Source organism: Bidens hawaiensis, unplaced genomic scaffold (assembly GCF_021521415.1).
Source record: "Bidens hawaiensis isolate Kalapana, Puna unplaced genomic scaffold, B.hawaiensis_p1.1 tig00013988_1, whole genome shotgun sequence".
NCBI lineage: Eukaryota > Viridiplantae > Streptophyta > Magnoliopsida > Asterales > Asteraceae > Bidens > Bidens hawaiensis.
In genome coordinates, this window is record NW_027492200.1 from 181,653 (window position 1) to 325,831 (window position 144,179).

Genomic DNA, 144,179 nt, shown 5'->3' on the forward strand with positions numbered 1-144,179 from the left:
GGCTTTAAGACTTCTGATATCTTTCTCACTAGCTTTTATTTTTACCTTGTAACTATTTTCTCTAGCTTTAGTGTAATGATGATCTTCTTTTAATGTTTTAAATTGAGCATCTAAACTAACAAACTGATCAGTTATTGTTTTCAATTGTTCAGACAGATTTTCACATTTTGTACAAGGGAGTTTAGTACTTACCTCGGAGAGCTGATCTGTCACTTCTGCCATGTAAGCTTGATTTTCTCCAGTCACTTTCTCACTTCCTGCAGTTTCGATATTTGCCAAATTGGCCTGTTCGAACACTTCCTCAACATGCAGATTCCAATTGTATTCCCCGTTCTGTCTGGATATCATCGCCCTATTCTCACTACTTCCACCACTCTGTTGTGTAGACCTGTTCTGACTACGTTCAACTCTGTCATTTGTGCATTCTTTGTCAAAGTGGCCATTCTGTTGACAGTTGTAACACCGAACCTTTGACTTATCAAAACCTGGTCTTTCACCAACAAACTTTCTACCAGTTTTCTTCATAAACCTTTTAACCCTTCTCACAATCATCGCCATCTGCCACTGCAGATCCATCTCTTCCAGATCATCAGCATCGATCTGATCATAGTCTTCGTCTAACATTGCAGGATCAACAATCTTACCTTTAATGTAATTTTCGTACGAAGCAATGAAAGATGCATAGAGAGCAAACTGCTGTTCAGCAGATTTAACACTCATGGGCATCTGAGAGTAGTTGTTGTTCGGAACACTTGAGGAAAAACTACCCTTGGTTGCTTGAGGTTTAGAAGCATTTGTTCCACCAGCTACAAAACACACATCACCATTAATGTTGAGAGATACATGACCTTCATGTGTTGAGTTAGCGCCCGAGTCTCCCTTTGAGTAGTAAGCAGATGATTCAGACTTCGAACTTGAACTTGAGTTAACCTTTGCACCATACATTCCCGGATCCTGAACCTGATCAGTTGGTGTCTCTTTTCGAACCATGTTAAGTTCAAAAGTTCGTAGTTTGTTGACTGCTGTTTCCAAGTCATAGTCGGCAAACTCTTTATCTTCTCTCATCAAGACAGTGTACATCTCCCATTTCGGTGGGAGAGCATCAAGAAGTTTTTTCACGATCTCCTCTTCTTTGTAAGCGATGGAATAATTGCTGAGTTCAGTCATCAGGTGATAATATCTTGTGATGATATCATCAAGTGATTCATTCTTCAAATACTTGAACACCGAGAATTGGGTTTTGAGTAGTTTAATCTTGGATGCACGAATCCCCACATTACCTTCAAATCGGTTTTCAAGTGCTTCCCAAAGCTCTCTGGCGGTTTTATACTTCCTGAAGGTGTGAAGAATCTCTTGTGGAAGAGCCATTGTTATCGCTGCATGAGCTTTGCTTTCAGCCTCATACATTTTCTTTTCTTCCTCTTCCATCTTGTTGTATTTCTTAATCTGTTCACGACCCTCATACAGAGCAGTTGGTGGAATGTATCCATCTTGAATGCACACCCACATCTTAGCATCTTGGTATTTAACATACTGCTCAAACCGATCCTTCCAAGCCACGAAATCGGTACCCTTTAGCATCTTCGGTGCCTTAGTAGCTGAACCCGCTTCCACTTCCATCTTCACCAGTTCCGTAATATTTATTGAAGTCATCTTTTACGAAACGAAAACACAAAGAAACCCGAAAAATAAAATTTTTATCCTTAACAGTACTGTAGGCGAAGTTGTGGATAACTTCGCTTAAGTCTTAACTTTGCTTGAATTCTTAACTTCGCTCTTCTTTTTAAATTCGCCTGATTTGGCGAAGTTGTGGATAACTTCGCTTAAGTTAAGCGAACTTGTGAGGTAGGCGAAGTTGTGGATAACTTCGCTTAACCTTATATCTTCGCCTAAACCCTACAAACAGTAGCCACAACTTCGCCTGATGAACACGATGATTTTGCAGGTTTGATTTCTGGATTTTGCGAGGTATGCGAAGGTGTAATGGGTTGTTTTTGATGGTGGGAGGTGAGTAGGACACAAAAACTCGGTAAACTCGTCCTGCGAATAGTCGAACGGAACGATTTCTACACCCGCGTGATAATCCCGAACCACACAATCACGAGCAAATGCTCTGATACCAATTGTAGGTTCCCAGCCGGATCTACACGGAATATCTCGTTCTACGTAGGTGCGGAATCCCTACGTAAGGCGTTACGAGCGTAGAAGACGATACACGTTAACACAATCAAACACACGTTACAATAAACAAAGACACGTTGTATTGCAACTGGAAACAGGTGATTCACTGATCACCAATTACACAAACTGAATAACTCGTAAACTAAAACTCTAACTCATCTTCTGATCTAGCCGTAACCTAGCAGTTTATATAACACGACAACTTCGCCTAGCATGTTTAGGCGAAGTTGTCCCTAACTTCGCTTGTTCCACAAGTTCGCCTATATCAGCGAACTTGTGAGAACTTCGCTTACATCCAAATACAAATCCAACTAACTCGATTACAGACACTAGACACTGAACTACTGACATCATGTACCAACAAACATCTTACATAATCAATAATATTATTGGTTTTGTCTAATGGGAACTTATCACTTTGTTTTAACTAATTGGGTGAGACTTCTCGGATTCATCCCCATGCTACTCCCACTTATGAACTACGCACTTAACTCCGAAGCTTAATCGATAACCATAGCATCTGACCTATTACACAACCAATATTATTGGTTTTGTCTAACAACAGTTTTAACCAAGTGAGTGAGACTTCTCGGATTCATCCCTATACTACTACTACTACTTATGTATAATGCACTTAACTACAAAGCTTTTCTTGTCCATATCAAAAACACTCAAAATGTATGGTATACTACTCCTACTTATATACTACGCACTTAACTCTACAAAGCTTTTCTTATCCATATCAAAATCACTCAAAACGTGTCGTTGGTATTTAAGATCAAACATTGCGTATAAAGTATGAACACATATTTCATATCCATGATCATGACCGATGCAAAATTCGTCTAATATGTTATAATAATTCGCAGATTAGTTTAACCAATTTTTACCTTTAAACTATGGTCATTATCTTAAGACAAAAGTTGCCACTAAAGGTTAACATATTGTCTTAACCAACCTTTTCTTACGGGCCAACAATTTCCTAAGAGGGCAAGTCCAAACTGGCTTTCGTACTTTGAGGTTATAAAAATATTTAAAGATCACAAAACATTCGTGTTATCCTTTTTATTTGAAAATATTATAATGATGATTTATTAAAAAATCACATGTCCTTTGCCCTTTCGGGTTTTTGATGGGTTATATGATTGAGAAAGTTGTTTACACCAAAGACGCCTACATGGTTTGCTACTTGCTAGTATACACATGCATATCTTAAAACATAAATGCTAATTATTTATACTTATATAATCTGAGAGCATACATTACATGAGGAACAAATCCAAAATTTGTTCAAAGCTTGACTCTCACACTAAACACGAAAAAATGTGTCATAATAGTGAAAACATGTTTATATCTTTTGCGTTTGATACTTTCGGTTAGGGTTGTCATAATATGTTAGACACGACATGATAAGACACGATGATTTGTGGTACTAAACACGAATAAGACACGATAACTAATCGTGTCATTTCTTCCAGACATGAACACAGACCTTTTTAGTAACAGATTAACCTATTAAGATCTGTTAAGTGGTCTGTTTAAAGACACAATGAATAATACATGTGTAATGAAACAAAATTTTTGAAATGAGCATAAGAGTCTTAATTAATACATAATCCATAACAAATTTGAAACAAAAAACCACAAATCGATAACATACGTGAAACAAAAAACCATAAAAACAAATCATAACATTAAAAATATAATATTGGGTTCTGATGTTCATGAGTAGAATGTCGTATGTAAGTATGACTTTAAGTTCATGACTTTAGAATTGTGTATATAGTTGTTTATTAAATTAAAAATCTACATAGGTTACTAGGTTAACACGTCTTTAACCTTTTATGACACGAATTTAAAAATCTCTTAAACACGTGGACATGAAACCTGTTAAAACTCGTGTCGCGTTGTGTCTTGTTAACAGGCACGTGTCATTAATTGACCGCCCCACTTTTGGTTTTTCTGTGCTTGAGACTACAGAGCTACTTGGTCGTGCACAGTGGATCAAGAATAGTAATATAACTTTAAAACGATTAGTTTGGCCAGAGAAAACTAACGACACAGTTTGTTACCAGTTTGCCTTCTATTTTGATGTATACACTACTCTTTATTGAACTAACAACCTAGATATTGAGTCATGCTTAAACTATAATAATAATTTATAGGCCACCTTATCTTGTCATTTCCTTTCAATGGAGCACTTGACGGGATTCTAGTTGCTCTGTCGGTCTACTTTCTACCACGAGATCGATGCTCTTTATAGACTTTTCTTTATATAGAAACCTTTGATTGCATTTCATAAATTATATATTGAGTTATAGGAGAAAACAAATTTTTTTTAGGAAATATCACATATATATATAACATTTTTTAAAAATTTAACCGTTTATTAAAAACTTAATAAACGTTTTAACCTAACAATACCTCTCTTTATGAATTCTTTTTACTAAACTGAGAGAAATTTACACGCTTCATTGGTTTCTAAGGTTGTCCTCTATAGAGGGGAAACATAGCCCCTCCACGTCATCGTCATGTAGAAAACTGGGCTTTGAAGCCCCTTTTTATAACGTCCCATTAGGTTTATCGCCACTTTGTTGCCCAATTATATACACACACATGTGTGTGTGAGAGAGAGAGAGAGAGAGAGTGATATGGATGCCCCACCACTCCCCCCCCCCAAATCGCCCCACACCGGTGTTCCATCCCCAAAACTGCCCCCAATCCCTCCCACAACGGCCACAACGGAGGGTCTAAGAGACAAATGAAAATGTTTTGTTTCTAGGCAATCTGTCATTTGAAATGAAGACGCTGATATTGTTGCTAGCTATTTCAGTGTTAGTGTTTGTCTTGTGAGTTATAACAATTCTTATGTGTTATGTTATTTCAAATGAAGGAACCACTATGAAGCACACATGATCCATAATATAAAATGGCGGGGGATCGTGAACGGTGCAATGTCAAGTAAGATGTTCAAGGGATATTACTTTAGTGGTTCCTATGTTTGAATGGCAGATATGTGTGTTTTACAATGGTTCCCCCTTTGTAATAGCAAAACATGTGTAAATTGTCCAACTCATTAAACAATCCCTGACATATAGTATGCAACGATGCTAGGATCTATTATTTTAAATGACGAATCATTGAGAAACCAAAACAGATTTATCTCTATGCTAGATTTATCTCAATGCTAGGATCTATTATTTCAAATGACGAATCATCAACACAAATTGTTTTTGACCAGTGCAAGACTACAAGGAGCCAAGGACTAGAGGTGCACAAATCGGTTAACCTATAACCGGTTATTTTGCAAACCGGTTTTTTTTGGCGGGCATTAACCGATTATACCGGTTTTTCGGTTAGGTTAGTAACCGGTTTTGACCGGCTAGAGAAGCGGTTTTGACCGGTTAGGCCGGACCGGTTAAACGGTTAATAACCGGTTTTTTATAAAATAATAATTAAAAAAATCAGTTAAACGGTTCGGTTAACCGGTTTTGAAATAAAAAATACAAACCGGTTACTAACCGACGATTAGGATCGGTTAGTAACCGGTTAGGATTGGACCGGTTACTAACCAGTTACAAAATCGATTAACTGGGTTCTGTGTGCCCCTCTACCAAGGGCTCAATCTCTCCGGGCCCATATGTGAAGCACTTTATAATGGCCCAAACCCAATAATAAATGGTTTGTAGTAATCATTAAATTATAGCAACAAATGGTTATTTTCAAAACTGGTTAGTTGAAAACCTGTTATTTTCAAAAACGGTTATTGGTCAACGGTCAAATAACCGGTTAGACCAATCGGGTCAGGTACTAACCGGATTTGAGACAAGAAACCCCTACCCGGTATAACCAGTTTCGGGTATAACCGATCCGCTTAACCGGTAATAACCGAAAAAACGATTTTAAACAATAAATAAAAAAAACAAACAACCAGTTGGTAACTGGTTTCGGAGATCAATAGTATAAACTGGTTTCTAACCGGTGGTTAAAACTTAGTATAAATCGGTTAGTGGTTGACCGTAACTAACCGGTTAGGAATCGGTTAATCGGTTAGCTTGTGCACCTCAACACATGTGACAAACATGTAGTATAGTAGTAAACTATATACTTGTTATCTTACATAGACTAAAAACTTATTACCCAGACTCTGCTTATTCAAAATTTACATGGATCACAATATTAACAATAGCTTCTTGTTTGTTTCACAAGACAATATATAGATGACTCCATGATTGTTACTCAACCAACCAAGCGATAACTCGGCCTAAGTGACATTATTTTGTAGTAACATATCCTTATAATTTTCACATATCATGTTCATAAAACTTAAAAGTGTTACCAACTAACAAGATTCGTGCCACATGCTATCCCATTATCGCATACAAGAAAAAGTAGCCGCTCAAGCTCCAATGGATTGGTAACCATCTTCGCTTCGTTTCCTTCTTTGATAAGCGACTAAAACAGCCGCACATATTGCCAATCCGAAAACAGCTAAACCCCATGAGAAGACTGGCACTTTCAAATCTTCATACACCTAAAAACCAAATAATAAAAAATTTAACTTAGTGTAACATTCGAATAATATATAAAGAGTGAACTGCAATTTTCGTCACCGTGGTTGTCTAAATATGCAGTTTTAGTCCAATAATTTCAAATTTGCGATTTTCTTCTCTGTGGTTTCATTTCACTTGCAATTAAACCCGAATTCACTAATCCCGTTAAGTCTGGTCGTTAAATCCATCAGCGTGCCCTTCACGTGAGGGCAATTTTGTCCTTTTTTTTTTCCCAAATACACCCCAGCCCCTCACGTGAGTGGGCTTGCGGATTAGGACTGAGATTTATTTGGGGAGAAAAAGGACAAAACTGCCCCTCACACTGCTGAGTTTAACGACTAGACTTAACGGGGTTAGTGAATTCGGGTTTAACTGCAAGTGAAATGAAACCACAGGGGACGAAAACCGCAGGTTACTCATATATAAATGGTATAGATCGAAATCTTACTTGAACCGAATGATTTAATTCTAAAGAAGACTCGGCAACAAGAATATAGAACAGTCCCATAACTCCTGTATGACTCTTTTCCGTGCTGTAATTAGACTCCAAAGTTAAAACTTCGCCTTTAGCTATCTTGACGGACCCCGGTTTAGGATAACAAGTGGACATTCCTACAATGTAACCAGCTTCGTCTCCTGCATCGTTTCCTTTTCCATATATTGGTTTAGACGAGCAAACTACTCGTCCATCCTCACTATATAGAGTGGAACCTATGCCGCCACTATGCTGGTGTGCAACACCGTAAACAACATCACCGGCAGTTGGGAACTTCGCTCTTGACCTTCTGCTGCTGGTGTAGTCATTAGTAGCAATTCCAGTGGTAGATTTTTCAATATCGTACTCGATCTGTACGTTAACAGTTTGATTATTTACCAAGATAACAAAAAGGCTTCAACTTTTACTACAAAAATGATAATTATTTACTAAGAAAACAAAATGATTCGCCTTTTTACTAAAAAGATGGTAATTATTTACCAAGATAATAAAAGGCTTCAATTTTTTATTTACAAAATGGTAATTATTTACCAAGACAACAAAAAGCTTCAATATTTTACTAAAAGATAATATTAATTTACCAAGATAACAAAATGCTTCAAGTTCTTTACTAAAAAGATGATTTTTATTTACCAAGATAACAAAAAGCTTCAACTTTTTGTACTAAAAATATGATATTTATTTACAAAGATAACAAAAAGCTACAAGTTTTTTTCTTTACAGGATAATTAGTTACCAAGATAACAAAAAGCTTCAATTTTTCACTAGCAGGATGATAATTATCTACCAAGATAACAATTGGCTTCAATTTTTAACTTACAAGATGATAATTATCTACAAAGATAACAAAAAGCTTCAATTGTTTTACTTACAAGATGCTAATTATCTACCATGATAACAAAAAAAACTTCAAATTTTTACTAAATAGATGATAATTATCTACCAACTACCAAGATAACAAAAATCTCCATTTTTTTTACTTACAAGATGATAATTATCTACCAAGATAACAAAAAGCTTCAATTTTTCTTTTTTTACTTACAAGATGATAATTATCTACAAAGATAACAAAAAGCTTCAATTTTTTTACTCACAAGATGCTAATTATCTAACTTGGCAACAAAAAACTTCAAATTTTTACTAAAAAGATGATAATTGTTTACCAGATGAATCAGATGACAAAAAGCTTCAATTTTTTTACTAAAAAGACTATTAAGTATTTTACCAAGATAACAAAAACCACAAGATTTTACTAAAAGAGTTGACTTTTGTAAGTCAAATGTCAAAAGATGAGTTCCAAGTTAACTTACAAGACAATCATGGATTCCTGTTTTTTCCCAAGTATCAGTCACATCAAAGATGAAGATTTTAACGGGTACAATGGCGTCGCTCCAATCGACCCCCTTAACCGTGTACCTCAAGTAAAGGCTTCTTTGGACACTTTCAACTCCATTTTTCACTTTGCATTGTAATCATCATAGCAACAAAACAACCCTCCCGCGTAACTTGGATCCATATGTCGTCCGTATTCATCAATTGTCACATTATATAAGTTGCATTTGCACGAAAGTCATATAAAACACTTTATGCAGCAGGGCTGTCCAAACCGCTTGTCGCTCGCTTGGAAAATGCTCGCTCGTTTTTTCGCTCGATTGTAAACGAGCCGCTCTGCTCGGTTTGGTTTGCAAACGAGCAAAGGTCTGCTCGGTTCGATTCGGCTTGAATATTTTTAATTTATTTTATATATAATTATATATGAACAAATATATAAATATATAGACAAAACACATAAATATAAGCTTACAATTTTTTAACCCCTTTAAAATTTTCTTAATCCGTCAATTTTATAGTTTTATTTGTGCGCTTCAAGTTTTTAGAATACCAGAAGTTTGTTTACATGATCATTTTATCTCACTTCAAACTTACTTTTAATAATAATTTACAATCTATTACACGTTTGTCTAAAAACTTAAATTTATTTATAAAAATATATATAATTTACAACCTTCAAACTTGTTTCTTATTGAAACTTTTAAAGTAAAAAAGATATAAATAATGCTCGGAATCGCTCGATGTTCGATCGAAAAACGCTCGATTCGATTTTGGCTCGTTTCGGTTTTCGCTCGGTTCGAATTTCAACCGTTCGGTTCAGTTGTAAACGACAAGCAACGAGCAAGCCTTCGCTCGGTTCGGCTCGGCTCGTGAACAGACCTAGATTATCATAACAATAACTAAAAGGTGGATGACCCGAGGAGGGGCAAGGTGGACGACCGGCCAGGGCTGAAATGTTTTAGTTTACTATTATTATTTTTTTAATTTTTTATTTTTATAAATATATATATATATATATATATATATATTTATATATATATATATTTATATATATATATATATATATATATATATATATATATATATATAATTAAAGGGGCCTATTTCGACTCGCCCCGGGTAGGGCTGTTCAAAAAGCTCGCAGCTCGCTTGAAACTCGCTCGAAAAAAGCTCGGCTCGAAAAAGCTCGATTATAAATGAGCTCGACTCGACTCGGCTCGATTTCTAAACGAGCCGAGCTCGAGCCAGAGTAAGCTCGGCTCGTGGCTCGATCTTGGCTCGACTCGTTAGCTCGGCTCGTTGGCTCGTTTAGATTAAACCCTAAATTTTAATGTCTATATATATATAATAATATCATACCAAGAAATAAATAAATAAAAATTATACATTATATTATGTCACTCGATACCTAAAACCTTATAAAAGAATAACAAAAATAAAACATATAAATTTATAAATTCTCTAGTTTATAAATTTTATATAATATGTATGTTAAAATTATATTTTGTGTATTCTATATATCAAAATTTGTAAAATAAAAAATAAAAAATAAATTTTTTTTTAAAAATTAAAGGAGCCCGGCTCGACGAGCTCGAGCTCGATTTTTCAGCTCGATAAAGAAAACGAGCCGAGCTCGAGCACGCTCTGGCTCGACTCGACTCGGCTTGTTTACAGCCCTAGCCTCGGGCTCTTAATTTTTCAGGATTCTAGGAGACGGCCCCACATGCTGTAAACCAAAAAAATGAGTTTAATTACATGATACCTGCATTCGGTACACCCCATTGGATCTACCGCACCACGAGTGTCGATAGCATGGATATTAAACAACCATTTCTCTTCATAACCCGCAGGAACTTCAACCGGATTACCAACTTCAATCCCATACGGATCAGGCACACGTGTGGACGTTTTTCATGTTTCGGATCCCAATCCAAAAAACTGAGTAAGACCATTATTACACACCCCATCATTCCCAGCAATAATAATATCCGAACTATGAAACCCGAGATTACTACAATATTTTTTATCGTCAACGCCTATTCGTTCATAGTATCGTACTGCAACCCAGTGATGGAGATAAGTCTCTTGAAGCGGAACGGGGTTTCCTGATTCATCAACAACTTCGGCATTGAAGCTTTTTTAACGCGATATGACCTTTTGGAAACTCGATGTCGTAGTAGAACTTGTTTGAAACCGAACCCGGGTGTTGGGTTATTTTGGGTGATAGATACACCATGGATTTTAACCCGTTTTCGTCGATTGTTACACGAGCTTTTGAATTTTGAGTGCACGTTGATAATATCGCGATAGCTAATATGAACATTACACTTTGACTAATATGTGACATCTTTGATACTTGATGTCAATTAATCTGAAGAAACATAAAATAAAACTTATGATTTTGGTTATGGACTTATGGTTATACCTAAACAACACATGATTTGGTATTGCATATTAGGCAGATTAAATAAACAAACAACTGAAATTAATGGTTCAAGATTATCATAACAATACCTAAATTACTAAAAAAAAAATTTAGTGGTTCATCAAAACACGTGATAAATTTTAATTAAATAACTCTCAGTCTTATGAACCAGAAATACACAACTTTAAAACCGATTACAAACTCTTAGCGATAATCATAACATTAATCAATATATTAATAAACCATGACTCCGTACAATTACAGATGAACTCAAACTCCTTATAATGTTTATCTACTAATCTAATTAAATACCACAATTCATAAATCAAATACAACTCATTTAACTTATCCATAACTGATTCAATTAATTAACCCAATTCCGTAACTCAAAACCTCCCGAAACCATCTTGCGTTCGAGTGGGAATTACGTCCAACAATTCACTAGTTACTCACAACATGAATCAAAGCATCTTGCAAGAACAAGTCATATTACAATATACTGAAAACCTATTTCATTTTAATATTTTTTTTAACAAAACTCTTTTTTAAACCGAGCCACACCAGCTTAGTTTAAAACCAAGCCGAACCCGAGTTCATCATTCTCGTTCTCTTTCAAACCCGAGCCACTATTTTCTATTTTAAACCGAACCAAGCCTAGCCAAGAACTCAAATCTCATATATAAGTAGTACCGATAATAATAATAATAATAATAACAACAACAACAACACCACCTATGAAACAACAATGAATAAAAAATACAACCAAAACTGTACCAAAATTAACCTCGTACCTGAGAATAATCTTTCCGATGTTACGATCGATTCGATGAAACTCAAAACTGTTTAAAAAAAGTCTTAAGTCTTAATATAAAAACAATTAGGTGACGGCATCGCTTACGTAACCAATGAGAACGCTTTGAAAATAATAATAATAATAATAATAATAATAATAATAATAATAATTTGTTGGTAATTAAACTGACAACAAGAAGAGGATAATTTGTTCGTGTAATCTAGACTCTAGAGTCATACGTGGCTTGGTGGGAATCAAACGATTAAATCTAAGTGGTTGTGTTTGTGTGTTGTTTGTAAATATATGACCGATTGGTGTATTAACTGACAATGGGAAGATGACAGATGAGGGTCGTTGTCGAATTTATATTATCTATTATTTTAATTTAAGGCTTCTATTGATGATAGCGTACCGTAGTGTGAACGATAGCATGAATAAATCAATCAAGGGTTTGTTTTTTTTAAATCTATAATTAACCACAAGACACGTCCGCACAAGGTAGTGTGGAATACCAAAACTGGTAAGCACTAGTATACTTAAATTAAGGAAAATAAAATACTTGTTCTTTAAGGTGAGTTTTTTTTTTAAATAGATAACTAGTATATGAAAAAGTTATATTATAATCGTTTAGAAATCGTGAAGGGGGGTGGGGGGGGGGGGGGGTTGGCTTAACATTGAAATTAAAATAAATATATGGGCAAATATGTAAGTACTCTTTAAAGAACCAAAACTTAGGTAAAGATGTTGCGATAAAATTGTAAATGTTTTTAAATAATCACAATAATTAGTGGACGACTGTGCGCAAAAGACAAATTTGCCCTCTTAAACTATTAATTACATGCATTGAGTGTTGCACAATTAGCATTTACCAACTAATTGAAATAGCCAGTTAGTTTTTTTTATCAAGAACGTCTAATTGTGTTGTGCCCTTGTATTCGCCATGACAATCACACTTGAGAACTTTGATCACATACCTGTGTTGTTTTTCTTCGGTCGTTAGATGAGTTTGATGATACCAATCTGACGACTTCTGGTTTGTATCTAATACATCAGGATCTTGAGAGACACGAACACCTGAAAAAAATTATTTTTGTTAACAATGGCAGTGTTAGATAAAACAAGCTTAATGATGAAATGTTATACATATCAGTCGAAAACGTGTTACGCTAATACGTTGCTAGAAGATTTACAATCTAATTCTAGATTGTTATTATCAAAAATCGATATCGCTAACTAGCTTTTTTGTTTAATTAAAAATGATAATATGTGCAATATAATGAATCAAATATAGTGAATCAAAGGAAACGAGAAATGAAGATACTTACAGTGCTATGTATGCTAGTTTCAGTGAATGTAATGTCGTATAGCTACCTAGTCAATGTCGGGTATTGGAGAAACTACTTAAATGGACATGTTTGACTATTTTTTTTCTTTCAAAATAGACATGGTCTTTTAGCCTACAAAAGCATAAACATTTATCAAATTTAGCCAATCAAAAGTCGCCACAAATGCTAAGTATGCTAATCCTTAGTCGAACCATATTTGCACTGAAAATCATTATGATCATCCAAGAGTTTACATGTGTTACATGTAAGCTAAGCTTAGCATGCAAATGTATTTCCTTAGCCGCTTGTCTTGTATGCTAAAAGGTGAGAAACTGGTTTTGCTGGCATGCTACAAGACACACAACAAAGGAAATGAACTTGCAGGCTAAGCATAGCCTACATGTGACACGTGGCAACTCATGATACGCTAGAAGGTGGGTCCCATCTTGCTTTTTATGATTTTCAGTGTAAAAAAGGACCGATTAAGGTTTAGTTTGACGTAGCGATTTCTGATTGGCTCAGTTTGAAAATGTTTATGGTCTTGTAAGTTAAAAGACCATGTTCGTTTTGAGAAAAGAAAATAGTCAAATATGTTTGTTTTGAAACATAAATAAATGTAGTCAAACATGTATACTTTGATAATTTTCCCTTGAAGTTTGTCTCATTGTAGTACTATACTACGCTTTCGTTAAACGATAACTAGTGGCGAAGTATACTTAGGGCCGGGGTGGCACAGCCCCACCCCCCTGTTTTTTCGCAATGGTGTAAATATACCCGTTTTCGTTCGAAAATTTTTATACGTAGTGTAAATTTATCCGTTTTAGATCAAAATTTTGAGCCCGCCCCCCCTCGTTTGTGATTTTTTTAAAATACATTTTGAGTCCACCCCCTTCCCCCGGTATCTTAGTCCAACCTTTGTCACTGGCGATAACATATATTTTTTTACCCATGATATTAATCACAATTTTTACTCTTCAAGTAGTATAAAAGTCAAGTTAAGTATATAAAGTTCAATTTAGTTAAACAAATAACTTTATTAATATAACAATTGCATCAAAATATTAGGGGTGCTATAACAAGTGTTACCAAGAACTTTATTATTATTATCATGAACCGCCACTTGCTAGTTGCTACCATCATGAACCACCATATGTTATTGCTGTGATCCACCACCAATATACCCTTGTGAGTACCCAAGTCAACCCAAGAAAGTGAGGAACCTTAGACGAAAGAATAAAGAGAGTAATATTGGTTATGTTTTTTCTCTTTTTCTTTATCGATCTTTGTTATTGTGTGTTTGATGCAGCGGTGTAAACAAAACGAAGATCGAATCACGTTGATTCAGTGAATACCCGTGATGAACTTCAAAACTCCCAAATCTCACCCAAAGGTCTAGGGAAAATGAAGAGAAAAACGAAATTTATTAATATTCAAGTCTGATTGTTCATCTTACATCACCAACATATAAATAAGAGTTCTAATACGAAATGGGCCTAAAACGGGCCATGGGCCAAACACAAACCCAAAAATAAAAACATAAAAAGTGCTGAAAAAATAATAAAAGGCCCATAACTTTATTTAGGAGTCGTTTTTGGGCTTCAGACAGGGGCCAAACCGCCATAGGCGTTTGCCACAATGTGCTCCTCATCTCAAGCTTCGATTTGACTGGTAATGGGCCTAAAACGGAGCTTCGTGGGCAAAGTTATGGCCGTTTTCGTGGGCCACCCTTTGTTGCGCGATCTTGGGCCTCTAGAAACATAATAGCCCGGTCTTCAATACTTGGGCCCACATCATTCCCCCCTAGATAGAAAAAATTCGACCTCGAATCCGCAACATCTTCATCCTCAGAAGTGTCCCCGTAATAAGGTAGTAAATGCTTCACATTAAACACATCAGAACAACGAACGTGACTCGGTAGTTTTAAACGATAAGCATTTGAGTTTATTTTCTCCACAATTTCCACGGGTCCAATCTTTAGCCGATAACTTGTTGTAGTCCCCAACAGAAAAAACAATCTTTTGTCAAAACAGCCCAGACAAAATCACCTTCTTCAAATTCAACATGTCTTCGCTTTTGATCAGCAGCTTGCTTGTACTTTGAATTGGCTCGAACCAGGTTTTCATGCACATCTTTATGAATATCATGTAGCCTTCAACAAAATCCTTCACCTTTTTGGGTACAGAACCAGGAACAGGGGGTGACATCAGGTCAAGGGGACCCCGTGGCTGAGCAGAATAGACCACCTGAAAAGGACTAAACCCGGTACTTCTATTGACAACATGATTATGAGCAAACTCAGCTTGACATAGCTTTTGATCCCAAGACTTCACATGATCACCCACAAGATAACGCAAAAGATTACCAAGTGACCGATTAACAACCTCCGTTTGCCCATCCGTTTGAGGGTGATAGGCACTACTGAAGTTAAGCTGAGTGTTCACCATTTTCCATAGGCTGCGCCAAAAATGACTCAAGAAACGAGTGTCCCGGTCAGAAACAATAGAAGTTGGCAAACCATGCAAACGATAAACATCTCGAAAGAATAACTGAGCCACATTAACTGCATCTGTCGTCTTCTTGCAAGGAATAAAGTGCACCATCTTGGAGAACCGATCAACAACAACAAAGATCGAATTGTTACCCCTCTGAGTCCGAGGTAACCCCAACACAAAATCCATACTAATGTCAGTCCAAGGCTTTAAAGGGACTGGTAAAGGCATATAGAGACCCGCATTAGTGGCAGTGCCCTTTGAGACTTGGCAAATTCGACACCTTTTAACATAACGATCTACCTCTTTCCTCATAGTAGGCCAAAAGTAGGAAGACTGCACCAAATGTAAAGTACGGTCACGACCAACATGACCCTCCCCATGTAACTCCTGAATAATTTTCAACCGAAGACTGGATTCAGGAATACATAGCTGATTCCCTTTGAACAAAACCCATCATGTAACACCCCGACCAAAGGCGGATTATACATCGGGGCGCCACATATTGTTTCATTACTCGTGACACTATTGGTGTCAATATTTATTAATACACATTTTATCGCGCACGCGCAGCGGGGAAAATAAAGAACATAAATCAAACATAAATCAATATATTATAAATTATAACATTCAAACATCATTAACTTGTCCTGATACATTTTAATTCTAGGTCCAAAAGTAAAAACGTCCTACGTGTCTACAAGCTCCAAAACAGCTACTGCAAACCTGAACATGTGTTAAAATAAACGTCAAACACTTGCGTGTTGGTGAGAAATCAAGTTTAATACAATACATAGATAACAATAAATCTGCGCGCAACATGTGTATGTCTGGTTTTCAACAAGGGTGTAATCTGATCGGGACCAACTCTAAGAGACAAGACTGCCAGTGCTCACAATTGAGCTCACAAACAAGACTAACTGTGCATGTGTAAACAAAAGAGAAAATCATAAACGAATGTTCTCCCGTGTTCATCTAATGGTACCATGAAAACTGCGGAATAGACCGTCCATACGGTTAATGATCCACACATACAAATAAACAGCCAAGTCTACGTCCTCAACACATGGGATACTGCGCGACTAAAGTTCATAAACAGTTTAAGACTCAAGTTTTGTATGAACACATGAACATCCCAAAGCATTTAAAATAAAAAGGGATTAGATACGAGATAACTCACTTGATAAACGATGCGGTGTAAGATAAAGCAAGAACCAACTTTAAACAAGCACAAGTTAACCTATAAATAAGATTATTGTTTTAATGATCTGTTTTAAGTCTTGATTATAAGTTAGCATAATTAATAAGTAAATTATTATATAATATATATATATTACCGGAAAAGCAGGGAAGAACAGGGAGGAAGACGGAGGCAGGAGAGGAAGACGGCAGAGAGAGCAAGGAGCAAGAGAACAGGAGAGATTAAGTGTTTGTGTGTGATGTGTTATGAAAATATTATTATTATTTATAGGAAAACCCTAGGAGACACAAATCCAGGAAAAGGGGAAAAGATCTTTAACAGGATCAAGCAAAAGATATCAAAAAGCATAAGAATCCAAAAAGCAAAAGATATGGAAGATATGGCAGCTGCAGAGGCAAGATAAAGCTGTCAGGGAACAGTAAAAAGCATGGGCGGGTCAGATAAAGGTACTGGTCAAGCATGGCAAAAGCAGATCTCAAAAGATTATGTCAGTCACTTTATCTGTCAACCAATGGGGTTGGTACGCATGCTGCGCCGAAAGTAACTTTTCAGACATAAAGCAGATTAGGTCAACAGCTCAAAAGATAAGACAACTCAAAAGCAACGGCTAGCGCGAAGGCAGACACAGAAGAAAACTCAAAGGGTTTAACGCGAGAAGGCTAAGGCGCGAAGGCAGACACAGAAGGTCAAGAGAGCGCGAGCGCGAAGGCAGACAAAAACAACCTTAACGCGTCGCGGAAAGAACTATATTTCCATGCGCACTGCGGGAAGAACCACATTTCTTAGCGCGCCGCGGGAGGAACTAAGATTCCTAGCGCGCTGCGGGAAGAACTATAATTCTTCGCGCGTCGAGGGAACTACAAATCCTTAGCGCGTCGCGGGAAGCGTTCGTCTCGCGTATCGCAGGAACAGATGGTCTTCACGCAGGCTTCCTTGTAAGGAGTCTGGCGCGTGAAGCTGCCCAGACAACCTTAGGCGGGAAGGAACAAAGGACAAGCAAAGAGTTAGAAGAAAGAGGGAAACAAGGCGTAAGGGCGGGACGGCGACAAGAGGGAAAAGAAGGCGGAAAGAGAGGAGAGGGACGGGACAGCGGGAAGGAAACGAAAGGCGGGAAGGAAAATACATTAAAAATAAAGTATAAATACTAAATCATAAAAGAAAGAGATCGGGTCAGAGAAACGGGTACCTGGGTCGGGTCGGATCAGGGCAGATGTCACAGTCTCCCCTACTTTAAGAAATTTCGTCCCGAAATTTATCTCGAAGTAGGTTGCGCAGAGAACAGGTGCGGGTACTTGATCTTCATTTGATCTTCCCTTTCCCATGTAAACTCGGCTCCGCGCTTGGACTCCCAGCGAACTTTCACGATAGGGATACGACTGCGCTTGGTTTGCTTAACCTCGCGATCCATAACCTCAACAGGCTTCTCAATAAAATGCATAGTTTCATCAACTTGAACTTCATCAAGTGGAATGTGAAGGTTCTCGTCAGCTAAACACTTCTTGAGATTGGATACATGGAATGTTGGATGCACATTACTGAGCGCGGGCGGCAGGTCAAGTCTGTAGGCTACTTTTCCCACACGCGCGAGAATCTTGAATGGACCAACATATCGAGGAGCAAGCTTACCCTTCTTCCCAAAGCGGACAACACCTTTCCAAGGCGACACTTTGAGGAGAACAAGATCACCAACTTGAAATTCGAGAGGCTTTCGCCTACGATCTGCGTAACTCTTCTGTCGGCTTCTGGCAGTCAGCAGATGATCACGGATCTTGGCGATTTTATCGGTTGTCTCTTGAACAAGTTCGGGTCCTGTGATTTGAGCTTCACCCACTTCGCTCCAACAAATCGGGGAGCGGCACTTACGACCGTAAAGTGCTTCAAATGGGGCCATACCGATACTGGAATGATAGCTGTTATTATAAGAGAACTCGATCAAAGGCAGGTGCGAATCCCAATTACCTCCAAAATCAAGAACACAAGATCGGAGCATATCCTCAAGAGTTTGAATAGTTCGCTCAGACTGACCGTCAGTCTGAGGATGATACGCCGTACTCATGTCCAAGCGAGTTCCTAGCGCAGATTGGAGGGATTTCCAAAAGCGAGATATAAAACGGCCATCGCGATCGGATATGATGCTCAAAGGAGTACCATGGCGGCAGACAATTTCCTTGACATAAAGCTGCGCGAGTTGCTCAACACGGTAGTTTTCACGAATGGGCAGAAAGTGAGCAGACTTAGTCAATCGATCCACTATTACCCAAATGCTATCATGTTTGCTTGCTGTCAAAGGTAACTTGGTAATAAAGTCCATCGCTACACATTCCCATTTCCACGTAGGAATTTCTGGTTGTTCGAGCAAACCAGATGGGCGTTGGTGTTCAGCTTTTACTTTAGAACAAGTCAGACATTTAGCTACGAACACAGCAATATCCTTTTTCATACCGGGCCACCAATAAGTAATGCGCAAATCCTTGTACATCTTATCAGCGCCAGGATGAATAGAATATCGAGATTTATGCGCTTCACTCAGGATATCAGCGCGAAGATTCTCATCAAAGGGAATCCAGATGCGATTGAGATAGCAGAGAATTCCACTCAGATTAGGGACAAAATGCGCTTCCGCGCCACACGCTAACTCGGCGCGAAGGTTACCATTACTGATGGATGCGCGCTGCGCGTCACGAATACGCGATTCAAGGTTGCTTTGAATCGGCGCGAAGTGAAGCTGGGTGCGCGGCAAGATACAGTTAAGTTGGCAGGGTTTTCGGCTGAGCGCATCGGCTACCACATTAGCCTTACCAGGATGATACCGGATCTCACAATCGTAATCGCTGATGAGTTCGTTCCATCGGCGTTGTCTCATGTTAAGTTCCTTCGGATCAAAGATATGCTGAAGGCTTTTATGGTCAGTGTAAAGGATACACTTAGTACCATAAAGGTAGTGTCTCCAGATCTTCAAGGCAAAAACAACTGCACCAAGTTCGAGGTCGTGAGTTGTATAATTCTTTTCGTGAACCTTAAGTTGCCTTGATGCGTAAGCGATAACCTTGCCTCGTTGCATAAGAACACAACCGAGACCTTGGTTGGATGCATCGCAATACACGACAAAATCATCATTACCCTCAGGTAGCGCAAGAACAGGAGCTTCACACAACAGACGCTTGAGCGTCAGAAAGGCTTCTTCTTGCTTCGAGCCCCAAATATACGGTTTACCTTTGTGCGTCAGAGCTGTTAAAGGCAAAGCGATCTTCGAGAAGTTCGAAATGAAGCGCCGGTAATAACCAGCTAAGCCCAGAAAGGAACGGATCTCAGAAGGAGAGGATGGCGTAATCCAGTTCTTGATTGCTTCAATCTTGGATGGGTCGACATGAATACCCACCTTGTTAACAACATGACCAAGAAACTGTACTTCATCAGACCAGAATTCACACTTGGAAAGCTTAGCATAGAGTTGCTCAGCTTTAAGCTTTTGCAACACCAACCGAAGATGTTGCTCATGCTCGGCCTTGGTCTTAGAATACACCAGAACATCATCGATAAACACGATCACGAATTTATCCAAGAAAGGCCTACACACCCGATTCATTAGATCCATGAAAACGGCGGGTGCGTTGGTTAAACCGAAGGACATGACCAAGAATTCAAAATGGCCATAACGAGTTCGAAAAGCAGTTTTCGGAACATCTTCATCGCGGATGCGCAACTGATGATAGCCAGAGCGGAGATCAATCTTCGAGAAACAAGAGGCACCTTGGAGTTGATCAAAGAGGTCGTCAATACGCGGTAAGGGATACCGGTTTTTAATGGTGAGTTTGTTCAACTCGCGGTAATCAATACACATGCGAAACGATCCATCTTTCTTTTTAACGAACAACACCGGAGCACCCCAGGGCGAAGAGCTAGGGCGAATGAATCCTTTAGCAGTCAACTCTTGAAGTTGGCTGGCCAATTCTTGCATCTCAGCGGGTGCAAGACGATAAGGAGATTTAGCTACGGGGGAAGCACCAGGGACAAGATCAATACGGAACTCGACTTCACGAGCGGGAGGGATACCAGGAAGATCATCAGGAAAAACTTCAGGGAAATCACGCACAACAGGGATATCGCGAAGCTTCTTCTCTTCAGCAGGCTTAACCACATGGCCTAGGAATGCAATATACTTCTTCCGCATGAGCCTTTGGGCTTCGGCGCAAGACATAAGTTTAAGACCACTGGAGGGTTTTTCGCCGTAAATATGAAGATCACCATTTTCTCGAGGTATTCGAATCAATTTCTTGGCGCAAATAACTTCGGCGCGATTCTTCGAGAGCCAGTCCATACCAATGATAACATCAAAGCTTCCAAGAGGCATAGGGATGAGGTCGATCAGAAAATCGTTTTCGTTAAGATTAAGCGTACAATCTTTAATCACTGAGTTAATTAAAATAATTTCACCATTAGCCAATTCAACTGAAAAATCTTCTTTTAAATCGTTGCGCGGTCGCGCAAGCTTCTGCTCGAAGGCGCGAGAAATAAAACTTCGATCGGCGCCAGTATCAAAAAGTACCGAAGCATAAAATCCGTTAAGCAAAAATGTACCATTAACTACGTCATTATTCGCTTGCGCTTGGTGCGCGGTTATATTAAAAGCTCGTCCACGCGTCACTTGGTTTGAAATCTGGTTCACCGGATTCGCCTGTGTGATTTGCACTTGTAGTCTCGGGCACGCGTTCCGGAAATGACTGGGATCACCGCAGTTAAAGCACGATCTGGGTCGTGGGTTTTGGTAGGTTGGTTGTGGGTTCTGTGGGTAGACTGGTGGTGTTGGCGCAATTGGATTGGCGGGAAGGACTCTACAGTTCTCAGCAGTGTGACCAGTACGGCCACATCGGGTACAAAGTCGACACGGGGTTTGGGTTGGGTGGTGAAATCTACAGGTTGGGCAAAAGGGTTGATTTCCTGTGTAAGGTTTCTTAGGAGGCGGGGCAGGGAGTGCTGGATTAGTTAAGGCATAGTTATGGACTGCAGGAGGTGCTGGGTAGGTTGACAGTGGGTTAGGCGCGTAAACTGGGGGTTGGTATGCGGGTTGCTGGACAATGGGCGGGTTGGTAAGCGCATAGGCCTTGCGCCTGCGCTTGAGGTTGTTACGGTTTGAGGGTTCTGGTTTGGTTTCTGTTGGTTCAGGGGCAGTCTTGGTGAGTTTGGTCTTCTCAGTTCCCCGCAGGAACAGGGTTCCTGCTCTGACATGGTTGTCGCTGAGCACAGCGGCCAACTCGATGGCGTCAGAGAGGGTAACTGGGTTTCTGGCCCATACAGAATCTTGAATTTCCATGGGGAGACCCCCAAGGAATTTCTCGATTGCTCGGCGTGAAGGGGTAACAAGGTGAGGGACCAGTAAGCTTAGCTCGTGGAAGCGCGTCGCGTACTCGCGCGCTTCGCCACTGTATTGCTTCAAGTTCCAGAATTCTTCCTCCAGGCGCTTAACTTCGTTGGGAGGGCAGAATTCTCGCGTAAGAATTTCCTTGAATTCCTCCCATGTCATGCTAGAAGCAGCCTCTGCGCCACGCGCATGAGCTACTCCATTCCACCATGTAAGCGCTCTGGATTCCAGGACACTGGAAGCATATAGGGTTCGTCTGTCTGAGGGGCATTGGGTATGGAGGAAAGTGTTTTCAATCTTTTCGAGCCATTGGAGCATCACGGTGGCTCCTTCAAGACCTGTGAACTTTGGAGGGTTACCCGCGTTAAAGGACTTAATGTTATAACTCGAGGTATTGGTATTGTTTTGGCTCAAAGCTTGGGCTATTGCGGCGGCCATTTCCTGGGAACGTTGCTGTCTACGCATGCGCGAGGCTTCTCTTCTCTGAAATCGGCGAGATAGCGGAGGCATTCTATAAAAGTTTTAATTTTAGTTAATATCTTGGTTTTATCGCAAAGTATAACTTTATAAAGCTTGGTTTCACGGAGTTAGATGCTATCAAAAGTTAAAGTAAAATAAATGACCCAAAATGCAGACTTAATAAAGGTAACAAATTCGAATCAGAAATCGACAATTCATGCATCACCATGACTTTCCGAATTCCCAATTTAAAATATACGAGTAAACGAGTATTGGAGATTGACGATTCATGTATCACCATGACTTTCCAATCTTCAATATAAAATATACAAGAAAATGAGTATTGGAGGTTGACAATTCATGTATCACCATGACTTTTCAAGTCTCCAACCTCAGAACATAATCGTAAATGGAAATTGAAAATCAACTATTCATGTATCACCATGACTTTTCGGATTTTCAAATCCCACAAACGAATATGTAAGTAAAATCAATAAAAATCGAAATTCAGCCAAAATCGAAATATCGCGAAATAAAACATAAAATCATATACTGCGCAAGTGCGAGCATATTCATAAATAACGAGTAATTAACAATAAGCGCGCAAACATGAGATTTCTCTCATGCGCGAGAAGGGACTCTTAGGTATTCTAGGCCGTTACGTCTAACCACCTATCCTAAAGTCAACGAGCTCTGATACCAACCTGTAACACCCCGACCAAAGGCGGATTATACATCGGGGCGCCACATATTGTTTCATTACTCGTGACACTATTGGTGTCAATATTTATTAATACACATTTTATCGCGCACGCGCAGCGGGGAAAATAAAGAACATAAATCAAACATAAATCAATATATTATAAATTATAACATTCAAACATCATTAACTTGTCCTGATACATTTTAATTCTAGGTCCAAAAGTAAAAACGTCCTACGTGTCCACAAGCTCCAAAACAGCTACTGCAAACCTGAACATGTGTTAAAATAAACGTCAAACACTTGCGTGTTGGTGAGAAATCAAGTTTAATACAATACATAGATAACAATAAATCTGCGCGCAACATGTGTATGTCTGGTTTTCAACAAGGGTGTAATCTGATCGGGACCAACTCTAAGAGACAAGACTGCCAGTGCTCACAATTGAGCTCACAAACAAGACTAACTGTGCATGTGTAAACAAAAGAGAAAATCATAAACGAATGTTCTCCCGTGTTCATCTAATGGTACCATGAAAACTGCGGAATAGACCGTCCATACGGTTAATGATCCACACATACAAATAAACAGCCAAGTCTACGTCCTCAACACATGGGATACTGCGCGACTAAAGTTCATAAACAGTTTAAGACTCAAGTTTTGTATGAACACATGAACATCCCAAAGCATTTAAAATAAAAAGGGATTAGATACGAGATAACTCACTTGATAAACGATGCGGTGTAAGATAAAGCAAGAACCAACTTTAAACAAGCACAAGTTAACCTATAAATAAGATTATTGTTTTAATGATCTGTTTTAAGTCTTGATTATAAGTTAGCATAATTAATAAGTAAATTATTATATAATATATATATATATATTACCGGAAAAGCAGGGAAGAACAGGGAGGAAGACGGAGGCAGGAGAGGAAGACGGCAGAGAGAGCAAGGAGCAAGAGAACAGGAGAGATTAAGTGTTTGTGTGTGATGTGTTATGAAAATATTATTATTATTTATAGGAAAACCCTAGGAGACACAAATCCAGGAAAAGGGGAAAAGATCTTTAACAGGATCAAGCAAAAGATATCAAAAAGCATAAGAATCCAAAAAGCAAAAGATATGGAAGATATGGCAGCTGCAGAGGCAAGATAAAGCTGTCAGGGAACAGTAAAAAGCATGGGCGGGTCAGATAAAGGTACTGGTCAAGCATGGCAAAAGCAGATCTCAAAAGATTATGTCAGTCACTTTATCTGTCAACCAATGGGGTTGGTACGCATGCTGCGCCGAAAGTAACTTTTCAGACATAAAGCAGATTAGGTCAACAGCTCAAAAGATAAGACAACTCAAAAGCAACGGCTAGCGCGAAGGCAGACACAGAAGAAAACTCAAAGGGTTTAACGCGAGAAGGCTAAGGCGCGAAGGCAGACACAGAAGGTCAAGAGAGCGCGAGCGCGAAGGCAGACAAAAACAACCTTAACGCGTCGCGGAAAGAACTATATTTCCATGCGCACTGCGGGAAGAACCACATTTCTTAGCGCGCCGCGGGAGGAACTAAGATTCCTAGCGCGCTGCGGGAAGAACTATAATTCTTCGCGCGTCGAGGGAACTACAAATCCTTAGCGCGTCGCGGGAAGCGTTCGTCTCGCGTATCGCAGGAACAGATGGTCTTCACGCAGGCTTCCTTGTAAGGAGTCTGGCGCGTGAAGCTGCCCAGACAACCTTAGGCGGGAAGGAACAAAGGACAAGCAAAGAGTTAGAAGAAAGAGGGAAACAAGGCGTAAGGGCGGGACGGCGACAAGAGGGAAAAGAAGGCGGAAAGAGAGGAGAGGGACGGGACAGCGGGAAGGAAACGAAAGGCGGGAAGGAAAATACATTAAAAATAAAGTATAAATACTAAATCATAAAAGAAAGAGATCGGGTCAGAGAAACGGGTACCTGGGTCGGGTCGGATCAGGGCAGATGTCACACATCATGCAAAAGAAAGTCTGACTTCTGACCCGCTTGCACATCCTGCAATACAACTGAAAAATACAGGTCAATGGTTAACTGCTCACGAATAACATCCAACCCCAACACATTGATCCTCACATCAACAAGCAGATTTCCCCTCCTGCTCAAGGCATCAGCAACACGGTTTGAAACACCAGTTTTGTGTTTGACCACAAAAGCAAACTTTTCAAGAAAAGCTAACCAACGCCCGTGCTAATGAGATATCTTGTCTTGCGTGCGAATATGCCTTAGAGAATCATGATCAGCGAATAAAACAAACTCTTTATGAAACAAATAGTGACGCCAATGCTTTACAGCTTGGACCACTGCATAAAACTCCAGGTCATAAGTACTATATCTCAACTTTGCTCCTGTTAACATCTCACTAAAATAAGCAATTGGTCGAACCCCTTGACTGAGGACCCCGTGAATCCCAACCTTCGAGTTATCAGTATGAAGTTCAAAAATTAGTGAAAAGTTAGGCAATACCAGAATTGGTGCGGTAGTGAGTTTTTCCTTGATAACCTGAAAAGCTAACTCTGCTCCCTCTGTCCATACAAACGTCTTTCCCTTCATGCAATTTGTCATTGGGGCCATAATGGAACTGAAGTGTGGAATGAACCGCCTGTAAAAAGAAGCAAGTCCATGAAAACTTCGGACTTCAGTAATGGTGGTAGGAGTTGGCCAGTTTTGAACAGCTGCAACTTTAGATTCATCCACCTGCATCCCATCACCTGAAATAACATACCCTAAGAACAAAACTTTAGGGGTCATGAACACACATTTCTTTGTTGCTACATAGAAATTGTCTCTGCGAAGCAAGGCCAAAACCTCCTGGACATGCACGACATGCTCACTGAAAGAAACACTATAAATAAGAATGTCATCAAAATATACCACCACAAACTTCCCAATAAAAGGCCTGAGCAACTGATTCATCACACGCATAAAAGTACTAGGCGCGTTTGATAAACCAAAAGGCATCACCAACCACTCATACAACCCTTCACGAGTCTTGAAGGCTGTTTTCCACTCATCTCCAGGTCTAAGACGAATCTGGTAATAACCACTCTTCAAATCCAACTTTGTGAAAACAGTGGCACCACTAATCTGGTCAAGTAAATCATCAAGTCGAGGAATAGGAAACCTGTACCTCACAGTAATCTTGTTAATGGCTCGACTATCAACACACATCCGCCAGGTACCATCCTTCTTTGGAGTTAACAAAGCAGGAACAGCACAAGGGCTCATACTTTCACGAACATGACCCTTAGAGATCAACTCCTCAACCTGTCTACGCAACTCTTCATGCTCTCTCGGGCTCATCCTGTAATGTGGCCTATTGGGCAATTGTGAACCAGGCTCCAAATCAATATGATGTTGGATGTCACGCAAAGGTGGCAGCTCATCAGGTAACTCATTAGGGAAAACATCGGAAAATTCCTCAAGTAAAGGAATCATAGCTTCAGGAATCTCAACTTCCTCGGCCACTGGCTTCCCTATCAAAACAAACACATTGTCTGCCTCCACCAACTCATCTTTAAACTGACTAATGGTCAATAGGTTACCCGACTGCTTTGTGGCTAGCTGCTTGGAACAAGCGTTATCTTTACCCCACCAAACATGAAGCTATAAGAATTTGACCGTCCGTCATGTTCTATACTTCGATCATACTCCCAAGGGCTACCCAGCAACAAGTGACACGCATCCATAGGAACCACATCACACACAACATCATCTTTATATGTGGTCCCAATAGAAAAAAAACAAGGGCCTTTTTAGAGACCGTTACCTCTCCCCCCTTTTTAAGCCACTGAAGCTTGTAAGGCTTGTGGTGACTCTCTGTCTTCAAGGCCAACTTTTGGACCGCCTCTTCAGAAATCAGATTGTCACAACTCCCAGAATCGATAACAAACGTGCAAACCTTCTCCAAAATGGTACATGTGGAGTGGAAGATATTATGTTTAAGCCATCCGTCTCCATCAGCCTTTGGTGTATAGCAAGAACGCCTAACCACCAAATTCACCGGTCACAAACTCCTCCTCGTACTCAGGTTCTTCATCATACTCTGGGGTCTTTTCATATTCTTCATACTGTTCATCTTCGGATTCAACAAGCAGATGCCTCTTACCCGCCTGTTTACAGTCTACTTGCCGATGACCCGTCTCACCACATTTGAAACACTTCACCCCGCTACTACTAGCCCCCTTAGAAGTCGACCCAGTATTGTTGGGCCCTGACCTCTGTTGACTAGGCACGACACGAGGTCCTCCACTACCCGACCCCGAATTTCCTCCAGCAGGGGCTGGTGAATACGAACCGCCCACCCGACGGTTTTGTTTTTCAAAAGCCAAGGCCCTTTGGTATGCCTCGGCGATCGTTAACGGATCAAAAAGATTTACAGAGTCCATGATCTGAACCCTTAAACCTCCAATATACCGAGCAACGAGTTGTTCATCAGTTTCTTGAATATCATTACGAGAAATCAAATGATAAAACTCGGTCGTATATTCATCAACCGACCTGGATCCCTGTTTCAGATTCTGCAAACGTTGATACATCAACCGTTGAAAGTTGTGAGGTAAAAAAGTGTCCCGCAAAAACTTTCTCATCTTGGCCCATGTCACGATCCATGACTTCCCGAGTCTATTTCGTGTCATCTTCAACTGTTGCCACCATGCTGACGCCCTCTCACGTAGCCTGGTAGCGATCAAAGAGACCCGCTTATTTTCAGGGACCTCTCGGAACTCAACACCTCTTCTACAATAACCAACCAATCAATGAACCCTTCCGGATCCATACTAGTCCCATCAAATTCTGGGATATCAGTTCGGATCCCCGCATCCCAACGCCGGTTGCCATCACCAGGTTCTTGCCTTGGTCCCCTCTCGTACCCCTCTTTGGAAGACGAACCATCATAACCAAAAAATGGATTATCGAAGTCACGCCCTCCCTGTTTTCAGTGACCTGTCTTCTACAATTCATCAAGTCAGCCATTCGATCAGTGAGTTGATCGACCACTTGATCCAATCGTTGCTCCATCCGCGCCATAAATTGTTGTTCCAACTCTCGTTCGTAAACTTCATCGAGTGGCCTCTGTTGTCTCCTTGGAGCCATTTTCGAGCCAGGAATTCGGCTCTGATACCAACTGATGCAGCGGTGTAAACAAAACGAAGATCGAATCACGTTGATTCAGTGAATACCCGTGATGAACTTCTAAACTCCCAAATCCCACCCAAAGGTCTAGGGAAAATGAAGAGAAAAACGAAATTTATTAATATTCAAGTCTGATTGTTCATCTTACATCACCAACATATAAATAAGAGTTCTAATACGAAATGGGCCTAAAACGGGCCATGGGCCAAACACAAACCCAAAAATAAAAACATAAAAAGTGCTGAAAAAACAATAAAAGGCCCATAACTTTATTTAGGAGTCGTTTTTGGGCTTCAGACAGGGGCTAAACCGCCGTAGGCGTTTGCCACAATGTGCTCCTCGTCTCAAGCTTCGATTCGACTGGTAACGAGCCTGAAACGGAGCTTTGTGGGCCAAGTTATGGCCGTTTTCGTGGGCCACCCTTTGTTGCGTGATCTTGGGCTTCCAGAAACATAATAGCCCGGTCTTCAATACTTGGGCCCACATCAGTGTTTTATCAAATTTTGGCCAACTGGGTGAAGGGTTATGGCGCATGAACAAGGGGAGACAACGGAAAGAAGGGAGACGAGGGAAGGATGAACGAGAGGGCAAAATTGTGACAGTTTGCCGACAATGACCTTGTTGGATAGGGGTACATTTAATGACGGACCTATGATTTTCTTTTATGGTGACGACTGGCGAGAGTATTTAGTGGTTGGTTACTTGGTTGTCTATCACTAATTAAATATAAAATAAAATTAATATAAAATAAAATTGGTCAGGTATGGTCGTATCATAAAAGGATAAAACCATATTATAAATTATAAATGCATAACAAAAATATGTCAATCATCATTAGAAGTCCATATTAGCAACACAAATTCTTATTTATTACTTTTATTATTACTTTATTTGGTATTTTATGGATCAAATAAACGTAGACGTTTGGTTTGAATTTTTTACAAACTATATGCGATTTCTCCGAAACAACATGTCAAATGTCAAAGAGGGTCGAAACATCGAAAGAATATTCATCAGTGGAGTGTGAACTCACTCAAAATAATACTTCACAAGGTCGGTACGCACTGAGTGGACACATGTCATCCGTATGTGGTTTCCCCTTGTATGCGTTTTTGCTTTAGACGTTAAGAGGTGGAATGCATTTCCAGCCCCCGGTAAAAATTGATTCTCAAAATGTTCATTTTGGGTATTTTCTATTATAAAACGGTATATTTTTTACTTTTCGTTTTAAAATTTTTAGAATGTTCTTTTTATATGAACTTAATTCTTAATTTTTTGCTTCACACATCCAACATAAAATATATATGTACTAAATTTCCTCATGAATATACCATCATATATGATAAACGGTTTTGTCCTATATGTCAACCTAGTTTACATATATTGATAATTGATAAATCATGGTAACTTTATTTTATGGTAAAACTATAGCTTTACCAACTTATATGATAGATTATTTTCAACCGGTTTTCTCAGATCAAATGAACAGGATGTTCAAGTTGCAATAGGCACATACCCATCTTCATTCTGCATTCTTTTTTTATAAGCAACCAAAACACCAGCACATATTGCCAACCCAAACACACCTACACCCCAAAAGGCGATCGGCATGTTTAATGATTCTTCATTAATCTGCATAGAAAAATTGCACAAAAAATTAAAATTATGATCATTGAAATTCATGTTATAAAGATACCTTATACCGGGAACGTTATTGGTGTTATGATCTTTGAAAATGATGTTAAGAAAACCCAAAAACCGAATTTCCGGTTTTTTGTTTGTTTTGAGTCAAAATGACCAATGCAAACGTACCTATACAACATGCGACAGTCAGTAGGCGTCTCGGCAGAATTAATAAAAAAATGATACTTAATTCTTCATTTTTTATTAGGTTAATTTTTTATTTGTTAAAATTGTTTGGGTTAAATGGTGTTTGTGTTTAATTCATTGGGATTTAGTGTTTTATCACTTTATGAGTTTAATTAGTTCAAATTGAGCTTATTTGTTTAATTGTATAAAATGAGTTTAGTTGTTTTATATATACTTGTTAATTAATTTATAATAGGTTTATGTAATTATATGTGTCTACTTTTAAAATTTTATATAAATATTTTTTTGATAGCCGGTGACATTATTTCATAAGTCAAGTCAAGTGTAATTTTAAAACTTTGTATTTTTAAAGAATTCTTGTGATATGCAATCTTGAAATCCCTTTGATAGTCTTTGAATCAATGCTACTCTATCGATGAAAGATTGATCTTATAAGTGACGTTGTTGAAGGAATAACTCCGTGACAGTATGGAAATAACAAGCTAAGATATAAACATAAGTAAAAAAAAGAAGTATGTTCTTGTGCTATTAATAAGGAAGATGACTTTATATGTTATTTTGAGAAGTTTTTACTTGCTAACTGTTTGTATTGAAAATATATAGGCCATAAAGTGATAAAACAAAATCAATTTATTCGAAGTCACGTAAAGAATATCGAATAAAAAACTTACTTCAACCGGTTCATTTAAATTATCAGAAGAGTCCGCAACAAGAATATAGAAGTGCCCCATAACTCCAGTATGGCCCTTTTCATTGTTGTAATTAGATTCCAAAGTTACATATTCACCTTTAGCTATCTTCACTGATCCCGGTTTAGGATAACATGTGGACATTCCTACAATGTAACCAGCTTCATCTCCTACACGCTTTCCTTGCCCGTATATAGGTTTAGACGCGCAAATGATCCGTCCATCCTGAATAAAATTAACATTTTTTTTGCTTTAAAATATATATTTTAGGTACTTAAAGATACAAATGTAGATTATAAACTAAAATATTTACCTCCCCATAAAGGGTAGAACCTATACCACCACTATGCTGGTGAGCAACAGCATAAATTACATCACCATCAATAGGGAGGATCACACTTGACCTCTTGGTGCTGGTAAAATTATTGTAAGTAGCAACTCCCATGGTAGATTTTTTAATATCACACTCCATCTGTACGTCAGCGGTTTAATTTTTAAAGAAGATTGCAAAACGCTTCAAAATTTCATTTCAATGGTATTGACTATTGGTAAGTTCTATGCCAAGAAGAGATGATTATTTATTTACTTACTAAGATAATAAAAAGTTACTATTTTTTTCAAGAAGAAATGTTGGATTTTCATGTGTTTTAAAATATATGTAAATGATATACAACAAATGCTTAAAAATGTACTCACAAGGTGTTAAATTTCACAAGTTGATATAAAAAGATGTAAGCACCGTTTCAAAATAAGTTTTACATCAATCGATTCGTTTTTTTCTTCCAATCAAAAACCATAAAACAATAGTCTTAAATTCTGATAAAACTTATCAAAGAAATTAAGGTTTTTTTTTTTATTTTTATTTTTTTTACGGAGGTCCAATGAGGAATGATAGTTTAAGGATTGGTGGCAAGAATATTCTAAGTTGGATTATTAACTGTAAAAATATGAGATTATTAAAATCCAAATTTTCAATTAATGTATACCTCGCCATAAGGAGCATAGCCTATTTCACCATACATCATACCACCGATGGTATTTGTAAAGTCCTTAGTAGCAACTCCAGAGGTAGATTTTTCAATATCATACTCGATCTGTACGTTAACACAATAATTATTCATCATCCAAGAATCTTAGATGATAAAAAGCTTCAAAATTTACTAATAGGTGTTGTAAATCCGTAAGTTTTTGACAAGTGAAGGAAAATAATGGAGCATGAGGTATACGGGTTGGCGTAAGAGATGAAAAGTTGACACAAAAATAGAAAGGCAAAGCTATTTTTATAATTAAAAAAAAGTTTGAAGAATTTTCATATTTCTTTTTGGTTTAGGCTATTTTGATGATTTTCACATTTTTTTTAAAATGATAACTTACAAGGCAATCATGAATTCCTGTGTACTGCCAATTATCCGTGACATCTAATATAATGATTTGAACAGGAACTATAAAGTCACTCCAATCAACCCACTTAACAGTGTACTTCAAGTAAATGTTTCTTTCAACACTTTCAACCCCATCTTTCACTTTGCATTGTGTTCCATTGTAGCAACAATTTACTCCTCCCACATAATTCGGTTTCAAAGGCGCGCCATATTCGTCTTCCGTCACGTTAAACAAGTCACATCTGCACCCCCCAAAAAAAATAACATAATAACTATACACTAAAGCATTCGTATATTACATTTTAAACGGCAAAAATATTATTAAAATGAAACATACCAGTAAGAAACTAGACAGGACAAGACAGAATTATAATTATAAATTGTACCTACACTCGGTACATCCCTTTGCATCTACTGTGCCCCGAGTGTCAATTGCATGGATATCAAACATCCATTTCTCTTCGTATCCTGTAGGAACTAGAAGCGGATTACCAACTTCTATTCCGTAAGGATCAGGAACATGCGTGAACGTTTTTCGTGTTTCGGATCCTAATCCGAAAAACTGGGGAAGATGATCGCATATTCCCGCATTCCCAGCAAATATAAAATCGGATTGTTTTCCGTAGTATCTTAGTGCAATCCAATGGTGGAGATAAGTCTCTTGAAGAGAAACCGGGCTCCCGGCCTCATCAACAACTTCAGCATTGAAACTTTTTAGCGCGATATGACCTTTCGGGAACTCCATATCGTAGTAGAATTTCTTTGAAACCGAACCCGGGAGTTGGGTGATTTTAGGTGATAGATACACCATGGATTTTAACCCATCTTCAAGTGTGACACAATTTGGAATACATATTACAAATAAAACAATAGTTAACGAGAAAGGTAGACTTTGAGTACCAAGTGATATCATCATGCAAGATTAAAGTGAGTATCAATTGGTGAGGAGGTTTGATTTTATTCTGTTTATTGAAGAGCAACCTAGTTTCAATTTTTGAAAATGACCAAAATGCCCTTTTGGTATTTTAGTCAGAATAAACAATTTGTCCATTTGAACGGGGTTTTCCCAACTTGTCCACCTCAAATCCAGTCGACCCACCTACTTAATAATCATCATCCGGTATATTTTTAAACCAACCATGTCATGCCACATGTCAATATCCCGTTGAGACACCCATATTTTTGTGAGAAAACTGCCAAACTGACGGGATTCTTTAGTTGTCCCGACGGGATTTTTTTAGGCGTTCTGACCCGATTCTCTTTGTCTCACTACTAGATTTTTGTGGCTTCCAACGAGATTTATTTTTGGCGTCCGCCAAATTTTCTTTTACTTCTGCCGAGATTTTTTTGACGCGTGTTAGAATTTTGTTGGTTACAAATCTCATCAGGTGATGATTATTACGTAGACGGGCTAACTAGGTTTGAGGTTGACATTACGAGAAAACGTTGGCCAAATAAACAATTTGTTTAGTTTTACTATTAAAACACTGGATTCAGCTTCCAACGATATTCTTTCGTCCTTCGATAGAATTTATCTCATCGTCTGACAAGATTTATTTTTGGCTTCCACCAAAAAAAAATATTTCCACCAAGATTTTTTTGACGCATGCTAGAGTCTTGCTGGTTACAAATCTCATTAGGTGATGAATATTACATATGGATTTTGAGGTTGATATTATGGGAAAAAGCCGGTGAAATAAACATTTTGTTTAGTTTTACTTAGGGATGTCAATTTATGATAAAGACCTGTTAACACGACACGACACAAGTTTTAACAGGTTTAGGTTTGAGCTTAACAAGTTCGTGTCTTAAACAAATTGACCTATTTAAGACATGTTTAAATTTGTGTTATAACAGGTTAAATACATGTTAACATGTTAGTAACCTGTGTAAATTTTTATTTTAAAAAACTAAATATATATACACTCCTAAAGTCTTAAACTTAAAGTAATACTTACAAAAAACATTTCACTAATGTCTGTCAGAACCCGATATTATATTCTTTTTATGTATGTTGTGATTTGCTTCTATGATTTTTTGTTTCATGTATTCTATTTATTTGTCGTCTTTTGTGTCTAGAATGTTATGGAGTTATGGTTTTTGTTTCAAATATGTTATGGATTATCTACTAATTAAACTTTTATGCTCGTTTTGAAAATTTTGGTTTCGTTACACATGTATTATTCATTGTCTCTATAAACATCAGGTCAACTGTTACTAAACATGTTCGTGTTTAGAAAAAATGACACGATTAGTTATCGTGATGTGTTCGTATTTAGCACAACAGGTCATCGTGCCTTGTCGGGTCGTATCTTATTATCCGTGTCCGACATGTTATGACAGTACTACTTTCGTATACAATTAATACGACCGTCAAATAAAAAAATCATTACACAATTTGTGGTTTTCATTTACCGAAGCAGTCAAGTATCAACGACACTCAGATATCATAAATGGCATTGAGGGTGGCTTTTGTGTACAACTAGCCATGAATTAAAAGCTATACCAAAATAATAATTAGTTGAAGATCTGGTGTACTGTGACATCGTTGTGATTTAGAGAGTGACATGAGATAATATTAGTTGTCGAAATGCCTACTTTATTAAGATTTCGATAGCTTGCATTGAAGGTGGAAGCTGATAGGGGGGGGGGGGGGCTATAGACGTAGTACGTGTATTTAAAATGAAGTTTCTTTAATAGTACAAAGTAGTTTTTTTTTATTTTTCAAATATCACAATTTAGCTAATTAAAATACTTTATTATTGTATTTTTAATGACTAAAGAATAATGTCCGGCTGCTTGGGGTAATCAATGGCAAAATGTTACTGCATACATCCACGATCGTAGATAGCTCTGGATAGTCCTGAACCCATCATCACTGAGGTAAAACCCAGTTATGATCGAATTCGAACTTAAAATCTTTTGACCTCTATCTCAAACTTTCACTTTTTTTTCTAATGTCTGTTTAGCTAATGCTTATTTTGATTAGGAAAAATAAGCGGAAAAAAATGGTTATTAGAATAAATTGAAACATTTAACTGAATGTGAGATAAAGATGTATTATATTTTCAACTATATATATTTTTTAAATATATTTTAAAGCTTAAAATAACATACATATAGCCGATGTAAACAATGTATGCATACTATTCTCAATTAAAAAAACTAAAAAACACCTTAACATAATTTATGCATGTAGAAGTTCCTGTACGTTACTACGTAATTCATGAAAACATGAAAAAGTTAATATTACTTCAACAAATTCTCACAAAATTTAAAAGTTAACGTGCCAATATTTTAAATGTTTTGTTACAAGTAGATGAATTCTAGACAGATATAGACATTAATATAGCAACATGGGGATTGGTGACTTTTTCGTATATTTTTAACATGCGTAATAACATTTATATTTATACGCCAAATTAAGTAACTATGTCAAGAAAATAGATAAACTATGTTGATTTTTAATAATATTAACCGAACATATATCCATAAAGTTGAATGGCTTATAAAATTTGAATTTTGTACTTAACTTTTGCTTTAATACTAATAACTAGTAAACTTTTTCGCACGTTGCGGCAAGGATGTTAAAGATGTTGAGTGACGACTTGTACATTAGTATTTTAATTATGCAAGGCTTTTTTTGACGACTTGTACATTAGTATTCACCACACAGAAAAACAATCACGTCAAAGCACTGATAAAAGAAAGCAAGTCAAAACACATCCAAATTACTTTTTTAAAAAAATTAAAAAAAATTGTTTTTTAAAGATCGAAGGAAAAAAAAACCTTTGAAGAAACTTCAACGACTTGTATTTTGCCTTTCGATGACTTGAACGTTATCACCCACAACTCGATTTCAAACAAATTTAGATCGAAACATAGATAAAATAAACGTTTTTAAAGACTGAAGGAAAAAAAAAACCTTGAAGCAACTTCAACGACTTGTATGTTTGCCTTTCGATGACTTGAACGTTATCGCCCACAACTCGATTTCGAACCAATTTAGATCAAAACGTAACGTAGATAAAATAAACGCATTTTAACGGTACTTTCAGAATTTTATAAAACATCATACATCCTAAAAGTTAAAAGGATAAATAGAAAAACAAAAAAGAAAACCAGAACATATGAATGAGACACTTGACACAATTCAGTATATATATATCAAAGAAAAAATAGAAAAACAAATTAAAAGTGAGGATGGAGGGGATATATGTAACTTGTGAGAGGTATAATTGTAACTTAAAAAAGTTATAAGAGGAATGTTTATGTACATTTTAATCTTAACATACAAATGTAGGAATTAATACTAATTAATTTATAAAAAAATGAGAACGTAATAAACAATAAAAACCACAATACCAATCTACATAATGAAACACCCAAATTTTAGAGAACTTATATTTTAAATAAAATATAATTATCAGAGTTTGGTCCCATTCAAAAACAATTTAATTATGCTTGATCAACAATTCCAAAAATATATAAATAGAAGATCGTTAACCAAAGTTCACAAACAAGTTTCAAAACGATCAAGTATTCATGTTTTATGGCCTAAACAGCCCCAAACCAAATGATAACTTCCAAGAAGTTGAACCATAATTCCTTGACCTGATCCGACAACTTTAACACAAGCCATTCTACCACATAGCTTTACCTCTTAACACTTTCACAAGACGTGAACACACCTGAAGACATGATTTCCTTGCATCACTTTTTTTACTTGCTCGCCGACCACCGTCTCATCTGGAATCCTATCTTCATTGTCCGAATCATGATCTCCTACTCCCACTCCAATTCCAAACCAAGATATAAGCTTTCCCTAAAGCATTACCACATCACATTAGAGTCATTATTACTTAATTAACATATAAACATCTCTATTAAACTCAAAACAATTAAATTAATAAACATCTAACACCAAACCAATTTCAATGTTAATTCCGCCCTTCGGTGGTGTAGCCTACGCTGAGCTTAGCATAGGCTAGGCTGACTACATGTATGATTACAACCAATTGAGATTAAAACCAAATGAACATAAAAATCTTAATCTGGTTCAAAACTTGAACTCATTACAAACGTAACCCCAACAATCCATATGCATTCAAACAAGCCAATATTTAATACTTACCTTATCCCATGCCACTTGATACTTTAACATAACTTTGTTTCTCTAACTTTCTGGTAATTGCATGGCCAACTCATATCGTATCGACTTTGTGACGCTTTACCCAATCTAATACCACAAAACTCACAACACGCCATACTATTTATAATTATACAACTTGAATTATATTAGCAACTAATGAGTCAAAATCTCATTTAACCTTAATACTTTCAATAACAACAAACTATCAACTTAAGGTCTTGGATTATCAATAAGCCATTAATGCTGTATCAATAACTAAATTAATTGCATTTCATGTGTGTATAGGGTGTAAGAGCCACTCATACTTGTAACGCGTCGAAAACAAATATTCTCACTTTATAAATAAATAAATAATCGAAATACTTCTTAAATTGGTCGAGACGACCCGTATTCATACTTTGAAACTGTTCATAGCGAAATACTCATTTAATGGGCCCAATCGACCATTTCCACCATAAATGTTATACTAATCAAAATACTCTAAAAGCTCGGATTTTCAAATTAAAAACAAGCTTATTTCAAATAATGTGCCCCGCTACATAGAGGACTATGTGTAAGCTTAACTTACCTTTGCCCGTAGGTGCTTGATGACAATTTGTCCGTTTAACCCGCTGACTTCCAAGCTTCATCGTACCTAGCTTGTTAACAAGTCAACTTTCAAATGTTTAGAACACATAATGGATATCCAAATCACCCAACATTAGCATTCGTTGGATTTCCATAGTACTTTTATTTACACCAAATACTCACCAACTATATATTCATCAAGATTGCATGTTAACCAGTTTTTAAGTCACTTATTCAATTGACCTGTTTAGATGGTTACCTCATCACTTATAAAATTAAATTCTAAAAGAAAACCTCATACCACCATATCTCCTATATTAAATTGGTTCTATCATAATTTTAACCAAACTAGATTAGCATCCATAGTTTAGTTTCTTGAAAACTATATTTTCAGTGCTGCACTTTTTGTGCAGCAGCTGTTCACCTTGAATTTTGACCACCTTACAATCGGATTTAATCCAGCATGTCAAAATATAAAACATAGTAGACCCGGAGGGCTTTCCGTACATATAAAATATGTCTTTATAGGAGTTACGCTTAATTTTATACAATTTTTACAAAAACAGGACAGATTGCAAAAATCTACACAGCTCACTATATAAACAGCATTTATAGTCTGACAACAATTCTATTTTTGACCCACTTAACGAATACGTTTTCCTTTATTCTATAATTCTATAGACACCAAACACATAGATCTTTCCTGAAGAAACGTGGATCGACTCACTGATAGACGATCTACTTTCCTCGGGTGTGATTATGCTTCTTCACCGATGGTTTTCTTGGATCTGGGCTCTTCCACCTACAAAATGAACAGCACCGTCAACTTACCCCTCAGAAAGGGACAGAGGGGTCCTCTTTGGGGTAACCCTCCGGTGTGAGAATAAGTATTTGTAGGAGAAGATAATGTTATCAGAGTAAGGAAATCTGGAGAGTATTGCTTAATAGCTGAATACTCTGTAATTGGATGTGATTGTCTGTGTTACTGGCTGTAACTGTCTGGGATTGAATGTAATAGAATATGATTGAATGTCTCTCCTTGTGGAGTTGATGCTGTACTTATAGTGCTAGGGTTTCCACTGATTGGGCTAAGCCTTGTTGGCCTCCTCCAATTGCTCTGCGCCACGTGTCCTCTGGGACACCTGGTGCTTTCTCATTGGTTATAATCACGTGGTAGCACATGGGTTATGCTGAGTTGTCCACCTTTCATTTGGCAGCTGTCAACATCAGCATATTCTTATTCCTTAAAAAGATACCTTCTGGAAGGTTGTCTGACGTGCACAATCAAGGTTGCCCTAATCCTGATTTGGATAAGGATGAGGTTGATTATGTGCATGTGTGATACGCGCCTATCCTGAGGATGCGCGAGGTCTTCTCTTTATTCTCACGCGCAGATGTTTCATGCGCAGATGTGATATGCACGAGCATGTGATATGCGCCATGCGCGGATGCGCCACGCGCATATGTGATATGCGTGAGCATATGCGATGCGTGAGCATATGTGATGCGTGAGCGTATGTGATGCCTGAGCATCTGTGGTGCCTGGGCATATGATGCCTGAGCATATGATGCCTGAGCATGTGTGGTGCCTGGGCATATGATGCCTGAGCATATGATGCCTGAGCATGTGTGGTGCCTGGGCATATGATGCCTGAGCATATGTGATATGCGCCATGCGCATAGGTTTTGGCTTTGTGCCTTCGTAATGTCTTGATTTCAAGTCATTTGTCTGTATCTTGTGGGTTGACCCGCCTCGCTCGGTGTTGAGGCGGGTACATACCTCTTCATTTCCAATGATATGAAATATGCCTCGAACAGACACTCGGTTAATTTTATATGATTTTCTAAAGCTGGCTAAAATCTGATGAGAAGATACGAAAATCATGTTTCGGGTTCTTCCCATTTTGACTTAAACCTCCAAGTTCAACCCCTTCCTACAGTTAGAAACTCTTATGAAGAGTTAGGATCATCTAATACAATGACTATGTAGAAACTGAACCCTAGTTTCATTAAACATCAATGTGGAAACAAAACAATCAAATTGATGAATTTAGCACAAAACAAACTATAGAAACGAAGTTTTTCAAACTACTTAACCACCATACAACTTCCAACATTTTCATAACCCAACATGTAAGCTTTCAAGTGCAACAATGGAGTTTAGAGGAAAAAGATGACACTTGCAATGCGTTTTTATTCACCCAAGTTTCATTCTTGATGTCCTTTGGTGATGGAATCTCTTTATATGCCTTCAGTTTTGACATCAAAATCGATTTTTCCTTCTCTTGTTCCTCACCTCGTGTTTTAACCACCGGAGCGCGCACACACACACATGCAGCATATGTGGAAGTCTATGATGATTTCCACCTAATTGAGAACTTTCTCCCATTTGCAATTAAACCCTTTTAATTCTTCATTTTTTTCTTTAAAAAGAATTTGTTTAACTAGAGTTTAGCAACATAAAATTAACCCACATAAGTATGTCATCCTTTACTAACTCAATTCTTTCATATTTATAAAAACTTATGACATTACATATATATATATGTATATTAGATTTTGGGATGTTACACATAATTAATGATTTATAATAACAAAAAAAAACCTAAAAATTACAACAAAAGAGTCAAAATCAAAAACAAAATAATAATAACAAAAGAAAAAAATTAAATAACAACAAATATAAATCAACAAATACTTATAACGTCTCATAATCGAAAATTAGTAAATACGAACAAAAAATTACATGTAACATCCTAAAATGATTCTAGTATTAAATAAAGAAAGTTGCGTTTAGTTATCGAGTGTTAATAATTAATCTATGCTAAATAAAGAAAAGATCATGGATTGGGATTAAATAAGATGGATTAAAGGGTAATGGGCTTTAGGTCCATGGGCCTTAGGGAATATAAATATCCTCCTAAACCACCATAAAACCCTAAACCTCATTTCATTCCATCTAAATCTCTACACACCACACACCACCATATATGGCCGGCGGCCGAGAGAGAGAAGCGAGCAAGATCCGAGAGAGATTAAACGTTAGTTGGTATTAGATCTTTATTACACGAGATCTAGAGTGCATAAACAAGTTAAACGAGATCCAAACGAGCACTAAAGGTATGTTCTTGACCCTTTAAAGTTTACATTTTTATACACGTTTAATCTTGAAACTTGAACCTAGAATAGATCAAGTATAAACGAAAGATAAAGTTGTAAACTTGATAGTAAATATGAGTGAAATGAACCCGGAAATGGAAACGGCTCGATTAAATGAACCCTTAAACTAGTATTGAACGTTTCGAGCTTAAAGGTCCAAAATTTACGTGTTTTCGGGTCAAACCATATCCAAAAACGACCATAGGATTGATCGCGAGTTGGTTAAATATCGAATCCAAGAGTTTCACGTTAAAACAGATATGATTGTGGGGGATTAAGATTGAACAGAGACGGCAGCTGGGCAACTTCGCCTGCAAGCTTAACTTCGCCTGCAAGGTTAACTTCGCCTAAGGCCAAGTTCGCCAAACTGATAACTTCGCCTAAGGCCAAGTTCGCCCATGATAACTTCGCCTAAGGTTAAGTTCACTAATGCTCAACTTCGTCTGGCATATGTTCGCCTAGGGTTAACTTCGCCGATCACTAACTTCGCCTATGCTTAAGTTCGCTTAATGTTAAGTTCGCTTATTGTTAAGTTCGCTTAATGATAAGTTCGCTGGAGTTAGCAAATTAGAAAATAAATTAAAAACCTAATGAAAAATGCGTTAAGACAGTTAATGGAAATAAAATTTTTCCAAGCTGACCTGGCAGCTCGACCCCAGCCAGGGACTCTGCCCCTAGGACCCTGCTAGGGACTGCCGCCCCTAGACCCCGCTGCCAGGGGCGCTGCCCCCGGACCCCGTTCGTTGTGGGTTATATAAAGATAGAAATACAACATGAGTAGTAGTAGTTAATTGATACATGTAAATATTATACAGTTAGCCGTGCACAGCTCAAGAAGGGAATAACGATTAACGGAGAGCGTAACAGGATTCAGGTGAGTTTCTAGCCCCACTTCCTTGTTATGTTTTCGGGGCTGTGTGCATACTCGATGTGATAGTTAATACACTTATCTTAAGTGGTAAGTGTATGCCTTGTATGATTTATGTATGATGATTGTTTGACGGTGCGTGAACGATCTTCGGATATTGCATGTACCGTCAGGTGATAGTAAGATATGATGGATAAGTATGATGAAAGATATGATGTATGTATGAATATATGATGTATGCATAATGTATGTATGTTATGATGATGGTACGTGAACGCTCTTCGAAGATTGCACGTATTGTCAAGGAAAGTATGTATGAACAGGTACGGTACAGTTACACGAAACAAAGGGACCAGACCCTAATAATATCTGTGATGTTAGGGACCAGACCCTAATAATATCTGTGATGTTAGGGACCAGACCCTAATAATATCTGTGATGTTAGGGACCAGACCCTTATAATAATATCTGTGATGTCAGGGACCAGACCCATATAATATCTGTGAGGTTATAGGGCGAAATGCTCTTTAAAACGTATGATTATGTATGTAAAGAAAGTATGAAGGTAAGAATGAAAGTATATGCACTTGTGTGTGTATGAAAGAAAGTTAAGAGGTTAAGTATGAAATGTAAGAAGGTATTGTATGAGTATGTGATTAACTAGAACTCACTCAGCGTAGCTGACTTTTAGTATGCACGCAGGTGAGTAGAATGAGGCAGGTAGCTTGAGGAGGACACATGGCAGAGTTGGACAAAGCTGGCATCTGAAGATTTTGCTATGATGTTTTATTTTAAAAGACAATGTTTTGTTTTTAAATGACTATGAATGCTCGATAAGACAAGAATCATGGTTATGGAATGTAATGGTTTGAATGTTTTTAATGTTCCGCGAATGTTTTAATTAACTCTGATATTTAGAACTGCGTTTATGAGTAAATCCAACACGAAAGTAGGGCTACTAGTAACGGAGCCTTACAAATAACATCAAACATTTATAAAAATAAACCTAATGATAACATCAAATTGGTCACACTGTTTTCATGTTAAGAATAAAATGTATTTGATTATGTTTCAAAAATAATCCACCGATTTCTTGTAACATATGTCACACCTTGGAAACCTTATTTAAACAGCGGAAGACTTTTGACCAAGTCGTTCGGGTTGTGACAGTCGCCGATAGCCAATCATAATAAAGTATAGTATAATAATAATCCAAGTTTGACTTTTCAAAGAAACTTTATTATTATTAAAAACGAAAGTTTACACGTGTATAAAAACACGGTTATTACACATCCCAGTTTATTCCCATATTCAAACACCGTTCGCCTCTTTTCCTCCATTGTCACGAAGCCATTACTTACCTGAAAAGCATATAAAAATATCGATCAACACAATGTATTGGTGAGTTTCCCTTTATAACAAAATAGTCCATATATATATATATATATATATATATATATATATATATATATATATATATTGAAAGCAACATCCATATAATGATCTCTCGTCATTATATAATAACATCAATACCGTGTGTAATGATCTACCGTCTTTACTTCATACAAATCAAATAAAAACCCGTATATAATGATCTACCGCCATTATATCATAAAACAATAGTATTTTATTTTTTAAACAAATCGTGTTGTTGTAGACGAGCAAAGAATACAAGATGCGTATGACTATCATAGTTGATAACACGATACATACCATACTCAAAATATTCCCACTTTTAACCCAACGCGATTGGAAGTGGGGGGCGTCACCCCGATAGATCTACCAATATTTTTGTGCCCCTTTCTAGGGTTAACCGTTATTTAGCCAACTAGACGCATCCCGTATTTGACACGGTTTGTAAAATAAAATGCTTTAACAAGAAAAATCTTGATGGAATAAATATTATAAATAAAGTATATGCTTTCCCCCCCAAAAGCATTTATAAAAACAATAAAAAAACGATTTCATTTAAAAACGAGGGGGTTCGATAGAGAAACTCACTGTCTTGAAGCTTTTCCAAAAATCTCGTGTCCTATATTAGAACACGTTTTGTTAATAAAAACTTGATTTTAGTTTTTATACAAAAATCTTTTTAATTTATTAATCCTACTCTAGTCTACACATAAGCACATAAACACATAAGCTCATAAGCGAGTACACATAGTTCGGTTTTCCGTTAACTATTATTTAATTAATTAAATTAATTAATAAACAATTAAAATATAATAAAATATTTTAAGTTTCAGTTGCTGGAAATTTTTAAGAAAATATTAATCTTTTATTTTGCAAAAAACTTGTCGGTTTTATGCTTAAAACGACTCGTTTTAGTTTTTCGTGTAAAATGTAACTTTTACATTATAGAAAATACTTGTTACATAAATATTAGTCAAGTTTTACAAGTTAACTTGTGAAAATATATTGTTTTCATTTTTGTTAATATTTTCTTAAAATAGCAACTTTTTAACGTTTTCGTGTCGGTTTTCGCGACACGAACCGTTTAGGACTAAGTTTTATCATCTTGTCTTTTTCTCATGTATTAAGTTATGTTATACATGGGTATTTTAACACTTTAGGGGCTGTTCTAAAACAGTCCCTAATAGTTGTGTCGGTTTTGTTTAAAAAGCCGATTTTTCGACCGTTTAAGTTACCGACGAGTCAAATAAATTACACAAGTCTATACTAATCATCTTATGAACTAAACACACATATAATAACACATAATTTACCATAAATTGCAGTTTTGTCCAATTAAATCCATAAGACACGTTTAATAGAGTTTTAGGTTCCTAGTTCGTATTTTAGGTTTCATTAACAATGTTACTAGTTAAGCTTGTTATTTTTATATATACAATTACTATTAAATATTTTTAAAAGTCCAGATCTTTAACCTATTTTATAAGTTCACAATAATCCAAAATTTCACTTTTAAGTAAATGTTCTTATTCTCTTTTAGAAGAATATAAATTTCATGATTTTAAACAATGTCTTTTTCAACAAATTCAAGTTTTAACTTTTAGATGATTCTATTCTTTTATACTAATCACTTTTATATTATTCCCATCTTTATCAATCTTTTAATCAATATTTCAATCAAAGGATCTTGGATTTTTATAAATTTTCTAAGTGTTGTTCTAACAAAGTTTTCCCATTTTAGTAACCTTTAATATTTGACAATTCTATTTAATCTAATTCTTCCACTTTGATTAAATGTAATTCTAGGTTTAATTCATTCAACTAGTTTATATGGTTTCATGCATCCTATGTGTTCTATCTCAATTTTTGATTTTTTAATATATCATTCAACAAAGTTTCCATATTTAGCAACTTTAACAATCTTCAAGAACTAATAAAAGGTTTTAATGAGTTTACTAGCATATATCCTATTTCATTCTCAATTTTTATTATTCCATAACACTTATTGATTCATCAATCCATCCAAAATCCCTTAATTAAACCCATATACAAAAATCCCCAATTTTTCACTTATGAACAAGTTCTTGTTTTGTTCATCCCTAACAACAATTTTTCAATGATTCAAGTTTATAGTAACAAACTAATTATCAATAATTATCCTAAATCCATTATAACATCAAACCCTAACATCAAGTTTATTCAAGTTTTATCAAATAATTAAAAGATCATTAACACTTAAATCAAACTTTCAAGCTTCAATCAAGAACAACAAACCTATACTTTCAACCCTAATAATCAATCTTAAATCAAACTTACTTGTTCTTGGAGATTTGGAATATGTGATTGATGATGTTATGGTGTGATATTGGTGTTCTTCCTTCCTATACCTTTCTTAATATCTTAATCTTCTTATTCTTGATCTAACCTTCCATGATTTCTTGATTATGTGTGTGTTATTGTTTGATTTTGAATTGAAGGTGTGGGGTGAGAGTGTTCAGTCGATGGTTTTTAAAAGAGAGGGATGGAGAGTATAGGTTTGATGAGTGGGAGTTGTAGAGGGCAGATGGGTTATTTAATTTGATTACAGCACATCAAGGATAATAATTAGGAGGGTGAGTTGGTGAGGTGAGTTGTCATGGGGAGGGTGAGGGACGACTAGGAGAAGGGGGGGGGGGGTATATATGAAATGGTTGTGTTATAAACTGGTTGTTTTCAATTAGCTGTTTAACGTATTGTGTGATTTAGATATTCAAATGGATCCCGTTTTTAATAATTTTTGTCAGACTTTGAACGAAATCAAATTCCTGGCAGTATGGACTATAAAAACTATTTTCTTGAAAATAGTTGGGGTTGGGTCCTTTCCGGGTCCTGTACTGGCTCGTACATAATTATTTTCCAGTTTTCGCGATTCGAGCCTTCCTAAATTATGTTTATATATCATCTCGACTACTTTAATATGTATTTTAATGTTTCGAGATCATTTAACCCTTTTAATGAATTATTCACTTTCTGACTTGTTACCCAGGGTCGTTTCATGTCAGATTCGTTACGTGGTGATTTTTGCACTTTTTGTTGACTTTGAGACGTATAGATCACTAATAAAGAAAATTTTTCTCAAAATAACGAAATTTTATTGCTAAACATGATTTATTAACGAAACTTTTTGGCAATTGTTACAATATATGTGTTAGATCATGATCGACACTCGACATTGTTAGTTTGGTGTCACAATGATTTGTAAGTCCACAAAGGGGTAAAATGGTAGATTGGATCGTAACAAGTTTATAAATATTTTTCAAACAACATAATTTCCCATTTTTGATAAATTAAGATTGTACTATACTCTGGCCACCATAATCTAACCATAATTGATGGATGCACTTGAAAGCATGAAAAAGCAACCCCGTCCCCACTAAATATGCAGATAAAGGACAATTCCTATTTATTTATGTAGTTTAAGGACATATTTGAAAATGTACTATATAAGGCTGAGGGGTGTGGGGCTTCAATGGGGGCGCTAGAGCCCCTCCGCTCGCGCCCCCAGGCGCTAACACCACACCACCCGGGCGCTAACGGGGCGCTAACGCGAAAATCCATGCAGGCGTGAGCCTGTTAGCGGGAGAAGAGAGAGAGGATCTTGTTGAATTTTAGAAAAAGAGCCGTTTGGCTCTTATTAAATTTAAAAAAAAAAAAAAAATTTCCTATATAATACCCATTTCATCCATTTTTATACCACAACTTCAAACCTTCACCCAAAATCAATTCATCTTCTCAACTTTTTTTAAAAAAAATGGCTGGAAATTGGTACCCAAACCTTGATTCAGATTATATTGACGACGATTTATGGTCGTCACCGCACCAACCGATGTTTTATTCGGAGCTGCAAGAATCATCCGGCTTTCAACCATCCAACACACAACCGTCTCCTAACTTTGTTGTTCCGGAGACACAAGAATCACACGGTGAAGCTACGGGACCAAAAAGACGCGTCCACCAGAAAAAACAACTTGCAACGGACGGGTCGGGACCGGCTTCGACTCCGAGGACGAAACGGAAAGCCACTCCGTGGTCATCGGATGAGAAGGAAGCCTTGTGTCGGGCTTGGATAGTCATTTCTGAGGATCGACGTTGCGGTAATTGTTTTAACGTTTTTAAAAATGATTTTTAATAAAAAAGTTAAATATAAAAGTTAAATGGAAATCTAATTTATTTATTCATTTTGCAGCCGACTACCAAAAGAGCAAGATTTTTTGGACAAAGGTTAGGGAGACGTTCTACATGCTCGTTGGGAGTACAGAGCGGAACGCCGATATGATTTCGGGTCGGTGGTCCGAAATTAGAAAATTTGTCGGCTTGTTTACTAATCTTTTCAATAGGAACATCGGTCGTATGAGACCAAGTGGCAGTGATGATTTGGCGGTTTACAATTTCACGGTCGAAGAGTGGAAGCAGGAGTGTTTGCGGAGGTATGGGATGGTGAAGACGTGGGACGATTTATTGTTGTGGGAGAGGTTGAAAAGGTGTTCCAAATGGGTTGAGCTGGTGGCGCCGGACTTTGATGCGGAAGTAAGGGCGAAACGGACTAAAACTAGTTCGTCTGGAGCGTATAGCACTTCAACCGGGTCGGATTGCCGCGTTGGATTTGACCTAAACATTGCGGAGGAGGAATCGTCTTCACCGCCGAGGAGGCGGCCATTGGGAAGGGACGCCAAGGGGAAAAAACCGGCTGAGGGGGAAGCCGTAAACATCGCCAATCTTGTTGAATTCCTCAATAAATTCAACAAAACCATGGAGGTGGTCTCTAATGACAAAAAGGAAAAAAGTCGAATGAGAGATTTGGACTTTCTTACTAGAGACTTCAGTAACCTACATCCGGTCGATCAAATGCTAATGGAAAAGCAAAAGGAACGTATCCGAAAGAGGTTGATCGAAGAAGACCAAGCCGAAGAATAAGAATAATGTTTTTTTTTAGTACTTTAATTTTTATTTTATTTTTAGATATTAATGTGTTTTTTTTATTAATGTGTGTTTTTTTAATAATTTATGAGTTTTTTTAATAATACGTTGTTTGAATATATTTATAAAAAAATAAAAAAAAAATTCGCTGGAGCCCCTGCTGGAGCCCCTCCACACCAGGGCCAGGGGCTCCAACAGGGGCTCCAACACCCCCCTTATCCAGTTTCTCTTTCTGCCACACGTCATAATATTATTGGTTGGAGCCCCCATTAAAGCCCCCCACATCCCTCAACCTAACTAAACGATGAAAAGTGTAATTACTTTTAAAATGATGACTTGTACAGTTGTACGTTACCCCCATTAAATTCGTCAAAATAGATCATTTCCCATAAAACATAATATTACTTAATCAAATTATCACAAATTTAAAAGATAACGTGCCAATATTTTAAATGTTTTGTTACAAGTAGACACATTCTAAACAAATATAGACTTTACTATAGCAAAATCGGGTTTAGTGACCTTTTTTTTTGTGTTTTTTTACATGTGTAATAACTTTTATATGGCAAAATTATACTGAGTGACTATTTCAAAAGAAATTGATAAACTATGTTGGTTTTCAATGATAGTAACCCGAACATAAATAAACAAAGTTGAATGGCTTATAAAATATGATTTTTTTACTTAATTAGCTTTTGCTTTAATATTAATAATTAGCTTTTAAATCCGAAATATTAAAAAAAATATTTTTTTTATAGATTGAAGGGAAAAAAACAAAACCTTGAAGTAGCGCATCAACGACTTGTATGTTTGTCTTTCGATGACTTGCACATTATATCACCCACAACTCATTTTCGGACAAACTAATTACATCGAAACGTAAATAAAATAAACATATTTAAACGGTACTTTTAGAACTTTAAAGAACATCATATATCCTAAAAGTTTTAAGATAAATAGAAAAAGAAAATCAAATAATAATAATAATAACAATAATAATAATAAATTGAAATGTGTGAATGGTAAGGGTGGAGGGGCTATATATAAATTGTGAGAGGTATAATTGTAACTTAAAAAAATAATCCACCGATTTATTGTAACATGTGTGTTCTAGAGTATAGACCATGGTCGACACTCGACATTGTTAGTTTGGTGTCACAATCACTATGTCCACAAAGGGGTAAATTGGTAAATTAGATTGTGACAAGTTTATAAATATTTTCAAACAACACCATTTTGTTAAATTAAAAGATTAGGTTTTACAATTCAAAAATGGGTAGCAACACAGTTTGTTGCTCGCTTGCCTTGTTCTGATGTAATGAAGAAACAATAAGTTAACCTTGGGGAGACTTAACCTAATATCTCTATCGAAAATGGGTTAACTTCAAGCTAACCCTTGGCGGGCTTAACCTAACGTTTTCCAGTGATACGTTATTACAACGATGCAGAACTCCGATGACCTAGACCTTGCAAAACCGAACACCATGAGCTCGTTACGAGAAGGGGAGGGGGGGGGGATTCTCGTAACCATCCTCTGGCGTGATAATCTGTATGGTAAGTAATGTAAATTCCTAGAGAGAATCAGAGAGAAATGGGATCCTTTTACCGTTGGTTCTCATGTAGTATTTATAACCGAATGATTGGAGAGGGGTTGGGTCAGTTGTCCCACTCAATGGAACCTTCTATTCTCATGGTTGTGCATGATAGTGGCTCCTGATTGGTTGGACAACATGTCGTATTGGGATCCTTGTCGTGTGCATGTACCATGTTTGTCTTTTCCCATAGCGTCCTTGTTTATGTTTTATGCGCGACTTCTCGGCACATTATAATGTTGATATGAGTTAATGCGTTCCTTTGCGGCCTCATGTTGCGGAGCACTCCTTGAGCCAGATTTATTTGACCTTATGATTGTAACTTGGTATCTTGATGTAGATAAGATTTTACCACAAGTGGGCCTAATTCTTCTCAAGACGTCTGCTACAACAGGGTCTTTTCAATTGTCCGTGCGTGTCTGACACACCCACTTGTTTTGATTTTTGAAACTCCCTCGTGATGTGCCTGTTTCCTATTGGGCCTCCCTTTTTTCTGGTATTCCCTTTACTAAGCCTAACCTTCACCGTCGATTAGTATAAGTAGTTCGGTTATACCGTTTCTTTCCATCTAAACTTCTAATCGTCTTTCTTCATATTTATCTGTCAAGATATTTCGCTTTTTCTCTTCGTTTTCTGTACTTTGCCATCGTCAAATGGCATCGTCTTCTACCGGGAAAAAGTCCGACAAGAAAAGGGGTGACAAGAAGGGTGGTGGGTCGTATATAAATGACGTCACTATCAAATGGAGGCGTTTCAACTATGAGTCTATAATCTCAACTTATCATATTTCCCCGGAGTGGGAGCCAAAGTTGCCTGCTGAGGGTAGTAACACCATGGATGCTCCTCCTAGTAAGTTGGCTTTGTATTCCGCATTTTTTGACCAAGGGAATTTCCGTTTGCCTATTACCACTTTCGTCTGCTACGTTTGTATCATCCCAAATTTCTATGAATAATATTAAATATTATTTACGTAGGAAGAATTAATTTTAGTTAATAGGAAAATAATAATAATATAATATTATGATAAAATGATGGTATTCTAAAATAAATGGAAATAGATCATGAACTTAATATGAAGATGAGCCTAAGGTACATAGGCCTAAGGAGTATAAATACCCCTTAAACCCTAAACATTTTTCATCTCTATCATTCTACACATTAGCCTACATCATAAAAAACACACACTTAATCCAAACACTCTCTACACCATTATAATCAACGATCCAAGAGCAACTGAAGGTAAGAAATCATTTATCTCAGCTGACCCCAACATTTTAGAACCTGACACCGCAGTCCTGGGATGCCGAATGAGCCGCTTGGATCTAGATCTAGCTTTTATCGGGTGTTCAATCCATAAAAAAACGAGCTTAAGGGTCACCTTACCTTGGATTTGGACCACCCAAAGATACCTGGACCATAAACGATCAAAATCCGGCCAACCGTGGTGGTTAATGGCGGCTGACGGTGTCAAAATCGTTAAAAAACCCTGAAAGCTGACTTGCACATATCCACGGATATGTGCCCAACGGATAAAAGAGGGGCCTATATGTGTACACATACACATATACGTCGTATATGTATATACATATACGACAAATATGTAAATACATATACGATGGATATATAAATACATATACAGCGGACTTATTCGTGCGCATATGTATCTGGCGTGTATGTACTTATACGGTGGAGAAAATATACGCTAAAGAACATATATGTTGGGATTCATATACGCTGGAAACATATACGGGGTTTTGAACTTCAGTTTTTTGATGGGAAACATTTACGCTGGAAACATATACGGGCGCATATGTATCTGTCGTGTATGTACTTAACCCAAGCCAGGGAATCTTCCCTTCGGACCCTGCTAGGGGCTGCCGCCCCTAGAACCCCGTTGCCAGGGGCACTGTCCCCGGACCCCGTTAGCTAGGGGTTTCATTAACCTAGATATATGATATAACTAGGAGTAGTTAAGTGATAGTTGTTAATAGTTACACAGTTAGTCGTGCTCATCTGAGAAGAGGTGTGACCATAAACTCATAAAGGAACATGAAGCGGGTTCTGTTATGTTTTCGGGGCCGTGTGCATACTCTAATGTGGTTAGTTAATACACTTACCTTAAGTGGTAAGTGTATGCTATATGATTGTGTAATGAATGATATATAAGAGGTTAAAAATTATGTATATAATTATAGTATGAAGAAATATGTATATGAATGTATGATTGTAGGGAAAGAAGGGACCATAACCTAATAATCTCCGAGGCATAAGGGAACCGGACCCTAATAATATCTGGGGCATGAGGGAACCAGACCTAATAACATCCGAGGCATGAGGGAACTGAACCCTAATAATATCCGAGGCATGAAGGGAACCGGGCCCTAATAGTACTCGAGAAAGTATGACGAAATGCTCTTTAAAACGTAGAAATAAGTATGTATGTTAGTGATGTACATAGAAATATACATCTTTTCAGCATCAAATAATCTCTAAAAACTGCAATTTCTATCTAATAACATAGCATAAAAGGCTACTTATCATAATAAAACGTAATTTCAGGTGAAACCAAACCTCAAACGAAGAAACAAGCAAAAAGACGAAGAAAAACAGAAGAAAACACAAGAAAACAAAAAAACACGCCCCCATGTCTCAAGAAACACGCCCCATGCTTATGGAACAAGAAAAGACAAAATCTGAGAACAAAATCACGGGGCCATGCTCAGCATGCACGGGGCCGTGGACGGGAATGCAGAAAAGACAAAGAAGAATTGAGCACATGTCACTAAAAAGCACGGGACCGTGCCTGCTAACCACGGGGCCATTGCCATATCACACAAAAGACAAAACAAATCTGGCACATGTCATAAAAATACACGGGGCCGTGCTCATCAAGCACGGGGCCGTGCCTCACCATCCAGATTGCCTATAAATAGTGGCTCATGTTGCATTCATCAAGTGTGCCTTGAAAATATTTCTATCTGATTCTCTCTTATAAAAAACACACACTAACACTCACCTTGAAGATCTAGTGATGAGTTTGAAGGTTTGGAGGTCATCACCACTAATCATCATCATCAACCATCATCCCCATCATTAAGAAGAAGGATTCATCTACATTTGGTTAGATTGTTTCAAGTTTAATCATGTATTTGTTATTATCAATCATCTTAATGTTCATCATAATGCTCATTATGAGCTAAACTCCTTTTACCATCTAAAATCTATGAAGAAGCTTTGTTTTACTTGATAATTAATCAAGACATGTGATGTAGTCTAGTTAAGTCCATGGTTATATTACAATTATCTTTTAATGAGAAATGTTTCACCATCTTAAATCACTAATTCAAAGTTGGTGGTTGTCAATCTCTTTGGCTCGTTCATGATCGATTCATGTTCTTGAAAGATAGAAATACTTTGATACACCATCGAAACATGGATCCTTATATTGTACTTAGAAATTGATGAGATATAAGTTATGGTTTATTTTTCTAAACCTTGGTAATCCGAAAATGGCTTTGCTTAGGATATCAAATTAGCTAAAGAAACCATATGTTAATGGAATTTGTAATCATAACCTACTTAAATCAACCAATGGGAGGTTGTGTGATGAACTACAATCACCCGAAGTTGTTAGAATTGGTATTCGAGAAATTGAAGTCAATCCTAATCTTTCTACTTAACGAAACTACTTGCCAACTTAAATTGACATCATTGAGATGGTATGACATTAGGAAAGGGTGAACTTTAAAATGCGCATATCATCTCCTTAGTGCCAAAGATGCTCACTTTGGGTTAAGGAGTTATCTATCATATATTGCTACGGTAAGTTTATCACATGTCTACATATTAATTATCAATGCTAAAATGGAGTGGATTCTTGATCTTAGATGGTAACCTTCGTATAATTGAACAACTCGTTTAGAATTTCTTATTTTGGTCACCTGTATACTATATATATAATTATTTATATTTTATAAAAAGTTCAAAAATTAACCTCAAAATGATTAAAACCTATGATTGAAGTAAAACAACGATTTATTATTAGAAACCTTTGTGTCCACGGATCGATACTTCGTTCTTACCAATACTATTCTACATATACGATAGGTACACTTGCCTATTTTGTGTGTGTTTAGTCTTTGTAGAAATCACTTTTATAAATTTAAAACACGATCTTGTGCAAAAGCTAAATATCCAATCTAACATATTTTATACAAGCTACACAGCACACATCAAGTTTTTGGCGCCGCTGCCGGGGACACGATACGTTTCTAAGAACGATCCAAGTTTTTAATTTATCATTGTTTATAGTTGTACAAATTTTTAACTTCTATTTCACTTTATTTTTAATTTTTACTAAATACTAAAATATAATTTTACGGCTAGCCTACTTTTTACCTTTATTTAACTTAACTTTACTCTAGCTTAATAAGACCTTAATTTAGTTTAGTTAAAAATAGCGTAGCATAACTCGTAGTTTAATACTAGACTAACCTTTTAGACTAACTTTAGCTAACTTTTGCTTTAGTGTTTAATATTGATTTAGTCCAATGTATGTCCTCTACTTTTGAGCCTGAGCTTGTTTCTCCAATTTCTGAACCGGAACGACTCTTTCGTCGAAGAACTCGTAAACGGACTACAGAAACCGCAGAAGCAATCAAAGACGAATCAGTAGACGCCACCACATCAGGAGAAAATCAAACCGAAGAAATGATGGCGGCCCAGAACAATGAGCCGAACATGAGCCAGTTTGCCAAGCCAACTCTTGAAGGCTACGGTAATGGAGTGACTCCACCCGAAATCACCGAAAATTTCGAAATCAAATCAAGCACCATTCATATGGTGGAAAATTCAGTTCAATTTCATGGTCTCCTTGACGAAGACCCTCTTTCTCACATATCTCGATTCTTATGAATCTGCGGAACCTTTAAAATCCAAAACTGGTCAGAAGATCAAATCAAGCTTAAACTCTTTCCTTTCTCTCTAAGGGGCCAAGCCCTAGAATGGATAGAATCTCTTTCCTCTGGTTCCAATACCACTTGGGACCAGATGGTTGAACAGTTTCTCCTCAAATATTTTCCGCCCGACAAAACTGCCAAATACCGAGCCAGCATTACCGGATTCCAGACCGATGATGATAATCGTTACACGCAGCGTGGGAAAGATACAAAAGTCTTTTAAGAAGATTCCCACATCATGGACTGAGCGTATGGTTACAAGTACAAACTTTCTTTGACGCACAATCCAGTCAAAACAAACAGGCCATCGACCAGATCGCTGGTGGAGACCTGGGATCCAAATTACCTAACGAAGCATTTGAAGCCCTGGAGAAGGCCGTAAAGAAGAGTTTCGCTTACAACCCACCAAGATCTACACCTACCCATAAAGGAATACACCACGTTGATTCCAACACCCTTGTCACAGCACAGCTTGAAGCTCTTTCTAAAAAATTCGAACAACTTCAAGCTAAGCTATCAAAAAACAGACTCACCTGTGACACTTGTGGAGGAAATCATAAGACGAGTGACTGTAAACAAGTCATTATGGCCATGGAAGAAGTCGATTTCATCGCTCGACAGAACAACGCTTTCAGCAATAACTACAACCTAGGTTGGAGAAACCATCCAAACTTCAGCTGGAAAGACGGAGGTAACACTCAACCCCTACCAGGATTCGAAAAGAGACCGATGAATCAATCCTTCCAACCTAAAACTCAATACCAAGACCAAAGCTCGAGTAACCATCAAAACCCGAGCTACTCAAAGATCGAAGAAATGTTAATCCAATTAATGACCAAAACAAATGAAGCAGAAAAGAAAGCCGACTCAAGAGCTGTTGATAACAGCGGAGTATTATTAAAACATGAAGCCGATCTCAAAAGTCAACAAGCATCACTTCAGAACTTAGAAACCCAAATCGGACAAATTGCTTTACAATTCTCCGAAAGACCACCTGGCGCCTTTCCAAGCAACACAATCACCAACCCGAATGCAACAGCTAACGCCGTTACATTACGAAGCGGTACGACCACTGTTGTCTCACCAACCTCAGAACCAGTTATAGAGAAGAAGTCTCCTGATGAAACGCAGGAAAGGCTGACCCCAACAAGCATAATCTAACCTAAGGAGCCAGTCCGAACATATGTTCCACATATTCCATACCCTGGAAGACTGAAGCAGGAGCGATTGGAATCCCAGTATGGGAAGTTTCTATAACTCTTTAAACAACTCTATATCAACATCCCTTTTGTCGAAGCTATTGCTCAGATGCCAAAAGGAAGCTGGAGGAACTCTCGCATGTCACCCTAAGTGAAGAATGTTCAGCTGTCCTCCAAAGCAAGCTACCAACAAAGATGACCGATCCAGGGAGCTTTACTATCCCTTGTCTCATAGGAAATTTATCTGTTAGCAATGCCCTGGCTGACTTAGGAGCTAGTATTAATTTAATGCCTTATGCGGTTTTTGCAAAAATAGGGATAGGAGAACCAAAGCCCACCCGCATGAGCATTCAGTTAGCTGACCGATCCGTTAAATATCCTAGGGGTATTGTTGAAAACATGCTTGTCAAAATTGACAATTTGTTTTCCCAGTAGATTTTGTGATTCTAGACATGGAGGAAGACAAAAGTGTACCTCTAATTTTAGGTAGACCCTTTTTAGCCACCGCAAAGGCTATCATTGATGTTTGCACCGGTAAACTCACTCTCAGGGTCAATGACGAGGCAATCACCTTTGACACAGGAAAATCTATGTAATATCCGCAACAACACGATGACACTTTATATTGTGTTGACATCATATACTCCATCGCAAGTTGCTATATGTGAGATTCCTCCATTAATACTCCCATAGAAACACAAGTCTTAGACAAAACACTCAACAAACCCATTTTAGAAAACGAAATCTCAACAACAATTACCAAAAAGAATCAATAATAATATGCGAAATCAGTGAAAATAATGAAAAATCAAAACCATCAATTGAAGAACCACCAGCCTTAGAGTTAAAAGAACTACCAAACCATCTCGAATACGCCTTTATAGAAAAAGACTCTCAACTCCCAGTAATTATTTCATCTCACCTTTCCAAAGAAGAGAAAGACGAACTTCTTAAGGTTCTCAAAAACCATAAGAAGGCTATCGCATGGAAGATCATGGATATCAAAAGCATCAGTCTCTCCTTTTGTACTCACAAAATCCTCATGGAAGAAGAATACAAACCCGTGGTCCAACATCAAAGATGTCTCAATCCTAACATGCAAGATGTGGTGAAGAGGGAAGTAATCAAACTGCTTGATACCGGATTAATCTACCCAATCTCAGACTCACCTTGGGTAAGTCCCGTTCAGGTAGTACCCAAAAAGGGAGGAATGACGGTCGTAATGAACGAGAAGGACGAACTAATACCCATGAGAACCACCACAGGCTGGCGAGTTTGCATTGATTATCGGAAGCTTAATGATGCCACAAGAAAAGATCATTTTCCACTTCCTTTCAAAGACCAAATGCTCGAACGATTGTCTGGAAAAATGTTCTACTGTTTTCTTGATGGATTTTCCGGATACTTTCAGATTCCCATTGCTCTTGAAGATCAGGAGAAAACTACTTCTACATGTCCATACGGAACCTTCGCCTACCGAAGAATGCCATTTGGACTATGCAATGCTCCAGCCACCTTCCAGCGTTGCATGGTAGCCATCTTTCATGAAATGATCGAAAACTCTATGGAGGTTTTCATGGACGACTTCTCAGTCTTTGGAGACTCTTTCGATCATTGCCTGAAAAACCTAGACAAAATGTTAGCTAGGTGTGAAGAAGTAAATCTAGTGCTCAACTGGGAAAAATGCCACTTTATGGTAAAGGAATGCATTGTTTTAGGACACAAGATTTCTCAAAACGGACTAGAAGTTGATAGGGCCAAAATAGAAACCATATCCAAAATTCCGCCGCCAACTTCAGTCAAAGCCATTAGAAGTTTTTTAGGTCACGCAGGTTTCTACCACCGCTTTATAAAAGACTTCTAAAAAATCTCAAGACCTATGACCAAACTTCTAGAGAAAGACGCACCATTCGTCTTCTCTGAGGAGTGTGTTGAATCATTCAATACATTAAATAACAAACTTGTCAATGCACCAATCATGACCACACCCGATTGGACCCTTCCATTCGAAATCATGTGCGATGCAAGCGACTTTGCAGTTGGAGCCGTACTCGGACAACGCAAGGAAAAACACTTTCACCCAATTTACTATGCCAGTAAAACTCTTAACGATGCACAAGAAAATTATACCACAACAGAAAAATAGTTACTAGCAGTAGTGTTTGCATTTGAAAAATTTAGGTCATACCTAGTTCTTTCCAAAACCATAGTTTACACCGATCATGCCGCAATACGAAACCTATTCAACAAACAAGATGCCAAACCTAGATTCATACGGTGGATCCTACTACTCCAAGAATTCGATATCGAAGTTAAAGACAAGAAAGGAGCAGAAAATGTAGCCGCAGACCATCTTTCACGTTTAGAATATCCAACCCCCGAAGAACTTCACAAGGAAATTATCAATGATAATTTCCCACATGAAGTCCTCATGCACATTCAAGACGTAATAAAGGAAAAAGATGAAAGTCCTTGGTATGCCGACTTCGCAAATTACTTAGCTTGTAGGATTCTCAGAAAAGTACTTACCCATCAACAGCGAAAGAAATTCTTCTCCGATCTTAAGTTTTACTTCTGGGAAGATCCATACGTATTTAGGATAGGTGCGGATCAAGTCATTCGTAGGTGCGTAGCAGGCAAGGAGGCCTTAGACATTCTCAAACATTGTCATGAAGAACCAATAGGAGGACACCACGGTACCGCCACCACGGTCAGAAAAGTGGTTGATGCAGGATTTTTCTTGCCCACTATATACAAAGATACACAAACTTTGATCCAAGCATGCGATGCTTGTCAAAGAGCCGGGAACATCTCATCGAAAAATGAGATGGCTCAAAAGGGCATTTAAATTTGTGAAATCTTTGATGTATGGGAAATAGATTTCATAGGGCCGTTTCCTAACTCATTCGGAAACAAATACATTCTTATGGCAGTCGATTACGTATCTAACTGGGTAGAAGCAAAAGCTCTTCCCACTAACGATACTCGAGTAGTTGTACGATTTCTGAAAAAGTTGTTCTCAAGATTCGGAACACCAAAAGCCCTCATCAGCGACAGAGGTACTCACTTCTGTAACACCCTAATGGACAAGGTCTTAGCACGATATGGGGTTCACCACCGCCTGGCAACACCATATCACCCGCAGACCACTGGACAGGTGGAAGTCTCGAATCGAGGAATTAAGAGAATTCTGGAAAGAAGTATGGGGATGAATCGCAAAAATTGGGCAGAAAAATTAGATGACGCATTGTGGGCCCTTAGGACGGCCTACAAAACTCCCATAGGAACGACACCCTTCAAGCTCGTTTACGGGAAGGCATGTCATCTTACAGTAGAATTGAAACACAAAGCCTACTGAGCCCTTAGAGTAGTGAACTTTGATCTAAAGTCCGCCGGAACAAACCGGGAAGATCAAATTCGTGAGCTCGAGGAACTAAGAACAATGGCCTATGAAAATTCCTGGTCCTACAAAAAAAAGACTAAACGCATACACGACGCTCATTTAAAAGGAAATAAAGAATTTAAAATCGGCGATGTGTACTGCTTTACAACGCTCGTTTACGTCTTTTCACAGGAAAACTGAAATCCCGATGATCAGGTCCATACGTAGTGGAAACAATTTTTGACTATGGAACCATCGAAATTTCAAATTCAAACTGCCAAAAGTTCAAAGTAAATGGACATCGATTAAAACCATATATCGACGGTCCACTCGAAGAAGTGTTGGAGGTATTAACCCTCCAAACTTCTTGATTAAGAACGTGAGGAAATAAGGTTTGGCCAAAACCTTCTCAAAACTAGGCCTTGTAAATAAAAAAAAACAAAAAATATTTATTTTTAGAAAACATTGCAAAAATCTCAAAAGCACGGTCTCGTGCCGAAAAATACGGGCCGGCATCTACGTTGCAAAAATCTCAGTCAGACTGGTTTGTAACTGAATTGTCAGACTAAAAACACGGGGGCGTGCTTCCATAAGCACGGTGCCGTGCTTGTTTTCCTGTTTGTTTATAAAAGGCACCTTGTGTCATTGCATTTCTTGCACAAACCAATAACAAACCAAAAACCTCTGAAAATTCAGCATACCAACTGAGATGAATGAAGCAATTCCCGTTTCCCGACATCCGAGAAATGATGCCCGCCATGTTTCCAAAAGCGAGCTTCTTTTGAAACTTCAAGAACTCGTGAAAGAACTCACCGAAATGAATCTCCTTGCGGAGATGCGTCTCGTACAACTCACCGAATCTGTGAAAAACATGAAAATGGAACTCCGAGACATCAACGAGCAACTCCAGTTTCAAGTTCTCGGTTTCAGGTATTATCCACCACCAGGACCATTCGGAGGAGGAGAGCCTTTCGGGGAACTCTAGGAAACTTAATTTTATGCTTTTATGTGTAATCAAGTGCATTAAGCACAATGTGTTAGAACTTCGGGCTTAACCCAACTATTTTCTTAGGAAACCCGGGCTTATCCCGAAATTGTTCTAGGATCTTTATTTAATGAAAATTAATTTTTAGATGACCAAACTTCCAAATTATCACAATAAACGTCATTCTAAAAATTCCGGATAGTAAATCATGTTGAAAAATTAAAATGAAAAACACTGGGACAAAAAGCACGGGGCCGTGCTTTCCTAAACACGGCGCTGTGGTCACCCTAGAATCTTCAGCATGATACGCGCTGACTCCGTACAATTCTCTGACTCAGGAACATTTATTCTTCTAGCAGCACGGGGCCGTGTTTCCTAATGCACGGTGTCGTGTTCAACTTTCCAGTCTCTATATAATGTATGCATAATTTCACTATTCCATTCACACCAAACAAAAATTACCTAAATGGAAGGAAAACGGGTTGAATGGAAGCCAGTGAAAAAAGGGAAACAACATGAATCTTCCTTCCTCGAGGAACAAGTCATGCGACTCCAATGCATCGTAAGAGATCAAGTTGAAAGCAATATGAAAACCGAAGCTCGAGTAGTCGAGTTGATTAACAAATTCGACCTGCTTAGGTTCGAAAACTTCCATGTTGTGGATGGCCACCACAAGGATGTGACTTCCAAACTTAACTTTCTCAACCGAGAAATCGTCACGCTCAACAAAAAGCTTGACGAACTTTTGGAAGCCAAACGAGCACCACCACACATCCAGGACTTGTTCGGAAGTGGTGGCCGTTGAAGTTTCTGCCTTTGTTTCTCGTTTAAGTTGTTTCCGCTAGAACTATCTGTTAGGACCCGAGAATTGTTGTTGTACTTTTCATTTCATCTATCTTTAATTATGTCTTTACTTTTATGTTCTTTATGAAATTTAGGATGTTTTTACCAAGTTTAAAATAACCAGAAAATAAAAACCCAGTTAAAAACAAACCAGCTCGACAAATAAACAAAACAGTACTGTCTGCACTATGCAGCACGATACCGTGCTTCCTGAAGCACGGGGCCGTGTTTTTTGTGTCAGGGCAGTTAAGAGTTTTTAACTTAATAAAATAACTTTCTATCACTTCAAACCCTATTTTTCACTACGGGTTGGTAGTATTTCATGAACTTTTTATGTGTTTTAAACAAATTACTTTTCATTGTACTTGTTTGTTTATTTTTATGTTGATTTGGATATTTTATGGCCGTTGGTGCCAAAGACATTATGATAGGTTCTAATTTAGCCCAATAGGGCTAGGGATGGATGATTCCATACCCAATTTTCAGCAGTTTATGCTTGGTTGTTTGTGGTTGTTTGCAGTTTTATATTATACAGGTACAAAAACAGGAAAACGGACGAAAAACAGTGGACGCTCTGTTGAAATTTCGTTAACCCGTAGGGAAGTAACTCTCCATTTTAACCCATGATACTCAACTAGAATTTTTATATTTTCATGAATCTTATCACATTGAGAAAAATGTGAGATTCAAGTGTGGGGAGGGGAATTACTTTACCAAATTGTTTGTCCAACTAATTATAAAAATCTTTAAAATAAATATATTTTGCAGCAAACAAAGATTATTCTAAACCTAAAAAAAAACCAAGAAAATTTTTTTGTAAATAACCAATCATTACATAAAAGTGAAAAAGTAAGAAGAAGTTTTGTAATATTGAGAATAAGTTTATGCAAAATATGACGTTAATACCCAATTCCTCCGTTACTGTGAGATAAACCTCATGCCATATAAATATTTTTTCGGAAGCTTTGAGTGAGTCATATGTTTCGTGTGATTTAGAACTTGTCGCAATTATTCATTTCAAGACCGCACGAAGCGTTGTATAAAGAAGAAGGTAATATTTACACAAACCCATTACCAAAATTACAAAACCCAAAAATCCAATCACCTTATCCATTTTGAACCGGTAAAATACAACACTGGTCTTTTACCGGCAGACCCTAAAGAACTGGAAATGCATTCTTTCAATTTCAATTTCCTTTGCTGCATACACTTCACAAAACTAGGTTGCCTCCAGAACTTAGGGAGATAATCTTTCTCTTTAGCAATGAGGTGAGGAAAAAGTGGCGCCAAAACGAACAAAGGCCACCATTCTGTGGAATTTCCAAAAACGCACTGAAGAGAAGAGCAAAAAGATATGAACTATGCTTAGGTTGCGGAAACTGGTCCCATGAAGGAAGATGTAGAAAAAGTCAAACTCAGTCTCAGCATGAATATACCGAACTAATGAGGGTGGGGGCTATTAGGCTCAAAGCCGAACGATCCATTAGAGTTGGAAGTTATATTCATAACAGGATTGAGGAAGAATTAATCCACATCCTCGATAAAACTGGTCTTGACGATCTGACCTTAAAAGAGTCATTAGGTATATAGTAATAACAAAAAAAAAATCGAAGAAAAGGAGCTAACCATTGAAGACATCTCAAGACTCCCGAAAAACAGCGGAAGTTGTATTTACCATTAAACCTTGAATCACCACAAAATACCAATCCCTACTCACACTAAACCGGAACCCCTTTTTACCTTCTGATCTATGCAACCCTTCAAAAGGTGGAGATTTGAACTTGTTACAAGCTTATTTATCACATGTTGCATTTTGGCTAAGAGTGTTCACATACCTACATCCCAGGTATGATCATATATAAAAACCGAGTGTGAGTGAACATTGTGAGAACGTGACGTTTTGCATAAACATAAGCTCATAAAAACAAAAGTTCTCTCTTATTTATCACTAACATAAAAATTGGTTATTTTGTTTCATCTTCTTGGAGCTCGCTTAAGGAATAGCTATAATCAAAATTTGTTGTTTTTAGAGAACATTTATAAGACGATTGCTTGATGACAAGCAATGTTCAAGTATGGGGATGTTTGATGTACATAGAAATATACATCTTTTCAGCATCAAATAATCTCTAAAAACTGCAATTTCTATCTAATAACATAGCATAAAAGGCTACTTATCATAATAAAACGTAATTTCAGGTGAAACCAAACCTCAAACGAAGAAACAAGCAAAAAGACGAAGAAAAACAGAAGAAAACACAAGAAAACAAAGAAACACACCCCCATGTCTCAAGAAACACGCCCCATGCTTATGGAACAAGAAAAGACAAAATCCGAGAACAAAAGCACGGGGCCGTGCTCAGCATGCACGGGGCCATGTACGGGAATGCAGAAAAGACAAAGAAGAATTTAGCACATGTCACTAAAAAGCACGGGACCGTGCCTGCTAACCACGGGGCCGTTGCCAGCTCACACAAAAGACAAAACAAATCTGGCACATGTCATAAAAATACATGGGGCCGTGCTCATCAAGCACGGGGTCGTGCCTCACCATCCAGATTGCCTATAAATAGTGGCTCATGTTGCATTCATCAAGTGTGCCTTGAAAATATTTCTATCTGATTCTCTCTTATAAAAACACACACTAACACTCACCTTGAAGATCTAGTGAAGAGTTTAAAGGTTTGGAGGTCATCACCACTAATCATCATCATCAACCATCATCCCCATCATTAAGAAGAAGGATTCATCTACATTTGGTTAGATTGTTCCAAGTTTAATCATGTATTTGTTATTATCAATCATCTTAATGTTCATCATAATGCTCATTATGAGCTAAACTCCTTTTACCATTTAAAATCTATGAAGAAGCTTTGTTTTATTTGATAATTAATCAAGACATATGATGTAGTCTAGTTATGTACATGGTTATATTACAATTATCTTTTGATGAGAAATGTTTCACCATCTTAAATCACTAATTCAAAGTTGGTGGTTGTCAATCTCTTTGGCAATCGTTCATGATCGATTCATGTTCTTGAAAGATAGAAATACTTTGATACATTATCAAAACATGGATCCTTATATTGTACTTAGAAATGATGAGATATAAGTTATGGTGTATTTTTCTAAACCTTGGTAATCCGAAAATGGCTTTGCTTAGGATATCAAATTAGCTAAAGAAACCATATGTTAATGGAATGTGTAATCATAACCTACTTAAATCAACCAAGGGGAGGTTGTGTGATGAACTACAATCACCCGAAGTTGTTAGAATTGGTATCCGAGAAATTGAAGTCAATCATAATCTTTCTACTTAACGAAACTACTTGCCAACTTAAATTGACATCATTGTGATGGTATGACATTAGGAAAGGGTGGACTTTAAAATGCGCATATAATCTCCTTGGTGCCAAAGATGCTCACTTTGGGTTAACGAGTTATCTATCATATATTGCTACGGTAAGTTTATCACATGTCTACATATTAATTATCAATGCAAAAATGGAGTGGATTTTTGATCTTAGATGGTAACCTTCGTATAATTGAACAACTCGTTTAGAATTTCTTATTTTGGTCACCTATATATTATATATATATAATTATTTATATTTTATAAAAAGTTCAAAACTTAACCTCAAAATGATTAAAACCTCCGATTGAAGTAAAACAACGATTTATTATTAGAAACCGTTGTGTCCACGGATCGATACTTGGTTCTTACCAATACTATTCTACATATACGATAGGTATACTTGCCTATTTTGTGTGTGTTTAGTCTTTGTAGAAATCACTTTTATAAATTTAAAACACGATCTTGTGCAAAAGCTAAATATCCAATCTATCATATTTTATAAAAGCTACACAGCACACATCAGTTAGTAAGATAAAGCAATGAGGAAGTAAAGTATGAAAGTATGAAACTAATAAAGAATGTATGTATGAATGTGTGAATGTACAAAAGAAAGGTAAACATGTCAAGTTTATAATATGCATCTTCGGATGCATATACGTAAGTAAGTGTATGAAATATATGATGCTTGATTAACTATAACTCACTTAGCGTAGCTGACTTTTAGTATGCATGCATGTAAATAGATTAAAAGAGCTAACTTGAGGATGAAACATGGTATTAACTGAACGGCTGGCATCTAAAGAGTGAAGATATGATGTTTTATTTGTGATGTTTTAAGTAAGACAATATTGAATGTTATAAACAAGAATGTTATGATTTTGTAATATATGGTTGAAGTTTTATATTCCGCGAAAAGTTTTAAGTAACTCTGATATTATAACTGTATTTATGAGTAAATCCAACGTCAATGTAGGGCACCGGAACCAGGGCCTTACAACGTTTTGTTGTTCTATGGCTTGCACATCTCTCAGGTTCATCAGCTGGGCATGATGCGTCTGCGGCACTTTGATTTTTTTGCCGTAGTCAACTTGTGGTTCCTTCTGTTGATAAGTTCCAAATTTTTTATAATATGCACACTAAGGGTGGGTGGTTTGGTTTTCACGAAGGTGATAAGGAGGTAACGTTCATCAGGGAGGCTGTGTGGGGCTTTGTGGAGCTTGTATGAATGAAAACAAAAGTTCTTTTATATTCATACTGATGTTATCCCCATCCCTATGAACTACCGCGATCCTGCTTGGGCCATTGAGAATTCCCCCCCCCCCCCCCCCTCATGATTATCAAGATCAATTTTGGTATCAAAACCTTAAGAACACGGGAAACGCTCCTTTGTCTCATCAAGGAGTATGCCTTGGTGGTTGCTGGAATGAGTCAGATCTGGTCAAGGCCACACATGACTCCCTACTACGGTCGTGACGGCTTGTGTAAGGGTGTCGAGTGTTTCCCTTCGTTTTTTGACTTATATTTTACTAACTTTACTTTTGTGCTTCCATCCATGGCGAGTGTTCTATTATCTGTTTTTGAGGACGGACCTGGTGCTATGGTCCGTCGAAAGCTAATGTAGGGGGAGCTTCCCATCCTTGAAGAAACTCGTGAGAACTTTATCTTTCCCATGACCGGTGGTGAGCGGGCAGCTGAGCCAACTTCTAATCCTCGGCCTTTAACTGTTCTTGTTGCGGACGGTGTGCAAGTGATCCTTTCGACTAGCGAAGAGTCTTAGGAATCACCGCACCCGTCCTTGAGTTATGATGATTTACCTTTGGCAGGGCCTGCTGTGAAAGATGTTATTGATCTTACTCGCCTTTCTGACACACAGACTAATTCAAAGAAGAAGAAACTTAAGGAGGCCTTGTCTATTAATTATACTCGTGAAGCTGCCCTAAGAATTTCGCGAAGCCTACTGCTTCTGAGATGTCGCTTAACCTTGACCTTCTTTCTCCTATCCGGAAGAAATCCAAGTTTAGCAAAAAATTAGCAAAAAAATCTGCGTCTTATGCGAGTATTCTCCATGTTTCTACTTCTGTGCTAAATCTTATTCCTATACGTTTTTGTGACTTTCTTTCTTTGGAAAATTCTTCAAGTAAAAAGGTTCCTGGTGGGTCTTCTGGTGGCCCTGTTCTTCATGAAAGATCTCCTCTTCGTCTTTCTCCTCCTCATCTTCTTACCTTGGCCCGCGAGAAAGGTAAGTCAGCTGATTTACCTTCTCGGTCTCCTCTCTTGAGGAATACATAAGTCGAGGGAGATGACGTGGAGATCCATCAAGATGTTGAAATTGAAGCTGATGTTACTAGTGATCGTCCGCCTCACTCATTTTTTCAGGATCCTTCTTCCGTCTTCCTCCACATTGAACCTTCTAGTGGTGGCGACGGCAGAGGCAGTGATGGCGGAAGTGGTGGTGATGGCAGAAGTGGTGGTGGAGGGTGTGGTCCGTTTTTTGTCCTCATCCCCGTGATGATAGTGGGTTTTTTGTCCCATTTTGGAATATTACTCCTCAGTCCCGGTTTCAAGACCTTGATGTTTGCCAATATTTCCTTAACCATTGTTTCCTCCTGCGGAATTTGAGTACCAGCGTGGCCGTGCCCGCGTGTCACACCCGCCAAAGCGGAAGCGCCTAATGTGACATTCATGGTTCTCGTAGAATTTGTTTATACGAAAGTCTTCCTCGTAATGCATGTAACTCCAATGTGGTGACCTGAAAAATATACTAGAAAATGTCAACACTAGGTTGGTGAGTTCACAGATTTGTATGATTCAATATAAAAAGTAGTTTCTTGTAAACCTTGTATAAAAAGTAGTTTCTTGTAAACCTTGTATAAAAAAGTAACTCGATGTAAAATAGTTATATGGTAAATTCTTGTGTGTACGTATAATAACTATTGTGACGCAATTCTTGTGGTCTTGTTATACCCAAGACATCTTGTGGCGTGATTCTTGTGATCTTGTTATACCCAAGACATCTTGTGGCGCAAATCTTGTGTTTGTATAAAACTTAGTAATATTGTATAAAACTTAGTTACAATATGTTTCTAGCATCAAATGGTCTTATGATTGTATAAAAAACGGTTTAGTATGTTTCTCCCCCGGAGTTATAAAAGCAGTAAAAAGCGTAAAAAGGGGACCGTTAACTAACCTCATGAGATGTGATCAACGAGAGTAAGATAGTACATAGTCCCGAACTACCGGACTAGATACGACTATTAGAGGAAACTCCTATGGTCAGTTAAAAAAAGTTGATCGTGAACTCCTAGCACTTTCATACAGCCTTTAGCACTCGTATACAACCTCTAGCACTTGAATCCTTGAAGATGGTAGAGTGTAGATGCAACCCAAGATGGAAACGTGATCCAATGCTTCTGAATTTTTGGATATTTTTTACTTAAATGAGTTATGAGAACATAGGAAAATGAATCAGTTGATTTGGAGTTTGTTTGATACCTAAACATGGGCTGTGAGCAGAAGATAGTACAACAACTACGGATTTTGCGTAGTCCGGCCATGAAGCTGATTTGGTGGTAAAAGCATAACCAAATTGAGTGAGACCAGTTGGGAATTTTAACTAAGACATATAGGTTTTATCTCCAAGTGGAAAATCGGAATTTGAAGGTGTATAGAGAGAGATATGGCCGCCTTACTCCAGCTGAAATGCTTAGGCAGAAGCTGAGTAGCAAAGTGAGAGATGTGTTTGCAAAGTGTACGTGTGGATTACATAGAATGCTAGCCACTCCTTTTCGTTTAAAATAATACGTATGGTTGTATTTGAGTGGGGTGTATGATGGTATTACGGTTCAAAAGAAAAAAAAAATAGGAGCATGGACTAATGATGTATGATGGATGCGATGAATTTGGATTTTGTTTGATTTAAGCCCTTTGAAATATTAATACTTGTAATATTTTATCTAGTTTGCAATGGCCACAACCAATTAAGAAGGAAAGTTGGTGGAGTGTATGGTGGGTTACGGTTCAAAAGAAAAAAAATGGTAACGGTTCAAAAGAAAGAGGAGCGTCCGAGGCGTGACTTTGCTGATTTGCTTTCTTGCATGTTCAACCGCCCATTTTTCATACTCTACGATGATTCTTTCTTGTTCGTGATTTAGCCACATTACTGGGTCTTCTTCTTGCTCTTTTGTCCCAACGGGACTTTTTTGACGGCTAAACCTTGCTTCCGTGAAGCGGAATGATGCATCTTCTTATGGTCTTTCAACATCGATGTAATCCTCGATTGGCCTCTCGTTTCCTTCCGGGGACCATCAAGCTTGGGTCCTACACGTTTGGAGGATCGAGGCATCGTCGGGGGAGATCGGATGTAGCTCATAGTGTGTTTGATCGAAGTTTTCTAGTTTTAGCCGGTACGGATGGTGCCAATGAAGAAACACTAGTTAACCCCGGAGAGGCTTAACCTAATATCTCTACCAAAAATGGATTAACTTCAAGCTAACCCCGGAGAGGCTTAACCTAATACGCTACTACAACAATGCGAAAATCTGATGACCTGGACCCTGCAAAACCAAACACCATGAGCTCATTACGAGAAGAGGAAAGGGGGGGGGGGGGGTTATTATTATAACCACCCTCCGGCTTGAGTCAGTATGGTAATTAATGTAAATTAATAGAGAGAATCAGAGAGAACGAGGATCCTTTTATCGTTGGTTTCCATGTAGTATTTATAGCCGAGGATAGGGAAAAGGTTGGGTCAGCTGTCCCACTCAATGGAACCTTCCATTCTCATGGATGTGCATGATAGTGGCTCTTGATTGGTTGGATAGATAGTTTGGCGTATGAGGATCCTTGCTGTGTGCAGGTACCATGTTGGTTTTTTGACTTTTTCCCATTGGTTCATCGTGCATTCGTGGATAGTACAGGAAGCCTAACCTATGATTGGTTAGGTTGTGCTTTGTCACGACAAGTCTTCCGATGCACTTCTTAATTTGGTCATAAATAGCCAAGTGTTTGCTAAGAGTTTATATCTTTCTCCGCAGAAGGTCTTTGCAGGGGAAATCTTCCGCGGGCCTCCACGGAAGATCTATCTTGTGTGTTATGGGTTATATGGTACCTTACCTCCACACTTTGTTCAACCTTTGTTCTAGAAAAAAATAATAATTCTTACATTAAGCTTGTATTATACAAATTATATAATGCATTAGTTAATAAAAAAGAAAATTATAGCAGTATATAACTATATATAAAAGTTTTATCACTTGATATTCTTTTGTAGCTGGTTTTCTAGTTGAATTAATCATATGGAAGCAATGCATAACTCAAAGTAATCCAAGAACCATAAAATCGCGCATCGTGAGGTTTCTATCGACACTAAAAACCGCATGAATAAAGTATATGACGGCTCTGTCCGGATTGTAGACCAATTTTCTCAGATAAGATGAAAAGGCTGTTTAAGTTGCAATAGACAGATACCCATCTTCATTTTGCTTCCTTCTATTATAAGTAACCAAAACCGCAACACAAACGGCTAATCCAAACATAGATACACCCCAAAAGAAGATAGGTACTTTTGATTCTTCATGAATCTGCAAACAAAAATGTTGCATACAAAGAAATTACTGTAAAAAGTGGTGAAAGTTTTTTTTTCACCGCAAGAACAATATAATATATAAGAAAAATGTGCGAGTGCCTCAAGCGGGAAGCTGGAAATAACAAACAGAAACACAAAAGAGAATGGGAAAAGACAATAAATGGAAACATCAAAGCAACCCGAAAAGCCTCTCAATCCATAATACACGACAATGGAGATGTAGCCCAAATAGACCAAATCTACTTCAATTCCATGTGGTTTGACCGAAGTTAAAAGACTCATAATTTCTTCAACCACTATGGATAAAAACCGAGAAGTAAACACCCTCTTGTGCCTTTGTTTTTTTTTTTTTTTTTTTTTTTGGGGGGGGGGGGGGGGGTGTCACGGCCGCACGGGTCAGCTAAAAATGAGTCAGACAAAAATAATAATAATGAAATGATGATAAAATAACATAGTTCATTAAACAATACTTAAAATGAAACTTTGTAACTAGTAAAATTATGTCTAAAACTAGTTGAAAAGTAGGTCAAAATCTATCTTTAATTTTAAATCTTAAAATTACTTGTATAGTGATAATGTTGGTGGTATGATCATTAGTATTCATGTTAATTTATCATCATTAGAATTTGAGAAACTTTAATCCAGAAGACCACTTTATTTGTTATATATGCCATGCCAATTACTTTAACTATAAGATAAGCTATAAAACTGAATTAACTTCTTGGAAAAATGAGTAGAAATCATACTTGAGCCGGTTGATTCAAATTCGAAGAGTCAGCAACAAGGATATAGAAGAGCCCCATAACTCCAGTGTGGCTCTTTTCACTGCTGTAATTAGACTCCAAAGTTAAAGCTTCACCTTTAACTACTCTCACAGAACCAGGTTTAGGATAACATGTGGACATTCCTACAATGTAACCAGCTTCGTCTCCTGCGCTCTTTCCTTGCCCGTATATAGGTTTAGACGAGCAAATCACCCGTCCATCCTGAATAAAAATTTACATTTTTTTGCCTCAAAATGTATGTCTTGATACTTAAGAAGTTAAGATGCAAATGTTGATTTATAAAAAATTAAAAATGAAATATTTACCTCACCATATAGAGCAGAACCTATCCCACCACTATGCTGGTGAGCAACACCATAAACAACATCACCGTCAATAGGGAGGACCATACTTGACCTTGCAGTGCTCGTAAAGCTATTACTAGCAACTCCGGTGGTAGATTTTTCAATATCATACTCGATCTGCATGTTAATCATTGAAGTATTAGCCAAGATAATAAAAACCTTCAAAATTTAACTACAAAGGTGTTTAATTTCGCTAAGTTTTACGTCAAGAGAAGGTGAATGTTAAACAGGATAACAGAAAGTAACAATTTTGCAAAGAAAGTGTTAATTTTCATAAGTGTGTATCAAAATATGGATACAATGTACACCAAATGCTACAATATTTTACTAACAAGGGGCAAGATATATCATGTAGCAAAAGTTACTGTCAAGTGTCAAAGGATGTAAACTATTTACCAAGATAAAAAAAAAGCTTTAAAATTTCACTAAAAATGTGTTTAATTTCAATAAGTTTCTGTCAAAAGGTGATAACTATCTACTAAAAATAACAAAAAAAGCTTCAAAACTTTTAAATAAAAAGGGGGTTGCGGTGCAACTTGTTGCCCACTTACCTGTCACTTCATTGTAAATCGTTTGGAGGTTTTTTAATGGCATTTATACTAAAAAGGTGTTAAACTTGTTTAAGTTTACATAAAAAAGATGAGAGTTATTTACCAAGAAAACAAAAATAACAAAAAGTTGACTTGTTATGGGAGTTACTACAAAAATTTCACTAGCAAAATAACAAAAAGTTTCTAAATTATACAAAAAAAAAGTAATAAATTTGACTTGTTATGTCCCAAGATGATAGTTATTTATCAAGATCAAAAGGCTCCAAATATATGACAAAAGAAGTTGTATAACTTACAAGGCAGTCATGGATTCCTGTGTGCTGCCAAGTATCAGTAACATCTAATATAAACACTTTAACAGGTACTATAGAGTCGCTCCAATCAACCCACTTAACAGTGTACTTCAAGTAAATGCTTCTTTCAACACTTTCAACTCCATTTTTCACTTTGCATTGTGTTCCATCATAGCAACAATATAACCCTCCCACATAACTCGGCAGGCCGACCGTATTCATCCTCCGCCACGTTATACAAGTCACATCTACAATCCCAAACAATAACATAAAAACTACGTATATACTAAAAATAGAGTAAACTGCGGTTTTCGTCCTTGTGGTTTGTCTAAATAAGCGGTTTTGGTCCAATAGTTTCAAATTTGCGTCTTTCGTCCCTATGATTTCAATATTTCACTTGCAATTAAACCCGATCCCACTAACCTTATTAAGTCTGGTCATTAAACTCATCAACGTGTCCTCACGTTAGGGGCAGTTTTGTCCTTTTTCTTCCAAATACACCCCAACCCCTCATGTAAGGGGGCTTGCGGATTAGGAGTGGGGATTATTTGGGGAGAAAAAAAGACAAAAATGCCCCTCACGTGATGGGTTTAACGACAAATCTTAACGGGGTTAGTGTAGTCAGGGTTTAATTACAAGTGAAATGAAACCACAGGGACAAAAATCGCAAATTTAAACTATTGGACTAAAACCGCTGATTTAAACAAACCACAAGGACGAAAACCGCAGTTTACTCCTATAAATATGTAACAAATCTAATACCTGCACTCGGTACATCCCATTGCGTCTACTGTGCCTCGAGTGTCAATTGCATGGATATTAAACATCCATTTTTCTTCATATCCTGCAGGAACCTTTAGCGGATTACCAACTTCAATTCCATAAGGATCAGGAACATTAGTGGATGTTTTTCGTGTTTCGGATCCTAATCCAAAAAACTGAGGAAGACCATTATGAGCACATATTCCATCATTCCCAGCAACGATGAAATCTGATTGCTGGAACCCGAGATTCACATTATACTTCGTGTTCTTAACGCCCTTGCGATAGTAGTACCTTACCGCTAACCAATGGTGTAGATATGTTTCTTGAAGAGACACTGGGTTGCCTGCTTCATCAACAACTTCAGCATTGAAACTTTTTATAGCGATATGGCCTTTTGGGAACTTGATGTCGTAGTAGAACTTGTTTGAAACCGAACCCGGATTTTGGGTTATTTTAGGTGATAAATACACCATGGATTTTAAACCGTTTTCAAGTGTTACATGAGCTTCTGAAATTGGAACATATATTGTGAATAAAGCAATAGCTAACGATATAGCTACGCTTCGGGTAGCATGTGACATCGTTGACACTCGGCCTCAGTTGATCTGCGAAAAAGAAAAAGAAGAAATACAATAAAACAACACAAGATTTGTAACTGCATATAGAGTTTGATATATTATTAGGTTTTGGATTTTCATGGAACCAAGAGTGTGGTCATGCTATAGCGACACCACCTCCATATGATTTCACACTATCAAATGGTTGTCTACGAAACACTCAATGATCATTTTGACAAAAAAAAAATCAAACCTTGAAAATTATTGGTCAGAAAGGCCGTTTGGCCAATAGACGTCAAACTTTGAATGTTTTTGATAAAAATGAATGTTTGCGCGCGCTCTATCTGGACAGCCGTTAGAAACAGTGTGAGATTAGATGCCATACGGTGTGTGTATAGTTGACCAATATTATTTGTAATTTCATGATCCTTTTATTTTTCATCACCAACCCAAAAAAATGACTAAGTAAATTTACTCGTTTTCATTCGAAAATCTCGTGACACACATATAGATTTCATTCTTAAAACACCCAACAACTCAATACAATTCAATTTGATGGATCTTTAAGAGTAACATATATAATTAATAACTATAGCTTCTAGTCTAGGGTTTAACTTCTTTTCAAACTATCAAGACTAATTAACATAATATTATTATCTAGAAAATGGGAAAAGATCATACCTAGAAGATAATTATTTGGATGTATAACTGAGCTTCATGAACTGAATCCAATCTTTTCGAGATAACAGTAATCAGTAGTTGGATATTTAATAAAACCAGTGTCGGCAACACCAATTATGAAAACAAGAGATCTGTTATGGGTACTAGAAAATACGTGCGGGTCCAGTTTGTTTCTATTAATTTATGTGCATGTAATTACCTCTAGCATAAAATAATACGTATATTTATATACACACACACTATATATATGTTATATGTATAATGTTATGTCCATCCCAAATGGGAATGTCCTTGTTTTGTATAAACATCAAAAGTAAAGTGAATAAGACGTCACTGTGGATTGTTCAAATTTAATATTTTCTTGTTCTTATGTAAGAGAAGTTAAAGGATTCTTATCTACTACTCAAAGAGTTGTAAACAGTTGCATAACTCACTAGGTACTAGTTGAGCAATAGAGTAGATACTACTATACTAGCGTTTAATTGTAATTAGTCGGACTTCTTTATATGGAATTTCTAAAAAACTACATATAAAAATTCACATAGTATGGATCAAGCATAAACAATTAAAACTAAATATAACAAATCATGAGAAAAACCAATTTGGGGTTAACGGGTTAAAACCAAGGTCCCATTGCATTCCAATAATTAGAAAAAATTTAGACCTAAAAAATTAAATTAAGGTGACTAGATCCAACTATCAATTAATGGGGTCAAGTAGCTAAAATTTGTCCTCCTAGGGGCATCTAGCGACTAATCCTCAATTAATCCAGTGGTGGTAACACATGGACGGACTGTGTGTTACGAGGTTGACTGTCCCCTGTAGTACTATTATATAGTGTAAAATCTTGGCCAACACTGTGAGAAAATTTATAATCAGTGTAAGAAAATTTCTTGGATCTACCACCGTTGTAACACCTGAAATCCTTAAACTATATGTCATTAAACATTCTACTAAATTGTTACAAAATATCAATTTTGCCCTTTCTAAAAAAACAAAATATATAAATATTCACCATCCTTCCCCACCAAATAAAACCAACCGGATATTTAGACTCCCAACATAAGCTGACCATTCCCCAACCCCTTATTTCATTTATAATTTAATGATTTTCATGATATGGTTCATGATCAAGTAGCATGATTTTTGCTATGGCTAAATCAAATTGGCTGGGCTAGCCCAGTCGGTGAAAACGGTTCGGTTTTGACATTTCAAGTGTCACTTATATAGGGTCACATATGGGCTAGGTTTCATGGGCTTTTATGTGTTAGGATATATATGCTTCTATAATGTTGCTACACGGATCCGTTGTGATAGCTCACTAACTCAGGAGATGAAAAAGTCACACTTTATCTTCTTCATTCAATTATTTCCAGATCTGTAAAACCTTGAAGAACTCGTTAGAAAGGGGTCAAAGGGTCGAAGTGTTGTGAACACCCTCTGACGCTCAAGCTAGTCAGCGATCCATCATTGAAATGCATATGTATATGTCTACAACAGAAGACGTAATTACCAAATATACTAGGATTTTTACCATATAGATGAAACACCCCTTATATATAATTTAGAAAGCATATCGGCTAAGGTTCTATGGGCCTCTATGGCTCTATGTGTTAGGCTTAATATATGGCCCAACCCAGGTATTTGACTTCTAATAAATCCAAATTAAAACTCACTGGTTGCTATTATCTAAAATTGAGTTCTTTGATATTTTCCAGATACAATCATTATATGCATCATGAAATTGCTAGTACTAGATAAGCCTTATTTCACATGGAAGGGTTCGAGCTATTGTTCCCAAATTTTGACACTTAAAAATTTGTTTGTCAGTAGCTGGGTCAAATAGATCGAAATGTTCAATATAAATATGACCTCATTCTTTTTTGAATAAAATTTATATCGACACATAGATAAAAATAAGTGGGGCGCTAGTGTTTATTGGACAATTTTGGAATCAAAAAGTCAAATAAGGACATTTTGATGGTAAATCTCTTATAAAGTTTAGCTTTCAGTTTTGATACCATCTCAATAGTTGGACCGTGTTTGCAGAGCCGACTAGGGGCTAGGGCAACCCGGACAACAAGCGGGGGCACTTAATTTTTGGTGGCATAATATATATATATATATATATTATAAAATAAGTATAAATCTTAATCTATAAAGACTAATATTTTTTTACCCATACTCCATTTGAGATATTGTGTCCAAACTAAAATTTTGCTATTTTTATTGTTATAACGTAAAATTGTTAATGTCGTTTAAAACTCAAAGTATATATTTCGTTACTCGCTAGAGCTTACAAGATATTTTTATTTTGGCTCGGCCTAGGTTCTCGGAGACGGCCCTGCACGTTTTGTTGCGAAAATCATGACAAGGCCCAAAATTATTGCAAAGTTTGGTGTACAAACGAGTCACACCAAGCTAATTATTTTCCATTCCTGCATAACATAGTTACATCTTAGAAGGTAGATTGTAGGCAACACATCAATTGAGATTACATAACGTACAACATTATGTGTTTGTACTAAATGCATAGACAAGTAGACAACAATACATAGAACTTATATAAGTGTTACAATGAAAGCATAGCCATAAACATTTAAGTGTTACAATGAAAACATAGCCATAAACACATATAATTAAAGCTACTAGGACTGAATGCGGTTGTCGTCGGTCTGGGTCAGTTGAACGGCGAGGTGGCCCTTCTCTTGCAAGCTCTTAACCGTCTCATATAAACACTGCTTAATCGGGGTAAACTCGAGACCCAAGTCCTTCAGTTTTTGGTTTGAGAATTTATACGGTTTTGCTCTTGGCGTTGTTTCATCTTTACACCTGTAATTTATAAGTAGCATATCATAAATATTAATCTATGATTTAATCTTTAAAGGAATGATTGCATTTGGATTAATCTAAGGTGCACTCATGAGGTGCAGTTGGTACATGGGTCCGGATATCCTATCATGTCTGGGTGTTAAGCATGCACATTGTGGGACCACAATGGCTGTAATGGTAATGGTAGTGGTAGTACGTGCACTTACTTAGTGGGAATCGGGTATTCAGGGAAATGTTTGATTAAAATTTCGACCAATTCTTGGCGATGAATCACACTCTCAACGCATAGATACCGACCAGAAGCCGAAGGAGTCTCAAATGCTAAAATGTGTGCTAATGCCACATCTCGTACATCAACATATGCTTGGACCAAATTAGCATAGGTCTTTGCTGACCCAGTGAGATACTTTAAAATATGTTTAGGGCTCGCGTTGAGCGTGGGTTGCAAAAGTGGGCCCAATACTATCACCGGGTTCACCACAACCAGATCAACCCCTCCCGCCTTAGCCTCGTCCCATGCACCCTATTCTGCCACCGCCTTTCCATAGCAATACCAATTCTATCAATAAAAAAAGTATGCGTCATATAAATAGTTAATTAAATAGAATTTAGGAATGGTAATAGCAGAACAGGGTGGGTGGGACGAGGGCAAACATCAGTATTCTTGCAAAATTCTAGATCACTCCAACAACTCTCGTCAACAACACATCCGGAGTCCGGTTAGGATCCATGTACATCGCTCCAATCGACGAGGTGTACACCACTCTTCGGACTTTAGCTTCAGCCGCAGCCACCACTACATTTTTTGTTCCCGTCACCGCCGGCTCTATCATTTTTTCCTGATTAAACATACTATTAAATAGTTTTATACCCGTCCAGTAGACGCTGCTATAACTATAACATGTCATTAGTGAGCTAAATACATACCGGATCATTAGTGATTGGACAAGCAGTGTGGAAAACCCCATCGCATCCATTAATGGCTTCTCGTAAGCTCTCGAAATCAAGGAGATTAGTTTTGTATAATGTTAATCTCTCGTTCGCTCCTTTGAGTTCTCTTAGATGATTATTTTTCGGGTCATCTAATATTATTTAACATGAAAGATAGTTTAAGACATTTGAAATAGAAATAAACAAGACTTAATATTTAATAATATTGTACATGGATTTCTAACGGTTCCTCTAACAATATAACCTTTCTCCAACAGAAACTTGACCATCCATGAGGCAATGTATCCGCCGGCACCGGTTACGCAAACGACTTGATTGGATGCTGGAGACATGATTGTATTTGTAAGGGATAGGTTGAGGGATACTAATGCTTTGATAGTGGATGCTAATATTTATAAATGGAGATTTCTGTTCACGAGTCGAACTGAACCTACTCAGATCAACGTAAACTTGGCTCGTCACAAGACAAGCCGATCGAGCCAAGCCAAGCCGACTCGTTTAAAATCGAGTAGATTTCAAGCAAGCTATTATTTCTGAGTTTCTTTTTTTGGAAAGCTTAGAGATATTTGAACAACTTAAAGTGTAGCATGATTGGAGTCTATGTCCCACCAATTAATTATTTGTGACAATATATATTCGTGTATTTTAAGCAAAAGCTATAACTTTAATAAAATATAAACCAGTACAAAATAAGTTCCATCAACATTTCAATATTAAAACAACTATATTACTAAATGCATATTTTTATTGGGATGATTATTTTTGTCACTTGGTGAATTATTTGGATATTGTCACTTGATGATTATTTTTGTCACTTGGTGAATTATTTGGATAAAATATAAACCAGTACAAAATAAGTTCCATCAACATTTGTTTGATAGTGCTGGAACTATATTGACAACATAAAATCATGTGATGTTTTAGTGTAACAAAGATTATCTTCTATATATCTTGTTCAGATTAATTGATTGACATCAAGGGTGAACAATGTCACTTTGTAGTCAACTTTTGTTGTTCTTACTAGCAATCACATTATGGGCAACAAGTGATCAAACTTCCAAAACTCACATAACACCCGAACACACGTTAAAATCGAAGGTGTATAAATCACCTAAGATAACCCAATACCCGGGTTCGGTCTCAAACAAATATTACTACAACATTGAGTTCCCAAAAGGTCATATTGCTATAAAGAGTTTCGATGCCGAAATTGTTGATGAAAATGGAAATCCTGTCTCTCTTAAAGAAACTTATCTCCATCATTGGGTGGCATAGAATTATTACATACGTAAAGGCGGTAATCCAGGGTTTAACAAATCGGATTTCATCTTGGCTGGGAACTCCGGAGTATGCAATGATCATCTTGTTCCCCAGGTTTGGGGATTAGGAGCTGAAACACGAAAAATATCCACGTATATTCCTGACCCTTATGCTATCGAAGTGGGTAATCCGTTGCACATTCCTGATGGATATCTAGAGCAATGGATGTTTAATATCCACGCTATTGACACTCGGAGTGCAATAGATGTACTTGGATGTGCTGAATGCAGGTATCGTGTAATTAATTTATAGAATTTTATTACAAGTATCGTATGTGTAAAATGGTAACGAAGATAGGTATGTCTAATGAAAATAAAAAGGTAACACGGTCGAATTTACCTAGAATTCATGATATAATTAAGTTAACATGCATGGGTTGTATTAAGTTTTAAAAAATGAATGTGTGATGTTTTTGTTTAAGTTTTTAGATTATAGGGATTTTAAGTCATTTTTTGACTAGGTAAACTTATAAGGATTCGCTAAATTTGATTTTTTTAACGTGTGACGGTTTTTGTCAGAGGTTTTTATACAACATTTTGTTAACAAGGTAATTTGTATGGATGCCCGTTAAATCGATTTTGTGATGGCTTTCGTCTTTAAAATTTTTTTCGGGTTTTGTTAGCAAAAATAACTTACTGAAAGTCAGCATGGTCAAACTTAGTGAAAAGTCAACATAGTATAGAATGTCAACATGGTCAAACTTTCTTAAAAGTCAAAGTCAAAGTCAAAGTTGCTTAAAAGTCAACAAACATACCAAATCATATAACCCTTTTGTGGTATTATTAATTACTAAATCTCTCTATGATTACCATGTTATCTGTTTTGAAATGCAGATGTGACTTGTTTAACATCACGGAGGACGAATACATTCGGTTGATGGATCTGAATTACGGGGGAGGGAAATATTGTTGCTACGATGGAGCGCAATGCCAAGTGAAAAACGAGCTTAAAAATTTTAAAAGAGACGTTTACATGAAGTACACAATTGAGTGGGTTGATTGGAGTGACTCGATTATACCTGTTAAAGTCTATATGTTTGATATCACCGATACTTGGCAGCACACGGGAATCCATAATTGCACCGTAAGTTGAATCGTATCAAAATTCAAATTTTGTTATCTTTATAGATAATTAAACTGTTATTCTATAGATCGAGTACGATATCAAAAAACCTACTACTGAAGTAGCTACTACTGACTTCACCGGTACCAAAAGGTCAACGGTGACCTTCCCAGTTGCTGGTGACGTCATTTATGGTGTCGGACACCAGCATATTGGGGGAACAGGAACCGCTCTATATGGAGAGGTAAAGTTTTCGGTTTTAAAAGTTGGATACTTATTATTATGGTCTAGAATGCATTTTAAAAGAGAAAATTTTAATTTACTTAGGATGGAAATATTATATGCATGTCTAAACCGATATACGGGCAAGGAAACAGTGTAGGAGATGAAGCGGGTTACGTTGTAGGAATGTCGACGTGTTATCCTGAACCGGGGTCCGTGAAGATAGCTAAAAATGAAGCTTTAACTTTCGAGGTTAATTATAGCAGTGAAAAGAGTCATACTGGAGTTATGGGACTCTTTTATATTCTTGTTGTTGAGTCTTCCTTGGAGTTGAATGATCTAGTTCAAGTATGATTTCTACCCTCTTTTTGAGTATTAAAACAAGGGAAAATTCTCAAAATGGTCAATTTTGACTAACATATTCCAAGAACAGCTACGGTTTCGGAAAAATTTCCAAATTAGCCATATTATTCTGTCAGATCAGACATAAACAAGAAATGATCCGACAGATTTGTATAGCCCATCATATGTTGACATGTATTGAAATTTTCCCGCGAATTCGGCTGATTATGAAAGTTTTCGACGGATTCGTGAGGTAGCATGCGTAATAATAAACAGTCGTGTCCAACAGTGCAGTTCATGATTCTGTCTAATCCGATTGTTTAATCCTTCCGTCGGATCAGACGGCTCTTTAACGAAAGATATGATCTGATAGAAGAATTAATCTGAACAAGATATATAAAATGTTAACTATCTTCAAGACGAGAGTTAAAATTGGAAAATGTAAGTCAAAATTTACTATTATAAATTTTCCCGTAGAACAATTGATATGGCACATCGGTTTAGTCTAATGTTTCATAATACGTTAAATATCCAAAACACTCTTCAATATAGATAAATAAAAATACTTTTTGAAAGAAAGTTATTACTATGTTATATAGTACAATTCTAAATATGAGACTAATGGAACAATCTTATTCTCTTTTATTTATTGTCATTTTTTATTTATTATTTACTAAGTTTCTAAATTCTAACTGTAATTTAGTCGCATAAACAATTGTTGTACTTGTAATTCTCTCATCACAAAAGCAATAATAATATATCATAGTTGCGGTCTCAGTCTGTGGATGTAGGTCAGCAAGAATCAAAGATAGCAAAATGCATGTGGGGTATAGTTGTGCTAGCAACTTTTGTTGTTGTTTTAATTGCTTATCGACAAAGAAAGCAAGATGGGGATGGGTACCAACCTATTGTACCTTTGAACATGTAATTTATATGACCCGTGACAACCTTTGTCGGTTGGTAAATCTATGGAAAAATAAAGATCTTCGATTCCAAGTTAACGTTTGGAAGGTTAACTTAATTGGAGTTTATGTGCATTTCATGTAGATTATTACTTCAAATAATTATGATTTTGTGATTCTTATGTTTGATAATTTCCAAACTAGATTTTGGTTTATTACATGATTTGTTTGGTACTCTTTTATGATTGTTTTGATTTGATCATTATATTATATCATGTCATGTCATGTCATATCAGTTAAAAGATTAATATATTTCTTGTAGGCGAGTTAAGTTCATATATCTCAATGTTTGGTACAATATGTAGTAACATGTATATGTGATGAGTATATGTAAAACAGATCAAACCATCAAGAAATCACATATTTCAACATCGTCTTGTGTATGATACGCCGGCTAGTGTATCATATATGTAGCAACATGTATCTATGATGAGTATACCCCAATGGCGAATTTTCGACTTCTTCAAAAACTCGTACGTACAATGTGTTAACACTTCTAGTTTCAAGATTTATGTTGAAATATATGTTGCTTATTCAACATTAAACAAATGTTATATGCTATATGGTGATCGATTTCATTCTATATGTTGGTTACTCTTGTTTTTTGCGTCTGTGTTTCATGATTAGATGAGAACAGTGGATGGTTACGTATCTTTTATATACGAGAGAAAGAAGAGGAGCGGATTAATCTTATCGGTCTTCATTCGTCTAATGCATTTCATCTCCATTCTTGTTTTTAAGTCATCTTCGTTTTATCTTTATGATTGGTAAATTTCTCTTCAGTTTAGTTGGGTTGATCGTGTGTAACGATCATTCTTCATCATATTAGTTGGTCTTCCTAATATGAAGTTATTCATCAATAGAAGATTTGGGCGTATTTCTTGGTTACGTGATTAGATATGAGGTTTGCTAACAATTTGCATATCATTTAATAGAAAAGGCGTATTGTTTTTTTTTATTAATCTCGACTATCGTCTTTTGGTCGTTGTCGGTCCGTAAATTGGCTGATATCCATCTCACATTTTATCATACGTGTTCCCAGCGGTCCATGACTAACGTCTTTAGTTGAAGGTGTTGGGTCAATTGTTGTTTGGCTCAAGTGTAAGGCCCAACCCAAGTATTAGGTTTTATTATATTTGGTAATGTTTTGACTAGCAAGTTAGGTTAGTCCTATATAAACCGAGTTATGGTTAGACATTAGGTGAGTTTGGTGTAACCGAGTTAGGGATCATCAAGAGTCAAACCGGGTTAGGGTTTCAGGGTTTGTAATCAGTTTTTTGAGTGAGATTTTCTGATTAATATAAACGAGTTATTCGTTTAATATTCGTGTGTTGATTATCGATACGGGACTTGAATTGGTATCAGAGCCAAGTTCAAGAAATCGATAATCGAATTAACTTTGATCGGCGGTGAGGCGGATCAACGGTGCAATGATAAGCGGCGAGCGGTGGCTTGAGGAGGAGCTATCAATCGGTGCGTATTGGAACCAGGTTGGGTTTCCGAATCGGGGTCTTGTGCGGGGAACGTGAAGAACAAGGTCGATTGGTTTGATCGTTGGTTTTGGAGTTTAGCTAGGAAACCAGCTCCGGGTTGCCGTAGTGTGTACGATCGGAAGTTGGGACGAAAGAATTGTGGCTGTCGCAATTGGATTCCCGGCGTCGTTTTAAGTTTTCACAATTTATTGAGTTGGTTGCTTTTGTGATTAAATTATTGCACAAAAGTTATAAAAGTCAAAAAAGTGGGTCTGCACTTTGAAATTTAAACAGGTTACGAAGAATTCAAAAGAAAAGAAAATAATAGTTTAATTTATTATTTTTGGATTGTAGAAAGCAAAAGTGAACAGGGGTTTTTGGTTTTTGTTTGAAGACAACTATTGGTGATTGAATTTTTCGAGAGATATTTATAACCGGGTTTTTGTCAGTAAACGGGTTTGTATTTGTTCCAACGAAGTGGAGCAAGGGTGTTCGACAACATTAATGGCAGGTGATAAAGAAGAGCCAACAATCCAACCCAAAGCGAGTGGGGGATATCGTTGCAAGTTCCAAAGCTGAATGGAACTAATTACATCACATGGGCGATTGTGGTGGAAGCGATCTTAGATGATCAAGAGTTATGGGAAGTTGTTCAACCGAATGAGGGTGCGGTTATTGATGCGAAGAAGAATAAAACGGCAAGGTCGTTTTTGTTCCAAGTTATGGAAGGTAATATTCTTCTTCAGGTTTCTCAATACAAGAATGCTCGAGAAATATTGGCGGCTTTGAAGGCACAGTTTGTTGGGGCCGAGCGAGTTCAAAAGGCTCGACTACTAACGTTGAAAAGTGAATTTTAGAAACTCAAGATGGCAGAAAACGAAACTGTTGACGAGTTCGAGGGAAAAATAACCGGTATGGTTTCAAAGGCAACGGGTCTTGGTCAAGTATTCGAGTAAGATGTCTTGGTGAAGAAGTTACTGGAAGCGGTTCCAGACAAATACTTCAACTTGGTAGCATCAATCGAGCAAACGGTTGATCTTGATAGTATGAGGTTTGAAGATGCTGTTGGAAGACTTAAGGCGTTTGAGGAACGTCTACGAGGGAGAGAACGCGCTTCAAATTCACAAGGTCAGTTACTTTTCAATCGGTCGGAAAGTAATTATAAAGGCAAGTCGTATGATCAGTCCGGTAGCCGAGGTAAGGGTTGGCCAAGTTCGCGGGGACGTGGAAAAGGCCGTGAAACCGGAGGTCAAGATCGGGATGATGAAGATCAAGATGGTTGTGAAAACCGAGATGGTCAACATCATGGGTCAAGGTATACGGGTCAAAGAAAGGATCGTCAATGGAGAAGAAAGGATATGTCACAGGTTCAGTGTTTCCATTGTGATGAGTTTGGTCACTTTGCGTCTACGTGTCCGGAACGTATGAAGAAAAAGGAAGAATCTAACTTGAACAAAATTGATGATTTTGATCCAAGTTTATTTATGACAAAAGGTGATTAAAAAACGGTTTTTCTGAATGAAGGCGGTGTGATTCCAAAGCGTTTCGAAACCGAACCGATGGAGAATGATGTTTGGTATCTCGACAACGGAGCATCGAATCACATGACGGGTAATAAAGCGTACTTTTATGAGCCGAATGAAAAAGTTACGGGAACGGTGAAGTTTAGAGATGAATCTTGTATTGATATTCGGAGAAAAGGGTCGGTCTTAATTGAAGGAAAAAAGGGGGAGCAATGTTTGTTGACCGATGTCTACTACATCCCGAGCTTACAGTGCAATATCATAAGTCTTGGTCAAGCAACAGAAGGTGGATGCGAGATTCACATGAAGCATGATTTGCTAACCATTAAAGATGATACAGGTAAGCTTTTGATGAAGGTGACAAGGACCAAGAATCGATTATACAAGATTAATCTCAAGATAACAAGTCCCGGTAAACGAGTTATAAGTGGAATGAAGAATTTTGCAAGTAGGGATCTTCAAAGTATTGGACTGAAAGAAGACGAGCCGGTTACGAGTCAGATTCCAATTAAAGATCCAAGTTTCAAAATTCAAAGTCCAAAGAAGAGAGTTCAAGAAACTAAACGTGTGGTCAAGAAAGTGATTCAAGCCCAAGGGAAGGCGTCTAATGATCAAACGAAGCAAGTGTGTCTTTTAGCCAAGTGGAGCCGAAAGAACATTGCAAGAGATCATGAAAAGCCTCGGGAGAATCAAGAGAATGATGACAAGCGTGAACTTGAAGACTCGCCAATTTCAAGTAGGAAATTAGGGGGTGAGTCGGGTGACTCGGGTACAACAATTGCGGGGGTGATTGTTGGGTCAATTGTTGTTTGGCTCAAGTGTAAGGCCCAACCCAAGTATTAGGTTTTATTATATTTGGTAATGTCTTTACTAGCAAGTTAGGTTAGTCCTATATAAACCGAGTTATGGTTAGACATTAGGTGAGTTTGGTGTAACCGAGTTAGGGTTCATCAAGAGTCAAACCGGGTTAGGGTTTGAGGGTTTGTAATCAGTTTTTTGAGTGAGATTTTCTGATTAATATAAACGAGAGTTATTCGTTTAATATTCGTGTGTTGATTATCGATACGGGACTTGAGAAGGTCGCCGGAAAAACGTTTTTGTTGTCCCAAATATCTTTGTAACCTTATATTGGACCTTTTGGGAATCTTTTTCTAATAAAGCCCCAATTATTGAGGTCTTCGGAACTCTAGAACCATCGTCGGAATTGGTTGGTGGTACTCAAGTAGTGGTGGTGGTGGTGTTTGGTTGAGTTTTCCGGCAAAAAATGTGACTTCCTGGCCAAAAGAGCTTTTCCGGCGACCTGCATATAACGGCGTTACTATTCTGTTAGTCATGGACCGTTGTGAACATATACATTAAAAGAGAGGACCGTCGACATCTAACTCATTAGTTAGAAACTTAGGACCGGCAGCAACCAAAAAATGATAATTTATATTAATAAAAACCAATACATCAATAGATCGAAAAGTATAACAATATACAGAAATAAAAGTAAATAATATGAAATTGGGTGGAAAGTCTCGTACCATTCGTGGAAACTCTTTATAAACAAAAATACAAAAATTGACATTAAAGACGAAATTGAGTTGAAAAACCACCTATAGTTTCTTGAAAAAGAACCATAATAATACAATAAGAGCATAATAAATGAACGATTCAACTTCATGGAAAGTTTGCAATGAAAACCCAAGAAATTTTATTATAGTGGTCAGGGATTTTCTCAATGTATACTCACATGGGCCGATTGGGATTTTTATACTATAATAAATTAATAATAATACTAAAGGAGAAGATTCACAGAGGACAGCCGACCCCTTACTAGAAGTGTAGGTCCGCCCCGCCCCTAAAAATTTGTGGTACCATTAGTAGAAAAACAAACGAAAATAAGATGATAAAATTGAAATTAAATGACGAAATTGAGTGGAAAAGTCTCATACAATTCCTAGAAAAAATGTAATATTAGTATAAAAATAAAAAAAAAATGAAACACGGTATAAGGTCTCATACTATTCGATGAAGAAACATGGTAGATACCAAGAAGTTTTCACTTAAAAATTAAGCAGCCAGTGTCCATATATAAAATACATGAAATCCTCTTTGAGACAGTAGTATTTTTGATAAAAGGTTTGCAAAAGTAGTGTTTTCTTTTTTAATTGTAAAAGTAGTGAGTTTGGTGTTGCTACTTTTACACACACAAAAAAAAAGGTTTCTAAAGTATACATACACTTTTTTATTTTATCACATGGCAATTACTGAATGGGAGGTTATGCAAGCAATAGTAGAAAATAACACAACTGCATTTAGTAATATGGTTGAACAAGATGAACAAGTGATTGAACGAAGATTTGCAAACGATACGGTGTTACACCTAGCTTCAAGGCTCGGGAATGCTGAAATGGTATCAGTTATTCTGGAACTAAGGCCAGAAATGGTGGCTGAGGAGAATGATAAATCAGAGACGCCAATCCACAAAGCGTGTCGAATGGGATATGAGAAGGTGGTGAAGTTGCTAAGGAGAAGAACCAATGGGTGGCTACCAAGCTTAACCTTGACAACAAAAATGCCTTGTTCCTGGCTTGTAGCTATGGGCACTTTGAGATTGTCGAGTTCTTTCTCAACAACTCCAGTTGGTTGTTGAACATCGTACATGATGGATCTTGTTTGCATGTTGCCGTATCCAAAGGCCGAACAGGTATGGGTGTTGATAGATTGTGTTGCTTTAGTTTATGACAAATGTAGGTTGTGCCGTCTCATGGGTAAGATAAATAAGGCCAAGGCTTTAGGCCTCCGGTTTTATAGGGCATCCATCTTAAATACGAGTTATGTATTATAAGCTTTTGAAAGTAGAGTTCTTTTAGAATTTTTAACTCATTGATGGGCCACAAGCCAAGGAGGATTGTTTCATATCTATTATCCCTACATATCATCCATATTCTATCATTCTTGTATATTCTCTAGCACTATACGCATAGAGAAAAGAAAAGAAAAAAGGCCTCAACCTTTTAGTTAGTTTTAGGCCTTCGAGGATGTTGAGCCAGCCCTGAATATAGGAAGAGTTTAAATACAACAGAGCCCAATGCCTATAAATAGCTCTGTTATAAGTGAGATTTTACTGAAACTTTTATTCATTTGTTTGTTTATAGTGATATTGCCTATTGGCTCAATTCTTGTTGGTAATGCAGATATTGCTAAAAGGTTGCTAGAAAATGTGCCGGAGCTTGCTCAGGAGCGCATAAATGGGTCCTTGGCGTTGCATTGTGCTTGCAGAAGGGGGCAACTAGAAATTGCAACATTGCTCTTAAGTATGGACCCTGACCAAGCTTTACAATTCGACGAAAATGGCTACACGCCCTTACACCTAGCTGCTATCAACGGGAGCGTGGCAATCTTAAAGGAGTTTGCATGCGTAGCTCCTTTATCATTCCATGTTCAGTCAAAACATTGAGAAAATGCTTTGCATTTTACCATAAGACACAATAAGTTTGATGCCTTCAAATTTGTGTATGGTGTCCTCAAGGGGACACACCTTCTTTCCCGGCCGGACAAATTTGGTAACACCATTCAGCGTCTTGCTCAAAGGGATGGTTTTCTCCAGGCGAGTTTTATTTCAGTTGTTATACATGATGAAGATTCAAATAATCAATCCGTCTTTATTTTATAATGGGCTGTTATATTCAAACACCACCCCATGGTGTATTAACGACTCTATACGGCTCGTATAGGGGCTATACGAGTCGTATAACCCTCACATGACTAACTAATGTACGGATGACAACTTTTCTAGTCTATACGGGTCGTATAGCCCCTATACGAGCCGTATAGGCTTCAAACACCTGACACTCTCCATCACAAAATGACAAAATTTTGCACCTATACGGCTCATATAGCCCCTATACGAGCCGTATAGGCGCATATGGTGTCCAAATAACCTATGTGGTGTGGGAATAACCTTTGCCTTTTAGGAATTAGGACATTAATATCATTGATGTAATCATTGCAGTTCGCAGAGTACATCACGACGGAAACACAAGTGTCGAATGATGATCAAACGGTAGGGAATCACAGTAACATCCTTGATTCAACCGAACTGCCAACAAATGACATGAACATAGAGGCGTCCGGAATTCATGCACAAGAACTATGAACAATATAAATAACAGTGTCCATGGTCAAGATATCAGACATGAAGAGGAACAAGAAGAAGAAGAAATTAAAGATGGCAGGAATATGCCAAAAAGAGAGCATTTAGAATTACACAGAGAGGCGCTACAAAACGCAAGGAACACAATTACAGTAGTGGCCATTCTGATGGCAACAGTCACGTTTACAGCCGGCGTGAATCCTCCTGGTGGCGTGTACTAGGAAGGGCCTCTAAAGGGCAAGGCGATAATGGGCAGAACTAAAGCTTTCAAAGTCTTTGCAATCAGTAATCACATTGCACTGTTTGTATCTCTTTGTGTTGTCGTAGTGCTAATCAGCATTATCCCTTTCAAGAGAAAGGCACTTAACATGATACTGGCGGTAGCTCATAAGGTAACGTGGGTGGCGTTATCGTTCATGGCTGTGTCATATGTTGCGGCAACTTGGGTTATCATGCCAGTGCCCCATGATAGCCACAGTCATAGAATGAACTGGATTTTAGCAGCTTTACTGTCTATATGTGCTGCGAGTCTCGGGTGCACTTTCTTTGGCTTAGGGATTAGGCTTATAAGAGACCGGTTGAAGAAATCCAAGTGGCTTAAGGAAAGGCGTCAACGTGAAATCGAAGTGTTTGGTACGCGCTCCTTCTCTACAAATTCGGATGTTTTAAGTCACCACTCAAGTGGATTTCATGCCCTCTGATTATAATCACCCTCGTATGTCATCGTTTTTTATGTTTTTGCTTATTTATTGAACTGGCATATATTATGAATTTATTATGTCATGTTAGCATTTGTATTGATGTATATTTAAGTATGCATTGTGATATTACAAAAAAAGTGTTCTAGAAATATAGCATGTAATCAAACATTAAACTGAACACATGATATGCAATGAAACCAGATACATTTCTTGACAATATGGCAAATGAATGAAGGGCGGAAATCTTACTTAAGCCGGACCAATCAGTTTTTAAAAATACGCCGCAACAAGAATATAGAAGAGCCCCAAAACTCCAGTATGCCTCTTTTTACTGCTGCAATTAGACTCCAAAGTTATAGATTCGCCTTTAGTTGTCTTCACTGATCCCGGTTTAGGATAACATGTAGGCATTCCTACAATGTAACCATCTTTGTCTCCTATATCTTTTCCTTTCCCGTATATAGGTTTAGATGTACAAATAACGCGTCCATCCTGAATAAAAAACGTAACTTTTACTTCACATTTCAAAATGTATACGTTAAAACATAATAATAATAATAATAATAATAATAATAATAATAAATAATAATTGATTAAAGAAACATGTATACCTCTCCATAAAGATTACAACCTATTCCTCCATTATATTGTAGTGCAAAACCATAAACAACATCACCACCAGTTGGAAAATTAACACTTGACCTTCTGGTAGCAACTCCGGTTGCAGATATTTCAACATCGTACTCGAACTATAAGGTTTAAACGCTTAACTGTTAGCAAAAATATTCGAAATTTTATTTAAAAAACTGTTGTGTTTGGCTAACTTACAAGATAATCATGGACTCATGTGTGCTGCGCCAAGTATCAGTAACATCTAATATAAACACTTTAACAGGAACTATGGACTCACTCCAATCAACCCACTTAACCGTGTACTTAAAGTAAACGTTTCTTTCGACACTTTGAAACCCGTTTTTCACTTTGCAATGTGTTCCATCATAGCAACAGTACAACCCGCCCGCATAATCAGGTTTCAAAGGCTGACCGTCTTTATCCTTTGTGACATTATATAACTCACATCTACACTCATTACACCCCATTACATCCACTGTCCCTTGAGTATCAATCGCGTGGATATTAAACATCCATTACTCTTCATATCCAGCATGAACGTTGAGTGGATTACCCACTTCGATCAATCCCATACGAATCAGGAACATATGGTTGCAGTCCCTGGACGTAAGTCAGCTTAGACCGAACCACATAAATCCTTATGATTTTAACTTTTTTGCAGTTCATCTATGTGTGTGTGTTGCAACCCGATCCTGACAATATTAATTTTTCTAGCACCTTTTGCTCGCAAAATTTGTCGGTTGGTAAACCTATGAAAAATATAAAGATCTTTGTTTCCAAGTTAATGTTCGGAAGGTTAACTTAAGTTGAGTATATGTTTATTTCATGTAGGTTACTTCTAATAATTATGATTTTGTAACTTATGTTTGATATTTTCCAAACTAGAGTTTGGTTTATTACATGATTTGTTTGGTACTCTTTTATGATTGTTTTGATCAGTCTATCCTATCATAGGCAAGTTAATTTCATATATCTCAATTGAAGACGTTAATATTGAATTTTGGAGATAAAGATCAAACATGTTATAGATAATAATTATTGGTGAATTATTTATTAAGTATTTATATTTTAATTAGTAATAATATTTGGTTATTTTTATTAATTTATATGCAGGTTTCCTAGTTTGAGTCTAGTTAAGAGTCTTGATGAGCAAGTTAAAGTTTTAGTATAGATAGATGGTTAGGGGTTTTGTATTTTGTATGTTTGGTTTTATAATAATAAAAAGAGTCTAACAAGTTGTTCAATCTCGTGTTTATGTGTTCGATCAAGGGCCTGATTTCTAACATCAATGATTAGTATGGATATGTAATAACATGTATATATAATGAGAATACGTGCCACGGATCAAGCTATCAAAAAAACATCATGTGTATGATACGTTGTCAGTGTATCATACACCCAACCTAGTCTTCTTGACGTATGTGGTATGTAAACCAGATGGGTTGGCGTATGATACGCACAATGTTTTCTATTGCTAGATGTCAGAAATATACGGTTAAGTTGAAGACACATTTAACCTTGGAACATGATACGTTTTGATATTGGAATGGTCACTCAGGTTGGTAGCATGATGGTTCAAAGGTTTCCTAGTCTTATGTTTTATTATTTAACCGGTGCAAAGTGTAATGCCGTTTGGGTATCAGTTAACCCGAGTAGCCCGAAAAATAAATTTATCGATTCTAGCATTGAGCGAAGGGTTATACATATGATTCAGTGTTACATGTCAATCCTAGTCTATGGGTGCAAACTATCCGAGCCAACTCGTTAGCTACTTGAGAATGATTCATTAAAAGCTCAAAGCGAGCTGAGCTTAACAAGCTGGAGCCTTTAAATAAGTTTGTTTAAGCTTGAGCTTCATTATCAGGTTTGAGCTAGAGCCAAAACTAGCCTATCATATATATACCTTTTTATTTAATGTACTAACTATATATTTATATAAAATTACAATAAGAAAAACAAAATAATATATATGCATATATAAATTATAATGAAAGAATAAATAAAAATAACTAAAAGTTAGTGTATATAAGTTAATCAATAGATAATAAATGAGTAGAGCCTAAGTCAAATTCAAGTTTAATAAAAAGTCACACAAACCAAGCTCATGCTAGCTATAGGAAAAAGAACTCAAAGCTAGCTAGCACAGCTCGAGCTCGTGTAACTTAAAATGGACCGATTCTTTTTAATAACCCACTAAGAGCATCCACAACAAGGAACAAATACTTGTGTTTGGATATATGTGTCACCTACAAACTTGAGAAGATGCAAACTTAATTGTTGTAGCTAAAAGTTTGTTCAATTGCGTTTGTACTATCAAACTTTAAACAAACTGACACAATGGATATTTCAAAAAGTTATATATTAGAAAAGATATATATTTTGACAATTAACATATCTCACATATGACAAGCTCCACACTTCATTGGTGAATCTTTTTTTGCTTTTTTAATGTGCGTGTTTCATTTTTATGTTTAATGTATTTTATTTTTTAGATACTTTATTTTTAAATTTATATTTCTTAAACCTTTAATATATCATTTAAATATATATGAATCATTAAAACTAAATTTGTTATTAAAGTAATTTAATTAGATATAATAAATTAATTGTAGAGGTAGGTGATGATGTAACAGTTTGTTATGATTTGTTATTGTGGAATAAAATGTGAGTTTTTAAGAAAAGTTTGGAATCTAATGTGACGTTTATGTAACGGTTTTTAAAGATTTATTGTTATGAATGCTCTAACATCCCTTGTCAAAGCCATAAACAAACCAAACAGGTATGAATATAGACATATCTTGTTCGTTTATTTAATTTTAACCGAACTTACACGAACATATAATGGAACACGATGTGACATCTACAGTCTCCACCACTTTCAAAGGTGGCTTTGAATTCTGACTACGACACTTATCTGTCTTCTTGTCGTTATCTATTTATTTGCAATCATGCATAAATAAACAATCATTTTCTGCTTATCTATTTTTGCCTTTTTTTCAACAAGCAATTCAAAGCCAAATGCATATTTTCATTTATGAATCACTCAGCAACAGTGTTAACAATCACAAAAACGTACATCAGGCCGTGAAGTTCACAGTATTTTCATTGAGCGCGTGCTTCTAGGTACGCGTAACTTCAACTGGTGTGCATGGGTTGGTTTGGTTCAGGGTTCAGTTATTAGTCTAAACCGAAACCAACTCATCGGTTTATCTAATATTTTACTATCAACCAATAACTCCATAAGTTTTCGTTAATATATTGTTCAGTTATTCGGTTAATTTGTTAGGTTTTGGTTTGGTTACGATTAGCTTCGGTTGATTCGGTTTTCGGGTAATCAGTTTTTAGTTTATTTCGGTTCGATTTTGTTAGTTTTCGGTTTGGCTTCGGTTAACGGTTCAGTTATTAGTCTAAACCGGTTGGTTTGGTTCAGGGTTCAGTTATTAGTCTAAACCGAAACCAACTCATCGGTTTATCTAATATTTTACATCAACCAGTAACTCCGTAAGTTTTCGTTAATATATTGTTCAGTTATTCGGTTAATTTGTTAGGTTTTGGTTTGGTTACGATTAGCTTCGGTTGATTCGGTTTTCGGGTAATCAGTTTTTAGTTTATTTCGGTTCGATTTTGTTAGTTTTCGGTTTGGCTTCGGTTAACGGTTCAGTTAGGAGTGTTAAACGGGTCATGGTCACAAGTCCAACCCGACATGACATGAACTTGAAAATCATGAAAAACACGTGAACCCAAACACATTTAGTATATTCACATATTTAATATTAAAAGTTTACATTTTACAAAAAAAATATACAAATTTATATAAAACGCATAAATTTTAACCTTAAAATATATTGTAACTCTTTTTTAGTATTTAAATGACATAAGATACCCTACTAATTTAATTTATTATATAAAACATTTTAAAAAAATATATTATCATAAATAGGTTAATGGTCGACCCACGAACCAAATGGGTTGACCCGAACCCAGCCCGTTTAGTTAAGATGGCTCAACTCAAATACGTGTCATGTTAGTGTCGTGTTAGAAACGGTTCGGTCATTTATCAAGAAATCATGATTTATTTATACATTCATACAGATTTTTTTAAATGTTGACAAAAAATATATATGAATTATTTGATTCTTTTCTTCAGAATAATTCAAGTCAAAGGCCAAGCATATGTCACCTGGTACACAATGTGTGTTGTTCTTATTATCCATCATGTCATTGGCAATATGCACTAGCCAAACTAAACCTCATGTAAAACTCAAAAACCTGTTGAAATCAAAGGTATTTTTATCACCAAAAATAACCCAACTTCCGGGTTCGGTTTCAAACAAAACCTACTATGATATCAAGTTCCCAAAAGGTCACATCGCAATAAAAAGTTTCAATGCTGAAGTCGTTGATGAAGCGGGAAAGCCGGTTTCTCTTGAACAAACTTATATTCATCACTGGGTTGTTGTGAGATATTATAAGCGAATTGGCGGTAAAGATTTAATTATTGCGGGGAATTCTGGATTATGTGATCACGGTCGGTCCCAATTCTTTGGAATGGGATCAGAAACACGAAACATCGACGTATGTGCCTGATCCGTATGGGATTGAAGTGGGTAATCCGGTTAATGTGCCTGTTGGGTATGAAGAGAAATGGATACGCGATTGATACTCGTGGGACAGTGGATGTAATGGGGGTGTAATGAGTGTAGATGTGAGTTGTATAATGTGACGAAGGATAAAGACGGTCAGGGTTTGAGAACCGGGTATGTGGGCGGGTTGTATTGTTGTTATGATGGAACACAATGTAAAGTGAGAAGCGGGTTGAAAAGTGTCGAACGAGACGTTTATTTTAAGTATACGGTTAAGTGGGTTGATTGGAGCGAGTCCATAGTTCCGGTTAAAGTGTTTATATTAGATGTTACTGATACTTGGCAGCACACTGGTGTCCATGATTGTCTTGTAAGTTAGCTAGACGCGACGCGTTTTTAGTAAAACTTTGAATGTTTTTGTTAATGTATATTGGTTTGTGTTAATCTTAACTATTGCCTTTTGATCACTGCCGGTCCCAACTAACGAATTGGCTGCTGATGGTCCCAACTTTTAACGTATTTGTTTCTAACGGTCTGCAACTAATAGTTTCTTAACAGCGTTAGTTGCAGGTAGCCGGAAAAACGTTTTTTTGCCAGAAAACTCACATTTTTCCCCGAAAACTCAACATTTCCGTCTCAAACATCTTGGTAACTTCATATCAGACCCTTATGACCCGTTTTCTAGTAAAAGTCCTAATTAGTGAAGTCGCCGGGACCCCAAGAAACATCGTCGGAATCAATTTCTGGTTCTCAAGTGGTGGTGGTTGGTTGGCGGTGAGTCAATTGGTGGTTGTGGCGGTGTTCCGGTGGTGTTTTCGGCTAAAAAGTGTGACTTTCCGGCCAAAAACGTTTTTCCGACGACCTGCAACTAACGACGTTATGATTCTATTAGTCGCAGACTGTTAGGAACTAATACGTTAAAAGTTGGGACCGTCAGCAGCCAATTCGTTAGTTGGGACCGACAATGACCAAAAGACGATAGTTTGAATTAATAAAAACCAATATACATTTTGTTAAAAATTAAAGTTTTAAACGTTGTAGTTCGAGTATGATATCGAAAAATCTACCTACGGAGTTGGTACCAGAAGGTCAAGTGTGAGGTTCCCAACTGGTGGTGATGTTGTTTATGGTTTTGCACAACAGTACATTGGAGGAATAGGTGCTGCTCTTTATGGAGAGGTAAACATTAGGCTATAAACGAACCGAACACTTGAAAAATTGTTCGTGAACTGTTTAGTGGAAAGTTCGTTTGTGTTTGTTCATTTAATAAATGAATGAACATGAACAAGGAATTTCGTTCGATTAACTAATTGAATGAACACGAACAGAGGTCATGTCCGTTCAATTGTGTTCATGAACGTTTGATAATGTGTTCGTTTATGTTTGTTCATTTAAGGTTTTAATATCTTTTTTAATGACTTTTCTAATCTTATTAGATATATTTAAGCAAAATTATTAACTATAAAACAGAAAAATATATGTATTAAATATGTGATTAATTTATATGTAAACTAACATATGGATATGAACATTAAAAAAAACACCAACACAAACTTGGTAGCCGACCAGGCCATTGACACTAAACATTATCGGTTAGGCAAATCAAATAAAACATTTTTTGTATTCATTTGTGTCTGTGAACCGTTCACGAACAAGTTAATTTCCTAAATGAACGAACACAAACAAGAAATTTCGGTTCATTACATCCTTAGGTAACCATGTCTCTTTAATGAATATTATTTAATGCTTTTGTGTCTAAACTAGTATATATATTTTAACGTAAAAAGTTATGATTGTTATTCAGGATGGACGCGTTATTTGCTTGTCTAAACCTATATATGGGAAAGGAAAAGATATAGGGGATATGGTTACATTGTAGGAATGTCCACTTGTTATCCTAAACCGGGATCACTGAAGATAGCTAAAGGCGAATTCATAACTTTGGAGTCTTTACAGCAGTAAACAGAGGCATACCGGAGTTTTGGGGCTGTTCTATCTTCTTGTTGCAGAGTCTTCTTAAAAACTGATTGGTCCAGCTTAAGTAAGACCACACGTTCTAAGAAGTTATTTCTAAACGAATTAGTTTTGCTATCCAACATGCTCAGTGAGTCGCATAAAAAAAAGAAAACACATATATTTGGTTTTGTAGCAATGTTTGGATTGTCAAATCACGCTGCTGTTTTAGTTTCTTAACGAAGAAGAAAACAAAGTAAGGATGGGTACCGGTCTACTGCAACTTGAGCTGCTTCTATCTCTGATTTGAGATAATAGGTATTGGTATGTTATTAATTTTATGAACATAGCTTGATTATGATTATGTAATATATGTTTGAAGTTTCTACAACACGAGTTTAGCTTATTTCAGGGTATTTCTCTCTTTTATGCACAATGTAATCCATATGATACTTACTTGTTTAGTATAATTAACTAACATGTATAGGATTGGAATATGATACACTTGGAATATTCTTCTCAATCTAAGTAACTTTACTGTGCACTTGACCTGTGATCAGAATTCAGAAGGCATGAAATATCTCCCTGAAGAAACTATAAACTTTTGTTCTTGGAAACATATATCAATATAAACGCTCGCATGACTTACTAAATTCCTAACTGAGTACATAAGCATATCAAGGATGGGATACACTGACATAAGTCGGTGATTAGAATCAGAAAGCATGGTATCCACTCCAGGCATGACTATAAGCATCTGAATTTGTTGAAACGGATTCGTTGCTATCACGTTGGAGCCTTAATTTGCTTCAGCCACTTGGATTTCTTCAACCGATCTCTAATAAGCTTTATCCCTAGGCCAAAGAAAGTCGATCCAAGAGTCCCAGCACATGTAGACAGTAAAGATGCTAAAATCCAGTTCATACTGTGACCGTGGCTAGCATGGGGCACTGGCATGATAACCCAAGTTGCCGCAACATATGACACAGCCATGAACGATAATGCCACCCACGTTACCTTATGAGCTATGCTCAGTATCATGATCAGTGCCTTTTTTTTGAAAGGGATAATACTGACTAGCACAACAACAACACACAGGGATACAAACAGTGCGATGTGATTGCTGATTGCATAGATCTTAAAAGCTTGAGTTTTACCCATGATTGCCTTTCCCTTTTGAGGTCCCTCCTGGTACACACCACCAGGAGGATTCACGCCGGCGGTAAATGTGACCGTTGCCATCAGTATGGCCACTAGTGTGATTGTGTTCCTTGCATTTTGTAGCGCCTCTCTGTGTAATTCTAAATGCTCTTTTTTTAGGGTAGTCTTGTCATCTTTGATTTGTCGTTGTTGTTGTTGCTGCTGTTCTTCTTCTTCTTCTTCGTCTTCTTCATCTTCTTCCCGTCTGATCTTTCGTCTGCGGGAATTATTCATATGTCTCATGCGCTCTATTCTCGGGTTTGTTTCATCTTCCGGAAGAGCTCCTTCCACATGAGTTTCTAGTGCATCTACGTAATTGGAAGTGGTAGATGATTCTGTTTCATCAACGATGTCGCTGTAACTCCCTACCATTTGTTCATCATTTGACCCTAGTGTTCCCCTCGCGATGAGCTCTTCAAACTGCAATGAACATCAATGATATAGTCGTGATAAAATAAAGACGGGTTGAATCTTCATCACATAGAACAACTGAACTAGAACTATTAAGTTTACTAGGGTGAAAAGTATAGAGACTAGATAGTTCATGCCTGGAGAAAACATTCCATTTCAGCAAGACGTTCGACAGTGTTACCAAATAGGTCAGCTTGGTAAAGAAGGTGTGTCCCGTTGAGCACACCGTATAAAAATTTGAAGGCATCAAACTTATATTTTATGGTAAGATGCAACACATTTTCTCCATGTTTTGACTGAAGCTGGAATGAGAAAGGAGCTATGGATGCAAACTCCTGTAAGATCTCCACGCTCCCGTTGATAGCAGCTAGGTGTAGCAGCGTGTAGCCGTTTTTATCAAATTGCAAAGCTTGGTCAGGGTCCATCCTTAAGAGAAGTGTTGCAATTTCAAAGTGCCCACTTTTGCAAGCACAATGCAATGCCAATGACCCATTTATGTGCTCCTGAGCAAGACCTGGCACATTTTCTAGCAACCTTTTAACAATAGCTGCATCACCAACAAGAATGGAATTAATATCATTATACAAAGGCTAAAGATTTTATATTTGTGGAATAAATAATTGAGGCTTAGCCAAGGCTTACCGATGGGTGCCCAGTCCAACTCAAAAGTATATAATATATGGTCAGAGAAGAGTGTAACTGTTTGTAAGTGTTTTTTCCATAAATCTTGACCTTAGAAAGTCACTTGAAAGTTCAAGATTTGCATATAGCATGTTTATTGAAATGCAAGCTGTTATTATCTTAGGGGAATGTTCGTGGTCAACCCATTTTTATCGGCATATATGCCCCCCCCCTGAAAAAATATTCTGGATCCGTCACTCGCTGTTCCTATATTTTCTCATATACAAAACCATCAACAATATATGCTATGGTCAACACTTTAGCCATAGCTTTAAACACCCTACTTTCTTATATGGTCAAAACCTAATTATAATTAATCTTTCATCACCTATGTATTTTTATGATCTATAATAAAAATAGAAACAAAAATAACACAATCTAATAATCTATCATACCTGTTTGGCCGAGGCAGCAAGATGCAGACAAGCTACATCATCTATGATGTTTAAACCGGAGTTATCGAGGATGAATTCAGCAATCTTAAAGTGCCCATAGCTACAAGCCAGGAACAAGGCATTCTTGTTGTCACGATTGAGCTTTGTAGCCACCCATTGGCTCCTCTCCATTAGCAACAACTTCACCACCTTCTCATGTCCCATTCGGCACGCTTCATGGATCGGTGTCTCTGATTTATCATTCTCAGCAGCCACCATTTCTGGCCTCAGTTCCAGAATAAGTGATACCATTTCAGCCTTCCCGAGCCTAGAAGCTAGGTGTAACGCGGTGACGTCGTTTCCAAATTTTCGCCCAATTACCTGTTCATCTTGTTCAACCATATTACTAAAGGCAGTTGTGTTGTTTTCTAATATTGCCTGCATAACCACCCATTCAGTAATTGCCATATTGCTACAATGACTAAATAAAGAGTGTCTTTTGTGTATATTTTAGTAAAAAAATAATTAACAAATTCACTGCTTTTGCAAACCCTTTTTCAAATATACTTCCATTTATGTAGAAAATTTTTTGTAATTATATATATGGACACGGCCGCTTCGATCATTATAAGGTGAACAATTCTTTGGATCTGCTGCACCTTCTGAGCACCTTCAACGCATACTGACACCTGTATTATTTAATTTATTTTTCATACTTTTATTACATTTTTCTGGTTTTCTAGGAATTGTACGAGCCCTTTTCCATTTCATTTTTATTTATGCTATCACAGATTTTGCACTCAATTAAATCATTTAATCTTTTTATACTTTTATAGTTTTATTACTCCCTCCGTCCCATTAAAAATGTCATAGTTTGAAAAAACACAAAGTTCAAGATAGATTGAATAATAATTTTTATCCTTACCAAATGACAATAATGCTCTTGAAAATAAGGTCCATCAATATTATTTATTAATGTTAGTTGTATATGTTTAAGGGTAAACTTGAAAATTGTCTAATAAATTTTGAAAATGAATATTTATAATTAGACAAATAAAAAAGAAAATATGGATATTTTTAATAAGACAATAGGGAGTATATTTTTATGGTTATTTCTAGGAATTTTACGTTACCTTTCCACTTAATTTCATCTTTAATTTCATTTTATATTCTTATGTCAAACACCTTTTTACGTTTGTTTTACTAATGGAAGATGCCATACGTTATGGCTGTGAAGATATAGCAATTTTAAATATTTTGAAATTTTGAATGTTATTTTAAAAAATTATTTAAACTACGTAGTTCGAGTAAGATTGTAACATCCTAAATATTCTAATAATAAATAGAGAATGTTGCGTTAAATTGTCGTGCGTTTAATATTACTAATTAACGTCTAATGAGGAAAAGATCATGGACTTGGACTAATTAAGATGGATTAAAGGAAATGGGCCTTAGGTCCATGGGTTTTAAGGGATATAAAAATCCCCTTAAACCATCCTAAAACCCTAACTATCATTTCCATCTTTCATAAATCTCTACACACTCAAAACACACACATCCTACACCACCTCCTATACGGACGAGAGAGAGAGAGACGTCCGAGACCAAAATCAAGCCAACCATTATTAGATCTTCGATATACGAGCTAGATACGAGATAACCACGCAAACCGAACACATAAAGGTAAGATTTCGATCTTAAAGTTCATGTTTTTATAGACGGTTTGCCATGAAACTTGAAACGATAATAGATCGGATCTAAACGAAGCGTAAAGTAGCGAACTTGATGCTAGGACGAACCTAATAAACCCATAAACATGTACGGTTCGTTTAAGATAAACCGTAGATCTTGTATTGAACGTTTATGAAATTAAAGGTCCAAACTTTACGTGTTTTCGGGTCAAATCTTAACAAAAAACGACTATAGGAATAGTCGCGGGTTAGTTAAATATCATATTCCTGGATTTCGTGTTAAACGATTATGATTAAGGGGTTTTAGAGCGAACAGTAACCACTGCTGAACAACCTCGCCTACAAGCTTAACCTCGCCTACAAGCTAAGTTCGCCATTGTATGAACTTCGCCGAGTACATAAGTTCGCTGAGTAAGTTCGCTAAGCCATAACTTCGCCTGGTGATAAGTTCGTTCAATGCTAACTCCGCCTGAGTTAAGTTCGTTGAATGCTTAACTTCGCTGAATGATAAGTTTGCTTAAAAGATAAGTTCGCTTAACACTAAGTTCGCTTACAGTAAATTCGCTTAATGTTAAGTTCGCTTATTGTTAAGTTCGCTTAATGATAAGTTCGCTGGAGTTAGCAAATTAGAAAATAAATTAAAAACCTAATGAAAAATGTGTTAATACAGTTAATGGAAATAAAATTTTTCCAAGCTGACCTGGCAGCTCGACCCCAGCCAGGGGCTCTGCCCCTTGGACTTTGCTAGGGGCTGCCCGCCCCTAGACCCCGCTGCCAAGGGCGCTGCCCCCGGACCCCCGTTCGTTGTGGGTTATATAAAGATAGAAATACAACCTGAGTAGTAGTAGTAGTTAATTGATACATGTAAATATTATACAGTTAGCCGTGCACAGCTCAAGAAGGGAATAACGATTAACGGAGAGCGTAACAGGATTCAGGTGAGTTTCTAGCCCCATTTATGTGTTATGTTTTCGGAGCTGTGTGCATACTCAATATGTTTGTTAATACGCTTATCCTAAGAGATAAGTGTATGCCTTATGTGAATAATGTGAAATGTATGAATGATTGCTTGATGGTACGTGAACGATCTTCGGATATTGCACGTACTGTCAGGTCGGAACGTTATGTATAAGGTAAGTATGATATGTATGCTTATGTGTATGAACGTGATAAAGTTAATAAAAGAAGGAAAGGATGGTTGTATGGTTGTATGGTTACGAAAAGGGTACCGAGCCCTAATAATACTCGAGGTATGATGTATGGTTGTATGGTAACGAAGAGGGAATCGAACCCTACTAATATTCGAGAACTAGGGAACCGAACCCTACTAATATTCGAGGAAAGAGGGTACCGAGCCCTAATAATACTCGAGGAAGGAGGGTACCGAGCCCTAATAATACTCAGGAAGGAGGGTACCGAGCCCTAATAATACTCGAGGAAGGAGGGTACCGAGCCCGAATAATACTCGAGGAATGTAGGGCGTAATGCTCTTTATAACGTAAGATATGAAAGCAAGTTAGTACAAAAGAAAGTATGAAAGTATGAATGAAAGAATATAAGTTTGTGTGTATTGTATAATGTATGATTAACTAGAACTCACTCAGCGTAGCTGACTTTTAGTATGCACGCAGGTGAGTAGGATGAGGCAGCTCGCTTGAGGAGACACGTGACGTTGAATAAGAGACTGGCATCGGAAGGCTCAGGGCGTATTATGTTTTAATTACTTAGTTTTCGAAAGACAAGTTGGTTGTTTAAGACAAGTTTTTAATTGTTATGAAATGTTTTATTAAAGTTTTTATATTTCGTGAATGTTTTTAATTAACTCTGATATTTAGAACTGTGTTTATGAGTAAATCCAACACGAAAGTAGGGCTACCGGTAACGAGGCCTTACAAAGATATCGAAAAATCTACCACCCGAGTCCCGAGTTGCTACCAGAGGTCAAGTGTGAGTTTCCCAAACTGGTGGTGATGTCATCTACGGAGAGGTAAACATAAAGCGAACCGAATATTCAACGAAATGCCAAGTGGAAAGTTCGTATATCAAGCAGGAGGTTCCCAACTGGTGATGATGTCATTTATCGTTTGTTAAGTCTAGTGTTTGATTACATCTTTAGACCATGAGTAGTCATAAAACCTCACCCTCAGGCATTATGCGTCACGTGGCTCCCAGTCAGAGTTATGGATTTTTACAAAAATAGGGTGTAGTCGTAAAGCTCATTTCTCGCGTTATCCAACGGCATTTTAACGGATATATTTTTGATTTTTTAGCCCATTTCTCGCGTTATGTGGAAAACGCCTAAAAAAATTCCCCAAAACGCCGGGGGGGGGGGGAGAGGGGGTGTGTGTGCCCCCCGTGTTATTGGGCAAAACGCCTCCAAAAAGTTGCCACTACGGGTGGTCTTATGATTATAGATAAATAAAAAAAGCTTGTGGACTTATATCGATCACAATGCATATTTATATTTAATTAATGCTGATAATTACAATGACAAATTATGTCTCAATTTTTAAGGCCGGTGTTTTATTATTACTTTTTTAATTTCTATTGTGCTCATCTAGATAACTTATTACACCAAAAGCCAATTGGTTCGCCGGTAGCTCCATGACTTTCTTTACGCGAGGTCATGGGTTCGAGTTCTGCCTAGAGAAATTTGTTTCAGGTTAAGTCAGAGAATTTTCTTGTTGTGAGTTTCCTCTTAGGTGAGTGGACCAAGTCACCACGCTATATTCTTCGGTCAGAAAGGTGATCTATTTGTCATGATTATCCAAGGGACCAGGGTGTCTAAGTCATTGAGGTTCAAAAAACAAAAGATTAACTTATTACAAATTAACTTTGAGGTCAAACTTATACGCACTTTGAATTCGAGATCAACATGAATTTCACTACAAAGGAATCATAAGTTACCAATTATTGAGTTTTATTTTCTCTAGTACTAATATGATGAGATGTTCTTGGAAACATATAGCAATATGAATGCTCGCGTCGTGACATAATAAATTCGTACTATTTGGCAATTAAGTGCATATGCATAAACATAAAAAGATGGGATACACTTAACATACATTGGTGATCAGAATCAAAGGGCATGAAATCCAATAGATTGGTGAGTTAAAACCTCTGGATTTGTTGAGAATGAACGTGGGTCATGTACTTCGTTTTCAAGTCCGTGCCTTTCCTTAAGCCACTTTGATTTCTTCAACTGATCTCTAATAAGCCTAACCCCTAGATAAACGAAAGTGAATCCAAGAGTCCCACCACATATAGACACTAGAGCTTCTAAAATCCAGTTCATACCATGGTTGTCACGTGGCACGGGCATGATAACCCAAGTTGCCGCAACATATGACACAGCCATGAACGATAACGCCACCCACGTTACCTTATGAGCCACCCCTACTATCCTGATCAGTGCCTTTCTCTTAAAAGGGATAATGCTGACTAGCACAACAACACAAATGGATACAAACAGTGCAATGTGATTACTGACTGCAAAGATCTTGAAAGCTTGAGTTCTGCCCATGAATTCCTTGCCCTTTAGCGGTCCGTCCTGGTATATGTTGTATAATCGAATTGGATGATGTTTGTCGTATAATCAAATTGAATGTTTACGTATATTGAAAAGTGAAATCGATAACCGTCAATGTGGATGTCTAGGGTTATATAGCCCTTGGACAATAACTGCCATCTGACCCACAATATAATCAGATCAGTATGACATAATATATATGCTAAAGTATAAATTACAAAAATAAATGTATAAATTAATCTAGCTTAGTCTAATATATATTAACATATCTAATACCCTCCCGTAAGCTAGATTGGGAGAACATTCAGTAGTTTCTTGAAACGTAGAAAGTCTTTGGGTTGTAAAGCCTTGGTGAAAATATCTGCAACTTGCTGTTTGGTGGCACAAAATTGTATGTTAACTTCTTAATTCTTTACCAAATCTCGAATAAATTGATACTTCACACGAATGTGTTTGCTCTTTCCATGTTGTACCGGATCCTTCGTGAGACATATGGTTGATTTGTTATCACAATATAAAGTTAAGGATTCATCACAATTAAGCTTTAATTCCTTGAGTATTCCTTTAAGCCAGAGAGCTTGACAACCAGTCAAGGATAGAGCAATATATTCTGCCTTGGTGGAGGATAAAGCTATGACTTTTTGCTTCTTAGATTGCCAAGATACCATTCCTGAACCCATTTGAAATGCATAACCCGAGGTACTCTTGTTGTCATCCAAATTCCCTGCATAGTCACTATCGCTGAAACCCACAAGTTTTCCTTGTGTGTTGGAGTATACAATTCCGTGGTTTAAAGTCCCTTTAATGTAACGTAGTATTCTCTTCCCTACTTCCCAGTGAGTTTGTGTAGGTTCTTCCATAAAACGACTAATTTTGCTAACAGCAAACATTATGTCTGGTCTTGTATTGGTGAGATACATGAGACTGCCTACCAAACTTCGATATATACTTGGATCAATGAGTTCTTCTGGGTCATTTTTGTTTAACTTTAGTCCATAGTCCATGGGTGTGATGGCGGACTTGCAGTTTGTCATCTTGAATTTTTCAAGCATATTTTGTGCATACTTGTGTTGAGATATGCTAATATCCTTGCCCGAATAAGATATCTCCATTCCCAAGAAATAATGCAAAATTCCCATATCGGTCATTTCGAATTCTTGTTTCATTTCATTCTTAAACTCATGTATTTCTTCCAATGAATTACTTGCAATAATAAGGTCATCTACGTATAAGCATACAAGTAAACGTACCTTACTTGTTAACTTTAAGAACAGTGTATGTTCAAAAGTGCATTTATTGAAGCCATTTCTTTCGAAATATTCATCAATCCTGCTATACCAGGCACGTGGTGCTTGTTTTAAACCGTATAGGGCCTTTTTAAGTAGACATACCTTATGCTCATTCCCAGGTTTAATATAACCATGTGGTTGTTCTATGTACACTTCTTCCTTTAAGTAACCATTAAGGAAGGCTGATTTTACATCCATTTGATGTAGATGCCACCCATGTTGAGCAGCCAATCCAATGACTAATCGTACTGTCTCGAATCTAATCACAGGAGCAAATACTTCTTGATAGTCTATTTCATACTTTTGTTTGTATCCTTTTACTACCAGCCTTGCTTTGTGTTTATCTATATTTCCATGTTTGTCATACTTAGTTTTGTAAATCCATTTGACTCCGATGGGTTTGTGTCCATGTGGTAGGTCTACCAGATCCCATGTCTCATTGCTGATTATGGATTTAATTTCTTCATCCATGGCATTCCTCCACTTCTCATCTTGGCTGGCTTCGTCGTAAGTTGAGGGATCGGCATTAGAGAAGAATACATAGTTTGAATTATTCTCATGAAATAACGCATTTGCTTCATTGTATTTAGCTTCCGTTTGTTGCTTGGTTAGAGGACGAGTCCTGCGGTACACACTATTTAAGGTTTTAATTTTCTGAGGTGGACTTTGAGAACTTGTTGTTGCGTCTAAAGTGTCGTCTATCTCTTGGATGTCAATCCTTTTCTCGAAGTATTTGTAGTTATCTGATGATCATTTGACATTTCAGGGTCTATTTCAATATCTTCAGTAGTAGGCATACAGTCATTATTAGGTTAGTTATCTCTATCGGATTGCAAGTTCTTATGAGCTTTGGAATTGTTGTCGATAATCAAAGCTGGTGCTTCTTGTTCCTCTTGACCCTCATGATTTAGTGTACTTCCCTCATCAAATTGTACATCCCGACTCATTATAGTTCGTTTTGTTATAGGGTTATACAATTTATATCCTTTACTATTTTCACTATATCCTATAAAGATCGTTTTTTCGGTTTTGTCGTCTAACTTCCCTCTTTTTTGCTCTGGTATGTGTGTATATGCCAAGCTTCCAAATACTCTTAAATGATCTACTTTTGGCTTAACCCCAGACCAAGTTTCTTGAGGGGTTGTACTTGGTATACTCTTTGTAGTAATTCTGTTTAATAAATATACTGCACATGCCACTGCTTCTCCCCGGTATTTATTTGGTAGACTTTTTGCTTTTAGCATACTTCTGGCCATTTCCATGATGGTCCTATTCTTTCGTTCCGCGACACCGTTCTGTTGAGGTGTATAACTAGTGGTTAACTGGTGATGTATCCCATGTTCGTTTAGAAAGTTTTGAAAATGAATACCGCAATATTCGCCACCACGGTCGGTTCTAATGCACTTGATCTTTTTCTCAGATTGTGTTTCGACTCTGGCCTTAAATATTTTAAAGAAATATATGGCCTGTGACTTTTCTTTCAAGAAGAATATCCAACATTTTCGGGAAAAATCGTCTATGAAGGTGATAAAATATTTACAGCCTCCAATGGTTTGTGTTCTCATTGGTCCACATATGTCAGAGTGTATTAACTCAAGTGCTTTACTGGCTCGCCATTTTGCTTTCTTTGGGAACGATTTTCTAGCATGCTTCCCTAGTGCACATCCTTCGCAAACTTGATCTGTTTTGTGAACTTTTGGCAATCCCGCATCTATCTCTTTTTGACTCATATTGACTAAGGTATCATAGTTCACATGTCCGTATCGATGATGCCAAAGTGTTGAGTCATCTTTTACGGTCATGTTTAGAGCTAGTGTTATATCCTTATTTGGATTCAAAGGAAACATTTTGTTACCCGTCATATTTATGTTAGCAATAGTTGTTCCTGATTGATCTTTGATTTCACATTGGTTGTTCTTGAAATGTACATCATAACCCTTTTGTGTTAATTGTCCAACACTTAACAAATTGTGTTTAAGTCCTTGAACATAGTGTTGGTGCATAATGTCAGTAGTTCATAGTCTAGTGTCTGTAATCCAGTCTGTAATGTTAATTGTGTTTTGTTTATGTTTAAGCGAAGTTACTGACAAGTTCGCTTATCAGGCGAACTTGTTAGTCAAGCGAAGTTAGCAACAACTTCGCCTGAACATATCAGGCGAAGTTGTCGTGTATTTATACGCTAGGTCACGGCTTGTTTAGTTGTTGAAGGTAATCGTATACAGACGTGTGTGAGTCGAGAGACGTGAGAACCAGAGAGTATTGATTATGTATTCAGTGATTATATCACGTGTTTCGGTTATAATATAACGTGTGTTCGTTTATTCGTATCGTGTGTTTGTTTGATTCGTGTTCTACGCTCGTAACAACCTACGCAGGGATTCCGCACCTGTGTAGATCGAGATATCCCGTGCAGATCCATCCAGGGAACCTACAATTGGTATCAGAGCTATTGCTCAATTGTGTGGTTCGGGATATTCACGCGGGTGTAGAAATCGTCCCGTTTCGACTATTCGCAGGACGTGTTTTCTGTGTCATTCTTACCTCCTACCATCGTATTCAACCCTTTACACCGTCAAAAACCTCAAAAAACCCAGAAATCAGATCTGTAGAAACTTCGTGTTCATCAGGCGAAGTTGCCGTCACTGTTCGTAGGGTTTCGGCGAAGATATAAGGTTAAGCGAAGTTATCCACAACTTCGCCTACCTTCTCAAGTTCGCCTAACTCAAGAGAAGTTCTCTACAACTCCGCCTACCTCCTAAGTTCGCTTACCTCAAGCGAAGTTAAGAATCAGCGAAGTTCTTCAGCAAAGTTAAGACTTAAGCGAAGTTATCCGTAACTTCGCCTACAGTACTTTTCAGAAGAAATTTTTTTTTGTTTTTCGGGTTTCTTAGTTTTTGAGAAAGATGTCGTCAATTAACATCTCAGAGTTAGTTAAGATGGAAGTAGAAGCAGGGTCAGCTACTAAGGCCCCAAAGTTGCTTAAAGGAACCGACTTCGTTGCTTGGAAGGATCGGTTCGAACAATATGTCAAGTACCAGGATGCGAAAATGTGGGTATGCATCCAGGATGGTTATATTCCACCAACTATGGAGTACGAAGGTCGTGATCAGATCAAAAAGTACAGCAAAATGGAAGAAGAAGAGAAAAAGATGTATGAGGCCGAGAGCAAGGCTCATGCTGCTATCACTATGGCTCTTCCACAAGAGATCCTTCATACTTTTAGAAAGTACAAGACAGCAAGAGAGCTTTGGGAAGCTCTTGAGAACCGGTTTGAAGGAAATATGGGAATCCGTGCTTCGAAGATCAAATTGCTCAAAACTCAATTCTCGGTCTTCAAGTATCTGAAAAACGAATCACTTGATGATATCATCACCAGATATTATCATCTGATGACTGAACTCAGCAACTATTCAATTGCATACAAAGAAGATGAGATTGTTGAGAAGCTTCTTGATGCTCTCCCACCAAAATGGGAGATGTATACTGTGTTGATGAGAGAAGATAAAGACTTTGCTGACTATGACCTTGAGACAGCAGTTAACAAGCTCCGAACCTTTGAGCTTAACATGGTTAGAAAGGAGACACCTACGGATCAGGTTCAAGATCCAGGTATGTATGGTGCTAAAGTCAACTCTAGTTCAAGTTCGAAGACTGAATCAGCTGCCTACTACTCGAAAGGAGAGTCGGGCGCCAACTCATCACATGAGGGGCATGTGTCAGTCAACACGAATGGTGATGTTTGCTTTGTAGCAGGTGGATCTAGTGCATCTAAACCGCAAGCAAGCAAGAGTAGTTGCTCTTCAAGTATTCCTAGCAACAATTACTCTAAGATGCCTATGAGTGTCAAATCTGCTGAAGAGCAGTTTGCTCTCTATGCTTCTTTTATTGCTTCCTATGAGAACTACATTCAGGGGAAGATTGTTGATCCAGCTATGTTGGATGAAGACTATGACCAGATTGATGCTGATGATCTGGAAGAAATGGATCTGCAATGGCAGATGGCTATGATCGTGAGAAGAGTGAAACGGTTTATGAAAAAGACCGGAAGAAAGTTTGTCGGTGGAAGGCCAGGGTTTGACAAGACGAAGGTAAGATGCTACAACTGTCAGCAAAACGGCCACTTTGCTAAGGAGTGCAGAAATGAGCGTGTAGAACGTGGTCAAGGCAAGTCTACACAGCATAATGGGGGTAGTAAAGATTATAGTGCCATGATTTCCAGAGAAGATGGTGAATATAACTGGAACCTGCATTCTGAAGAAATCTTTGAACAGGCAAATTTGGCGAATGTGGAAAATGAAGAAAGTGAGAAAGCTACTGGAGAAGAAAAAGCTTTCATGGCTGATGCTAAAGACCAGCTCTCCGAGGTATGTTCTAAACCTACTTGTTCTAAATGTGAAAACTTGTCTGAGCAATTAGCAACTATAACTAATCAGTTCGTAAAATCTGTGTGCTCGCCGGTGTTCCCCCCAGTAGCTGGGGTTGTGGTTACCGGGGCTTCCTGGTAACTCGTTGGCCTTAGGACCGGAGTAACGTTAACCATCTTTCCAGAAGTTTGAAAAAACTGGAGAAAAATGAAGTTCTAGCTTTTATGCACGGATGGCGCCAATGAAGAAACACTAACCAGACCCCGGGCAGATTACTGGTAACCTGGGGGTTAGATAGCTGTTTCCCAAGAGGGGTTAGACCCAGAAAAGATGGTTCTTCTGATAACCTGCAAAACAGACACCGTGAGCTCGTCACTGAGAAGGGGGGGGGGTTCCTCCTTGTGACCACCCTCAGGCGTGAGAATCAGACTAGATTGCTCTTTAAATATAAATATATATTAAGAGATTGCTAGAGCAGATATCAGGTATAATATGATGATATTATGTTAAGATATGATGATCATACCATTTGTGGTATTTATAGCCGGAGGTAGGTTTCCAAAGAGGTGTGGCCTGCTGAATAGTATTCCTGTTCAACCAACAGTGGCCTATGCACGTGCCCTGCTGGTAGTTGGTGAGTAGGCAGCGGCTGATAGTGACCAGGCCTGCTGTGTACTATTCCTTTTTCACCAACTACAGGCTAGGCACGTGGTATGTCAGGAGTTGGTGAGTAGGTAGCGGCTAATAGTGACATACAGTACAAGAGCATGCTGCTCGTCATACTGTTGTCAATGAGCTGTCGTATCTTTGGACAGATCTTTTGCCCATACCTCGTCAGGTACAGTAAAAGATCCTCAGTATCGTACGGACTGGCTCATTTGGGCGGGAGTATTCCCCCTCCCGCCTTTGTGCGGGAATGTTCCCGGCTTGCTCATTCCTTCTTCAGGTGACTGCTGAATTATTATGAGAGTTAAGCCTTGTGCGTGTAGCCATGCTGCGCGGGTGGCCTTCCCTGATGGCCGGTATCCGTAACTGCGGGAACAGGCGGAGTACCTGAAAACCATTGGTAGGCGTTTCCTGCGGGGACAGCTTGCGTACCGCACGTGAGGACGTCACGTCTCTGAGCGTGGTGGGTCCTGCTGATCCAGTTGGTTTCTGCGCAGACGTTCCTTTAGTTTAGTCTTGCGGGTTCAACCGCGCAGACATCCGTTAAGGAGTCTTGCGGGTTGAACTGCGCAGACGTCCCTTTTCAAGGTGAGTCTGTGGGTCCAACTGGGCTCTGCTGGGACCTACCTCTTCAGTGTGGCAAACACAACTCACAGACTCAGAGACACATCATCACCGTCTAGGGTTCCAAAACTGAACCCGGTAACAGTCGTAATTGGAGCACAAAGGGCGGATAACATCACCCTCTTCTTACTTCTGCCACAACCATGGACTACCGAAAGTCGCCGGTCTCAGCCACCACCGTCGCCTAGGGTTCCAAAATGGAACCCGACAACAGTCAGAGCATCCCGTCGCCTAGGGTTTACAAAATCGAAGTCGGCAACAGAAGAACTGGAGCCGTAATCGAAGTCACAGCACCAAAGTATACCACAGTAATAATTTGGGTACCCAACAACATATTAATGGAAGCCATAACAGACGAATGCGGAGCCACAACATCACCAACATACTTCCGCCACCACGATACACAACCGGTGGCTGGATATGCTGATAGCTTTCTATATGAGAAAGTGGGGAGAACAGGTGTAAGGTTCACAACAACACCATGGTCACGCTCATCTCTCTCTCTCTCTCATCTCATCAAAAGATAAAGATAACTGAATAGATAGACAAGTGGGTTACTGGGCTTTATGAGGTGTAAAAGGAAAAAAGACACGTGTAAGGTAACAAAGGATGGACTGAAAGCTAACAGGTAATGCACACGAATGTTGTCTTTTAATATATATATATATATTAATTTTGTTTAAATATGCATATAAGATTAGAAATATTAAAAACCTTTAATAAACAAGCATATATAAACAAACAAACATTAATGAACATCGTAACTGTTTGTGTTCGTTCATTTAGATAACTGAACAAAATTCCATGTTCATTAATCCTGAACCCTGATTAATCGTTAGTCTCTATCCCATCACATGACTAGTGGCTAGCGATGCCTACAACATTGGCCAAGAGGGACAAACCGGCTAAGGATGCCAATCTTAACCGATATCTTTTGGGCTCTGAACATGATAAAAACACCTTCTGACTGACTAACCATTACTTCATGTACTAAAATTTTATTATAAATTAAACAGGTTTGGTTGAAGCTGTTTGGGTTTGTTTTCCTTCTGTTTGATTTATAATAAACTTTTAGAATTCATATAAATTAAGAAGTTGGTTTTGACATAATTTTATATGAAATTATTATTTTTTAAATTTTTTTTTTTATTTTGGGTGGTTCACATTTCTTAGATTGAGATTTTGGGCGGTCACTTTGGTATTAGTTTTGGTTCTTTTTTTAGTTTTTTGGGCTGCCTATGCTGAGGCCCGGCTACCCATCCATGATCCAGATGTTTAATTCACAAGTTACTCATGTAACTCATGTTTATGTAGTTTTTTGGGTTGTCATACTGATCTCTGTTAGTGTACGTGTAACCGAATAGAACCAATATCGACCAAAACTAAATTCCTATTGCATAATGCGAGTACATTCGACTATTTAATTAATAATTATTAGAAAATTTTAATGTGTCTACCGAGAAGGAAGTGTCATCTCTAATATATTTCTTATCCATTTAATGGTCGTACTTGACTTGATTATTCACAATCTTATGGAAAGAAAACAAAATTTGTGAAGTAAAATGCATTTAGTTAATGAGTAAAAAAAAGGGTTATCATTTAATTGTATTGTCATGCTATATATTATATTTGTATCCTTAGAGGCCCTGATCGTATATTTTCTTTAGTCTTCAAAACAATATTGAATTGAACACTTTGAAAAGTTTAATATACATGGATTTGAAACTAATTATTCATGGTAAAACTAACCATGTAATGTAACGAGTCGAGCTTTAGATTAGTTGATGTAGTTCACATTTGGTGTTGAGCAATTGTTGTCGAATGGGTATCAGTAACTTTAACTAAACCCGACCCGTCCACAAACCAAAACCGGAATTTCTGCCGGATACTACTATAGATCATTAAAAGTACAAAACCGAGACAAATAAACGATTTTGTTTCTTTTAAAAAGAAAGAAACCATTGGGCTTGGGCTTTCATCATTAAATGGAAGCCCAAAGAAACCACCACATAAATAAATAAGCAAAGAAACCCTAAAATTCTCTTTGTTACCTTCGTATCCATACGAGTATACGACACTACCAATGGCAGCTGCAAGCTGGTAAACACACACACTCTTTCTTCATTTTAGATTTTAGTAGTTGCTCAATAGAAGAAGAAAGAATTGTATCTATCGATCTATCTATTTGCATTATGTTTCTTTGATTTGCTTTGATATCTTGTTCAATAGATTTAGATCGCTTGCATCTCTACCGTAACTAACTGTTAGATTTAGTTCGTTTGCATCTCTACCATAGACTTAGTGTACGTACGGTGTTGGTGTGTTTATTACTATATATATATCTTCAACCATAGTTGACTCATTTTGACCATATACTAGCAGCTGTTAGATTTAGATCTGTACCGTACGGACGTGTTGGTGTATATATATCTTATCTTCAACCGTAGTTAACTGATTTTGACCATGTACTAGCAGCTGTTAGATTTAGATCTGTACCGTACAGTGTTGTTGTATATATCTTATCTTGAACCACAGTTGACTGATAATTTAGACCATCATACTACTTATTATGTTTATGTTAAATCTATTCTTACTGTTTGTATCCTTAATTTTGGCATAAGCCAGATAAGGAGGCCTAAAAGACTCGAAGCTTTGGAAAACTGGTTGAACATTGTTGTTATTATATTATTATTATTATTAACTTTTAACACTTAAAGTTCATTTTTATATACTCATACATGTTAATATATAATATTGTGTTCTTGTTTCAGACTTGCACCATGGACGTAGACCTGAACGGTAAATCATTTCATGACGATCTGATTAAGGTGACTCGAACTTTTGCAGGTATATTTAATCGTATGTAATTGTTAGAATGGTTAAAATATACCTGCAAAAGTTCCAGTCACCTTATCAGATCGTCATGAAATGATTTATCGTTCAGGTCTACGTCCATGGTGCAGGTCTGAAACAAGAACACAATATTATATATTAACATGTATGGGTATATAAAAATGAACTTTAAAGTGTTAAAGTTAATAATTATTATTATAATAATATTTTCTGGAAACTTAAAAGTATGAAGGTTACATGCTATGAATGTGAAGCTGATGGGTCTCAGCAAGTCTCGGTGAGAAATTCAGATTAAGGCAATCCAAGATGTTCTAGTTAGGGTGTTCATCGGATTATTCGGGTTATTCGATTTTAAAATTTTTAGACCTTATCCGATCCGACCCGAATCTTATGGAATTCAATTCGGATTGGATCCGGATAATATCCGAATAATTTGAAATTATCCGAATAATCCAAAATAAAGCTAAATTTTTTTTCTATTTTTTTGTTCCCAACATTTAATAGTTTAGAACCACAATAAGCATACAATCCGGAAAATACGAATTACTCTTAACATAAATTTAAAGTTTAAACTTCAAATAATAGTCTAAAATATATACCAAACCGGAAAATACCAATAAAAACATGTTTTTTATTCGGATATCCGAATAATCCGCAATCCGAATTTTTTAAAATTCCATATCCGAATCTGATCTGAATATCCGAATTCGGATCGGTTTATTTGGGTTTCGGTTCGGATTTTGGTTTTTTTTGGGTTTCGGATTTCTTGAACACCCCTAGTTCTAGTCACTAGTATGATGTGATTGGAGTTTGATAGGTTGTTGAGATATTAATCTATAATTTTACTTGAAGGCATACATCCATATTTTGGACATGTTTATCGTATGTAATTGTTAGAATGATTGAAATATAATATGAACTCTCTCTCTCTTGAGTATTAGTAACTTGGTTATCCAGATCACCAATAAACTAGTTATTAGACTGCAACAGTCTAAAAGGCTCGTGATTTTGAGCTGGCTTGGCTCGAATTATTAATTTTACCTATACTTTTATTATGTTATGTGTTTGTAATCCGGCCCGTCTCGTCCCACAAAAAACCTGCCATGTTTAGACCCATTACCCTGCCAAATCGGGGCAAAAATAATGAATAGCAGGAGCAGAATCTGTTTAATAAAACATAAAAACTAATTATATTATGTTTTGAGTATTGATCATTAATCTTCAATCCTATTATTTTCATACTACACAGCTGCTTACTCTCAAGGGTTTTAGCATATTTAAAACAATAGTTACAATACAACCATAGTTGTCGTGCTTCATGAACTGAACGTTAAAAGCCAAGTAGTTAAATATTATTTATGTAGTGCCACAAATGAAAATGATATTCTTAAAAGGTCAAGTGATGCAATTTCATAGAAGCTAGCTTTTGGTGTGTTGAAATACCAATTTGAATAAATCAGAGTGGATGCTCATATGAGTCATGACTGTAATTCTTCTACTGCAACAAGGAATCAGATTCATCATCTGATCAAATGCTCATATGTCAACTAAGTTTAAGTTTAAATAAAGCTATTATTCTTGAGGTTGCATAAACATTAAAGATACACTTACTTTTGACTCGTTAAAGTTGCCCTTTTTACCCGGTTGGATCCCTAACCGTTTATAAACAAAAATGACAATCAGCTTTATGGTTATATAAAAGGATTATGATAATTATGCAGACTTCTTTTTTCATTATTTATTTAATGTTTTAACTGTAACTGGTTACCAAAACCGACCTCGAACCACCCAACCCAAAGTCACGAAATATGAGTAAACAAAACCCGAATTGCATTGCCTGACCCAATGTAGTCCTAGCTAAAACCTGATCTGGGTCAGTTTCGGTTATTGATTACGGTTAAGAAAATAGCAAATGGTCATAGGCTCATAGCTTGAGTCTTGGGTCCGTTTAGGGAACCGATTACTACGATTAAAAAAATAAAAAATGAAAAGGTACAAGGAAACTCTTTGTTCTCAGGTTTCGATATTCACGGGTCGGGTTGTTTGGGTTTTGGGTATTGTTTAGTCAGTTTTCGGGCTACTTCGGTCAGGCTCGAGTAAGTCAGATGTTGTTTACTTATGTTTCTTGTGGTTTCGGGTTCGAGTAGGGTAGGTGAAACATTCTTACTCAACCTATATGTTTCATACTCCCTTGTTTATCTTAACCTGGTGCGTGTTTTTACCGTAATCAAATAACGATCTATTGTAGATACTCATTATACAGCTTTATGGTTATAATTTAAAATTTTCCACCTCGGCTCTTCACGATAACGAGCCTCGTCGGTTACTGAGGCCCGGCTACCCTTTAGGCCAGTCCTGATCCAGATGTTTATTTCACAAGTCACTGATGTTTATGTCAACCCCATTATGTAATATGATGTTCTAATCTCCAACCTTTTTTCTATTTTATAGTGGTCTAATTAAAGTCTAATAACCAAGTTATTATTAAGCTGATTGTGTTTCAAAGCATTCTAACAATTACGTGTGATTAACATGTCAAAACAGCACAAGAAATTATATGATAGGTATCCTTAAAGTGAAAATATAGAAAAAACAAGTCCATTAATTTTAACTAAATCCAATATTATTATGTCCTATAAAACTTCAATCACATTATACTGCATCATTTAATTTGGATTATTATCACCCGGTATTAGTATCGAATCTTCCATAGAACCGGTGATCTCTTTGAGATTACTAAGACGCTCGTCACAACCTTCTGCATTCCCTGAACATCCTAGGTGCTTGTGAGCAAAGTTGCTTTCATAATCGTACCCATTACCATCGTTTCCATATCCTAGGTGCTTGGGTTCTTCTTCTCCAAACCGCAAATCTACCACCTTTGCATTCTTTCCAGCTTTCTTCATATATTTGATAAATCGGCCAAAATTGGTGTAACCTGAAATACTAATTATCGTCCCATAGTTCCCCTGTTTGGAGACATATACTCCTGTTCAGCCATAACCAACATGTTTATCAAAAACTTGGAAAAACAATGAATAACTATAGGTTTAGATACACATAAATCAAACAAACTTACTTTCAACACATTTTAACACCATTTTCATCGTATGAGGAAAATATTTATTAATCTCTACCTTGATGGTGAAGTTCTGAAACAAGAAAACAACATATATTAACATATGATTACACAAATATGTATTGTATGTGTACAAAGTTAATGACCAACCACGAATGAAAGGTGTCCAATCTGTTTGGGCTTCTTGAGTTTCTTGAATGCCTTCATAACTGGTAGGTTTGCCAAGAGGATGGAAACGTTAGTATCACAATAGAAACATTATATTTGGAAGTGATATTATTTGTTTCAGTGATTTTTTTTAATCATCATAATTGTTTTGTTTTGTTTTGAAAAGTAAATAAGTAAAATAGCTAGAATTTATAAAACTGTTATATGATATTAAATTCTTTAATTTGACAGATTGTGTTGGGTTGAGATATGACGATGAAACTTTGATTTTATTAATTTTGATAGATTTGATAATCTTTCATTATATTTTATATTTTGTTAAACCCGACATTGGGTTTTGGCTGCGTCGACCCAACGAGTATACCCGACACCCGTGGGTAAACCTAATGGGCAATTACCCGAAAAGTTTGAAACAAACTTTAATAATCGGGTATGGATTTGGGAATACCTAAACCCGACTATTGCCATCCCTAATTGAGCATCATTACAAATCATAAAATTTTTAAAAAGAACAAACCCGACTATTACCCAACAGGTTTGAGACAAACTTTAATAATCGGTTATGGGTTTGAGAATACCTAAATTAACCCGACTATTGCCATGAGCACCATTACAAAACATAAAATTATACAAAGAACAAAAAACTGTGATTAAAGATTTGTTTTTATGAACATAAAAATTAAAAACCATCAAACTAGCTAATTTGTTCTTGTATGTTTCAATTTTATAGTTTTATCTAAGTTGCATGTTATATAGATACATGAACAAACAGAACTAACTAAGGCACAAAATTAATAATCACCTACGTTTGCATGATATCATGATCACTGTTTTAATTAGTAACTAAAAAAAGGTTTATTTAATTTGTGTTTTGCGTATATATAATCCACGTACATATGCTTCTTCTTATAAAAATCGATAAACAATATTATAAATGATTAATCCATTGTGGTAATTACATGTATGTATAAATTAGTAAAGGATCGAACCATGGGTTTGTTTACCTGTGCTCATGATTGAAAAAGAAGTCATCGTTCTTGGACGGATGTCTTGAACAAAGAAAAAGAAAAAAGAATGGTTTGAGAGAATGAATTGAGTTGGAGATTAAATATATAGCTTTATTCCATGTTGTAAATAGGAAAGATATTCTAATTTAATTAAGCAAAAGATTATTCTTTCATAAATATATTTATTTTATTTATTTTATGTCCTTGTAGTTCCAATAAGTTGTTGCAATGCGAATACCCTCACTTTCTATGAATACCGTATAAGCATAAACTATAAACTTTATAAAAATATATTGTTTCTGTAAATAAAAAACAGTAAAAGGATCATATGATGATGATTCACTAGCTTTTATTTATTTACTTGAGAACCCATAAAAAATAAAAAGAAATATTGGATTTTAATAATTTTCAAGTTTGACCTATTGTCCGACACTAAGCCCGATTTAAAAAATATTTTATGATAGTCCCAACTTTCAACCTATTTTCTTTCAATAATCCCAAGCTAACTCCGTTAGTTTTTGCTGACTGAACCGCTTATGTGTCAAAAAATAATTTATAAAATAAACCACCACCGATTGTGACTACTTGTCTCCCATCGTGTACCTGCCACCAACATCACGCCGTTGGCCCAAAATAACCTTTTTTGATTGGCAAGCTCTAACCCTAACCTATTATGACTCGAACGGACCCGTTCTCATCCGTTAACCGAACTTGTTCTAACCCAAAACCTATTAATCTAGATATAGAGTTGTGGTAAGTAGAGTATCATACATCATGTAGGCATAAGATTACTATTTCACATGCCATTTGATCCTAAAAGTAAATTTGAAAAGTTTTGTAATAGCAAACGACAAAAAAAAGGGTTTATAGGTTAAATTAAGCCTACTTAGGGCACATGTCGAGTAATGGTTGATCAGAAGGTGAGCCCAAAAGGTGTCAGCTAAGGCTTAGCCTGCTTGTCTCTCATGACGCAACTTGACTAGATTTTTTTTTGTCTTCTGGCGGGACTTATCTCGTCTTCCGAGTTCCGACAAGAGTTTTTCTTTGTGGCTTTCGCCGAGATTTTCTTGATGCGTGGCAGAATTTTGTTGGTTGAATTTCTCGTCTAGTGATGATTAGTAAGTAGGCAGGTCATCTGGATTCAAGGTGAACAGTTTGGGGAAAACGTTAAATAGACATTTTGTTTACTTTGACTAGTAAAAAGGGCATTTTGGTCCTTTTCCCTTTTAATATAGAAGCTTTATTTTGTCAAATGAATGCAATGCAAACATGTAACACTTAGATATACCAACATAATAAATAAGATACATCTTGATTTGATTATATGAATATGTTGGATGATAACCAGATTATACAAAATTAAATGAGAACAATAATAATCAGAATCTACAAAACTGAAATCAGATTATAACTGTGTTTTGTGCACATGTTTATGGAAAAAGCTTCTAGAAAGTGTTGTTGAGGTAGAAGTACAAGCCAGCAAGTGCAACTACTCCAACTGCAATTGCAATTGGCAATGCTTTCCTGAAAGGAAAAAAAAAGGTTTATAAATATATTAAAATATATCGGTAATTTGCGTGTATAAGATGAGGAGTTGATCCATGAGTTAGCAGACTTTTTATATGGACCAATTTGAATCAAACTTAAAAAGGGCATAACTAGGTATATGAGTGGAACTGCGGGGCCCATTACCAGTCAACAGAAATGTCTCGACAAGCGGACCTTGTGACAAACAACCATAGGTGGTTTGGTCTAGCTGTCAGACCCAAATTCCATCATTTAGGCACTTAGTTCAGCCATAGAGAAAAGACTTTATTTCTAAGTTTCGTAACGTTCAAACATTTCAAAAAATAGTTTGACTCTTTTTTAGAGGTGCACAAATTGGTTTAAAACTCAAAACCGGGTTGGGTTGAAACTGGTTCGGTTTGGTCAACAAAAGTCAACACCGATTTATGATCGCTTTCGGTGCGGGTTAAACCCGGTTTTTTTACTAGGTTACGATCAGTTTCGGTTCGGGTTTTGATCGGTTTCAGTTCAGGTTTTGACCGGTTTTTGCCGGTTTTGTGGAGAAAATTACAAACCGGTTCCGAACCTACATTTTCAATCTGTTCCAAACCGGTTTCTATATAATCAGTTTCAAACCGGTTCGGTTTCGGTTCGATTTTCGGGTCAGTTTAGTTAACCGGTTTATTTGCCCACCTCTACTCGTTTTCTAGTTGTCCTACATAATTCAGACCCTTAATTAATGCATTATTTTCATGTTTCCATTTTCGTTAAAATGTGCAAACCCGCAAAATTTAGAAATCCCAATGAGCTCTATTGTAATCGTTTCAGTATTCAAAATTCAATAAACATTTTTATTGCTTCCGCTCTGCATCATTTCATGTTTAGAAGCCTTACCCGACGGCTTCATCTCTCTGGAGTTCGGCTTTCCGGGCCTTTCTAACATCTGTTGCATTGGCATTTTTGGTCACAGCAGGTGTGTATTCCCTGAACCTTCTTTTTGGTGCACCACAAACTGCAATTATTCATACATGTAACATTAAAAGAAAATGTGATTTTTTCACTATTATATACAATACTTATATAGCCATATGTTAATTACAAAAATCTTTTGCACCAATCATCAGTAAAAAATTCAAAACTACAACATATATGTCATCAAACATCCACTCATAACTAATAAGTGCTAATATTGACATATTGTCCTTAGAGCTAGCATAACAGGTCAGACATGACAGGACATGGTTACCCGTGGTGCTAACAAACACAACATAATAGCTAACTGTGTCATTAAAACATTGAACCAGTTTGGAAACGGGTTACATGACCCCACCTGTTTATTCATAATCCTTAACATATTTCAGACAAAAATCCAAGTACGAAGCGTAATGTAACTAAGGCATATGCCATATATTTTATTTTTTAAAATAAAAATAGGTTTAAACAAGTCATTAACAGGTTAACAGGTGTTCAAACTGTTTGGACACGAATTTAACCGTGTCTTGAACGTGTCGACATGTTTAAGATACAAAACTAGTTAAGCTCAAACCCAAACTTGTTTAACTCCGTGTTGTCTTGTGTCGTGTTAACAGATCCATGTATTTAACAACTTATCATCTACTTTAACTTTAGGTATATTGGTTTTTATTAATCCCAACTATCATCTTTTGGTCACTGTTGGTCCCAACTAACGAATTGGCTGCTGACGGTTCCAACTTTTAACGTATTTGATCCTAACGGTCCGCGACTAACAAAATCCTAACTCCGTTAGTTTCAGGTCGTATTTGTTCCTAACGGTCCGCGACTAACAAAATCCTAACTCCGTTAGTTTCAGGTCGCCGGAAAAACGTTTTTTTCCCCGGAAAACTCAATGTTTTTGTCCCAAACATCTTGGTAGCCTAGTATCGGACCTCTAGGAACCTTTTTTCTAGTGAAAGCCTCAATTATTAAGGTCGTCGGAACCCTAGAACCATTGTCGGAATTGGTTAATGGTGGTGGTTGGTTGGCTGTGTGTGTGTCAATTGGTGGTGGTGGCGGTGTTCAGGTGGTGTTTTCTAGCAAAAAAATAAGACTTTTTCGGCCAAAAACGTTTTTCCGACGACCTGCAACTAACTACATTATGATTCTGTTAGTCGCGGACCACTATGAACAAATACGTTAAAGATTGGGACCATCAGCAGTCAATTCGTTATTCAGGACCCAAAAGACAATGGTTAGGATCAGTGGCGAAGCTTGGACTAAGATACCGGGGGGCGAACTCAGAATGTATACAAAATTTCACAAACGGAGGGGACTGGGCTCAAAATTTCGGCTAAAAACGGCTAAATTTACACTACGCATAAAAAAATTCGGACGAAATCGAGTAAATTTACACTACTGCAAAAAAAAACAGGGGTCAGGACCACCCCAGCCCTAACTAACCTTCGCCAGTGGTTGGGATTAATAAAAACCAATATACCTGCTGCTGCTACTACTACTACTACTAATAATAATAATAATAATAATAATAATAATAATAATAATAATAATAATAATAATTCATACCTGGGCAGAAGTATTTATCAGGAAGCTTTTCAAAGGGTGTTTTATCATTATAAATATACCTACACACACACAAAATTCAATACAAAACATGATCAAAACAACCACTAGCTACAAAACACAACAATATACAAACTAACCCGCAGTCACGGCAAATGTAAGCTTGTTTAGAAGCCGTCCGCATGGCGAATTTAGGCGCGGAAGCTGGACGATCACGAGGAAGCAGTAACTGAAGAGAAGGTGACAAGGAAAACGATGAATGCATTGCTACATGGTTAGATGAACCGCGTAGACCGGCATTGGTGGTGGTGGTGAGTGGTGATGGTCTGGTGGTTGTTGGTGGTGGCCTGAGTGGTGTCTGGAGAGCCATGTATGTTTTGTTGGATGATGATGGTGTTAAAGAGATAAGTAATAAGATAGATGTTGCATGTGTTGTATTGGTTGTTTAGATGTTTTGTGGGGAAGCGTGGATGCCATACTTCCCACATAATTGAATGTACTAAACTTTTTGCTTATTATTATTATTATTATTATTTTATTTATTTATTTATTTATTTATTTATTTATTTATTTATTTATTTATTTTTTGTTTTCTAAAGGTTTCTTGAATGTTTGTTTGGTTGTTTGTTAAAAGGGTTTTTGATTGTCCTTTTTGGAGAAAAAAATGGGTTTGGATTTTAGAGGCAATTTGGTTGATTTTGTCTTTTGGAATAGAGGTAGAGATTTGGGTTCGATTCGTGGGTTGGAAAGGTTGGCTGAGTAATCAGGGGCGGAATCATGTAGAATAATTAAAACCCTGTAAGGTGTAATGTATTATTGATCAACTATGTATAGGAGTACAATAAGATAAATACAAGGAATCATAATCAAATACAATCTCCTAATTAAGGTAACACTATAATACTAAAACTCTAATAATATATTCTATAATATTCTCTATTCTCTAATATTCCACCGCAGTCAGAGCGGTAAGAAATCGGACGCTCGAACTGAAGCGAAAAGTTTGTGAAGATACACGATCGGCTGTCACGTATGGCAGGAACTCGATCGGTTGTAGGATCTAAGAAGATCGACGACGTTTTGACCGTGGTCAGGCGGCTAGGGATAATGACAAAAGCTTCTACTGCAAAGGCAAAAGCTATAATTTAGTCGGCCGAAGCAACGACTTGACAGCCCATTGTGGCAATTTGTTTCTTCCGAAGAATAAAACTAAATAAATAAAAACTAAAAAACAAATATAAATAAAAATTTCAATAGTTAAAAACAAAACCTCTATGTTTCTGTCTCGTTCGTTCTTATTTTTTTTTAAATAATAAATAAATAAAACAAATAACTTTTAAACAGAATAGGATAGATAGTAAAAAAAGGAAAAAGAAAGAATATTAAAAGAAAAAACAAATAAAGATTAAATAAGAAATCCGGCTGGGTTCTACTCGTAATTGAACGGAATGAAAACCGGTGGCAGCGGTATCGTTTATTTTAGCCCGAAGGCATGTAAATATGATATAGAACAGCAACAAGTAAAGAGTCGAGAGAGGGTGAAAACAAATATATCAAAAAAGAGAAAAAAAATAATAAAGATCAAATAATACAAAATTGGTTCTCAATGTTTGAAAAGTGATTATGCATTACGCCTGGAACCAAAAAACAAAATTGGGTAGTTGGCGAGCGGTGGCGCATAGACCATAGTCAACTATATATTGTGTGTGTAAACGTCCCCGGGGCAGGACGAGATTGAGAAGAAGAGAAAGACAAGCCAGAACCTTATGGCTCTGATACCATGTATAATAATGAAAACCCCGTAAGGTGTAATGTATTATTGATTAACTATATATAGGAGTACAATAAGATAAATACAAGGAATCATAATCAAATACAATCTCCTAATTAAGGTAACACTATAATACTAAAACTCTAATAATATGGGAGCAATCACCATAATTTGTCAATTTAGAGCTAGTGACGGAGTGATAAGGGAGAGACTTGGTATTCCATGTGACTCGGGTTCGATTCTTGCCCCTAACATTTAGTTTCAAAGATACGACGGGAGACTAGTCGAATAGGTGGTTTTCACTAGTTGAATCCTTGAACTGAACGAGTTTTATCTCACCGCACTGTCATGCATTCGAGCGAGTTTTCACGAACTTTGGCTTCAAGTGAGGGTTTTCCCGGATTAAAAGTCGAGTGTAACCCGATGTGGTGAATTTAGCCAATAGTCCATTTGAATATTCGTTTGCCGTTCAAAAAAATATATATGAAAGCCATATTTTTTGTGGAAAATACATGAGTTGGACCTCTTAGTTGTAGTCAAAACATAATAGAGCATTATGTTGACGCTGTGACTAAAAAGTTCTGGTTTTGTCACCATAACCCCATAAGTTACTCGTTGAAGGCTCAAGGATCTACTCGTTTCATCACCTGGCTGATGTTTAATAGTTATAAGTTAAAATCAAATCTACAATGGATATTAAAATATTTATATTTTTATAACTGATTATCTTTTGTTATTGAAAAACTCATTGTACCTTGCTAACCAATATAAATAGAAAAATTGCAACTTAGTAGGTGGCGTGTTAAGGTATGGTATAAGCATCAAAAGGAAAAGAACCCAAATCACCTAATAAGCTATGGATGCATATTATATCAACTATAGGGTTTGTAGTCTAGCTGTATCAAGGCCCGCATATTGAGTTGACCACATAAGATTTAAGAGTCGGAATTAGAGTGCTTGTGAGTTAACCGTTACAAAAAAAAGAAAAAAAAAAAGGGGGTTCAAAGTCCATCATCCACTATATGAGATCAACTACACTATAAAACACTAACAACCCAACAAAAAAAAACCCATGCACCACTCCATTGACCATTAGTACATGCCTATATGATTTTGTTTATAACCAAACATTTTACAAACGCAAAAAAAAAAAAAATCATCAAAAGCTACCATGGCTTCAGATCAGCGACAGGACCCGCGGTCCAGTTCAAAACCTTCTCTCCTTTCCTCAAATAAACACTCTTATCATGAGGCAATTTACGCGCCAACCCGTTCAAAATTTGATGAAAAGCGTCCCCCGGTTGAGCCGGATGTGGGAACAACATGGCTTGTTTCATCGAAGGATTAGCCAACAATCTTTGTTTCCTTAAAATAACTTCTGTCGGGATCGATGTCAAAATAGTGTCCAGATTCGGGACATCTTTTTCGTCCACGTAAACGCCAATGTCTTCCCATGGGATTGCGTCGGCAAAAGGTAACACGATGTCATCTGCTATGATGACGGGGATGCAACCGAATATAACTGCTTCGACTAACCGTGGACTCCATGGGGCCCACCCGAGTGGACATAAGCAGAAGACGGCTCGTTGCATGTCTTCGTAGTATGTTGTTGGATGCTCGGTTGAGATGTCGAAGAGCGGGTTGTCTTTAAAGTTTTCCCACACCGCAGCTCTTGCCCCCCTGAAAAATCACAAAAAACTAAAAAATAAAATAAATAAATAAATAAAATTGTTGTCAGATAAACCCGACCCGTTTTGACCCATAACTCGTTTTAACTTTTAAAATAATATATAAATGCACCTATGGCATACCTTGCATAATAGCCGCCTTCGGGGTCATTTCCGACATCATAAAACAAGCCTCTAAAGTAAACGAAGATGGAGCGAGGAATACTAGGAGGGATTAAATGAGATTGCATCTTTTGAGGTGGGGCGTATGGGGGCACGGTAATCGACCCGTCTTTTAAACAAACATGATTCTTTTGCCCGAATGTTTGGACTAACGTTGCTCTTTGGGTTCGATAGCTTTTTCTTCCTACGATAAATTCCATAATTTAAAAAAATAATAATAAACCACCACAAAATAATATTCACAAAAGTGACTCGAAACTTGATTGTGCAATTATGGCATGTTACTTATCAACGGGTCGATTCAGGTTATGTTTTATCTACAATAGAAACAGGTCGAAAGTTGTCTAGAGTGTACTTTTAATGTATAAAACCTCATAGAATAATTATTAGATAAATGAGAGAGAAATGCAACCTAATCTAACCTAATTTAGAGAAAGAAATGTAATGTGAAAATGATGTATATTTCTCTTAATAATTCAATACAAAGCAAGCCTTATTTATAATAGTTAAGCACCTATATTAGCCAACTAACAAACAACTAAATAATGTAATGAATTCCTATTTATTCTAAACATTAAAAAATTAAAATTATGATATAAGACTTTCATAAAATGTTTCATTCATGTCTTTATTGTTGTGAAAAAATTTTATAACCGGTGAAGCTGAGTGACCTAAATGAAACAATTCTATAAAAAAAGGTCAATAAATAGTAATCATGTACCTAAAATTACAAAGTGTTTCATTTAGGTCACATAGCCTAACCAAATATGAAAATTGTCACAACAAAAGAACAATATGAAACTTGTCTGACATAACTTATAAAGCTAGTTAGTAGTTACTATTTAGCAACATTTTCCCCTTAGGCCCGCACCCAGGTTAGCCATTTTGACCCATTACACAACTCGCCTAGGGCTGTAAACGAACCGAACGTTCGGTGAACAGTTCGTGAACCGTTCGGCGGGAAGTTCGTTTATATTCGTTCGTTTAATAAATAAACGAACATGAACAAGAAATTTCGTTCGATTAGTTAAACAAACGAACACGAGCAGAGCTCTCGTTCCTTCAATTGTGTTCGTGAACGTTCGATAATGTGTTCATGTACGCTCGTTCATGTTCGTTTGTATAAGTTCATGAAAGTTTTTTTGTACATTTATTTATATTATCTAAACATTTTATATTCTTTAATTTATAACCCCTAACATAAAATAGGAAACCATATTCTCACATTGTTTTTGCGTTGTTCCCATTTCCTTACTCATTATTCACATTAATGAATACATCGATCTTAAATTCTCAATCTCTAGGCTCCGCCGATTTTATTTGTGTTCATGAACACATTCATTTCCTTAATGAACGAACACGAACACAAAGTATCGTTCGGTAAGTGTTCGTGAATCGTTCATGAACACGTTATTTCCTTAACAAACGAACATGAACAAGGCCTTGTTCGTGTTTGCTCGGTTCGTTTACAGCCCTAAACTCGTCCATTTTTCCACCTCCACTAAAGACCACAATGAGAAAGTTAAAGATACATACCTGGTAATGAAAACAAGCACCGAAATCATGCGGCACAATAAAGAAGTGATCAGCCCCTTCGGTCCTATTCCAATAAGGCCAATTAGAAGAAATAAGCTGAATCGCACTTCTCATCATTCTCGGTGATTTAAAAGGCAACGGTAGACCGTTTGGTGTTAAATCACAAGTCGTGTAAACCGGGTGTAAAACCAATCGGCTTCCTCTGGATTTAGCGTTCTAACCGGGCTCGACAACAGGAATCTATGCATATAAATTTCGGCAGCAAACATGTGGTTGAGACATCGCTGGTCCTTTTGCAATATCTTCTTGTTGTACTTACTCGGTAGCTCGTAAACAAACACTTTTAACCTTCCAACTCGATCATCTTCTAATACATCCCCAGCACTACCTATATTATTATTCCACAAATGTAAGGCCCCGAACCCGGTGACCCTACTTTAGCGTCGGATTTACTCATAAACACAGTTCTTCAAATCAGAGTTTTTTTTAAAAACTTTTCGCGGAATATAAAAACATCAATCATTTGTTACAAAACATTAAATCTTTTCTTTGATACCATAACACAAAACTTTATTTTTAAAACATCTTTACTTCTTTCTTCAGATGCCAGCCGTTCAATCCATGCCGTGTGTCATCCTCATGCTAACTCTATAATCAGCTCACCTGCGTGCATACTAAAAGTCAGCTACGCTGAGTGAGTTCTAGTTAATCAGGCAACATACAATTTATTCCCATATATTTCTTCCCGTATCCGAAGACACATATTACTACCTTACCCTCGTATAAATATCCATAGGAGGATCGTCACGTAATATCTATTAAAAGAACCATTACCATTACCATACTATATATAAATTTCCATAGGAGAAACACTCTGTATACTTTCCATAGAAGAAACACTTTACTATCCATAGAAGGAACACTATACTTTCCATAGAAGGAACACTATACTTTCCATAGAAGGAACACTATCTATAAGTTATTATTTAATATCCATGTAAAGAGCTAATCACTTCCCTTGACGATACGTGCAATATCCGAAGATCGTTCACGTACCGACAAGCTTTCATTCATAATGTTCATACGTCATCCTTACATTACATACAATATTAAAATCTTTATTTATATCCCGACAGTACGTGCAATATCGAATATTAGTAGGGTTCGGTTCCCTAGTTCTCGAATATTAGTAGGGTTCGATTCCCTCTTCGTTACCATACAACCATACATCATACCTCGAGTATTAGTAGGGCTCGGTACCCTTTTCGTAACCATACAGCCATACATCATACCTCGAGTATTATTAGGGCTCGGTACCCTTTCCGTAACCATACAACCATACATTATCATTTCTTTCTTCTATTATCTCTATCATGTTCATACACATAGACATACATAACATACTTACCTTATACATAGCGTTACAACCTGACAGTACGTGCAATATCCGAAGATCGTTCACGTACCATCAAGCAATCATTCATACATTTCACATTATCCACATAAGGCATACACTTATCTCTTAGGATAAGTGTATTAACAAACATATTGAGTATGCACACAGCCCCGAAAACATAACAAGGAATGGGGCTAGAAACTCACCTGAACTCTGCTTCTTCCTCTGGTAGCTGTAAATCCCTTCTTTAACTGAGCTCGGCTGACTGTACAGGTTACACGTATCAATACTCGCCTGATCTAATCTGGTGGCCTAGTATTAGCTTACTTTAACTTATCGCTTTTAATTTATTTCCTAATCGAACTCGGCTTTAGGCGAAGATAAACCTTAGGCGAACTTGGCTTTAGGCGAAGTTAAACCTTAGGCGAACTTAGCTTTACAGCGAAGTTGTCATCAGACGAACTTGGCTTCAGGCGAAGTTGTCATCAGGCGAACTTGGCTTCAGGCGAAGGCGAACTTGGCCTCAGACGAAGTTACCAGTTAGGTGAACTTAACTTTACAGCGAAGTTGCCATCAGGCGAACTTAGCTTGCAGGCGAAGTTGCCATCAGGCGAACTTAGCTTGCAGGCGAAGTTCATCAGGCGAACTTAGCTTGCAGGCGAAGTTCATCGCTTTGAAGGCGAAGTTGCCCAGACAGCCGCTGTTCGGTTTCTTTCCAGCATTTTGAGCGATTTTAACACCCTTTCTATGGTTCAATATCACTCACTACGCTTCCCGACCATTTTCGGTCGCTTATACACTAAAAGCTTGGATCTTTAAACTTCAAAGATCAAGAATCATACCTTTTTGAGCTTTGTTTGGATCTTGTTTACTTGTTAATCACAACCAACCGCTCTCTCTCTCTCTCTCGGATCTGCCCGATTCTTCCCTTGGCCCGGCCGGCGAAGTTGTGGTGTGTGGTGTGTGTGTTTTGGGGTGTTAGAAAACAAATGGAATGAAAGATATTTTGGGTTTAGGGGATATTTATATCCCTTAAATCCCATGGACCTAAGGCCCATTCTCATTTAACCCGTCTCCATTAATCCAACACTAGCCCGACTCATACCAACTCCTACTCTATTATTTATTTCCTGACAACCCGAGTAAACTTTCCCTCTATTAGTAAGTAATATAATTAATATCACTTTGAAATTTCGGGATGTTACAACAAATTTATACAGACACAAATAATCAGTTGCGGGATAAAACGCAAATTCTCTAGCATATGAATAATCAGTGTTGTACAAAATCAGGATTAAACGGTGATTAACCGCTAGTCGGTGAGTTACTGATTAATTTTCAGCTAATCATAATTTTTTTAATTTTTTTTTTTGTTCAAAGTTTTCATACTTTCCGATAAAAAACATCCAAACGATTTACTATAGGAGATTAATCCTTGATTCGTTCACATTATAATATCGGTACATATATACAAAGCCAAATCCCATATATTTTGGGATTGATCTTCAAACAAATCCTATCTACACATAACATGATATATATCAAATATAGAAAACTGATAATGATCACATATTGCTATTAGACCCCCGCAGTCGTAGCCGGAGGTTCTCGAAGGCTCGGACTGTTCCGAAAATCTTCAAATAGTGCTCTTGGCAGCCCTTTAGTGAAAATATCAGCTACTTGATATCGAGAAGGGACGTGAAGAACCCGAACCAGACCACGCTGAACATGTTCACGGACGAAGTGAATGTCAAGCTGTATGTGCTTCATCCGCTGATGTTGAATTGGATTTCCCGAATTATCGCAGTAGACTAGAGATGCTCGAGTAAGGGGGCAGTGAAGCTCCAGAAGAAGATTGCGGATCCAGCAAATATCAGCGACCACGTTAGCAATACCGCGATATTCTGCTTCAGCACTTGAACGGGAAATCGTGGTCTGACGTTTCGATGACCAGGAGATTAAATTGTTTCCAAAGTAAACGCAATACCCGGAAGTGGAACGCCGTGTGTCAGGACAACCAGCCCAGTCAGCGTCGGTATAAGCTCGGAGTGTGTGGGACGTGATTGGGCCGAGTGTGAGGCCGAGATCGGATGTCCCCCGAAGATACCGGAGGATCCGTTTAAGGCTATCCCAGTGTTGAATGCGAGGAGAATGCATATGCATACAAATTTGTTGAACTGTATAAGAAATATCTGGCCGCGTGAATGTGAGGTATTGAAGCGCCCCTGCTAGACTTCGAAACAAAGAAGGGTTTTCAAATTCCGGACCGGAAGCACTGAGTTTGCCTTTCGTGTCAACTGGTGTGGCAACCGGTTTACACAATGTCAAGCCAGCTCGATTTATGATATCTCTGGTGTAGTTTTCCTGTGATAAGAACATAGTATTTTCCTTTCTTGTTACCGAGATACCCAAAAAATAGCTTACCGGACCCAAGTCTTTCATAGCGAATTCAGACCCAAGACTATTCATGAGAGTCTGATGAAGCTTGTCAGAGGAGGTCGTCAATAAAATGTCATCGACATATAGTAGTAAATAAGCTGTGTCCGGTCCGTTACGGTAGATGAACAGGGAGTTATCACTCCGACTTTGAGTAAATCCCAACGATAAAACGTAATCCGTGAATCGTTGGTACCAAGCCCGAGGTGCCTGTTTGAGGCCGTACAGTGACTTCTTAAGTAGACATACGTGGTCCGGTTGCGTTTTATCTCTAAAACCCATGGGTTGATACATGTAGACCGTCTCATTTAAATTACCGTGTAAATATACGTTTGTCACATCAAGTTGATGGACTGCCCATGACTGTGATAAAGCTAACGAGAGAACGGTCCGAATCGTGGCCGGTTTAACAATCGGACTGAATGTTTCTCCACAATCAATGCCAACCTGTTGTCCCCGACCGTCACAAACCAACCGTGCTTTGTAGCGCTCTAAAGATCCGTCAGATCTAAATTTGTGTCTAAACAGCCACATACTACGAATGACATTCATGTGAGGTTGGCGTGGGACTAACTCCCACGTCTTATTTGTAATAAGAGCATCGTACTCGTTGTTCATAGCGTTTCGCCATTCAGGTGTGGACAAGGCGGCTTTGGGCGATTTTGGTAAGGGTTCGATGGTAGTGGTGTGCAGGTTGAACGTTGGTTTTGGTTTGGAGATCCCGTCCATTGCGTGGGTGCGCATGGTACGAGTCGTAGTGTGAGGGGGCGGGGTTGGTTCGGCTGGAGCAGGAGGCTGAGAGGTGGCTGTGTTGACGGGATGTTGTTTGTTCCAGCTTGAGTAGGTGAGGATTTCGGGGGAGGTAGGGGCTGGAGAGTAAGTTGTCGGTGGTGATGGAGGGTCCGGCTGTACGAGGGTGTGAGGGGGAGCGGAGGCAGGGTTGAGTGTTTGAGGTGGAGTGGCAGTGGGTTGATGTTGAGGTGGGGGTGAAGTATTATCGTGAGTGGTGGAGGGTGTGTGAGAAGGTGGGACCGAGGAGTGAATGTGGTTCCACATGCTCGGATGAGGTGGGTCTGCCAGAAAACGATATGGGTCGTTCAGTGGGGGCGGAGTAGTGGCATACGGGAAGGTTTGCTCGTCAAATATCACATGTCTTGAGGTGATCATTTGACGAGTGGTTAGATCTAGGCAGCGGTATCCCCTATGGTTTGGTGGGTAGTCGAGGAAAACACATGCGTTGGAGCGGTGTTGGAGTTTGTGAATGGTGGTTGGGGGTTTGAGAGGATAGCACAAACACCCGAACACACGGAGATGGTCGTATGAGGGAGAGCGGTTGTAGAGAATTGTGGTTGGGTTACTGAGTTTTGCGGGTTTGTTTAGGAGTATGTTCAATAAGTACGTGGCGGTTTCGAGGGCATAGTGCCAGTATGTATTTGGAAGGTTGGCTTGAGCTAGAAGGGTTCGAACCATGTTATTAATTGTGCGGATTTTGCGTTCCACTTTCCTGTTTTGGGAGGAGGTATAGGGACATGATAAGCGGAAAATCATGCAGTGTTGGGTGAAAAAGTGGTTAAAGGAACTGTTGACATATTCCTTACCGTTGTCACATTGTAATTGTTTTATTCGTTTTTCAAATTGGGTGTGAATTAAATTATAAAAGTGACAAAAGGTATTATAGACTTGGGATTTTCTAGCAAGTGGGAAAGTCCATACGAAATCGGAAAAGTCATCAATAAACAAAATGTAATATCGGTGACCCCCGGAACTCAAAACCGGTGAGGTCCAAAGGTCACTGTAAACAATATCAAAAGGTGCAGAAGTACGATTGCAAGAATCAATAAACGGGAGTTTAACACTTTTCCCCCAAATACATGGTTCACAAATGTTTTTATTAAATTTAGGAAACGAAATAAAAGAAGACTTCTTGAGGGTTTGCAAGGGTTGTGTGCCAGGGTGCCCAAGACGTTGATGCCACAGTTTTTGAGTGATCGTCACATTTGCCGAGTGAGCCTTGACTTTTGAGAGCATCTGTGACGTGAGGAGGTAGAGATCACCGGTACTGTTGCATCTGAGGATATGGGTCCGCGTCTTAAGGTCCTTCACAGAGAAACCAAAAGGATCAAATTTAATCGAAATATATACAAAGCCAAATCTGAGGATATGGGTCCGCGTCTTGAGGTCCTTCACAGAGATCCCAAATCGTCCTTCACAGAGATCACCAGTACTGTTGCTTTGATACCATATAGGAGATTAATCCTTGATTCATTCACATTATAATATCAGTACATATATACAAAGCCAAATCCCATATATTTTGGGATTGATCTTCAAACAAATCCTATCTATACATAACATGATATATATCAAATATAGAAAACCGATAATGATCACATATTGCTATTATTTACAATGAAGTGGCAGGTAAGCGGGCAACAAGTTGCGCACTTGCGCCTTTTGGTCCTAGCCGAGTAGCCGGCCCAAATCGTCCTAGTCGGCTCAAATTGGTCCTAGTGGGCCAAGTGAAAACCTTTTTTTAGAAGGCAAACGGACCTTGGTTTTAACCTGTTAATCCCAATTATAGGTTTTTCTCATTGATTTGTTATACTTATGCTTACGTTTAATTGTTTCTGTTTGAATTATACTATGTGAACTTTTAAGTATTCATGTGAACTTTTATATGTAATTTTTTTGGGTTATTGGATTTAAATACTCCCAACTTTCACTTGTCGGTCGAGAACACTCCCAACTAACGAAATGTCTACTACAACTCCCAACTTTCAGCAAGAGTGAAAGTTGGGAGTATTTAAATCCAATAACCCATTTTTTTAAAAAAAATCCATATATAATTTTGAAAATATACAAATTAAAATTCCAATCTGATTAATCCCGATTAATGCTAGTCAGTGCCCCACCGGCCGACTAACACCTAGTGAGTTCTACAAGATAATCTAAAAGATAAACAAATATAAACTCCATATCAAATGTGATTCAACAAAATCAACAACCTTTAATCACATCAACAAGTATCAATCTTATCAAATCTTCCCAGATCAAGTACTAATAACAAGAACCCTAATTTCCAATCTGACCCAATTAATCCCAATCTTAAAAAATCACAATAATAATAATAATAATAATAATAATAATAATAATAATAATAATTTACCTGAAATTCTTTCAGTTTTTTGACCTTTTCTAAGCTCAAAAGCATCAAGATTCAACACCAAAGCATAAAAAGCCAAGATAATTAAAACCCAGTTCAAATTCATCATTTTGAATAATGGGTAGTTCAAATCTTTGACCCAGAAGCGCAAATTGTTATTTACTTAAATGGGCATAGAGAAAGAGTAAGACAGTTGGAATGTCATTAGAGAAAGTAGTTGTTGGAATAGATAAAGACTGTTTATTGTAAATTGGGTTTAAAATTAATAAGAGAGATGGGTGTGTGGAAATTGCTTAAAGAAACAGGGAAGAAGAACAAGAGGTATCTAAGGTTAGTTTGGTTGTCAAGAGTCGACAGATTTGTTTCTTGAATCTTCATGTTTTTTTTTTTATTTTATAAAACTAGCTGTTGTGACATCTTTGTAGATGAATAAGATATAAGTTTTATTTGTTTTAATTTAATAAATACAATATAAGATTTTTGTTTAATAGGTGTATAGGTTTTTATTAATATTAAATTTCATCTTTTGATAGTTGCCGGTCTTAGTTAATGAATTGGTTGTTAACGATTTTATTTTTTTATCATATTTGTTTCTAACGGTCCGCGACTAACATAATTTAAACATCGTTAGTTGCAGATCGCTGGAAAAACCCACATTTTTCCGCGAATACTCAACATTTTCGTTACAAGCATCTTTGTAACCTTGGACTGGACCTTTAGAACATTTTTTAAGTAAAAGGCCTGATAATTGAGGTCGTCGAAAACCTAGAACCATCGTGTGAATCGGTTGATGATGCTCAAGTGGTGGTGGTTGATTGGTGGTGGTGGTGGTGCTCAAGTTGAGTTTCCAGACAAAAAATGTGACTTTTCCGGACAAAAGCGTTTTCTAGCGACCCGAAACTAACATCATTAGTATTCTGTTAGTCGCGGATCGTGGGGAACATATAAGATAAAATGCGTGATTGTTATCAGCCAATTCGTTAGTTAGAACCGACAACAATCAAAAAAAATAATTGGGATTAATTGGAAAAACCAATACACCTTTTTTTATTAAACTAGTTGTTGTGATATCTCAGTAGATGAATAAGATTTAAGTTTGTTTGTTTTAATGCATATAATATAAGTTTTTTTTTTAATTTTTATGCATAGTAGGTATGGTTAGCCAATGATGGTGAAAGTTCAAGAAAAAGAAAATAATTTATGTAAATAAGATCTCAATATAAAAGTCTCATGGGTTCATAAGTTCATAACCAAACTTGTTACACTAAACAATTTTGTTGGACTTTAGGTTGAGTCATGTTTGAAATAAGCTTTTTAAGCTTCATGACTTTAAAGTTCAACTTGTGAACTTGATCCATCAAATCCTAAATGATTTCAGCATCAACTAAATGAATAGCCTCATCTATTGTCCTGTCATTAGTAGTTTTACCTACATCGGCAATTTTATTTGAATCAATATCAAAATTGGCATATTGACAATGATAAGACGCCCCTTTTTCTTGGTATTGAGGTCTTTCAACTGGATCATATATCATCAGTTGTTGTCAGAATTGTTGTCTTAGTTCCTAAACCACTGTTCAATTGTGAAATAGTTTTAACTAGTTAGTAACCTGCCGCGTTGCGGCGATGGACACGAATTCTGTTGATATTAGCTAGTTTTGTACCTATACATACATTAACCCCAAAAAAGAAAATAATTTATGTAAATAAGATCTCAATATAAAAGTCTCATGGATTCATAAGTTCATAACCAAACTTGTTACACTAAACAATTTTGTTGGACTTGAGGTTGAGTCATGTTTGAAATAAGCTTTTTAAGCTTCATGACTTTAAAGTTCAACTTGTGAACTTGATCATCCTGAATGATTTCAGCATCAACTAAATGAATAGCCTCATCTATTGTCCTGTCATTAGTAGTTTTACCTACATCGGCAATTTTATCTGAATCAATATCAAAATTGGCATATTGACAATGATAAGACGCCCCTTTTTCTTGGTATCGAGGTCTTTCAACTGGATCATATATCATCAGTTGTTGCCAGAATTGTTGTCTTAGTTCCTAAACCACTGTTCAATTGTGAAATAGTTTTAACTAGTTAGTAACCCGCCGCGTTGCGGCGATGGACACGAATTCTGTTGATATTAGCTAGTTTTGTACCTATACATACATTAACCCCAAAACACAAATTAGTAAACATCTAGTATGGTAGTGATACCCTTATAAAATAGATACAAAAATTATACATATTTAAAACAACGTTTATTCGGTCGATAAAACATAGTCGTTGCATTTGGTCAGTACCATCTACGTTTGTTATGTTTTAGAACTAAACCTAAAAAATAGTTACATCAAGTTACCAACATTAAGACAAAACTTGGCGTTACGATGACAACTCGATGCGTATTCTATCGGTATTAATTAGGTTCATTACGTATACGAAAACTAAACATAAAAAATAATTGTGTTATATTTAAAAAAAATAAACAAATAAAACAAAATAAAAAAAACTAATCAATACATAGATGGATAACTTTTAAAAAGTAAAGCTACCACTCAAAGAGGGACTTGAACTTGTGCATACAATGGGTACAAGGTTTAAAAAGCTTTGCATCAACCATCACACCAACATAACAATTTGAATAACTCTTGAAACTAATTATATAAATACTCAAAGTCTTACCTAAAACTTTGTGGCACCAAAGTTTGTAATTATACTAATATAATATAATTATAATTATAATTATAATATGAGTAGGCTAAAACTAAATGAACAAATTTAACAACCCAAAAACAAAATACCTCTATAAACAAGCCCATTAACCCAAATACCAAATTTGAAATTTCTTATGTCCCCAGACCCCAGGTGGCCAGGTATGTTATGTTTAACCTAAATCAGAAAACTATAAGTATTTATTTTTATTTCTAATGGCATTGTTTTATTTTAACAATGACGATGTATTTTATTATGTGATCCAATTCGATATGAAAATTCTAATACCGGATAGTTAGAAACCCGAGCACCAAAAAATACTAACCCATAAAAAAATTATGGCTCCCTTACATAAAGTCAAATTTGTTAACATATTGTAGAGAAAATTACATTTTTTATCCAGAAAAAAAAAGGTTATGCAATGATCACTCAACTATAAAGGCAAAAGTAAGCCTATTGTATTTTTCTTGTTCTCATTTTATAACACATGTTATAAATAAAAGTTTGCAATTGAAAAATTAAAAGAATAACATATCTAAATTTTAACCGGTTTCACAATAAAATGTAGTTCCAACTAGAGATGCAAATCATAACCGGTTTCGATTAGTAACTGACATTTAAAAAAACTAGTTAACCGGTATTTGCACGCTAGTCCCAGCCCATTTGATCTTGTTCCAAACCAAGTCCAACATTGAGTTTGGGGCCATGCGGCTGATAACATATTTAGGGATTGAATAAATGTGAGATGAAATATATGAATCATCAAACTATACGTGGGTAAGTAGTTGTGCAATTGTGTTGGCCCCCAATAAACTTGACATGACTTCTTTTTGGCCGTTTATTTATTTGTTTTTAACGACGAGAGTCTTAAACTCTATACCTCCCAATATGTTGGTATTTTAAAAAATTTGTCTTTATTAATAGGCCACTAACCGCATTGAGTTATTCATGCTTCCTTGTTCTCTTACGAACTGGGATTATTTATATATATTAAATTATTATTAAAATCAATATTTCAAGTTTAGAAAAGTATCCTTTAACACTTAATTGAGTATCCTTCAATATTTAATAGTTCGGTGCCTCCAAGTTGCTCATCTTGTATAACCCACTCTCCCGAGCCATATTTTTAATTTTGCCCATAATTTGACCATTCATTATATGTATGTTATAATTAAGGTTTGGGATTTTTATAATCTCAAGTTTGAAACCTTATATAAGTTGTTTTTTTACAGTAGTGGGTTTTCTTATTGATAGTGTTTCTAGGTGAGTCAAATCTGAAACGTCAAAATCTACATCACGTCTCAAAATTTCACTCGGGTATTAAGAGTAATTCCAAACATAACTAAAGAAATTACTATTATGTTACACAGAGCCGTCTCCGAGAATTTATATGCTTCGGCCGAGCCGATATAAAAAGGCTCGTAAACTCTAATGAGTTCCGAAATAATATAAGCAAAAAAAAATTTATGCCTTTTGTAAATGGTTTTTTGTTTGGTTTAAACAATTAAATTTTTTGATGTGCTTACTTGGTTATGATTTAGGTTGTGTAAAAAACTTTTTGTATAAAAATATATATACATAAAAAAATTTATGCCCCCGAAAATTAAGTGCCCCAGCCGGTCGCCTACATTACCATATCCGAGCCGGCCCTGATGTTACACCACAACACACATCATGATTAACACATCATGATTAACACATCATGATATCTTTTCGTTCATCCCCAATACATACGGCAATTACTTTCTCACACCAATAATTAGATAACCTTTAATGCTGAATTGAATCCTTCCAACTAGATTTATGATCTACTACTCCTACAACCAACTTCAATTATAGTCAAATAAACAACTCCATTGTTAAGCAAAATAAGTTGAACCTTAGGAGCTTCATATTTAAGGATTTAACTTCATTTAATTTTCAAGTTTAACAAGGAGCCAAGATAATTCAAACAAATTTATCGGGTAACGTAATAATGCCTATGAAAAGCAAGAAACGATAAATTTTTCAATGGCATGTGCTGGTGGAAGAGATTAAAATATTAACTTTTCTTTAGGTGAGTTGAAGGGCGTAAAATTTTGGTATCAATTAGGAAAATTAGTGTAAATTCGATATCACAAACATGTAAGTTACTTGTATATGTTGTTTTTGATGATTAGTGATTTGTTGTCTCTTGTTTTAAAATATAAAACCGTCCTTTAAAAAAACGAGAGAAAAAATAGTATATTTTAAAAGTTTTATTTTCAGTAAAATTTACTGATACGTCACGTCATACACGTGATTGTGTCTATTTTAAAATTGTATAAAGTGTGTGCTATCATATTTTCACGTGTTAGGATCTTTAAAAAAGATATTTTTGTTATGAAAAGGAGTTTGATTTTAAATTCGTTTTAAGCCTCTAAAAAGTTTAAGACATAAGTGAATCAAACCCACATTTAAATTGAAATTGAGATATACAAGTTATTTTCTGAATCAAATAGATAGCATTACATTTATAAAAATAGAATCCTAATTCACAAAAATAACATCATATTACTATTTTTGATTCTTTTTTTACGTTCACCTTTATTGTTAAGTACACATGTGATAAGCCATAATTATAAACTTAATCATAACTTTTTTATAAATTACTCATATTGTCTAAAATATTTTCTCATTTGTCTTTCTTTTAGTCTTTGTAATGGTCTAATGGATGCCTATCAACTTCTTTTGTTGTGTGTGTAAAATTATACTTTTTTTAATCCCGTAAATCCTTTTATATATAACACAAACCGAACTACATCTGGATAATGGGTAAGCGAGCAACAAGCTGCGCCGCTATCCCCTTTTGAATCGCAAAGCCTATTCTACTAAATATAAATCCTTGGTTCCTCGGGCTCTGCGAGTCACTGTGGACCACCTTCTGCACCCGCTCCAAGAAGCGAACCACCTCGGGAGCTAGGGATCCAAAAGTGTCGAAGGCAAATGGAATGAACACGTGCTGATTCTCCAAACACGATGTCTCATGCTTAGCAACCTTCCTAGACTCCACTCTCAAAACCGTCTGTCCCGGTACGAAGCCACTGTCTCTCAGCCCCACCAACGGGGACACCCCAGTGAGGTCAACACACGCATGCTTACCCTCTGCCCAGCCAAACACAAGAACATCCGCAGGACGCAGAGTAGATCTTCCCTCACGCGGATCAGTCAAAAAGTTAACAGGTGCCTCTTTCTTGGCTGAGATCCCGGCATGTCTAAGCACATCCCATACAGAGCCATCCTTAAATACCGGCTTATGATTCCCCTTTTCCCTCCAGATGAATTATGCCCCATTTGTAAAAAAGCCTGTTTGGATAGATTCGGTGAGCATGCCCTCCACTGTAAGGAATTGCCGGGATTCAAGTATCGTCATGAAATTATACTTAAAAAAACAATTAAATAACCCAAAAGGATGACTGAACAGTTTGGGCTGCAAGTGTAAATGAACCGAGTTGAGGTTGAGATCGACTATGCTTGAGCTCATCTTGTTTCGAGCTATTTTTTTAATTCTCAAGCTCAACTCGCTAGTTGTTTTCGTCAAGCTCGGACTCGTTCATTATACATATGCTAATTATTTTGTATACATTTCTAGTTATGTTTATACCTTTGAGAAACCCGTAGTGAGCATAGGCTCGCTCGATCTCGTGTGAGGCTAGTACTCTAAACGAGCCTAAGCTAAATGATCTTTCCATACAAGACTCAAGCTCGTGCTTGAGAACTAAACAAGTTTTATTTGCCGTTTGGGCTCATTTTCCTGTCCAATCTCAAATAGCTTGCAAACGAATTGTCTCATTTACACCCCCTAGTTTGGACCAAAAGATTAATTAATAAAAATTTTGGGTTTAACGTAATGTTGTAATAAACCATAAGAATCATTCGTGTAATTTACTCATTAACATATACAACAAAAACAGTATATGATACAAGAAGTGATTATTGTGTGTTCCTTTAATAATATTAATTAATGGATGACTAGTAGATGCAACTACATATTGTCAAATCAACATAATCATAATAAATAATTAAAAAGTGAGACAGGTGTAGAAGGGGGTTGGGTTATGGGTCATCTAACATATGAACCATGACTCACAGCCTCAAAGGTATTGTCAAGCCACCATTATTATTTTTGTTGGACCATCTAACGACTGACATTTTTTGTATTACTATATTGTGTTATTATGTGATGAAATTTACTTGATCGAACGCCGAATCGACTTGAAAACTTTTATATTCAGTGATCCGGTCATATGAAATTGGAACATCTAAATACAGTGAATCTGCTTGATCTGCCACTAGTCAAAACCATCTAACGGTGCATATCCGAACTTTTAGGTCGGACACACTTTCGTAACGTGTTTGATGCATAAGTTTAACAGTCGGTCATTTATAATAGTGTGGCAAGACATGATAATATTACATATTTTAAATCTTATATTATAATGATAAATAAAAGTTTATTACATGTTGATATAAATCTATCTGGGATATCTTATAGAAATTCAATAAATGTGTCATAAAAGTAATAATGTTACGGGTCATTGGTATAAATTGCCAACTAACTTTGTGGCTATAAAATTTTAATAAATTAAACCTCAAGGGGTCAAATATGTCACTTGAAAACTTATTATATTAATACCGGAAATAAAGAGGTGCGTGTCTAGTCGACTTCTTGTTTTTTTTAACGATCAATAAAGTCTAGCCACCAGAGTACATCATCCATTGGCAAAAGACCACATTCGCCCACAATCGCAGATAGCACTGGTGACGACTGGCCACCAATTCCAGAGGAAACCTACCGCCCGAAGGCTCACTATGGTAAAAACCCATGGCTCATGCATGATTTTATCACGGAAGAGACTCAACCTAATACCTTATCTAAGGAATCATCAAAAACTTAGAATTGAAGGCGTAAAATAACTTTTTTACTTGTACATGATAAGTTGTATCAAGACATAATTATAACACATGTTTTTTTATATAGTTTTTGAGTTTGTAGTCATGAGTATGAGTTAATTCAGGAAAATACGTAAGAGACAAAAATGCATAAGGGTGGTGGGAGTGCCAAAAGATGAAGAATAAGTGTTCAACAAATTGAAAAATTTTCATTCAATAGCTTTGAAGTGCTTCGAAGTGTAGAGAACAGGCGGAAAGGAAATCATAAAGAGAAAAAAGAAGATTTTGGGGAAGATGGATTCGGGAGGACAGGAACAGTGAAACATCTTGAAAGACACGCGGTTTAGCCTAAGAAGGATGAAAAAATAAAATGAAAGCAACTTAAGAGTTTAATATCATATATAATAAGAAAACTTGTTATTTTATACATGATTATAATAAAAATTAAATACATCAATATACAAACTAATCTTTTTTATATATTCATTATATCATTAGTAACATTCTTGTGAAGTAATTTTAAAATAAAATATGTCAATATTAAAATATGAAAAATAAGATACATAACTAAAAACTAACTTACAAGTAAATATAACTAAAAAATTGATATAATATCAAAAAAAATTATTTCTAACACGTCATCTAAGTCTACGCTTAATAAATTATTCTTCAATATTGCACCACAACCGTTTGTACTATTTCGTTGATTAAAAGGATTTAAAACCCAACAATCAAAATCAAATATAGTTTTCCATAGACCAAGAAACTTCACATATATTATTTATTAATATTTAATGAACTTTAAAAGATCACTTAATTGACTTAAAATTTGGTCGATAAAGTGGGTCCAAATCAATAGTTTGGACTTTCAACTTTTATTGCTAAGATATTAAAGATTTGAAATTGATATTTGAAATTTGGTCCTAATTTTATTTTATTTTATTTTATTCCAGTCGTATTAAATGTGAGTACAGTTGTGGAATACGTGTGATATAAAAGAATAAGAGAGCATATCAAAATTCGATATCAAAGTTGCTTACTTCGTGATTTTTGCCAAAGAGACAAAAACAAATATTACTCTATTACGATTTTCATTAATGAGGATTTTTTTTTATAATAATTTATTGCATGCTAATTGAACCAAAGATATTCAGGGGGTGTTTGAGATTGCTTATTTTTATAAATAAGTCATAAGATGTTTGGCAAAATTAGGAATACATCATAAGTTACACTTTTTTAACTTACGACTTATGTCGATAAGTTATGAGGATGTTGAACTAAGAAATCTCAAACACACCTTTAGTATCGTATTTAGACGAATTTGGGATCTATTCATCATCTTTAACTATGTTTTATTATCTTAGCGTTACATGGAAAT

General features: G+C 36.9%; 5 protein-coding genes and 6 pseudogenes across 12 annotated transcripts; 3 read left to right on the plus strand and 8 right to left on the minus strand.

The window, feature by feature from the left end:
- Positions 1 to 6,274: 6,274 nt before the first annotated feature.
- On the minus strand, positions 6,275 to 11,032 carry LOC143545665 (uncharacterized; annotated as a pseudogene). The gene is made up of 4 exons (XR_013137473.1): positions 10,331 to 11,032; positions 8,541 to 8,795; positions 7,183 to 7,581; positions 6,275 to 6,715 (listed from the first exon to the last, which is right to left on the minus strand). The product of XR_013137473.1 is annotated as an uncharacterized LOC143545665 (transcript).
- Positions 11,033 to 29,784: 18,752 nt separating this feature from the next.
- Positions 29,785 to 73,687, minus strand: LOC143545666 (uncharacterized). Of its 2 annotated transcripts, none has more exons than XM_077037510.1 (6): positions 73,110 to 73,687; positions 32,354 to 32,603; positions 31,966 to 32,073; positions 31,293 to 31,451; positions 30,962 to 31,204; positions 29,785 to 30,092 (listed from the first exon to the last, which is right to left on the minus strand). In XM_077037510.1, exons 1-6 carry the CDS (start codon positions 73,583 to 73,585, stop codon positions 29,955 to 29,957), a joined length of 1,374 nt encoding a protein of 457 aa, XP_076893625.1. In that variant the 5' UTR covers positions 73,586 to 73,687; the 3' UTR covers positions 29,785 to 29,954. The 2 variants fall into 2 exon arrangements, with proteins under 2 accessions (XP_076893625.1, XP_076893624.1); XM_077037509.1 differs by lacking the exon at positions 73,110 to 73,687 and adding an exon at positions 32,748 to 33,918.
- LOC143545675 (uncharacterized) lies at positions 70,235 to 72,569 on the minus strand. Its single transcript, XM_077037520.1, has 4 exons — positions 72,351 to 72,569; positions 71,465 to 71,620; positions 71,121 to 71,360; positions 70,235 to 70,369 (listed from the first exon to the last, which is right to left on the minus strand). Exons 1-4 carry the CDS (start codon positions 72,567 to 72,569, stop codon positions 70,235 to 70,237), a joined length of 750 nt encoding a protein of 249 aa, XP_076893635.1.
- A 3,149-nt stretch (positions 73,688 to 76,836) lies between the features above and the next one.
- Positions 76,837 to 78,496, minus strand: LOC143545645 (cinnamoyl-CoA reductase 1-like; annotated as a pseudogene). Its single transcript, XR_013137469.1, has 5 exons — positions 78,345 to 78,496; positions 78,110 to 78,264; positions 77,837 to 78,021; positions 77,389 to 77,741; positions 76,837 to 77,182 (listed from the first exon to the last, which is right to left on the minus strand). The product of XR_013137469.1 is annotated as a cinnamoyl-CoA reductase 1-like (transcript).
- Positions 78,497 to 79,073: 577 nt separating this feature from the next.
- Positions 79,074 to 82,230, plus strand: LOC143545646 (uncharacterized). The gene is made up of 5 exons (XM_077037491.1): positions 79,074 to 79,683; positions 80,287 to 80,536; positions 80,604 to 80,759; positions 80,843 to 81,079; positions 81,846 to 82,230. The coding sequence occupies exons 1-5, from the start codon at positions 79,619 to 79,621 to the stop codon at positions 82,005 to 82,007; spliced, it is 870 nt and encodes a 289-aa protein (XP_076893606.1). The 5' UTR covers positions 79,074 to 79,618; the 3' UTR covers positions 82,008 to 82,230.
- A 5,048-nt stretch (positions 82,231 to 87,278) lies between these two features.
- On the plus strand, positions 87,279 to 89,878 carry LOC143545634 (uncharacterized; annotated as a pseudogene).
- Positions 89,879 to 90,092: 214 nt separating this feature from the next.
- LOC143545635 (uncharacterized) lies at positions 90,093 to 91,177 on the minus strand (annotated as a pseudogene). Its single transcript, XR_013137466.1, has 2 exons — positions 90,490 to 91,177; positions 90,093 to 90,370 (listed from the first exon to the last, which is right to left on the minus strand). The product of XR_013137466.1 is annotated as an uncharacterized LOC143545635 (transcript).
- A 2,338-nt stretch (positions 91,178 to 93,515) lies between these two features.
- Positions 93,516 to 97,098, plus strand: LOC143545647 (uncharacterized; annotated as a pseudogene). Its single transcript, XR_013137470.1, has 4 exons — positions 93,516 to 93,634; positions 94,659 to 95,464; positions 96,136 to 96,273; positions 96,899 to 97,098. The product of XR_013137470.1 is annotated as an uncharacterized LOC143545647 (transcript).
- Positions 97,099 to 97,833: 735 nt separating this feature from the next.
- LOC143545631 (uncharacterized) lies at positions 97,834 to 100,181 on the minus strand. Its single transcript, XM_077037481.1, has 4 exons — positions 99,735 to 100,181; positions 98,796 to 99,248; positions 98,493 to 98,667; positions 97,834 to 98,381 (listed from the first exon to the last, which is right to left on the minus strand). The coding sequence occupies exons 1-4, from the start codon at positions 100,179 to 100,181 to the stop codon at positions 97,834 to 97,836; spliced, it is 1,623 nt and encodes a 540-aa protein (XP_076893596.1).
- A 20,098-nt stretch (positions 100,182 to 120,279) lies between these two features.
- On the minus strand, positions 120,280 to 123,524 carry LOC143545648 (uncharacterized). Of its 2 annotated transcripts, XM_077037494.1 has the most exons (5): positions 123,168 to 123,524; positions 123,031 to 123,089; positions 121,384 to 121,501; positions 120,423 to 120,507; positions 120,280 to 120,392 (listed from the first exon to the last, which is right to left on the minus strand). In XM_077037494.1, exons 1-4 carry the CDS (start codon positions 123,395 to 123,397, stop codon positions 120,429 to 120,431), a joined length of 486 nt encoding a protein of 161 aa, XP_076893609.1. In that variant the 5' UTR covers positions 123,398 to 123,524; the 3' UTR covers positions 120,280 to 120,392; positions 120,423 to 120,428. The 2 variants fall into 2 exon arrangements, with proteins under 2 accessions (XP_076893609.1, XP_076893608.1); XM_077037493.1 differs by having other exon boundaries at positions 120,280 to 120,507; positions 123,168 to 123,520.
- A 2,365-nt stretch (positions 123,525 to 125,889) lies between these two features.
- LOC143545649 (putative beta-1,4-xylosyltransferase IRX10L) lies at positions 125,890 to 135,517 on the minus strand (annotated as a pseudogene). The gene is made up of 4 exons (XR_013137471.1): positions 135,183 to 135,517; positions 128,185 to 128,572; positions 126,610 to 126,832; positions 125,890 to 126,478 (listed from the first exon to the last, which is right to left on the minus strand). The product of XR_013137471.1 is annotated as a putative beta-1,4-xylosyltransferase IRX10L (transcript).
- Between the last annotated feature and the right edge of the window lie 8,662 nt (positions 135,518 to 144,179).

What these genes read in the sequence shown, in the direction of transcription:
- LOC143545666 (XM_077037509.1), bottom strand. Translation starts at nt 33,277, where the DNA reads ATGATGATATCACTTGGTACTCAAAGTCTACCTTTCTCGTTAACTATT. An exon ending in GCTATGCTCCTTATGGCGAG is followed by an intron (nt 31,452 to 31,965) that starts GTATACATTAAT and finishes GCTGACGTACAG; the next exon opens with ATGGAGTGTGATATTAAAAA. An exon ending in GTTCTACCCTTTATGGGGAG is followed by an intron (nt 31,205 to 31,292) that starts GTAAATATTTTA and finishes AATTTTATTCAG; the next exon opens with GATGGACGGATCATTTGCGC.
- LOC143545675 (XM_077037520.1), bottom strand. Translation starts at nt 72,569, where the DNA reads ATGAATACGGTCGGCCTGCCGAGTTATGTGGGAGGGTTATATTGTTGC. An exon ending in CAGGAATCCATGACTGCCTT is followed by an intron (nt 71,621 to 72,350) that starts GTAAGTTATACA and finishes ATTAACATGCAG; the next exon opens with ATCGAGTATGATATTGAAAA. An exon ending in ATTTGAATCAACCGGCTCAA is followed by an intron (nt 70,370 to 71,120) that starts GTATGATTTCTA and finishes TTTTGTTTGCAG; the next exon opens with ATTCATGAAGAATCAAAAGT.
- LOC143545646 (XM_077037491.1), top strand. Translation starts at nt 79,619, where the DNA reads ATGTTTAATATCCACGCTATTGACACTCGGAGTGCAATAGATGTACTT. An exon ending in CTTGGATGTGCTGAATGCAG is followed by an intron (nt 79,684 to 80,286) that starts GTATCGTGTAAT and finishes TTTGAAATGCAG; the next exon opens with ATGTGACTTGTTTAACATCA. An exon ending in GAACCGCTCTATATGGAGAG is followed by an intron (nt 80,760 to 80,842) that starts GTAAAGTTTTCG and finishes TAATTTACTTAG; the next exon opens with GATGGAAATATTATATGCAT.
- LOC143545631 (XM_077037481.1), bottom strand. Translation starts at nt 100,181, where the DNA reads ATGGCAATTACTGAATGGGTGGTTATGCAGGCAATATTAGAAAACAAC. An exon ending in TTGCTGCCTCGGCCAAACAG is followed by an intron (nt 99,249 to 99,734) that starts GTATGATAGATT and finishes TAAAATCTTTAG; the next exon opens with CCTTTGTATAATGATATTAA. An exon ending in AACAAACCCGAGAATAGAGC is followed by an intron (nt 98,382 to 98,492) that starts GCATGAGACATA and finishes GACAAATCAAAG; the next exon opens with ATGACAAGACTACCCTAAAA.
- LOC143545648 (XM_077037494.1), bottom strand. Translation starts at nt 123,397, where the DNA reads ATGGCTCTCCAGACACCACTCAGGCCACCACCAACAACCACCAGACCA. An exon ending in TGATAAATACTTCTGCCCAG is followed by an intron (nt 121,502 to 123,030) that starts GTATGAATTATT and finishes GAATAATTGCAG; the next exon opens with TTTGTGGTGCACCAAAAAGA. An exon ending in CAGAGAGATGAAGCCGTCGG is followed by an intron (nt 120,508 to 121,383) that starts GTAAGGCTTCTA and finishes TTTTCCTTTCAG; the next exon opens with GAAAGCATTGCCAATTGCAA.